At 41.6% G+C, this 144,179-nt stretch overlaps 1 protein-coding gene across 2 annotated transcripts; it reads right to left on the minus strand.

The window, feature by feature from the left end:
* Window positions 1-37,275: 37,275 nt before the first annotated feature.
* Window positions 37,276-112,071, minus strand: zgc:171482 (zinc finger protein). 2 transcript variants are annotated; one of them, XM_010889041.3, is made up of 7 exons: window positions 111,661-112,071; window positions 91,272-91,376; window positions 90,325-90,417; window positions 73,101-73,278; window positions 62,304-62,579; window positions 51,576-51,672; window positions 37,276-37,958 (listed from the first exon to the last, which is right to left on the minus strand). In XM_010889041.3, exons 2-7 carry the CDS (start codon window positions 91,374-91,376, stop codon window positions 37,937-37,939), a joined length of 771 nt encoding a protein of 256 aa, XP_010887343.1. In that variant the 5' UTR covers window positions 111,661-112,071; the 3' UTR covers window positions 37,276-37,936. The 2 variants fall into 2 exon arrangements, with proteins under 2 accessions (XP_010887343.1, XP_034148447.1); XM_034292556.1 differs by lacking the exon at window positions 62,304-62,579.
* Window positions 112,072-144,179: the final 32,108 nt, after the last annotated feature.

The following is a 144,179-nucleotide window of genomic DNA, read 5'->3' on the forward strand; positions in this document are numbered from 1 at the left end:
CTTCAAGAGGTAGAGGGTAACTAGACTAACTAAACAGACTAAGTAGAACTAAAATACATTGAACATAGAAATGTAACAGCCAGCATGGCACAGGCATGGCTCAGGCCTCTTGAACAAGGAACATTAGTCAGGTACAAGGAACATGAGAGAGGAACACGGAACATGAGACAGGAACAAGGACGTTACATGTCATACAAGAAAACAGGAAACAGAAACTGGGGAAACTAAATCGGGTTGTGATGAGGGGCAAACGAGACAGGTGGCAAGTACAAACAATCTCCTACCTGAGTAAGCCATGAAATTCCAACTTGGACCATGAGTTGTTTTGATGACATGAGGCACAAATAGGCACATATATGACACAGCACAATTTTTGGGGACCATTTTTGGTTTGACAGAGTTATTTTTACAACCAGTATCTGTAACTGTATCTTTAACATAACCGTATCACCCACAGACATTTGTGCCAAAGACTGGTATTATGCTGGTATTAAGAACAGACATTTATTTTGAGTAGTTTAGGTAAGGTTTAAGACACGTTAAGATAAGGGTTAACATTTGGGAAAGGCTTAAAACAAAACAAAAATATTAATTAGCTTTTGTGGCTAGCACTTGGAGCAAACACAACCCAAAGGTCCAATTATTCTCTCTCTCACTGGGTCCATTATATATCTATATATAGTATACAGTATCTCACAAAAGTGAGTACACACCTCACATTTTGTAAATATTTGATTGTATCTGACACTTTGCTAAAGTAGTGAGTGTACAGCTTGTATAACAGTGAAAATTTGCTGTCCCCTCAAAAAAACACAAAACACAGCCATTACTGTCTAAAACGCTGGCAACAAAAGTGAGTACACCCCTAAGTGAAAATGTCCAAATTGCGCCCAAAGTGTCAATATTTTGTGTGGCCACCATCATTTTCCAGCACTGCCTTAACCCTCTTGGGCATGGAGTTCACCAGAGCTTCACAGGATGCCACTGGAGTCCTCTTCCACTCCTCCATGACGAGATCACGGAGCTGGTCAATGTTAGAGACCTTATGCTCTTCCACCTTCCGTTTGAGGATGCCCCACATATGCTCAACAGGGTTTAGGTCTGGAGACATGCTTGGCCAGTCCATCACCTTTACCCTCAGCTTCTTTAGCAAGGCAGTGGTCGTCTTGGAGGTGTGTGACTGTGGCGCAGTCTCCGAAGGGAGGGGAACATTCTCTGCTTCAGTATGTCACAGTACATGTTGGCATTCATGGTTCCCTCAATGAACTGTAACTGTATTGCATCATCTTTAGAAGAGGCTTCCTTCTGCGACGACAGCCATGCAGACTAATTTGATGCAGTGTGGAGCGTATGGTCTGAGCACTGACAGGCTGACCCCCCACCCCTTCAACCTCTGCAGCAATGCTTGCAGCACTCATGTGTCTATTTCCCAAAGACAACCTCTGGAAATGACGCTGAGCATGTACACTCAACTTCTTTGGTCGACCATGGCGAGGCCTGTTTTGAGTGGAACCTGTCCAGTTAAACCAATGTATGGTCTTGGCCACTGTGCTGCAACTCAAATTCAGGGTCTTGGCAATCTTATAGCTTGGCCATCGTTATGTAGAGCAATAATTAATTTTTTCAGATCCTCAGAGAGTTCTTTGCCATGAGGTGCCATGTTGAACTTCCAGTGACCAGTATGAGGGAGTTTGAGAGCGATAACACCAAATTTAACACACCTTTTCCCCATTCACACCTGAGACCTTGTAACACTAACGAGTCACATGACACCGGGGAGGGAAAATTGCTAATTGGTGTGACAGTGAGGTGATGGACAGCTCCGTCATCTCCCACTTTTCCCGGTTTCCTTTCATCCTCGAACACATCCCAGACTTGTTTTGTGTCTTGTCTTCAATCATAATTCACACCAGATCCCAATTCAGTCATTAGAATGTGTTTAAATGTTTCTCCTTTACATTTAGTTTGCTTCATGTGCTCAGTGTTTATTTATATTAAAATAGTACATCGACTGCCACTCTGCCTGCGCCTGGTTCCTCGTCTCCACCACTACACAACCCTGACAATTGGGCCCAATTTGGACATTTTCACTTAGGGGTGTACTCACTTTTGTTGCCAGCAGTTTAGACATTAATGGCTGTGTGTTGTGTTATTTTGAGGGGACAGACAAGTTACAATGTTATAAAAGCTGTACAATCACTACTTTACATTGTAGCAAAGTGTCATTTCTTCAGTGTTGTCACATGAAAATATATATAATCAAATATTTGCAAAAATGTGAGGGGTGTATCTCACCTTTGTTAGATACTGTATCTACAACCTTCCACAATTTTAGGAACTCTTGGTAACGATAACAAAAAACAATATTGTTTTTTGATAGCTTGATTTTAAACTCAACCTCTAATCTCACAAATGAAAAACAAATATCAAAAACGTGTCACAATTATAGGCAAACTAGAATGTCTTGTGAACCAAATTGAAAAAAAAAATTCTAAAATGTTCGATATCCATATTTCTTTAACCTAGTTCACCCTTTTTAACTTGAGCAAAACACCTGCAAGTCTTCCTTAGTGTTCTATCTACATGGGGAAGGTAAAAGAACACAGATTAAATTAGCAAAATGTTGTTGACCTTCTTAAATTAGGTAAAGGCTACACAAATAGCTACATAGAAGTTTTCCATTATTAGGGCAATAACAAACATATTTAAACCAAATACAGCTGTGCTAAACCTGCACAGAACAAGACAAGAGTATTGCGCCCCATCCAGTGAGGAGGTAACATACTCCCCAAAACATTAACCAGATATTCCCTCTTTGCCAACAATGTTTTTGGAAAACCTCTACTCCTGAAGACATAAACGTCAAAGTCTGGAGTTTGCAAAACATTATTGGAACCAGATGTCTTGTCTTGATAATAGTAAAGATCTGCTGTAAGAGACCTGCTCGTTGTGAGGACATCAAACTTTGATAATCGTATAATGACGTTTACCCAATATCCCAATAAATACACCCTTAGAACCACTTACACTAAACACACCCTTACTTATTTTTACATTTCAGTAATTTGACTGACACAAGGCCAGAGTGACTTACAGTAAGTGCATACATTTTAAGAAATCTAGGTGAACATATTCCAGACGAGAGAGAACGGTGTCTGGATGAGTACCTGTTCTGCTTACTGTGTTAGGTAATGTTGCACTCTACGAATGTAAAGCAAAAATCTGCAGGAGCGAGTCACTGCCATGATGTTAGCAGAGAACTACAATGTGTCGTCTAGGGTCATGCAAAGATTCTCACTCTGGGAGGGGGACACTACACAGTTGTCAACCGTGATGGACACGTCCTGGAGCAGACAGGCCTTCCCGCAAACAAAGAGCAGCTCAGTCTTGACAAGGTTAAGCTTGAGGTGGTGGGCCGGCCTCCAAGGAAAGTCAGATAGTCACGCAGATATGGGTGTTGTCATCTGGGTGTCGGAAGGGGGAAAGAGAAAAAAACCTGTCATCTGGATTGCTTTGATCGCAAAGGATACGAGAGAATCAAGGTCATTGTTGGACCGACAGAAGAGGAGAGGGCCTTGAACTGTGCCTTGGGGAACGCCAGTAGGAAGAGGCTGTGCTGCAGACACAGATCCTCTCCACGTCACCCGGTAGGAGCAGCCTGCCAGGTAGGATGCAATCCAATCCTGAGACACCCAGATCAGAGATGGTGGAAACAACCACTAAACACACACACTGCCAAAATCATTAATGCTACACACACTCCCACTCAACCACTCACACCGGACACACATACTGTCACATTCACCGAATCCCACATAGACACGTACACACAAACAGTCTACGTCCATTCTCGCAGACACACACACTCAGATGAAGTCAACAATTCAGCAGCATGTTCACTTAGACACTGGTCACTATTTCAGACACCACTCATAGACTGCTATTCACTGTACATGTGATGTGTTTACTGTATGTACTCACTGTATTATGTATTATTCCAGTTGTATTCTTTTCTTTTTCCTGCATTCTTATATTCCTCATTATTGTTCCCTTATTTTGAAACGTTAAAATAAGGCTTATTCTGCATTGTAAGTCTATTGTATAGTGTTGCACCAGTATAAAAATGCACCTGTCATATCATCTGCCCTTTTGTGAAAGTGACCAATTAAGCATGATTTTGTTTAGATTGGAAGAATAATGAAATTATAAGGTTGAAATTGGTTTAAAAAGATAAACATTGCTAACCTGACTAACTTGCTCTCTGACAGGTGGAGCATGAATCATTGAAGTACTATAAAAATTAAGTTTACTTTTAGGTGCACTTTTAATCAATTACTAATATGCCACTCAAATAAAAGAGAACTAAAGAAACTGTGACAACCAAAACCAAAATGAGAATGGGTTGAACGAATAGGCTGTGGAAAAGGACCCACTGGGTGCGTGCTAAAGTTGCCTTGGAATTGATAAATACTATCTATAAGACTCCCACCATGACTGCCCACAAAATTCACCTCAGAAAAAGGTGAGGAAAACAAATAACCCACACCAATTTAGGATAGGAAGTTAAATGAAAACTTAAATGCAGAAAAAGTGGAAAAGAGGAACTAAGTGTTTTACTTTCTCGTTTTCTTGACAGTTGAAGTATTGTGCTAGTAGCCATTAAATATCAGCTGGACCTCAGTAGGTGGAAGACATTGTGGCTAATGAGGGAACCAGCACAGATTAAACCCAATGGGTCGATCCAGCCACTTTCTGTCACATCCTGGCTATGCCCCTAGCCATCTCTGCGCTGGGCTCGGGGCATAGCCAGGACAGGAGGTGGCACATTTAGCCACATCCAATTCTTTTGGTCTCCCCAATTGGAGGCAGGTGTCGGTCGTTGCCTCCAATTGGGGACCCTATTTAAGTTCCTTGTTTTTGCCATGCCGGTGTGGTTCATTTTGGTTTTGTTCCTGTATGGAGGATCCCTTGTCACCGGTTGCTGCGTTTGGTTTGTTTGAGTCTTTCTTTTATTAAACATGGATTATTTCAGTTCTTTCGATTCTGCACCTGTGTCCTTCCACACCCCAGCACGTGACACTTTCCAGCAAATAACCTGGTATCATGAACAAATGCTTTTAAGTGATCAACTAAATGATGAATACATGCCTTTTAGTGGCTTGAATTTAACATACCCTGTAACAAAGCTCAGAGAAACAGTACAGTATATAAGAATGGCAAACGCTCACACACACACACACACACACACACACACACACACACACACACACACACACACACACACAGACACTTACAAACACTAACAGTTATACACACCCACCCACACAGGCACAAATACAACCACACGCGCACACATTATCAGGTAAGTGTTGATTAAATTAGTATGAAATTAACTGAAAGCATTGTTAAACTTTGTTTCCATGGTGACAATATGAGTAAGGTCCATTAGCATTAGCTAGTGTAAAGTCAAGGAATTCAAGTGTTGCCATGTATCTAAGTATGCGTGTGTGTGTGTGTGTGTGTGTGTGTGTGTGTGCGCATATGCGTGTGCATTTTTACAAAGCACAGACAAACATCAGTATTTCCAATTTACCTTCCCCTTTGCGATTAATTGTGAAATAAAAGATGGAGGTCAGAGCACTATATATGTAGCCTACAGAACAACCCCAAATGTAATGAAATGTTCAAATAGATAAGTTGGTTGAATTCGGTTGAGTTATGGTACAGTCTACTGTATGGGGTGGGTGTGTAATGAAATGTTCAAATGGATAAGTTGGTAGGATTCGGGTTGAGTTATGGTACAGTATACTGTATGGGGTGGGTGTGGGGTTGGGGAAGCAGCAGCTGAATGTGAAGTCCAGGAGGGGAGGAGGAGGAGAAAGTAGAATGACAAATTAGAGAGGGGGAGGAGGGGGAGGTAGAACAAAAAGCGATGAAGCAGCTGGGAAGTCCTATGAGCATGATAGTGGTGTGGAGAGAGGAGCGGATAGAGGTGTAGAGGGAAAGACAGAGAGTGGCTTTGAGATAGAAGGGAGCGGAGTTCAACTGTAGCAGCTGGTGTAAATGTCCATGTGGTTCTATAGAGGGAGGAGAGGAGGAGAGGGTGATGTGGGGGTACATAAACAGGGAGAGTAAGAGAAGGCGGACGGAGGGACGGAGAGAAAAGCTGAAATAGGGAGGGAGACCGAGGGGGAAGGTCTGAAGCGTAAGACAGAGCTCTATCAGCAATGTGCAGAGAGTGTAGCGTGTCACCAGTGTAATAGAAATCACCCTCACACTGAATAATATATCAAAACCTCCTCCCCCTTCCCTTTCTTACTCCCCCTCAGCGCTCCCTCCTCCCTAGTCTCCTGCCTCCCTCACTGCTATTTGCCCTTCTCCCCTCTCCTCCCGCTCTCCTCTCTTCCCTCCCTCCTCCCATCTCCTCGCCTCCTTCTTACTCTTTTTCTTCTCCTTTCCTCCCTTACCCCCCCCCCTTGCTATCTACAGTCCTCCTCCCCTCTTGTCTCCCCACCCTCCCCCGTATCACCACCCAGCTCCTTGAAGGCAGGTGAAAAATAGTCATATGAGTGACAGATTACTGAACAGTCTAGACAGATTTCTCTCAAACACACACATGCAACCATCCCGGATCTCTTTCTCTCCATGCATACCTCCTTCTCTCTTCCTTTCTCCCTCTACTTCTCCTTTTCTAGGCCTACTGTTCAAATGAATTCACAATAAAGCTTTAGTTGAAATAACTATATGGAAATTGAGTTTTATTTGGATAGAAATGCATTGAGTTAACTTTCTGTTTTATTATGTCAGCTATGTTTGATGCTATTATCTGGCATGCATTTAAACTGTTAACAGCTTGTTGACAAAACCACAGAAACTGAATAATAGTATGGCATTCCGTGTACTCACACTGAAAGTAGAAATGTCTTTCTCACACACACAGTGCATTCAGTATACAATTAATAGCACACAGTAAGTGGATTCAACAGAACACAAAGGTTGCCTGAACTGCGTGTTAAAGGGGAATTTCACCATTGCTCAACTGCTTAATGTCCTTATTACTAATGTTGACAATCACACATTTGCATCACAAAAGCACAACCTCTCCTCAACCCAATCTAGAACCAGTGCATCTGAATTTCAAGGTTGACTCAGTCAGTATCCATTTCCTCTGTATTCATCCGTTGATCGACGGCCAAAGGTTGCAGCATTCGTTGCAGATGTAGATACAGCCCCCAGCCATGCCTCACCCCCAGGAAAATGGCATGCCCCAAAACCTGTGCAATTCTGAGAGGGCTGGGAGCTAGAAATGCTAAACCTATTAAACAAAAGTTCCTTTCCGAAACATCAACATTCATTACTCCATTGTGGCGTTTTTGTGCGTGACTTTAGTAATTATATGCTCACTCAATATGAGCGCTTTTCCATTGCTTTTGACCAATGAAGATGTACCCCTGATACACAGATTAATTGTACAGTAGCTAGCTACAGACAAATATTTGTCAGGGACAAATGACCGTCCCAACAAACAAAAACACGCATTGATTAGTTTGAAATAACTTTCTTTTAAAACAACAAAGTTGTTCATCATGCCTATGTGGCGTTCTTTGCCTCGCTTAATTACATGCTAGCCCAGGACGATCGAGCACTCTTTCACTGCGTTTGCCTAGTGGAGATGTACCAACAATGCACAGGTTGTTTATTTGGCAATAAGCAAGGGACAAATAAGTAGAACGCATTCACTGTGTTCAACCTGCTTCTGGCTGTGACTGTCTTTTCCAATTGATGTGCACTATAATTGTTGTCGTCTGTGACACATTAAATCATCAGTCATGCTAGCAATGACCCTTCCAAATAAAGCATGTCCCTGATACAATGTATTGCAAAAAACAATCATCTTTACACGGTTGGCATAGCTGGAGAATTAAGTTAAACTTACTCGCTATTGCCACCGCTGTCTGAAATCATCTTAAGTATTCTTCGGTTCAAATGTGTATGGTTCAATGTAACCATGAAAAAAACACGTTTATATAAACATATAACCTAGTTCTTCAACCTAGCTCTGCAGTGATGGACACTAATTAAGATTGTGTGAGATTAGTTAGCTAGCAAAAACAAACAAATAACAGACAATTCGACAAAAGCTGCCTCTGGACAGGGCCAGAGCAGGAAGCACCACCCCTCCAGAATTGTAGTCTTTAAGATTATGAAAATTTTTTGACACCTGTATAATTATCAGTATATCTGCTGATAGGAACAAAACTGAAAAACTTGCGACGGCTCGATTGAACTGGGAAATCCTCGACTAAACCCAAAACAACTAGAGATCGGTATAACATGGTGGTTATTGAAATGAAACATGATTACATTACATGATTACATCAATACACGCCCATCAATACACGTCCTGACATACTCGAATGTGTTGTTTAACGCGCAAAGCCCATTCCTGCTCTCCTTCTGGCCAGTTATGCGTACAACACATCCCACTGACCTAGAAATCCCTCAAACATGACACAACCACTAACAGTCCCCCTGGGGGAAATGCCCCTTTAAGTCTACTTATCTGATGTCAGAAGTAGGCCCGGAGCGCATACTGTGTATTTATGATGGCTCAAGGACAGTTCATTGTTGGAACAGCACGGTGTTGGAAGTGAGATTGTTCACATCATATTCAAAGATGGAGTTACTGTGTGACACACACAGGGGAGCTCTCAATTTAAACATCAAACATAAACCCGTGGAATTTGTATGTGTGTGTGTGTGTGTGTTTATATGTGAGTGTTTATGTTCTTTGATATACTCTCACTTTCCATAGTAGTAGCTGTATTGGGTGCCTCGAGCCAAAGTCAACATATACACCTACAAAACCATTTAGCCTCTGAATGTACAACCTGGCAACAGCAGACAGTCCTTTTGTAGTCATGTATGTGTTTGGGTTAACTTTGTTTTCTTCTGACTCCAGCTACAGCTGTCAAGCCCCTACATTAGGGAATGTGCCTACATGGAAACAAGTGAAATATGAAAAATATAACACATTTAGGAATTAAAAGGAGTTTTGGAAATTATGGGAAAGTTAGTAGTTCGAAGGTCCAAGTGGCTACACATAAAGTGGAAACAGTTTACTGTATGTGCTGTATTAGCTCAGTGTATTAATTCTTTTAACTGCCGTTTTGAAACTTGTTAAGGTGGTGTGTACACTAATTAATATGAAAGGGTGAACTGGGAACTGTTCAGGATTTTTGGCCACCATACAACTTTATTCAAATAATTTACGATTACCTCTGCTTCATTTACAGCCACCTCTCGCGATATTAGTGGGATTTGCACTATGTTGTACATTAGACAGGGATCATATCATTCACAGTGTTTCATTATAATGACAAACCACCAATAAACATCAAAAGACTGCTCTTTTAACTCATGCAATTAAGGCTTTTGAATTATTACTTCAACACAGAAAAGAATATCTGAAGTATTAATGGCTCTTTAGACACTTGAAAAATTCTTTCATTTTCTGAAAAATAGCGTCCACCCAAATAATCCAAACTCTTCCTCTCTAACTCGACTTCTCTCTGCCATATGACCTATAAAATGATGTATGCTATATCACACCAATTAACTCTACTAACCTATTTTATTCATGAGCTGAAAGACTCGGCTGCTCCGTGCTGACTCGTGCCTTTGCACTAATCGACATTCCCCTTGTTTTCGACTAATGATAGCTAAGTGGGATTTTGTGATCAAATGGAACCAAGTAATGGCCTGTCTACAATATTCCTTATATACAACCACAACACAGACTGATTAAGATTCTTAAGCCTGAGATCCATTCATATTCCCCTTTTAGTTGTTAAGGTTTAGAAGTGGGGTTGGATGGTTGTGTAAGACTCATTATTGCAACGTTGAATTATGCAACTCATTCAACATTAAAGCTATTTAGCACATGCTCTGGTTTCTGTGCAGTCCGGAAGCCTTTGAAGTGTGGCCCGATAACATTTTAGTGCATCTGAAATGGCACTGTACTCCCTTTGTAGCACTGACCAATGTCCATAGGGCTTGGTCAAAAGAGCAGTGGTATGGCGGTGGTGTGGCGGTGTTATGGCGGTGTTATGGTTTGGCGGTGGCGTGGCGGTGGTATGGCGGTGTTATGGTGTGGCGGTGGTATGGCGGTGTTATGGCGTGGCGGTGGTGTGGTGGTGGTATGGCGGTGGTGTAGCAGTGGTATGGTGGTGTCATTTTGCCCATATGATCAAATCCTAGTCACCGACAGTACCCATGGGGCAATTACATAATTGGTTGTGGAGAAAACTGGGGTAAAACATTTGGATGTAACAAAGCCTAATATATTGTAGAGACAATTCATCATGTTTTAAATATATTTTATAGTGTTTTTTATTATATAAAAAAAAGAACAAAGCTAGAAAATAACACACACAACCGGCACCGTGCAATTTCTTGCCAAAAAGATAATACAAACATTTCAATTAAACCTCCCATCAAGAGAAGAGAAGCAAAACGGAAATGAAAATCCCAGTCCCAGGAAGTCCCAGCCAAAGCCTGCACTATCTACCAGGACTGCTTAACGACGCTCAATCCAGATGAACTATATTTTGAAAACATTCATCCAGTATCCATGAAAAGCCAACTTGAGATTCCACTAAAAGTTGCAAGATTGTTTTCTGAAACTGTTGTTACGCTGGTGTCTGAGACAAAGACGTGTCATCATTCAGCAGGGATAGGCAGTGATCTGGGATAAGATTTATCTCTTTCAGTCTTGACAGCACCAAACATGTAAAGATGGGTCATTCTTACCACCCCCACAGTTCTATCAAAATCTATTAGTGCTGTCTATTATCCTCTGTGACTGAATAAAGAACAGTGAGGTGTTGAGTTTAGGAATATTCTATCTACCAATTATTGTATCATTCTATCCTTTTCCCTCTTTCCATCCCTCCTTGCACACACACACACACACACAAACAGATCTCTGACATACTAATAAAACCATTTGATGTAACAGCCTGGACCATGTCTCCAAAAATGTAATTTTCCACACAACCGAGATCCTTAATTGAATGGCTGAACACCTCCTGGCTACTGCAACGGCCATGGGTAGAGTTGGGGGCCTGAATCGAGACACACTGACACTCTGCTGTCTGTCGGTCTGTCTTCCATGGTGACATGAAACAGTTCTGAAAACACACTGGGGCCAGGGACAGAAAGAGGAGCGAATTTTAATGAAGAAAAGCGTCAGAAGCAAAGTCATGGTTTTAAGTGTCATTATAGCCAGTAATGGACTGACCGTTAGGCCAGATTCAAGGGCGTCGGAGCAGGGAAGACAGGGGGACCATCCCATGTTAGAAGCAGATAACCCCCCCCATGTTAGAAACAGATGAATTGCCCCCCTCACAATAATGAGAACACTTTTCCAAACCCCCCCCCCCCCCCCCGATATGTTGCAATTGGGCTGTCCTCTGCTGGCAATACTCGGGCCTCATTCAGGGTGGTTGCGGTTGGTGGGGGTCCCTTTGGTTGATGCTTGGTAATGTGGGTGGATTAATTTCCTGCCTGTTGGGCCCTGCCCGGATAGGGCCACAGTGCTATATTATTGTGCTGGGGGAGTAGGATCAGTTCTCCTTCTCCACTATAAATCCTGGTAAATCTAAGGAATGCATTTTCTAAATATTCCCCATATCCTGCCCTGTTTTAAACTTAGGAGGACATGAGGTCTTGGCCAACACCTCCGGAGTACCAGGGTTGAAAGTCTCGTTGCTGTCCCTGTCCAAAGTCCTCCTGGTTGTGTTGCTGATGAAGATGATACCTGACGATTTCAGCTGCCAATTGTACACATATTAGTTGTGTTTGAGATTTCGTGTCAGATTGCATGTTAGATTGCTTCATTTTCTGTGACCATTGTTACCTAAAATTAACAGATGGCACTTATGAAAGATAATAACTTTATATACTCTGAAGACCTTGGGACTGAATGCCTCCCTCCACAAATGGAACCTGAACTTCCTGAAGTCCACCCCAGGTGGTCAGTGCAGACAAGACATTCAGCTTGAAAACGAGGGTCCCTCAGGGATGCAGGCTTTGTCCCTTCCTTCTCTCCTTGTCCACCCATGGCTGTGTGGCAGCGCACCACACCAACGCCACGGCAGTGATAGGCCTGATTACGGATGGTGATGACAGCCTACACGGAGGAGGTCAGAGGCCAGGCGAATGTGGAGCTAGAACAACAATCTGTTCCTTCAACGTCAGCAAAACAAAGGAGCAGATCGCGGACAGCTGAAAAGTGAGCATGGACATGTTGGACAGGGTTAGAGATGAACAGGTAGAGCTTAATCAGACCCAATCATATCCGACTCCATTAACTTGTCACTGTGTTCACGATACTGCTCTTTTGTGTCTTGCGTCCGATTGTTTATTACACAAGACAGTTGGACTAAGTAGACATTCTCCTTTACAGCAACAATCTGGGGAATGGTTGTGGGGGAGGAGAGGATATGAACTAGCCCAATGAAAGCCGATGAAACCGGTAGCCGAGTTGTCTTCGAGGGCCAAAGTGGACATGGCCATAACAAGGATGAACACAGTTACTGTTACAGTCAGTGCCACGGAATGTTGAGTGAGCACCAAGTTTGGACAGCCATTTGACGTCCCTTCCGAACATCATTACCTTCCATTGCCCCGGGGGGGATTAGTATCAGACCTGAGGGAAGAGGGCCCCTATTTCACCTCCTACCCTGTTTTCAGCAACATGTTGTCTCCCATCGAGGGACCGACCAGGACCGACCCCGCTCAGCTTCAAAGACAAACCAGCAGTGGGCAGCGGGGGGCTGTGCTGCTGACAGTTATGAAGGAAGCACATTGCCGCCTCTTCCCCCCCCTCGGAGGCTGAAAAGACTTGGCACAGGCCATCAGACCCTTAAAAGACCTACAGCTGCCCCATTGAGAGCATCTTGATGGGCTGCAGCCCTGCTTGGTGCGGGAGCCGCACTGGCCTCGATCGCAAGGCACTTCAGAGGGTGGTGCCAACAAGTCGGGTTCGACACCAGGGCCAAGCGCCATGACATCAAAGCCCTTTACACCAGGTGCCGTGGAAGGAGAAAATCCTAGAAGTATTCCATTACCCCAGCCAGCCAAGACATAACGTATTCCCTGTAGTAACGCATGGCAGGCTTAGCGTGCTGTAACAGTACTTCAAGACTGAAACTGACAGGACCCTGCAAAGCTTCCACCTTCTAGCTATGCGCACACCCAGACACATCTTACACTCCAACACACACAAACCCACACGCATAAACTTGAACACACTTAGAACTTATCGATGGCTTTAAAGCCCTGTATAACTTCAGTGGCCTGACCCAGAAAATTATCTGCATCCCTTTGGTCCGAAGCAGCTTCCTGTCCTAGCCCCCCCCCCTCCACACACACACTCTAGTACCTGTGCGCACAATGGTTCTAGCCATAAGGCATCTGCTATTGTTGGATCCCAGACTGACCTTGACTCTGTCAGAGGCTGACAGTTTTGTCTCGAGCAAAGCTAGCTAGAACCAGTCACAACCAGTCACATACCAGTCACTTACAAACACACACACATTTATGTTAGGAGGTAGGCAGCCAAACAAGATGGGAATCATGAAACCATGAACTGCCTTTATCCATTCATGCATGCAACCTGAGGACAACATGGGAACAATTAAGCAATGCTCTACCGATTCTGTATCTTTATTTTATCATCCTGTTGGATGAAAGGTTTGTAATTTCAACTTCAAAACATCAGACTTGATTTCCCCTTCATAAAAACCGCATTAGTTATAATCCACACAACAACTCACATATCCTGTTGATGGTATGACTACTCTCCTGCTGTAGTAAATGGGTGCAGATTACGACGCGTCATCTGTTTTGTTAACAACCAAATGCTAACTTTAATGGTTTCAGTGAGACACCACACCAGCTCCCTGAGATCTGTAATGGCACACATACAGTACATGCACACAGACCCATACTGTTTCTATTTTTAGCTATTCCTGACACGTACATGCTTCAGGGCAGAATAATACGGTAAATAGTCTTGTCTGAGCCAGAACATTTCATATTATTGTGAGCTACCGTCAACATGCTACCATTGTTATGAAATGCACCAGATCATTTATGTGAAGAGTGGGTCGAGTGGATATGAAAAGGATTGACGATGGTCCTTAAATCTTAAACAGTAGAACAAAAAATCTGAGCCAATCTGATTCGACTTGACTTGCTTCGTTACAGATGTAGATGAGAAAATAAATAACTGTGAAATGTTTATCCATGGGTTCTTTTCCAAAAACACTGAAATGTAAAATGTAAAAATGAAAACTAGGAATACAAACAATATGTTGACTGTTCTAATGAATTCCTGTTTGAAGCTGCTGTGGGTGGGAGTGGGGGTGGGTGAATTGGTATGGGCTGGAGAAGTAAGTTAGAGCATCTAACAAGTATCCAAAAGGTTGCTGTCACCCTTGACTTAACCCTAATTGTTCTAGATAAAGGTGTCAGCTTAGTGACTATAATGTAAAGTAAGTCTGCAGTACGTGTGTGTGTGTATATGAATGTACTGTATGTGGAAAAAAAAGAGAGAGAAAAGAGAGGGATGAACAGATGGAAATATAGCTATACAGAACGGACAGGAAATGACAGAGACAGAGGCAGGAAGACAGAGAAAGGGTTGTATAAGACAGACAGATATATTGATATGACTACAACAAGGTGAGCTCGGGCCTTGTGGAGGACCCTAACTGAGACATTTTCAGTGTCCACCATTTTCAAGAAAATGTAACACATGGTGCAGTTTTTTTTAGACACCTTATGCACATTTAGAAGAAATATCAATGCAAACCTTGTTCAAAACATTTTGCAATGATTTTTGAAATGTAATATAATAACTGAGGGATAATTGCAAAATCACTGGGTTTGCCCTGATGGTCGGAGCGCCTCCCCATGAGTCCTGCCTGCCCTGCCTGGTCTATATTCGGCTGTGATTACTACTACTACTAAGTACAGATAGCTGGCTGGACTACCAATAGTATTTTTTGACATGGCAATTTTTTTTATTGCACTTTGCCACCTACATTTTGAAATTGGACTAGTAATTTTCCTGTATTTCATTATTCTTATTTTATGTTTCGGGAAATGGGAGCCCCCCCCAGAGGCCCTCTCTGGGCCCTAAGAGACCGTTTATGTTGATAATGCTTGGGATAGTTTCAATGTCTCTGACTCTTTAGTACCATAAATAACTTAAAGAGCCTTTCTAAGCTGTTGCTTCTACAATTATATGCTGAATAAAACCTTTCAGCAGATCCACTCAGGATTCTTATGCTTATCAAATGGAAAAATAATTCAATTAGACAATGTTGAATTTTTTGTTCACCTCCAAAGTACTGGTCAGCCGATCTGATCCAGGGGATTTGTCAAGGAAGTGGATTAGAGTTTGTGTCCCTTATATAAAGAAAGGTTTAATTATAAAACAAGTACTCATTTAATAATCAAAGAAAATGTCAAGCAAGACTGACCACCTATTTTGAACATGACTTCTTTAACTTCATCCCTCATGCTGATCTCAGAAACCAAGCACAGGTCACCGTCTGAGGCACTTAAAATCCCTGTTATGGACAAAAACATCTATTTCTGTTATGGAAAATGTCAGTTGTTGTCTTCTTGGTGATATTTCCAGTAAATGTCACTCACAGTGACGTTGTTTCAAGTCAGACAGACATCCATTATACTCATGGACTCTCCATCTATCCAGCGGTGGCTCGGTTTTGTAGAGGCCTCCCCGCAAGATTGGAGCTCGAGGCCCCTCCCACAAACCCCTCAAAATGTGTCTCTAACTATTATCTTATACGACTGGCTGCTACGTCAATAGACTGATGACTGTCCACCTTTTACTATACATCAGTAATGGAAAAAAGAGAAATACAAAAAGGTTAAACTGTAAAAGCACAATCGCGTCAGCACAATTAACTGACAGCACTATATAGCCTATTGATCATTGTTCAACACCATAGACAGTGCAATATATATTTCCCAAAAAGTCGAATAGGAAGGTTTTGAGTGAGGAACAGAAGGGCTAAAACTAAGAGAACACTGCAAATTGAATGCTTTTGGTCCCTCACTCAACACCTTCCTTTTTCGACTTTTTTGGAAACGGTGCAGTGGTCTCTTAGTTTTTTCTGGAGCTGTATATATATATATATATATATATATATATATAGCTCAGTGCTTGGGGGGAGATTAGGAGAAGAAAGGCTACAGTGTCTGCTGGACTCAGGCACTGATGTCGCGCACTGTTAATTTTGGCATCTGTTTTTTATTTTGTCCTAATTCAGTCAAAATGACTAAAACATCTTTTCAATAATTTCAATAATGACAAAACAAAACACCCTTATATTTTTGTCACATTTTAGTCCAATCCACAATTATTTTCAGTAGTTACAGGCACGTGTCTACCTCGGGAACCTCACTGCTGCTATCCCTGCATTTCTGTTGCACATGCCACCTTGCACATTCAATTTGCCTTCATTTCACATTTAGCATTGACATCGTACTTGCATTTTTCAGTTGTTCCATGTACATGTCTACCTCGGTTGCACATGTGACCTCATTGACCTCATATCTCTGTATCCCGGGTGGACATTTAGAACTGGCATTTATACCCGCACAACTATTATCCCACTTGTAACAAACACTAAACTTAATACATCCTCTAGTTACCTTGACTGCACATTTAGTATTGCCATTAGCACATCTATAGATTCACCTTGTAATATAAATATATTTAATATTTAAAAATGTCTGTCCTCTTCTGTTTGCACTTCTGGTTAGATGCTAACTGCACTTTGTTGTACTGTACTTGTTCAATGATAATAAAGTTTAATCGTATCTAATCTTATTACCTCATTGACATGTGTTCAATTTACATGTGTCAGGTCCTGGTTGGGGGCCTCTAAGCATCTCAATGAACCTGGGAGCCACAGTCAGGGCCTGACTGCAGAAATGCCTCTAATTGGGGACCCGATTTGAGTTGTTCTTGTTTTCCTGAGTTTGTGGATCATTGTTTGTGCCAGTCGTATTTGTACTTAGTTCGCGGTCTGTGAACCCTACACTCACTCTGCACCTTGTGTCCTGCCTTCCTCGAACCGCAACAACATGGATGGAAATATCTGTTTGAAATGGAAGAATGAGGGGAGAACAGAAGAATCAAAAACTTTTTGACAGTTAGAGTATACCCATGTCTCCAGGCACCACGTCATGGTCTTTACCTGTGTGTATATACAGTTAGTTCGGAAAATATTTGAACACTGACACAAGGTTCATAGATTTTGGCTATGTACACCACCACAGTGTATTTGAAATGTAACAACCAATTAAAGTGCAGACTTTCACCTTTAATTCAAGCGGTTGAATAAAAATATTGTATGAAACATTTAGGAATTGTAACCCTTTTCATACACAGTCCCCTCTATTTCAAGGACTCAAATGTAATTGGACAAATTAACACAATCATAAATAAAATGTGTCGAGAATCCTTTGCAGGCTATGACTGCTTGAAGTTTGGAATGCATGGACATCACTAAACGCTGGGTTTCCCCATTCATGATGCTTTGCCAGGCCTTAAATGTAGCGGTCTTCAGGTGTTGTTTTGTCATGGTGCGGTGAGCAGCAGCGCCACCGTGCCATGTTTTCACAAGTTCCCATATCTCACGAACACATCCCGGACTGTCACATGTTTCCAATCTTCCACACCAGGTCCCAATCTAGCTCGTTTGTATGTGTATATATGTTTCCCCTCTGCTCCCCACATTGTGGATCATTGTCGCTGTCTGTATGCTGGTGAGTGTTGTTTGTGCTACTGTTTGTATGTTAGTTGTTAAGTCGCATTGTTGCGCACTTTTATTTTCATTCAGTAGAGTAGTTATTGTTTTCCGTGGTTTGTTGTTTGTTGTTTTAATAAACCAACGAACGTGATCTCTGCCTGCGCCTGGTTCCTCCAACACTACACCACGACAAGTGTTACAGAATGATCCACCACAACTGGAGCCAGCAGGCAGCCCCTCCAGAGAGGGTGTATACCTGGAGGGGCGATTGGGGGTCTGACTCCCTCTCATCGGACGAGGATGAAGCGGTCTATGAGAGAGTGGAGGAGGATCCACTTGGGGAGCAGTGCTGGGGGTTGCCCCAAGATGGGTTCGGGGTGCCGCTGTGGGGCATGGACCAGTATGGAGTGGTGAAGGGTCTCCTGCAGGACATGCAGGAGGCAGGAAGGACAGGACGTAGGCGAGGCCGGAGGAAGAAGAGGGCGAGGTGCCCAACGCCCGGTCCGAGGTCCCCCCAGGAAAATTTTAGGGGGGGGCTGAGAGGGTGCCCGAGGGAAGTCCCGACGGCGCCCCCTCTATGTCCGGTGCCTCCTCGACCCCGTGCAGGCTGGCCAGGCTGTAGGCTGGCAATTAGGCGCACACCGCTTCCTGCTCCGCGGCCTTCCGCCGCCCCTGTCCCTGCGCCACGGCGCCGATTGCCCCCTGCTGCATTGGAGCAGCAGCCAGCGCCTCCTTCCTGCCAGTGGCAGCAGCCAGCGCCTCCTTCCTGCCAGTGGCAGCAGCCAGCGCCTCCTTCCTGCCAGTGGCAGCAGCCAGCGCCTCCTTCCTGCCAGTGGCAGCAGCCAGCGCCTCCTTCCTGCCAGTGGCAGCAGCCAGCGCCTCCTTCCTGCCAGTGGCAGCAGCCAGCGCCTCCTTCCTGCCAGTGGCAGCAGCCAGCGCCTCCTTCCTGCCAGTGGCAGCAGCCAGCGCCTCCTTCCTGCCAGTGGCAGCAGCCAGCGCCTCCTTCCTGCCAGTGGCAGCAGCCAGCGCCTCCTTCCTGCCAGTGGCAGCAGCCAGCGCCTCCTTCCTGCCAGTGGCAGCAGCCAGCGCCTCCTTCCTGCCAGTGGCAGCAGCCGCCAGCGCCTCCTTCCTGCCAGTGGCAGCAGCGGCCAGCGCCTCCTTCCTGCCAGTGGCAGCAGCGGCCTGCACCGCCTGAGGCCGAGGAGGAGTGGCCTGCACCGCCTGAGGCCGAGGAGGAGTGGCCTGCACCGCCTGAGGCCGAGGAGGAGTGGCCTGCACCGCCTGAGGCCGAGGAGGAGTGGCCTGCACCGCCTGAGGCCGAGGAGGAGTGGCCTGCACCGCCTGAGGCCGAGGAGGAGTGGCCTGCACCGCCTGAGGCCGAGGAGGAGTGGCCTGCACCGCCTGAGGCCGAGGAGGAGTGGCCTGCACCGCCTGAGGCCGAGGAGGAGTGGCCTGCACCGCCTGAGCTTGCCGGGGTTTGGCTGCCATCGCCCCTTCCTGTCCCGGCCGCCCCGGCGCCCCTTCCTGTCCCGGCCGCCCCGGCGCCCCTTCCTGTCCCGGCCGCCCCGGCGCCCCTTCCTGTCCCGGCCGCCCCGGCGCCCCTTCCTGTCCCGGCCGCCCCGGCCCCTCCTTCGGCTCTTCCGGCTACCGACCCTCCGTCGGCTCTCCCGGCCTCTGACCCTCCGCCGGCTACCGACCCTCCGTCGGCTCTCCCGGCCTCTGACCCTCCGCCGGCTACCGACCCTCCGTCGGCTCTCCCGGCCCCTGACCCTCCGCCGGCTCCTGATCTTCAGCCGGTTCTGCCTCCCCGGCCTGTCCCGACGGCTCCGCCACCCTGGTTAGTCGCGGCTGTTCCGCCCCCTCGGCGGGTTTGTGCCGATGGGGGTACTGTGCTGCCCTGCCCCCCCTCCCTTGGGCTGGGGTTCGTCTTGGCCCGTCCGGTGGCCGGGCCTTTGGGGGGGGGGTACTGTCATGGTGCGGTGAGCAGCAGCGCCACCGTGCCATGTTTTCACAAGTTCCCATATCTCACGAACACATCCCGGACTGTCACATGTTTCCAATCTTCCACACCAGGTCCCAATCTAGCTCGTTTGTATGTGTATATATGTTTCCCCTCTGCTCCCCACATTGTGGATCATTGTTGCTGTCGCTGTCATTGTTGCTGTCTGTATGCTGGTGAGTGTTGTTTGTGCTACTGTTTGTATGTTAGTTAAGTCGCATTGTTGCGCACTTTTATTTTCATTCAGTAGAGTAGTTATTGTTTTCCGTGGTTTGTTTGTTGTTTTAATAAACCAACGAACGTGATCTCTGCCTGCGCCTGGTTCCTCCAACACTACACCACGACAAGTGTTACATGTTTGTTCGTGGGTCGTTCTGCCTTAAATTTTGTCTGAACCTGAGCAGACAATATATCCCTATACGCTTCAGAATTAATCCGGCTGCTTCTGTCTTCTGTCAAATCATCAATATACACTAGTGACTATGTGCCATTGGAAGCCATGCACACCCATGCCATCACACTGCCTCCACCATGTTTCACAGATGAGATGATATGCCTTGGATCATGAGCCGTTCCAAGCCGTCTCCATACTTTTTTCTTCCCATCACTCTGGTACAGGTTGATCATCTTAAAAAAGAATGCTGTTCCAGAACTGAGATGTGTTTTTTAGAAGATTTTTTGGCAAAATCTGGCCTTTCTATTCTTGAGGCTTATGAATGGTTTGCACCTTCTGGTGAACCTCTGTATTTGCTCTCGTGAAGCCTTCTCTTTATTGTAGACTAGGATAATGATATCCCTACCTCCAGGAGAGTGTTCTTCACTTGGCTGGATGTTGTGAAGGGGTTTTTCTTTACCATGGAAAGGATTCTACGATCATCCACCACTGTGGTCTTCCGTGGAATGGACGTCCAGGCCATTTTGTGTTGCAGAGCTCAAAAGTGCCTTTTTTTCTCAGCATGTACCAAACCGTTGATTTGGCCACTCCAAATGTTCCTGCTATCTCTTTGATGGATTTTATTTAAGCCTAAGGATGACCTTTTATCTGCATAATTGATGATGAAATAATGAAGGAACAGCCCATACCTGTCCTTGAAACAGCTTTTGGTCCCTTGAAAGAGGGGGCTAAAGAACTGTAATTCCTAAACCCATCATCCAATTTGGATGTGAATACCCTAAAAGTTAATCTGAGAGACTGCACATCAAGCCCATAATCATTATTTAACTGTAACTTGAAAATATTTTGGTAGACAGCCAGGATAACAAAACTTGTGTCAGTGTCCAATTTTTTCCGAACCTCGCTGGATTGTGATGATGTGCTTTCAGATGTCTTTTGATGACATCTGAAAGCGCATCATGAAAAAAACACTGAGAAACTCTCATTCATGTGACAACACTGAAGAAATGACACTTTGCTACAATGTAAAGTTGTGAGTGTACAGCATGTATAACAGTGTAAATCAGTACCTCCACAGACGGAACCCTGCCACTGGCGATAGTCTTCACCAGCAACCAATCTTCCCAACGCGACATCAGGGTTTATTACCTATTTTCCAGTGGCACTTGACGAGACTATAACTGACTAAATAGAAAGAGAAAAAACAAAAGTGAGACGAGAAATACTTTTTATTTTGGTTGGCAAAAACGAGACTAGACAAAATAATCATTGTGAAAATATTCTTATATATAGTATCTCACAAAAGTGAGTACACCCCTCACATGTCTGTCAATATTTGATCATATCTTTACATGTGACAACACTGAAGTAATGACACTTTGCTACAATGTAAAGTAGTGAGTGTACAGCATGTATAACAGTGTAAAGTTGCTGTCCCCTCAAAATAACTCAACACACAGCCATTACTGTCTAAACCGCTGGCAACAAAAGTGAGTACACCCCTAAGTGAAAATGTCAAAATTGGGCCCAAAGTGTCAATATTTTGAGCTTCACAGGTTGCTACTGGAGTCCTCTTCCACTCCTCCATGACCACATCTCAGAGCTGGTGGATGTTAGAGACCTTGCGCTCCTCCACCTTCCGTTTAAGGATCCCCCACAGATGCTCAATAGGGTTTAGGTCTGGAGACATGCTTGGCCAGTCCATCACCTTTACCCTCCGCTTCTTTAACAAGGCAGTGGTCGTCTTGGAGGTGTGTGACTGTGGCGCAGTCTCCGAAGGGAGGGGAACATGCTCTGCTTTAGTATTTCACAGTACATGTTGGCATTCATGGTTCCCTCAATGAACTGTAACTGTAACGACCCCCCACCCCTTCAACCTTTGCAGCAATGCTGGCAGCGCTCATATGTCTATTTCCCAAAGACAACCTCTTGTTTTATAGACCTCCCTAAATACGCAAAGGGGAAACAAATAGTTCAGTAGTATACACTAACAATATATTAGGAAAAATAACTGATATAGGCAGATATAGGCAATCTGTGCTGTGGATAAACAATCTGATCTGGCCATATAAAGTGGACATGTAAAAGAACTATATCCTTTTACCATCATTTTGGCTGTTACTGCAACCTGTAGAACAAGGAAGTAATCCAAAAGAACGATATGTGCTGAGGTACCGTGAGGAACGAATTGGAATGGAGGGAGCGTGTTCTATATGGAGCATCCCTGGGCGGAGCTTTCTTGCCGCAGCCTGCAGAGCAACAAATTGGAAGAATGGGAGGGTGTTCAATATGGGCACAGCTTCCCTGGGCGCAGCTTCCCTGGGCGCAGCTTCCCTGGACGCAGCTTCCCTGGACGCAGCTTCCCTGGACGCAGCTTCCCTGCTGTGGGCCGCAGACAGACCTTATTGTGTCAACTAGAGAAGTTGTCTCGCCCACAAAGTTTTTAGCTTTTTTATATTTTTATATAGGCCTAGTTTATTTTTTGCTATGCAGGGCGGGGCCCTTGGGGCTTCTATGAAGTACAGGGCGAGTGCTTCTATGAAGTACAGACTTTACATATGTGTGGGAGTAGAACTAATCCATGATAGAAGGATGTTTTTGGTCTTGGTGGGGTGTGAGAGTACAACTAAAAAGTGTAAGAAGCATATTTTTGGTCCTGGGGGGGTGTGGCAGTAGAACCAAACAGTGAAAGAAGCATGTTTTTCTTCCTGGTGGGTGTGACAGTAGAACTAAACATGGATTATTGCATCATAATGGACTGGACTATAAAAATGCTGAACAACTGCCTTGTCTATCATTATTACCACTCAACTTTACAGCCAATGCTTTTCTATATAAACTGCCAATACTCTAGCTTGCCATTTAATTGAAATTATGCACGGACGTTGCCGATCATCTCGGCCCTCAACTTCCAAGGGCCGGACCATGATCTGCCCGCCTGCCCCAACACCCACTTCGATGGCCTCCAGGGAAAAATAAGAAGACAGCCTGATCAGCCAAGGATCCAGTAGCAGCCCCGATGTCTCCTTGCCCTTCTGTGCTTACCCAAGGTCTGACCATACTGTTACCCGCTACAGGAGGTACCATCTCTGCAGGTGTGAAGAAAGCAGTCCAGTAATCCCCGAACCAGTTTGGCCCGCTCATTGTCTTCTGGTAGGTCCTCAGAACAGTCTCTTGGCCATCTCCTTGAGGAAACCAGGAGTTTCTCCAAAAGCTGAATAATGATCTGGCCAAGAATATAACCTACTTATAACCTACTTCATCAGAAAGAGCCACAACAAGGTGGAGGTGCTCCCATCTCCAGAGAGCCACATCGTGGATCTTCCACCCTTCAGAGACACTTGGGTGACCCTCATGGACGGGCCAGGATGCACCCGCCTTATATGGGTACTCCCCTGTCCAGCCCAGGACGTGGACATGGAGAGAAAAGGCTCTGGTAATATCTGGGCCCAATCAGAAACCTCAAATGCCTAAAAACAGACCCTCGCCAGCATCCCAGAGGAGACTCTCCAAGGGTTGATTGGTGAGCTTGTTTAAGAAAAGTACAAGAAGCATGTTTCTGGTCCTGGTGGGGTGTGGGCAGTGGTGTAGGTTTTATTATGCATGAGTGGGACCTGTCCACCCACTTTGTGAAAATGGCATTTTGTCCCACTTTTTATTAACAGAACAGTATTATAAGAGAAGCTCAAACACTGCTTTAGAATGGTGCAGAGGCAGGACAGCAATTTGTACCACATGCAGGCACTTTGCTTTGAGGTTGTGGCTGGAAAGGTCATGCGCATGGTAGAGGCTGCCGTTGCTACTAGCAACTGTGATATCTGACTCAAGAAAGTTTGGTAGTCTATCAGACATTACCTGTAGCTAACTACCTCCCATAACACATGAATGTGGTAGCTAAACCGGCAACCATGTTAGGTGTGGTTTGCAGCAAACGTTGCAACAAACGTTATCGTTTAACAACGATAGTTGCAAAACACATATTAGCTTGCTAGCTAACGTTTTGTTCACTAGCCAACAAATAATCTAACATTAACACTAGGTTAACCCCACTCACAGCTAGCACTGAGATGACACCAGTCAAGAAGAGACTTAAATTAGACATACAGGCATTTTTCTATGCTAAGACAAAGTGAGTGCTACAGCTGGCTATGGGAAAATACAAGATATAGCTAGCTAAATAACTAGGTTAATAATCCATCTCTTGAAAAGTTAGCTGACATTACATTCCCTACACATAGGTAGGTGCATTTGACATTTCAACCTACTGTTGATCTTATAGATCAAACATTGCCATCAGGTTCTGCAGGAATCAGTCTGGATCAAGCTGTTCATATTCTGTACTGCATTTTAGCAGGATCAGATGGTGACCTTGACAGAGTTTCCCATCACAGCAGGATTAGACAGCCAGGGAGAAAAGTTCAACCATGGAGCTGAGGTGAAATGTTGATACATAGCTGTAGTCTATAAAACTGGTTAATTTTACCAAAATGTTATCACATGTAGCCCATATCTTGAATGTTCATATTTATTAGCAGAACAAGAAGAATGTTGAGTCAACCAGTGTAGTCATGCCAGAGAGTTGTGGTGGATCTTGGGAGGTGAGGTTGTGAAATGAAAGTACAGTAATGGGAAAATGTACATGTAGATCACATTATATCACCCACACACATTGCAGAGAGCACACATCACAGACAATATCTTAACTATGTAATATTAAATGAAAAGGCTTAATACTGAAGTACACAGGGTTTTTTTTGCATTAACACATCGCTATTCTATTAATCTGGATCGTGGATTAATTCCTACCATATCAGATGGTACCGGGCCTACATCTGAAAAACCTCTATACGCTGTCCTGCTCCTAAAGAGAAAAATTGTCGCAGTGGCGTCAAATTTTATCCTGCACACAGGAAGTGATGCGTTTGACGTATGAAACAAAGAGCTGAGGCTGGACAAAATAAGGATGTGGCTTTTTGTGGATCAAGCAGCAAGAGATACTAGCCGATTTTATTTTACAAAAAATGTAAGAAGTTCAGAATGTAACGGTACTTTGGTTTGGATAAAAATAAATGTAAATCTGGTAAAAGAGAGGCAGATAGATGCCGTTTGGAATGAACATTGGTGCAGCTGCCTATCCACGATTGATGAAACTCATGGAGCAAAATGCATTAAACTTTGATGCTGATGTGGCAACTATTCTGTTAAATAAGTATGTAAAGTTAGCTAAAATGCTAGCTACTTAGCTAACCTCACACTGTTGTTAGTAATTGCCCAATTGGTGTTAATGTGGCTATATACACAGACAGAGCAGACATGACTATAGTTACTGACTGTACATCTATCCAGCAGACATTGTTCGCAAGTTTTGCTACTACTACCAGCTTCTAATAACGGCAGCTTGCCAGCAAGGACAATTTTCGCTGCCTAGAATAACCTCATTATTGTTAGTAATTGCCTATAACTAATCACCAGGGAAAAACCACTGGCCAATTTGGTATACTAGCTATCTTTCTGTGGATTAAGAGGCGAGCTGCCATCTGTACATGCTGTTTGCTTTGTTTACTAAGCCAGCTAAGTACTGTAATTGGAAAACATTACCAGGGCGAGTTTAGACTAGTAGCATTCTATTCTCACATTTCCGTATTTATGCTAGATCAAATATATTTCATTTAATTCATTTGAGTGTATAATTAAAATAATTGTATGTCAACTCACCTGGTCGGATGAAGATATTTTTTAGATAACGTGTGGAACTTTGAGAGTAAACTGTTGTCACACCAGTATAATCAAATAGATGTTGTGTCCACCTGTGCAAATGCACCATATGGCTAAATATATGTGGACTCTCAACCATCACACCTATATGAGCTTGTTGGACATGCCATTCCAAAATCAATCCTACACCCCTGTATACCGTGGTATTTCCATTATATTATTAGCCATTGTAAAGACTATTATGAAACAATTTAAATGGAAGTTAGTGTATTTTTACAGGTTCACACTTGTTTCAGTTCATAATTCAGCTTATCATTCAGAACACCAATCAAAACTGTTTTTTTTTATTGTCTTTTGCTGCAAAAAAATTGTTGTCATATTCATAATAGTAGTGCTGTTAAATGTACTGTATTTTAAGTATGTATTGAAGCATTTTGTAATTTGTACTATACTACTACTATACTAACTATTTTACTGTATGATCAAGCTGAAGCACAACAATGACATTTTCTCAATGCTTTTTTTGCTCATCTTAACCAATGGGGGCAAACATTGTGGGTTTTTGTTTTTTATGGTGTCTATGGGTACCTGATGGTTTATGTGTCAAAAATGCTCAGACTGGAACAAAGATCCTTGCTGTATGATACATCCTTTGAAGTCCCAAACACAGAAAGACAGAGAATAAAGGCTCCCTTCGTAGAGCGTGGCCTTAAGAACTCTTGTACACAGACATCACAAGAAGGCTATTATATTGTATGGCTTTTCACACTACAGAGCTGAGCTAAGCTGTACTTAGCTGGCTGGCTGGCTTGGTTTTGCATTCAAAATGTTTGCTGGAACTGTGCTGTACAAGACAATGTGAAAATATTTTGTGCCAGAAAATGTAACATTGGGGTCAACTCTATATTCACTGGATGTTCTGTGCTCCATCATTTTCACCTATGGGTTTACCTTGTAAGATCAAGTTACCAGTAGAGTTCATTAATGGTGGGACAATGTGATCTTAGCATCTGTGTGAGAGATGAGACAGCTAATTACATAAAGTCAAAAAAAATGTTTTTTCTTAATTGCTCAAAATTCACAGCTAATTACAATTACCACCTCTGCATTCCAACTCTACGTCCTACTGAATGCCAGCCCCGAGTCCTAGTTTTCTCCCTCCACTGAATTCCCCAGTTTGGTATCACTCGTAGCACTGTCTATAATGCAATTCTGTCTTGTCTAGCACACCGGTTTAGCTTTGCACAATCACCCCTGTTATTAAGTTCACTTATTTTTGTCTGGTGTATTGTTTCATATCCTTGTGTTCCATGTTCGGAACAATATTCTTGAATGCAGGAAACTCTGCATCTGGGTCCTAGTTTGCCTACCACAAACCCTTTATTATTTTACCACAAGAGAGTCCATACCTTAACATGTCTATCACTATAGAGTCCATACCATAACGTGTCTAGCACAAGAGAGTCCATACCAAAACATACCAAACATACCAAAACATACCAAATACCAAGTACATTATGATTTGTCTGGGATTGAACTCAACTCTCACCCATAGCAACAAATCTCCCCTTAGCTAACATAATGAAACAGGACCAGCATTTACTTTGATACGTTTACCTACCTATAGAAAACACAACTTGATATAATGTAATAAAACATATTGGAGAATTTGTCCCTTTAAGGGATGTACATACACTCACCTAAAGGATTATTAGGAACACCGTACTAATACTGTGTTTGACCCCCTTTCGCCTTCAGAACTGCCTTAATTCTACATGGAATTGATTCAACAAGGTGCTGAAAGCATTCTTTAGAAATGTTGGCCCATATTGATAGGATAGCATCTTGCAGTTGATGGAGATTTGTGGGATGTACATCCAGGGCACGAAGCTCCTGTTCCACCACATCCCAAAGATGGTCTATTGGGTTGAGATCTGGTGACTGTGGGGGCCATTTCAGTACAGTGAACTCATTGTCATGTTCAAGAAACCACTTTGAAATTATTCGAGCTTTGTGACATGGTGCATTATCCTGCTGGAAGTAGCCATCAGAGGATGGGTACATGGTGGTCATAAAGGGATGGACATGGTCAGAAACAATGCTCAGGTAGGCCGTGGCATTAAAACGATGCCCAATTGGCACTAAGGGGCCTAAAGTGTGCCAAGAAAACATCCCCCACACCATTACACCACCACCACCAGCCTGCACAGTGGTAACAAGGCATGATGGATCCATGTTCTCATTCTGTTTACACCAAATTCTGATTCTACCATCTGAATGCCTCAACAGAAATCGAGACTCATCAGACCAGGCAACATTCTTCCAGTCTTCAACTGTCCAATTTTGGTGAGCTTGTGCAAATTGTAGCCTCTTTTTCCTATTTGTAGTGGAGATGAGTGGTACCCGGTGGGGTCTTCTGCTGTTGTAGCCCATCCGCCTCAAGGTTGTACGTGTTGTAGCTTCACAAATGCTTTGCTGCATACCTCGGTTGGAACGAGTGGTTATTTCAGTCAAAGTTGCTCTTCTATCAGCTTGAATCAGTCGGCCCATTCTCCTCTGACCTCTAGCATCAACAAGGCATTTTCGCCCACAGGACTGCCGCATACTGGATGTTTCTCCCTTTTCACACCATTCTTTGTAAACCCTAGAAATGGTTGTGCGTGAAAATCCCAGTAACTGAGCAGATTGTGAAATACTCAGACCGGCCCGTCTGGCACCAACAACCATGCCACGCTCAAAATTGCTTAAATCACCTTTCTTTCCCATTCTGACATTCAGTTTGGAGTTCAGGAGATTGTCTTGACCAGGACCACACCCCTAAATGCATTGAAGCAACTGCCATGTGATTGGTTGATTAGATAATTGCATTAAAGGGAAATTAAATTAACCAATTCTTTAGGTGAGTGTATGTACAAAGTCCTGAAAGAACAAATTTGATCAGTTAAATCTACAACACAACCATCATTTTAAGATGATCTTGCTTTTACTTCTGCACAATCTGAACGAGCGGGGCTACTTTGAATCGCCACTGTCCACTCCACTGAGTAAGCAAATGTTCCCACCGTGTTGTTGATGTAATACTCATTACTGCATTGGTTTAATGAGCCAGACGCCGTCCTCCAAAGACATAATTATATTACACTACACTGAAATATCATAATTGGATAAGTCTCCACCCCCCTCTTGTAATAGCAATAGTAAATTAGCTCAGGTGTAACCCATCACCTTCAAAATCGCACACCAAGTGAATTGTCCTCCAACGCTATAGTGGAGTAGCAAGGGGGGAAAAAACAACCTATTGCACTTCAGTGGCCTAGTCACAGTCTCGGACCTTAATCACGTTCAAAATGTACGGCACGACTGATGAATGCTCTGGTATAATTCACTGGTGTTAACACAATGGAGATATTTACTGAACACGTGAAGTCTTAACAGGACAGTCACCAATCAAAAAACATCCAGTTTCACTGTGATATTATTTGTTGCTGCACTTCAGAAGTGTTCATTATGACCGATATGTTAGTAAGTGACAGATGCCTGGTGCCTCCTTGATCCTCTGGACTGCTGGGAAGACATCTAATGCTCTGAGGTGTATCACCATAGGCACACTGGTGTCATTATGATAGTAGTGTTGCTATCCTCTTCAATATGTCCTCCATGCACTAGATGTTAGGGTCTGTTTCCCTGGTTGAGTCAGGACATCGCTCTTCTACCTGACTGCCAGGAGAAGAGGAGGATATCAGGATGCATCTGATTTAAATGTCACAGGTGTGTGTATGCCCAGGTGTGTGTGTGTGTGTGCGTGTGTGTGAGAGAGAAATAGAGAGAGAGAAGGAGAATGAGCGAGTGTTACAGATTAATATAACATTGGAGACAGATAATGATCTGTTTCAGATGTTTATGTGTTTGTGTGTGCCAAGAAATGTGTGGCCGAACCCATGCAGATCAGATTCAAAGAGTGAGGGGATAATGACACTAAGATCTGAAGGAGAAATGGTATTTCATCAGCATCATCTGAAACTAAATCTCCATTGGGTTTGTTTACAGATGTGGCCACAGTAGTCTTACTGCGCACCCATTCTCCTCTGCAGTTCACACGCTCATCATCATACCGGTATCCAACCACATACCATTTCGACCACAGCATTGAGACCTGCCAGTAATCACTCATAAGTAACTGAGTCATCACCATTAGAGGTGCACAGGTGATGTTCACATTCCCGCTGTAGCTTTTGTTTGGAATTTTATAACCACCGGCAAACATTCCATCCATTCAGTCGATGCAACCGGTGAGTAGTTCTCCACAGATTTCCCAAACAGGGCCAGTTTGTTTGATAGGACCTCAATGTGAGGGCCGCCACTAGACCAAATTATCCAACTCTTAATGTCTTAGAACCAACCATTGTGTCACGCGGCTGTGAAGGTTCCCGCAGGGCGCAGACGGCCACAGGTGGCTGCCGAAGCGTCCCCTTGATCTGTCCGGCGTTACAGTAAGGGGATGTGCTTGTAAACAGTGCAAAAAGTTTTCTATTCATTTTAATATAAATGCTTGGCATAGTGTCAGGTGATAGACAGTTTCATCAGATGTCATGCGTGAGTCCCAACATCACCAGATGGCAGCAGTTATTTCCTTCAACTTATTCCTCATAAGCCTATCAAAGAGCAAAATAAAACCACTGGTATTATTTTCAAATAGGTCAACTCAGCTAGCAGAGGGATGCATTTCAACCTTGAATTTAAAGGTTTACATGTAGCCCTCTGCTGGGTGAGCTGACCTACTTAGGAAATTCCATTGGTTTGTGGAGAAGTTTTTGATGCACTAATGATAAACTAGTGATAAAGAAGTAATCATTGCCATTTGGTGATGATAACATAGGGCTAATGTGTGCCCAGTTATCTGATTAGACCAGCTTCAATGTAACATTCTATTACCTGACACAATGTCAAGCAGTTTAAATGCCAGATGCTTTAATTCAAACTTTTCTAATGTTCACAAATTTGGCTCCTAAGAAACTGCAGTGTTTTATGTCAATCGATCACATTTATTTTATAAAGCCCTTTTTACATCAGCAGTTGTCACACCCAGTTGTCACCCAGTTTGAAATCTGAAAGAGCAAGAAACAACAGGATTGAAGCAAGGAACAACTCCCTAAAAGTGTTGAAACTTAGGAAGAATTCTTGAGTGGAACCCGTCTCTGAGGGTTGGTACTGGGTAAATTTACTGAGCTGAGGCATTGATATATTATTCAAGTGTATAGGAGAGTGAAAAATCACTAGCTACCTGTGTTGATAGTAAAGTACTGAGTCCATGTATTCACACAGTAGGAAAATACAAGATGTGCTTATAATCGAAGAAACAAGACTAGGCTGATTGAGACTACAGTCATGCGTGGCTCAAAGGTCAGTTATTTTGTGAGATGTTGTCCCACCTTCTTGCCCATAGAAAGGGAGGTGTTTCTGAACTGTATGGCAGACAGACTGTCACTGATCTTGGGTTAGTGTCTTTTTGTCTCTATTTACAAATATTGATAAACTGTATTTGCGTTAAAGAGTATTCTGATCTCTACCTTACCTGCCTTAAAGGGTTCTGACTATAGACTTCTTTCACAGTGGCCAGTCCTCTTCTGGCTGTGCCAGGTGAACATTTTAAGAGTGCAAACTGTCATAACTAAATGCATGTGGGCTGAGTCCAGAGCCTATAAAACAAAATCCGAGAAGCATGATCAGATTGACGAGGACACGGACGATCCAGGGGGTGGAGGGGGGATGGGGTCAATTGAGTGGCAGCCAAAACCACCAGGTGTCGTCAGCTACTTGATCTGCAACAGAACCAGGAGGACTTTGGACAGAGACAGCAACGGGTCATTTGGGCCTGGTAATCCTGAGGTGTGGTCCATGGGCTCATGTCCTCCTAAGTTTAAACAGAGCAGGATACAAGCATTCCTTAGATTTCCCAAGTTTTTCCAAAGGAGAGGGAGAACTGACCTTACTTCCCCTGCACAATAATATAGCAGCGTAAAACCTTGGGGCTGAGACAGGTCGTCAGTCTATGTACTGATTAAGTGTTTGAATGTATGTTGATGACAGATCATACCCACGAGGTGCCACTTCTTTGACCTTGCTGAAATGTCTTCCTTACTGAAATATGGATATAAGAAGACAGCGTGATGATGATAATCCTCCAGTGTAACTATAGTGATAAAGCATCAATCAGTTGAGATGCATTCATTTGCAGTCCAGCAGTCCTACCACTTACTAAACTGCCGCTGGTTATGCTCATTTATTTAACTCTGTTTTATTGTTTAATTATTATTTTTGGGTGTGCACATCTCACACTGAATGAGGTAACTTCATTCTTGTTTTTTCATCTGGAGACAGCGGCGGAAAAGTACTGGTAGAGCAGATGTTACTGGTAAATGATTAGATCTTTGTTAATTTATTAAAAATATCTCTCATTCAAATTGATGATAATGTACCAACTGTCAAGATAGCGGATTATGGCTGTTAAGCATCACTGCTAGTTGTCAAGGTATCTGGTTGGCTTTTAGCTGTATAGCTTACCACTGTTAACTATCTAGCTACAGTAGTTACACATTGTTCTATTGCATTAGGTAGGTAGTTGAAGGTTCAAGTTTACTTGGAGCAAATTATTAGACTCGTAATTGCACATTTTAAATAGTCACACAGCATCACCTATCCAAAAACGCTGTTCTCTCCACTCAGTGTTATTAATTATATCAACATCATTAGCTAGGTTTTTGTCACTAGCAAACTATTAATTGAATCAACACTGCGAATCATGCAAATCCTCAAGGGATTACTCAGTGGGCACTCAGGAGATCTGCAAGCGGGCCCACTTCACCTGTCTGGAGAGTAAGCAGCCAAAGCAATTATTTAGAAATATTTTCATGTATAGGTAAAAACACTAACTATACTGTTAATTAAGTGTTATTTAAAATTCACTAAATAAATAGTGTTCCAGGCATCAGAGTTACACTGGCTCTGGAAATGTTAGATGCCGGTTCAAAACTCTATCTTATGTATCATTGTAAATATAAGCAGGGTCATTCTAATGATTCTCTGCTCTTTATTTAGGTGTGGTGAGTTTTACGATGCCCGAGGCTGTAAAGGAAAATACCTATGGGCAATTTGACATTAATGTGCAGAAAGTTCAATGGCTTCTTTAATGATTGTGTGGGGCACGCAGGGAATGTAAATCGTGGGGTTTCGCATTGCTTTTTTTTTACAGACCCCTCATCTGACAGTGCCCAGAATGATAGTTTTAGAGCAGGGTGTATGGTAGGGATGCTGCAGGGCAAATCCGTTGGTTTGGCGTCTAGCTTGAACAGTTCGAGAGTTCTTGTTTGTCTGTACATTTTTTGCTAATTCAGGCTCATGGTTGATAAAATTTTTAAAGAATTTTAAGTTGTTATAGCCTAAGTATGTGAAGAATATGCTGTCTGTACAGCTTGAACAGTTCAAGTGATAGATTGATCAATGCAAATTATCAACACACATAAAACAATTGTATATTAGGATGGCTAAACATGTAAAAGAGTTGGTTTCCAATAAAGTCCAAGAGATAATTGCGACAAACAAACCAGGAAGAGACACGTAATGATACATGACACAGACACATTTCTGTGGAGTGTGTTGATATTTCACATAAGCAGGCGATGCTGGGTAGAGTGACCTCACAAGTGACATCACTTCAACCAGTTACAATGATATAGTTGTAATACTTTATGGCTGTCCTGACATTTTCAACCAGTTGCACACTGGTAATGTTGTTTAGAAGACAGTGAGGATCAGTCATTACGCAGTTTTCTACCATGTATATTTATTATCTCTGTAGCACTGATATACTCATTTTTTAAATAATCGTAACGCATTTTCTTATCATTGGAATCACAACTCAAGACAGGTCCTGATGTAAAGTGTTGTACCCTAACAATACAAAACTCTAAACAGGTCTAGAAAAGCACACCATTTTTGTTCACCTGCAGCTACCACATGTTTACAGAAAACTAATTTCTTAACTTCATTAAAACCCTTTCCTTGAATCTCACATCGGCATGGTGGTTTAGAAATCCCGATTGCAAAAAATAATATCCCCTACCATGCCGAACATGAAACAGACGATCCAATCAGGTCAGACACAGCTCAGACAGAAACCGTGAAATCACCGCTATAATACAAAGCAACAATAGTGTTTTTAATGTGTTCACCACTAAACAGAAAAATAAATAAATTGAACTCTCAGCAACATAAATAAACAGTAAAACGGCATAGCATGGAGCTGCTAAAAAAAGGCATTTTTGTTCATTCTCTTGCCTTATTGGCATAGAAAGAACATATCTAAACAGTAGCTGGACATGCCCATTGGACAAGTCTTGATAGGTAGCAAATAACAGTGTCCTTGTTCCACCCCCGCGGTGAACACTGCATTGATCTCTTACCTTAGGACTATTTATTCGTAGTGGCAGAGTGACTTCACATGGCGTTCTCAAGGTGAACATAAACACTTTGTTACTGAACCTGAAATACAGTAAGTCCTTTATTCCATTGACTTCAGGAAACCCAAAACGGACTTGAGTTCAGTGAATAGAAACTTCAACCTGTTCCCCCAGGAGCTAGTGCATGTCGATATGGCTGAAATACAGTAAATGGTGTTGTCTCGAATATCTTTTCGGGGGAAAAGGGATTCTGACTGACACGGTTAAGTGTCTATGACATCATTAATAACAGAGATACTAAACACAGGAATGTTTACTTGGCCATAGATAGCAAGCTTTAGTTTAGGAAAACATTTAACATTATGACTTTTGTTATGTGCTTGTTTGAAGTTGCAAACAGGTGTAACCGGTTTAGTTTTTGTTTTGCTTCTTGGTCAAGGGCATTTTAAATAGGCTTCATTGAAGAGCCACTTAAAATATTAAATTGACAGATTTACAAACAATTACAGTGCATATCCCTGTCTATCTGGGTTGAATGATCAATCACTGAGCAATTTATTCAGCAATTTACTGTATGTTAATGCCTACTAATTGAAAGGAGAAGTTACAGGACAGATAATCTTCAGGTGTTTGAAAAATATATTGTATGCATGTATTAATAAAACAATTAAAAGCACAATATAATCACTGTGTGGGTCATTCCAAAGAATATGATTTATTCGTGCCAAATGACCAAACTGCTACTAATTATTTGTCCGGAAAAGTAATTAGACTTCTACTGTAATTCAAATACTTTTTTTAAATTAAGGTACATCCCAACTTTTTGTTGGGATTCCTCACTCTAAATGTAGACCATATGTTCGCCTCATGGGGGCACCATATGTGGAAGACAAACATTTTGCTGTCTGAAAACAAGGAATTCTGTTGTGGACTTGGGGGAGGGTGGGGTGGGGGGCAATTCCTCTACTACATACCTATGTAGCTATAAGTTCACTGAGCTCTCCTGGGCAATCGAATCAAGCTTCCATGCTGGTTTGAATTAAGTAGTGATCTTCAGCAGCAGCAGTTTTTGCTATTTTCATCTCCCTCATTGTAAAGTAGGTATTGCTAGTGCGTGCATGACCAGAAACCTGGTGTGAGGATGTCAGACTCAAGACGAAAACAATTAGTATCTGGAGCGGGGGAAATATAACATTTTCGCTAAAACAGAAGGGAAAACAAACATCAAACATATTACGAAGGTAATGATGACAAAATGAATGAAGCAATGATGACCTATCTGTGATCATTACCTGTAATATTATCACCTACACTGGAACAATACACAAGGAGATTACCCTAAACGCAAAAAGTAGTATTATGTGTACTGTATACAGTGGGGAGAACAAGTATTTGATATACTAACAAAGCATGTAGAGGTCTGTCATTTTTATCATAGGTACACTTCAACTGTGAGAGACGGAATCTAAAACACATTGTATGATTTTTTAATAATTAATTAGCATTTTATTGCATGACATAAGTATTTGATCACCTCTCAACCAGTAAGAATTCTGTCTCTCACAGACCTGTTAGTTTTTCTTTAAGAAGCCCTCCTGTTCTCATTACCTGTATTAACCGCACCTGTTTGAACTCGTTACCTGTATAAAAGACACCTGTCCACACACTCAATCAAACAGACTCCAACCTCTCCACAATGGCTAAGACCAGAGAGCTGTGTAAGGACATCAGGGATAATATTGTAGAGCTGCACAAGGCTGGGATGGGCTACAGGACAATAGGCAAGCAGCTTGGTGAGAAGGCAACAACTGCTGGCGCAATTATTAGAAAATGGAAGAAGTTCAAGATGATGGTCAATCTCCCTCAGTCTGGGGCTCCATGCAAGATCTCACCTCATGGGGCATCAATGATCATGAGGAAGGTGAGGGATCAGCCCAGAACTACACGGCATGACCTGGTCAAAGACCTGAAGAGAGCTGGGACCACAGTCTCAAGGAAAACCATTAGTAACACACTATGCCGTCATGGATTAAAATCCTATAGCGCACGCAATGTCCCCCTGCTCAAGCCAGCGCATGTCCAGGCCCGTCTGAAGTTTACCAATGACCATCTGGATGATCCAGAGGAGGAATGGGAGAAGGTCATGTGGTCTGATGAGAAAACAATAGAGCTAAACTCCACTCGCCGTGTTTGGAGGAAGAAGAAGAATGAGTACAACCCCAAGAACACCATCCCAACCGTGAAGCATGGAGGTGGAAACATAATTCTTTGGTGATGCTTTTCTGCAAAGGGGACAGGATGACTGCACCGTATTGAGGGGAGGATGGATGGGGCCATGTATCGCGAGATCTTGAGCATTGAAGATGGGTCGTGGCTGGGTCTTCCAGCATGACAACGACCCGAAACACACAGCCAGGGCAACTGTGTGAGTGACTCCGTAAGAAGCATCTTAAGGTCCTGGAGTGGCCTAGCCAGTCTCCAGACCTGAACCCAATAGAAAATCTTTGGAGGGAGCTGAAAGTCTATATTGCCCAGCGACAGCCCCGAAACCTGAAGGATCTGGAGAAGGTCTGTATGGAGGAGTGGGCCAAAATCCCTGCTGCAGTGTGTGCAAACCTGGTCAAGAACTACAGGAAACGTATGATCTCTGTAATTGCAAACAAAGGTTTCTGTACAAAATATTAAATTCTGCTTTTCTGATGTATCAAATATTTATGTCATGCAATAAAATGCAAATTAATTACTTTAAGATCATACAATGTGATTTTCTGAATTTTTGTTTTATATTCCGTCTCTCACAGTTGAAGTGTACCTATGATAAAAATTACAGACTTCTACATGCTTTGTAAGTGGGAAAACCTGCAAAATCGGCAGTGTATCAAATACTGGTTCTCCCCACTGTATATACAAGACTGCATATAAAAAGTATTGAAGCCCTGACTGTTTGGGCCGATGTAGGGGTTTCGATACTGTATGACTATCATTATAACGGTTATCACGCTCTGTGTAACGCTGACATCAGTTCGGTTGTAGGATTGTGGTCAACTAAAGTCTATATATAGTACACTACTTTTGACCAGAGCCCTATGAGTAGTGCACTTTAAATGGAATAGGGCGCCATTTTGGACAGACACCAGCATTATGGCGATCGGCAGCCATGTCCAATATTATTGTGGCTGTGGGTTGAAAGTACTCACGAAACACTTAGGTGCTCAATAACATCCAAGACATTGTACGATTAAAGTTGTACCTTGATGCACTCGTACACGTGTGCACACACAAACAAATAAACTCATGCACACACACACAGAAACTCATGCACACACACACACACACGCACATTCCTGAGCCCTCTGTAGAAATCTTTCAGTCTTCCAGAATTCCAGGAACCAATACAACCATAGTCTTGGGTAAGCAAAGCTCTGAATTTCCCATGTTTAGCATTTCCAGTTTGGTTTTTTATTCCCGTTTTTCGCCGTTCTCTGCACTTCTCCTGGTCTCAGATGTATGTGCTTCACTGCTGGACCTGCTTCAAGCTGAAATAAAGACAGACAGATAAAGTTGGTCAGCAAGATTCAAGCAAACATCTCACAATGTCCCTTCCTTGGAGCAGAATTTTTTTGTGGGCTATTCATTTCATATAAATAAGGTTTGTAAAGAAATTCTTCCTAAAACTCCCCGAAAGAGGTCAAGAGTCATGTGGAGGTGAACTATCCCTTAACATTTTGGTAAAACTGTATTTACATTTTGTGATGACACTATCCCCACAACTTTGAAATATTTATTCTCCTGAACGTCAACCTGAATTACGTACACATTATATCTTGGGCTGCTTTCTTGGGTCTTTTGGAAGACATTTTTGGAAGACAGAGGCAATGAGTAGCTCAGAGGACAGAGCAATCTATGGAAGGAATTATCCAATAATCCGATTTCACTATCTTCTCCTCATTATGGCGCTCGCGCCGTAATGCTTCCCATTCTGACTGTTCCCAAATTTAAAACAAAAGCAGGGAGATAGGGAGAGTAAATCCCTCTGGTTTTGAAATGCAGTAATTACAGAGGGATTCTGGGTTTATCTTGTCCCTTGTGATTATGCTTAAACGTTTCCTACTCTAGCCGCATTCTGTGCCATTATCACACAGAGACAAAGACGCCACAGGCGGCCATTTTGGAAAAATTCAATTAAAACAAAAGATACGTTTGATTCAGGAGTGTTATAGTTGGGTGAAACCATTCATAACAAGGAATTTCGATTTCCAGCAAAAGTTAAAATACATCTGTGGGAAATAACACAAAACAAAATAAGGACCTTTCATTGACTTCTTCACATCAGTGTCCCATATAATTTTGGCCTTCCACATCTGTTACTGTGTGTGGGATGCAGAGAGCACCTTCTAACCGAAACCTCCATAAGGGAAAACAATACCACAGTTTGTACCGTCGCTTTCGTTACAGTTTTTTTCAACTAAACTGTGGAGGAGCGTCCAGCATTGTGGTACAAAACATTTGAAATACACACTGTACAGTTTCACCACATATGGATTCCAGCTTCACCACAATCTCACATCTGAGGAGGCACTGATGTGTTCCATTTTTCCACATTTCATTCACATACTGCACACTATTTTCTCGATCAAAAAATGAGTTCAGCTGTCTCATTTCTCTCCCCATCTCACCCCAGGGTAGCTACAGTTATCTGTGCCCCCATTTCAGCCATTTCACCACAAACGCATGCACACGCACAGACACACTCACACACACCCTTCTCTAACACACTCACCGCTGTCAAGATTTATGTGGTGGTTTGGCTTCAGACAAATGTGTTTCGGGGCTATTCGAGACAGCCTTTGCACTCTGGCATTTATAGTTTAGTTTGCGTGCATGCATGTGTGCTTCGAGTTTGTACCTCTGTCAGGTTTTTCAATAGAAATGTTATAGTGAAATCAAAAATACAATCTACTGTAATTATAATATTTCTGCATGGCTTTGCTGCAACATAAGTGTCCATGTGGTTAAGATTTGACAGAAATAACACATCTCAGTTGTATCCAGGCAAATCAATCCAACCTGAAATGTCCGCTATCCCTTTGTAACCACAGCCTCACCTCACCCATTCCTTATAAATCTTTGGCAGATTGATCCTGACTTGGATTAGGTTTATAGGTTATGGTTAAATTCAGGCATGAAAATACAATTTTGAATGGGAATAATATTATCTAAATGAATGAAATGAAACATAAGTGAATGCAAAAAATAAACAACACAAACAATGAGTCATATTTTGGCCTCAAACTTGAGGGGGAGCCGTATCATTTAACTTCACCAAATAATTTCCTAAAATGACAACATTTCAATGATTAGTATATGACACCTTGCTAAAAAAAACATAGCTCTTAAAATAATATGGCACAATATCAATAAATATTTTGTGACGGCTTCCCTGGAGTGAATAACAGCACTGAGCTTCTTCCTGTGAAATCTGTCAAGGTTGGCGCCCACTTTGAGGACTCCTGGACCACTCCTCCACTTAACACATTTCACGACCATTGATAGTCTTAGGTTTATGCTTACGAACTGCCCTACACAGGTTTTCAATTCAATATAGCCTTTGTAAAACGTGGATTTTGATGTATGTTTGATGGGCTACAGGACAATAGGCTAGCAGCTTGGTGAGAAGGCAACAACTGTTGGCGCAATTATTAGAAAATGGAAGAAGTTCAAGATGACGGTCAATCTCCCTCGGTCTGGGACTCCATGCAAGTTCTCACCTCGTGGGGCATCAGTGATCATGAGGAAGGAGAGGGATCAGCCCAGAAGTACACGGCATGACCTGGTCAATGACTTGAAGAGAGCTGGGACCACATTCTCAAAGAAAACCATTAGTAACACACTATGCCGTCATGGATTAAAATCCTGCAGCGCACGCAAGGTCCCCCTGCTCAAGCCAGCGCATGTCCAGACCCGTCTGAAGTTTGCCAATGACCATCTTGATGATCCAGAGGAGGAATGGAAGAAGGTCATGTGGTCTGAAGAGACAACAATAGATCTTTTTGGTCTAAACTCCACTCGCCGTGTTTGGAGGAAGAAGAAGGATGAGTACAACCCCAAGAACACCATCCCAACCGTGAAGCATGGAGGTGGAAACATAATTCTTTGGTGATGCTTTTCTGCAAAGGGGACATGATGACTGCACCGTATTGAGGAGAGGATGGATGGGGCCATGTGTCACGAGATCTTGAGCAATGAAGATGGGTCGTGGCTGGGTCTTCCAGCATGACAACGACCCGAAACACACAGCCAGGGCAACTAAGGAGTGGCTGCGTAAGAAGCATCTCAAGGTCCTGGAGTGGCCTAGCCAGTCTCCAGACCTGAACCCAATAGAAAATCTTTGGAGGGAGCTGAAAGTCTGGAGAAGGTCTGTATGGAGGCAAGGCCCAAATTTCCCTGCTGCAGTGTGTGCAAACCTGGTCAAGAACTACAGGAAACGTATGATCTCTGTAATTGCAAACAAAGGTTTCGGTACCAAATATTAAGTTCTGCTTTTCTGATGTATCAAATACTTAAGTCATGCAATAAAATGCAAATTAATTACTTAAAAGTCATACAATGGGATTTTCTGGATTTCTGTTTTAGATTTCGCCACTCACAGTTGACGAATAAAAATTAATGACTTCTACATGCTTTGTAAGTGGGAAAACCTGCAAAATCGGCAGTGTATCAAATACTTGTTCTCCCCATTATACATACCCAAACAGAATCAGGTGAAAGGCATAAATACAGTTCCTGGAGACAGAGACAAACTAAAAAGCAAATAATTTCACATCAGATGGTACTTCATTTTATTTTACATTTTCTTTAGGAGTGCCAATACTTTTGAAACCTTTGTTTTGCAGAAAAAAACATACTACTCTATAACGTTCTGAATGCAGTTCTCCCTTTTGTTTGCCAAAATATTACACATTTTGTGTTCATTATTCCTTGCATTTAATTTTGCTCAATTTCATTAAGCAAAATCCTGAGGTCTGGCTCCAACGCTAACCTAGATTGATGTGAACTGCAGCCAATCATGTGTCTGTCAAAGGAATGGTGAGGGGAGGGAAAGCAACTTTAATACAACCCTGGCAGAAAGCTTAACCGATACTTAGCTAATAAGAGTGTGTCACGAGGGTCGTGACGCCAGCTTAAAATAGTTTTTACAATTACGGATACCTACAACAATACAAATAAAACAAATATAGTTCTGTACCTAACCCCCACCTACACCTGTCATCCACAAAATATTTAATGAAACTAAACCCACCATGGTGTTTGAGTCAACCCATCCAACATGTTTGCCCATCGCCTTGGCATTCCACTTCACTGCTAGAGTCCTCACTGCTGCCCCTGAAGGAATTCCACATCCGGAGTGTTGTAATCTCCTGGACTGAGAGGGCTGCCAGGTGTTGGTGTGCTGGATCCCAAGGACACCTCTTCTCTTTATTTCATTTACCACCCTCCTCTTCTCTTTATTTCATTTACCACCCTCCTCTTCTTTCCATTTTCCCCTCCCCACTCCTCCTCGTCTATCCATTTGCCACTCCCCACGCCTACTCTTCTCTCCATTTTCCACTTCCTACTCCTGCTTGTCTCTCCATTTTCCACTCCCCACATCTCCTCTTCTCTCCATTTTCCACTTCCTACTCCTCCTTGTCTCTCCATTTTCCACTCCCCACATCTCCTCTTCTCTCCATTTTCCACTCCCTACACCTCCTCTTCTCTCCATTTTCCCCTCCCCACGCCTCCTCTTCTCTCCATTTTCCACTCCCCACATCTCCTATTCTCTCCATTTTCCCCTCCCCACACCTCCTCTTCTCTCCATTTTCCACTCCCCACTCCTCCTCTTCTCTCCATTTTCCACTCCCCACTCCTCCTCTTCTCTCCATTTTCCCCTCCCCACTCCTCCGCTTCTCTCCATTTTCCACTCCCCACTCCTCCTCTTCTCTCCATTTTCCCCTCCCCACTCCTCCTCTCCCTCTTCATTCCCATCCGCTCTCCTCTCTGAAAGCTTTGACCTCGATATGGAGCTCTGACATTAAAAAAGCGGCACACCTGCAGTAATATGTCTCACAAGCTGTGTGTTTGTGCGTGCTTATGCATATCGACTCACCAAATGCTTGTGTGTGCACGCACAGAAACACACAAACACACGCACAAAACAATATTTCATTTTGAGTCCATATGAAGTGAGTCCAGCTCTAGCTGAATGACAGCAAAGCCAATGTTTATAGAGTAGATGACACTCTTTATTCACAGTGTGGGTACGTGTGTCGGTGTGTGTGCGCGCATGTGTGTATGTGGTGTTATTTAGTGATGGTTCTTTTTTACTTTTGCATTATTTTCTCAGTTTGTCTGGCCAATCATTTGAATTTGCATGAGACAGTGAGAAAGAGAAACAGAGAGGAGGGAAAAGAGGGGAAGGAGAGAGTAAATAAAATGGATTAAGAAAGAAAGTGAGATTGACAGGGTAGAAACCATCCAGTCAGCAGTGGGCACTATAGGTTAGGAGTCTCCTCTAGCCAATCACATGAAGGTTAGAAGGCTCCTCTAGCCAATCACATCAAGGTTAGGGGGCTCCTCTAGCCAATTGCATTAAGGTTAACCTTTAGGAGGCTCCTCTAGCTCCATCATATCAAGAAGAATGATGGTGGAAACAAGTTGTGACACACAAATGTTTCATAGCCAGGGACACAAACTCAGCATTCTGTGTGTGTTTGTGTGTGTGCCTGCTGGGGTCCAGGGAAATGTACTAGAGTCCTTGCTCTCCTGATTTAACAAGAATGGCATAATTTCTGTTGAACAGTGGCGAGAAACAACTCCATGTCAGGGGTCATTGTTAGCCTCATGACCTGGAAAAGTAAGTCATCTGTATCCCTACGTGTCCTCCCATAATGAGAATATACAATAATATAATAATAAAATAATATAATAATAATAATAATAAATATTTGAATTTGATTAGTGGGCTCAGAAAAAGTATTCACAATGTGTGTTTGTGTGTGTGTGTGTGTAACTTAACAACATGTGTTTGTGTGTGTGTAACTTAACAATGTGTGTTTGTATGTGTGTGTGTGACTTAACAATGTGTGTTTGTGTGTGAGTAACTTCACAGCGGTTATGTGAGTTCCCTTCCTAAGGCTCTAACTAAGGGCAGGCCGTTTAATCTTTTAGCCATGGAGACCATTACTGAGTGGACACAGGTGCACACACACACACACACACACACACACACACACACACACACACGACCACCGTTGTGTGTGGGCAGCAGAAGGATTGGGCCTGACCATGTTTGTCGAATCGTAATGGCAGAATGCAGGAGCCGAAGGGTCCCTGTGTTTTACTTGAATTAAATTGTCAGCCTTCCTTGGCATTACTAACGGACAGTCTTTGAACGATCGCTAGTATTTGTTTTCATTCTGGCAACAAATAGCAAGTTGGCTTTTTGGAGTGACTCTTTTGTGGAGGTCGGAGATATGGTACATCCCAGAATGGGAGAGAGATATGGATACGATCAACCCAATTTTAACATACTTTTAACTTACTGCCGAGAGGAGCTGTAATAGAAACATTGCTGCAGAAGGTACTGTTTTTGTTTAGAAAATCTACATTTGGTAGGGCACAGGAATTTGTCCTGTTATGTCTTTCACTGACAGACCCTAAATGGTGGGTAAGTTTGGTCAACCAGGTGGGTAAGTTAGGTTAAGCAGGTGGGTAACTTAGGTTAACCAGGTGGGTAAGTCTGGTCAACCAGGTGGGTAAGTTAGGTTAACCAGGTGGGTAAGTTAGGTTAACCAGGTGAGTAAGTTAGGTTAACCAGGTGGGTAAGTTAGGTTAACCAGGTGGGTACGTTAGGTTAACCACCTGGATAAGGTAACCAGCTGTCTGAACCTTTTATAGAGTAGGTGCCTAGGGGCCTTGACCCGAAGCAAACCCCCATACACAGAGCTAATCAGATATGAACACACATAAAACTTTTCAAAACATGTAAAATTGCAGGAACTTCACTCAGCTTTACAACATAAAATCTGTCGAATGACAGTAAATGAGCTTTAACGGTACTAAAACGTCAGATTATTTATAATAACTTGGAAGAGTAATATCACAAGATGCCCATAATATGTATGCAGCATCTGCTTTAACGGTGGAATAATGGTGTGTGACAAACCATCAGGGTTGCGATTGGATGTGAGATTTCTCTTTGGTAACAAGAAGTGTGTGAACAGTTTCAACACTTCAGAGTGGCATGGGTCCTAACGCAGGGACTTGTAACACACTTGACATGCACGATATCCATCAGGACCATGGATATCATGAAATGCACAGGAAATGCGTACATCAGTTATGGGGAACTGAAAGACTAAATCCTGTAATTTTGACTGTGAACAGTGGTGATCTACCTAAAGGTTTCAGGAAGACTTAGAAATAATGCGCATAAATTGGGACAATACACTGCACTCAAAACAGAGTTTTGATTTCTGATCAGCGTATAAACTCACGGTTGTTTTTTTTACCTGGTAACTGAAAAGGTGTTCTCCGTCAAACAACCGCTGTTGCTGGTGATAGTAGACTTGTTTTGGTGCCAATGTGAGATGTTTTCCATTTGCAAACAACCTTTTAATTCTGATTCGGTTAATTCAGGGAGCAGACTACATACTTTCACGACTCATTCTACTCCGATACACGCTGATCATTTTTAGACCTCAGTAGCTGCGCGGACAATCTGTCAGGAAAGTGGACCACATAACTTCGGGAAGGTAGCGTAGGACAATTAAGATTTTCACCAGTTTACAGATTTTCTCTGATGCAAATCTGGCAAAAAAATAATAATCATCTAGATAAATCTAATAAAGAGTAAAAGGCACCTTAATCCATCCATCTCCTCTCTCTTTAGTCCCACTTGGGCCCTAATAAGTATTTAATAATCATCATTTAGGCAGGGCATAGCATAGCTCTATCAGACTGACACAATATTTACTGTGGAATATCAAAACTCCTGACAGAGCTGTGAAGTGTTTTGGGAGTCAGATTAGTCAAATAATCAAAAGTAGAAGCTAAGCGCTTTGATGGCCACGTTTCCCTGGGAAGTGAGAGGGATCGAGGGAGGTTGCTACACACACACACACAGACACACACACACCAGCACACACATGCACACACATGCACACACACCAACACACATTATTTAAGGCTGTTTCTACGCTTACAAATAATCCTTTACCACTGTCAGCCAAACTCTCATCTCCTCCACAAAGCTCCTTACACGAGCTGAAGATTGTTGCACGCACACCATCACACACACACACACACACGCACACACACAAACACACACCAGACCACACACAGACACAAACACACACCCACATACACAAACACACACCAACACACAGACAAGCACTTATGCACAGAAACAGTGTATTAGGAAGTTCTCTCTCTGACAGTGAGGAACACTCAGAATGTTCATGCTCAGCAAGTCCAACATCTGACACACAGATTTAACACACGGTTGCAAATACACACATGCACACACACACACACTACACACACACCTACATTCCCTATTCCCACTTTACATAAACATGAAGCCTTCACAAATTGTGTGTGTGTGTGTGTTATGTGACATCTCACACTGTGGAACACTAGAGGCTGTGAGGGGGCATTGTTTGCTATCACCAAGTTATCTGCTCCCTGACTATAGTCTGCTAAATGAGACACATGCTGATGTTCTGACGCAGGAACACACATCTCCTGTGGTTACTCAGTTGGGCAGTATGTGGCCAGTGAGGTGGAACATACTGTCTTGTTCCTGGTTTCCCTGGGGATCGATAAAAGAGCGCACACAGCTAAACACCTGAACAGTGACTGGAGATGACTTTTCTGACACATCATCAATACACACAGTCGTTAACACACTCTGCTTCATATAACACTCAATCTCAGGTCTCCATAACTATCTCCCTTTCTTTGGTCTCCATAACCTGCTCTCTCTCTCTCTCTCTCTCTGTATGGTCTCCATAACACTACCTCTCCCTCTGTTCTTCATAATTCTAGCCCTCTCTCTTTTTCTTCTACCCCAACACCCTCTCTCTCAAAGGAACTCAAAGGGTTTATAAACTACAACAGATTTCCCGAAATGTATTGGAGACTACTGCCATACTACTTCTTACCACAGATTATTTTGTAAAAAAATCTCACTCCCGAGCTGCTGCATTCCAAGGTTATGACAGAGAGCCCCACTCCAATATTACTGTGTGAAGGGCAATGTATCGTGTAGGCTACTAACGATGAACACGGCTGAAGTTGATAAAGTATTATGTAGTATGAAGACTTGAATTGTGCTTATAGCCAGACCCATGACAGGAGCAGAGTGATTGGTAGTGGCAGAGAGACCTGTTCATTCTACCGAGAGCTAGATGAGTTTCTTCAGGACATTATGCCTCAGTGCATGAGAGAGTCCAGGGTGATTGAGGAAGAGCTATCAAATCCTACTTTTAAGTACTGGTATAATCTGGCTTCCCGTAGCAATTCGTAACTAAGTATATTTTATTTACCTTTTGAATAATAAGTCTAAACACCGATAAGGACCTGATGAAGGTGCCTTGTGAGTGTGCTTACGTCACTTGTCTCAAGCCTCCAACCCTATCTTGGCTCGTCTCTTGGTATGTGCCGATAAATTGAAGAATTACGTAAATGATTATGTAAAATAAGACACACCGCTCTCTCCTTCGCTCCCTCTCGCTCACATAGTCCAACAAGGCTCTCAGTATCGCACATTCGACTCCGCGAGTCCAGCATGTTGAGCTGACAAAGTGACCTGATTTAGTGACCTCACAAATCAGGACCTCTTCCATCACATCCCTCTTTCACCCCCCCCCTAGCCCTTCCCTCTCACTCCATTTTTCATTCCATTCTTCATCCCTGTTTTGCTCGATCTATCTTCTCTCTTATTCACCCTCTCGCTACCTTTTAAGCACTGAAACCTTGCCTCAGTCAGCGTTGTGGTGCTCATCGCTCTGTCCACTTTAAATCTCCTCCTTATCTTCATGCATTTCTCAAATATATCATCCTTCACTTCCTCTGTATGTCTGCCTGTTTTTCAAACATATATCCCCATCAACACCAACATAGTTTAATGCGGGTTGAGGTCTCCTCTAACCTCTCCTATCTACCCTTTAATGCCTCTTATGAAACATTTTATTACTTCATCATATGATTGCAAATATACCATAGGACAGCTACGAGATCATCCTATAAAACCGCACTGCATCTTCTTCGATCTGAATATCCAGTCTGCCGTCTTGTTGCTGGGGGCCTTAAATTACACCAATCCTCTTATGGGGCAAAATCTGGCTCCTACACTACCATCTAACCTTTAACCTCTCCTCTCTCTACACTACCATCTAACCTTTAACCTCTCCTCTCTCTACACTACCATCTAACCTTTAACCTCTCCTCTCTCTACACTACCATCTAACCTTTAACCTCTCCTCTCTCTACACTACCGTCTAACGTTTAACCTCTCCTTTTTACACTAACGTCTAACCTTTAACCTCTCCTCTTTACAGTACCGTCTCACCTTTAACGTCTCCTCTCTACACTACCATCTAACCTTTAACCTCTCCTCTCTACACTACCGTCTAACCTTTAACCTCTCCTCTTTACAGTACCGTCTCACCTTTAACGTCTCCTCTCTACACTACCATCTAACCTTTAACCTCTCCTCTCTCTACACTACCGTCTTACCTTTAACCTCTCCTCTCTACACTACCGTCTAACCTTTAACCTCTCCTCTCTACAATACCGTCTAACCTTTAACCTCTCCTTTTTACACTGCCGCCTAACCTTTAACCTCTCCTCTTCAGCTTCATCAGTCTACCATTGAACCTCTCCCTAACCTCTAACCTCTCTTCCTCTCCCTAACCTCTAACCTCTCTTCCTCTCCCTAACCTCTAACCTCTCTTCCTCTCCCTAACCTCCAACCTCTCTTCCCCTGTCTTACATTTTCTTCACCACCCATTCCTCATTTTTCTCCTCAATCTCTTTCCTGTCCGCACACTCTCTCTTTCTCACTCTCTTCACTCATCCTCCCCTGATCCACAACCACCATCGTCACCCCCCATTCCTTCTAAATCCTTCCCTTTCTCTCTCCTCTGTCTTTTCTCCCTGTCTGTTAGTGCTAGTTAATCTGTCACAGTGTGTTTGGCTGGCTCCACCAACTCCATAATTCACAATGAATGTGATGTGAGCTGGAGAATCTACTCAGACATTTAAGACAAAGTAATTGCAACTCTCCCCAAAAGCCACAATGAAAGAACTGCTGTCTCATATGCTTTGTTTCAGAAGGATATGTCTTTATAAGGCACTTAGTTCTTATCACTACATACTTCATTAGGAATACTGCCTCAAACCACACACAGGCACACACACTAATACACAAATACATTAACAAAAATGCACGCGCCCATGTGCACGCATGCAGAAACAAACACACACGGGTGTATGCACTTACACAACTAGTAAATGAGCACCCACACACACTCGAGCGCACACACACGGGCAGAAAGACCACACTGCCTCCGACCACCGTCACAGCTGAGTTCACAATGAATTCATGTCTTGTATTAGACTGCTATCATTATCTTTTCCGGCCTCCAGGAATCAATTTATCTTACATTAGTGGTTGTTCCTGTCTGCGGAGAAGTACTTAATTCACCAGCAACAGAACTTTCAATCTACTGCATGGAATTGGTCTGTTTGAGACTTTAAAAGCACACTAACATATTTCTTTTAGCTGTTTCTCAAACACACCCATGTATTGTAAGCACACACATTCACACGCATTCACACGCATTCACACGCACTAACACACACTGATTCACACACTGATTCACACACACACACACTCACACTACAATGGATTCCACCTTGACATGCAACATGTTGCTGAGCAACTCACAGAGTGGGAGGATGTACAGAGCATGTGTGTGTGTGTGTGTGTGTTCCTGTGTGTGTCTTTCTTAGTGTCAGAGATCTGTCTACCAACATGTTATTAGAGATAATCAGCATTATGTGATCACAACAAAATAGTATAGATTATTACGCTTCTTAGAGGACTTCCAGCCAAAGCCCTCAGACCCTGGCTACAGTCCCAAACCTTTTGGACCAACGGTAGAATTTTTTAGGTTCAGAAGAGAATGCCGTATCACCTGGAATTCAACAAAAAAGCGTTTGTTTTAAGAAATCTTTCCAACAATATAATGACATGAAATTGTTATTTTCAAATCAGGATTTGGGTTTAGATGTTGTCAATTAGCAGTGTACAAATTATGATTCCTAATTATTATAATCATGTTCCAGGCCCATGATCATTTGCTCCAACTGAAATAATCTTGTGGTTAAACCTAGTTGCCTAGCTACACCTGTTCTAGATCCACCTGCACCTGGTGACAAATGTTTTTCTCCCCTTTTGTCTCTCTTTTATTCTCGTTTATCACTATCTCTCTTTTTCCATAATATTCTTCTCCCTCTCTCTCTCCTTCTCCCCCCCCCCACCCATTCTCTGTATCAGTCTTCGTCCCATCCTCTGCCTTTCACTTCATCTCATGCTCTGTCTGTCTCACTCTCACTATTGGACCTGGTAACTAATTAATTTTATCTCTTTTCCCCCCGTTTTTCTCGTTCCCTTGTTTTTATCTCTTCCTTATTCTCGTTTGTTCTTTCTTTTGCTCAGTCACTCTCTCTGCCCTATCTGCCTCAAAATGCAAGCCTAATCATTAGACATTCATAATATATACGCTTACTCCTCAAGAATTAATACATACTGTATATAGTGTATGTACACAGTAAAAACAGAATGTTTAATTTGATTAAATATGAATACTAAAAGACAACAAAAGGAATGCTCTTTACAAAGGAGAGACAGCAAATTTATTTATTTGCCCCATCAAATATTAAAATGTGTAAGTAAAAGAAGTGAAGAACAACTAAGGTAAAACTATGAGTAGCACTGACGTGGATCTTGGTTGCACAGCCAGGTAATGTGGGAAATTGAAAGTGGATATGAGGCATCAATAGTGGACACCAAGTCAACAAGCTGATCTGGTCCGTTATCCGACTGGGTCAAATTAAGATGTAAACCTGGCACAAATATTGTTTACAAATCTAATATTGTCGGAACTATACGTTTGCTGGAATAGGTAAGAAATGTACATTTTGTGACATTTCTTACATTTGTAAATAATATATGAAATTCAGCAGCATCAATTAAATTTACCAGTTAACATTATCTTGGTAAGCAGCTAACAATTAGACATTTAAAAAATCATGCACAGGCTCAAATTGCTAATAAAAATAGGCCTTTGCAATGTTCTTGGTCACAATCAACTTACATTTTTGATTAACTGGAGCAATCTTGGCAACGTAATTGGCTACGTGTAATGCATGCTAAAGCCAAATTAAAAGTTAGCAAGCTAGCTATCTAGCTAGCATTAGCTCTTTGCCTAAACAGTTGCTGCTAGTGCTAGGCTAGGTAGCTAAAGTTAACTAGGTAACAAATATAACATAGACAAAACATTGGTTAAATGCAAACATAGTTTGCTATGTTAAGAACTTGGAATTTTGCCTGGTTTACAATAGAAACTTTCTTGACAAGTTACGAGTTTTGTCCTTTCAAAGGTTGTCACTACTACCACAGTTCCAAAGACTGTACAAAATACTTCTATCACTCCAGCCACTGAGTGCCTTAGCATCTTTTGAGGGCTCAAGACAAAATAGTATAACTAGTGTGAAAACGTTTTTCATTTTCTCAGATGCTGGGTGATGATATAGTGAGCAGATCTGTGTTCTGTACTCTATCTGCAGCCATACAGAACAGGCTAATAATGACAAGCCATCTTTTAAATGTGCATTCCTTTGTATTGTTAAATTGATTTGGATAGATTTACTTAAGGTTCAAAATCAACATTTTTGTCAATGGCCTCATGGAAATATGGCATTATTTAGTCTCTGTCTATCTAAGCCTCTCAATACAACTGTCAAGGAATTCAAAGGGGCATCATGGGAAACAAACAAAGCTCAAAAAAATCTCCCTTTCTTTAAGGTTTTCCATATCGTCTTACTTGTTCTGGTGCTTGGAGCCCTGGAGGTGAGCATAATACTGTTCAATGGAGTTCAACACCACACTACAAACGCTGCAGGAGTAACTGCTGCGGAGACCTGGTAAAAGACAGATACACAGACACATGCACAATCATCATCATTACTGTTGCCATCATTAGAATGAGCATTCTCATCATTGTCATCAGCATCATCACCATCATGACCATCATTACATTATCACCACCATTGTCCTTGTTATGCCCACCGTGATCGTTATCTTTGTTATCATTATTATTTATACTATAATCATGATCATCACCATCATCATTTTGATTCTTAACTGCTTTACAAAGAAAAGCCTACTGTATGTTTAAAATGCAAAATTAGAAATGTGCCTTGAGTGTAATTTATGATTGTGGTGTTTGCTGTAAGGCTTGATGAAAATATACTGATCATTATAGCAGAAAGCAAAAGGTATTACATTTAAGTGCTCAAAGTTAGAATTCTGTTTACTCATAATCAAAAAATAAAATAATGCACTCTATAATTATACATAAGAAACACACACATTTCTATCTCAAACAGATATCTTAAACAGGTATATACTGTAATGCCATAGAGTAGACCTATGATTGCATACTCGTGATGAGGAGGAAGACCTGATCAATGAGCCGTCAGCTCACATTAATAGTTCTAATCATTTGTATGTACACAAGGCTGCTGTTGGAGTATGCCCACATCCTGGAAACAAAGAAAAACTGCTTTTTAACAAAAACAATTACAACAAATTGTCATTATACAACACTGCAACTTTTTCTTTCCTTTCCAGAAAAGTTGAAAAGGAAGATTTTCAGTTAGGGACCGAGGGGTAAAATTAAGAGACCACTGCAAATTGAACACTTCTGTTCCTCACTCAAAACTTTCCTTTTCAACTTTTTTGGAAAGGAAAGAAAAAGGTGCAGTGGTCTCTTGATTTTTTCCCGGAGCTGTAGATCATATTTTGTAGAAATCTAGAAACACCGGGACGTTACTTTAATAACGGCTGCTCTCCACGTGTTTGTATGCCTGAGCATGAGTCGAGACTGTGTTTGTGTCTATGAGTTTGTACTTCTAAGCAAAGCAGATTTGTTTGAGAACTTCAGCGGGATGGACCGGAGCCAAGCCAGCCGCCCTGCTGAGATGCAAGAGCATGTGTGATGTCATGAACAGACCAAAACAGATGTGAGCTAATTAGCCGGTTTGCAGGTGGTCGAGAATGAAGGACCAAAAATAGACTAAGAAAGGACAAATAGAGATGGGGGGTGGCAAACAAAACGAGTGAGAGATAATAAAAGAGGGTTGGGTGACAGGGAGGGAGACTCCTAGAGACAGACAGGAGTGAAAGTGAAAATGTAATAAAAAAACGACAGAAAGGAAGAGATGCCAAGTGAGAGAGGATGAGATAGAAGAAACATTTATGGAGATAGGTAAAGGGAAGCCGGGGAAACACGGGTTAAAATATAAGAGTAGATTCAATGGTTTGTCTCTTGCTGAGGCAGCTCAGGGTGAGCTGGGTGAAACCTTGACAGAACATTGTGTGCATCCACAACACTGCAGCTGTAACAAGATGTCTGACGACCAATCTGGCAAGTTCATAATGGAAACTGAGAACATTTCTGAAAGTGGTTGTGACAGGATAGCTAGCCAGCAAAGAGCACAGCATCTTGTCATAAACAAGAGTGATGGTGTAAATGTGAGTATCTGGGTGGTACATATTCACGAAGCACTAGCGCAGAAACCCCCCCATGCATCTAACAACATGTACTGATTCTACAATTTCAAATGATCAAACCAGGTCACATGGCGGGATTGCACTCAATTTCCACACAGCCTCTAGTCTTCTTGTGCCATGTGTGTGGATTAGAATGCAGAATTCTCTGAAATCGGTTAAACTGGTGCTTCTAGGGCAGTATAATGGGCTAATTTGTATTTGGTTTCATGTCATTTTTGATTACAACTTTTTAATAAATGCAGGGCTGTTAAATAAATAAAGTTATAAAACTATCTAGTAATATTCAACAAAAGAGCTTGGGGATATTAGTCAGTATGCATTCAAGACACAATCAAGAATTGGCTTCCAGATTTAACCCAACCCTTCCTAATTGGGTAGTAATTAGTAACAACTACCTTGCTCAAAGATTGAACAACAGTCTTTTTTGACCTTGTCCACTCAGGGATTTGATTAAGGATTTTTCCGATGCTGTAAATGCTGGCCTTTCGGACGTATTTAAGACAGATACTGATTTAACCCATGTCATTTGAGACACTGTGTATTGTTCATGAGTTTGATTAATTAGGTCCAAAACGAACATGCTGTTATAATATTCACCCTACACAGCAAGAAGAGGACCGGTCACCACTCAGAGTCGGGCTCCTCTCTTTCCTCCTCGGTTCTGACCATAATACTCCTTCCAACCCACTGTGCATACATGTCTTGTTATTGCTTGTTCCTTCAGGTTTTATATTGGGTACCAATATATGATGATGGAAAAAAAATGTACAAAATAAAGTTGATTGACAGAGTAAATATGCACAGTATACTTTGAATACAATTCTGACAAGTTAACATTATGAGTAAACTTTAGACATGTTCTCGATAGGCATGATCTTGAGTGATCTTGGCTTTCCTGGGCTTATTACTCCATTCCCCTTAATATTTAAAAGCTAATTGTAGCCATTTGAAAGAAAATAAAAGTGAGACAAAAGTAACCCTGTTTATTTTCTAAACCTGATGGCCTTCTACAATGAGACGGCATACAGTAACTAGGCAGTAAATGGCACGATGAGGACAACATGCTTTCACATTACAACAGCGTCCTGCACATTCACATATTCAAAAAATAATTGGTCCTTTGATGTCCATGAAGTCATTATAGTGTGTGTGTGTGTGTGTTGCACTGTTTGTGTACCTGCTTGTCTGTTTTCATTCATGTCTGTTCAATTCATGAGTTGTTGGTACGCTCTGTGACCCTTTGACCCTTTGAGGCTATAATTGGCAAAGCATGTTGGATGATGAAGTACCAAAATCATACAAAAAGACTGCTCTGAGGAGACACAGCTCAGTGCCAGGATGATACCAGGACTGTGTTATGTAGGAAGCCAATCGCCATCTAACAGCCCTCAGGTGGTTGAGTTGCCCTCTCTCTCTCTCTCACACACACACACACACACACACACAAACGCACACTTCATTTCCCTATTTGAAGCTTTTGAAGACATATTGTAATAAACTGGATAGGCAAAACAAATGTATAGGCCTGGGCCTGGGTCTATGTCTGAGGGAAGGGATGTGTCTCTATACGTGACATGTTGTTGCTGTGTGTTTATTTCAATAAGCAGTTAATAATGTTTCCAACATGACCCACCCAAGCTGACAATAAGCATGCTGCTTCATAAACACACACACACACGCTGTGTGAACCTGTTGTTCATGGGTAATAAGACACTCTAACAGGAGGGCCACAGCATGCTCAAATCCATGCAAGGTACACACGTGTATCTATATATACAAAAGATGGGGAAAAAAATGCAACAAAGGGTATAAATACATCCTATACATCCAAGTAAGACTAACAAACTAGGTAACTAGGTTGTATTCAAGGAGATCAGGACTGAGTCAGTGTGTGGCACAGTGAGGTTGTTGCCGTTGTGCATGTAGGCATGATCAGGATGGATAACAAACAGAGCAGCAGGGTATGTGATTAGTGTGAAAGAGTGTGTGTGTGTCTTTGTAGAATCCACTATGTGTGAATAACGTCTGCACTAAGGGACAAGTCCAAAAAGAGACCATTACATATAGCCCTTGTAGCCACTGAGTGACCATTTTGCCGTCATGTTTGATGGTTTCACGGCTTGGAGGTAGAAGCTGTACTGCGTCCTGTCGGTTCTACATATGTACTGCTACCACTTGGCATAACAGATATGTGGTAGTATAGAAAACAGTTTATGATTTAGGTGGCTGGACTCCCCATCTATGTTTAGGACCCTCCTATTACATTGCCTTGTGTAGAAGTCCTGGATGGTGGCAGCAGGCCTCTGCATAAGCGCCACATTTTAAAGCGCTTTGCGATGGAGAGCTATGCTGTTGCCATACCAAGGCAGTGATGCAGCCTGTCAAAGAAACTCTCAATGAGGCAGCCGTAAAACTGTTTGAGGTTCTGGTGGCCTGTGCCAAGTCCGGTCTCCTAAAGTGCTTGCTTCACATGGGCTTATCCCATAGTAGTTCACTGGTGATGTGGAACGTGAAGCCCTCTAACAGCTCCACCTCAGCCACACCTACTGTACGCGGCTGGTGTTCCCGCCCATACCCTTTCCAGCAGTCCACGGTCAGATCATTCATCGGGCTAAAGTTGAAGGAGCCGATTGCTGTTCTAGCACCACACTGCCTGGTCTCCGACTTCCTCCCTGGGGGCTGTGTCATCATCATCATCCGTAATGCCCGACGTGGAGCCCGCCGTCGACCGCGAGGGTGGCCGATGTGCCGTCCCTCATGACCTGGGCCCCACCAGAGGTCAGGGACCCGATTACATAAGGGGGTGTTCAGATGCGGGGTCTCTGGGTGTAGTGGGTCCAGACTGTCTGAAATGACCATGTTGATCTAGTACTTTATCAGGATGTGAGGTGTGACTGGCCATTCTATGGCTATAGGTGTGCTACTCCTTGACACAGTAGTCCTGTGAGCAGAACAAGGACCACGTGGTCTACTTGATGCCATTTGGACTTATGGAAAGGGTATTCTGCCCAGGTATTCTGCACGCACTTCTGAATGTTAGTCTGTTAGTCTTACATCAGCCAGGAAGAGATCATATAGGCATCCAAAACAGCAGGTGCTGTCAAGAGGGATTTGGTGTTACTTGCTTTGAAGTGACGAAGGCATTTTGCTTGGCTGGTGGGCTTGTTTTTGGGGAGTGTGTTTGTTTGGGCATATGGGTTTGTTGTGTACGAGGGTAATTTAACACAGAGAAGTTCATACTATATGTGATTGATGACACTGTCTGTGTCTTTAAACAGAACCGAAAGCTTTTTCTTACCTTAGCTGCCACAATACAATAAAGCCCGGCTTTATCTGCGCACACACGAACACAGAAACACACACACACACACACACACTCTCTGACTCATACACATAAACACGCACTCAGACTCATGCACAGAAAAACACACACACACACACACACACACACACTCAGACTCATCCGCACACAGTCAGATTCATACAACACACTTACACACTTATCCACACACACATAGAAACAAACACAGCACTCTTCTGTGGCAGTTCCAGTAATTCCCTTCCCAGGGTTTTAAATCATTATCTCATAACTCTCAGGTGAAGAGACAGATATAGGACACCGGCCAGGCTCTGTCTTTTGGGGTTTTAGCTTAGGGATTGTGTGTCCTGTGTGACGAGTGTGTGTTTGACATTAAACGTGTAACTGAGCGGTGGGAGTGAGAGAGTAGATGGGGCAGTTGAGGTGACCTTATTCCTGCTAAATAAAACTCCTTGTGAAATGTACTTTTAGAAAGCTCTTTTTACATCAGCAGCTATCATAAAGTCTTTCTATAGTCCTCCCGTTCCTGTAGTTTACGATCTGCGTGTCGTTTTTTTCAACGTTGTGCCCTCAGGCCGCCTCTCTTTAAACGGTCTAGACCATGTGCGATCCAGGCTAATGGCGCCGGGTCCTCAGCATACCTGAAGACGGTGTTGGAGCGGCGGGTTGACCACGCGGCTGTAGCTCGACGTGGCGTAGAGGAGGGGTCCAAGCACGCAGCCCAGAGGAGCCACCGTTTTGAGCGTGAGCATGGCGGACACTGTAAGTTGTTTCCTGACCTCCAAACTTTCTGTGCATGAGGCTGGAAGAGCCTGCTGTTATGTCACAGATTGCAAAGGAAGGCTTCTGCACAACGGGGCATTTTTACATTTAATAATTAATAGGATAACACATTACCTCCAGCAACAGAACGTCTGTGTGTTTCTATCTCTTGTCTTCCCATTTCATTCGTTTCTGGAGTGCGGTAAATGAGCGGGTGTCAGTAAAATATGTATCGTGAAACATGTTACCAATGTTCCTGAACATATCTCACTTGGTTCTGATTTTGGGACTACTGACCATTCCTAAATGAACGCCAGAAAGCTTGGAGGAGCAGAGTTTCCTACTGACTTTGAACTAAATGACTCCTGTCATGAAGCGAGACGCAACGGAAAGTTGATACCTTGAGTGAAATAAATCTTATATTGTAAGCCCAGAAATATATAGCCCTACGTGAAAGCAGCATTTTGATTCGGCCTGCTGTTTCAAGGCTATTTTTTTTTTCTGCAAGTCCTGAATCATACAACAACAGTACCCCAAATGACACACACAGGTCCTGTTTCAAATGATCACATTTCATAATTGAGCAACATGGATGAGCAACACTGAGCAATTGTTCCTGGATGTGGCACACAAAAATTTCTTAAGACCTAAAAAAAATGAATTATGGATTCATCGTGTTGGTCAATACAATGTAATAAATACACTCACCTAAAGGATTATTAGGAACACCTGTTCAATTTCTCATTAATGCAATAATCTAATGAACCAATCACATGGCAGTTGCTTCAATGCATTTAGGGGTGTGGTCCTGGTCAAGACAATCTCCTGAACTCCAAACTGAATGTCAGAATGGGAAAGATACTGCTCAGTTACTGGGATTTCTAGGGTTTACAAAGAATGGTGTGAAAAGGGAAAAACATCCAGTATGCGGCAGTCCTGTGGGCGAAAATGCCTTGTTGATGCTAGAGGTCAGAGGAGAATGGGCCGACTGAATCAAGCTGATAGAAGAGCAACTTTGACTGAAATAACCACTTGTTACAACCGAGGTACGCAGCAAAGCATTTGTGAAGCCACAACACGTACAACCTTGAGGTGGATGGGCTACAACAACAGAAGACCCCACCGGGTACCACTCATCTCCACTACAAATAGGAAAAAGAGGCTACAATTTGCACAAGCTCACCAAAATTGGACAGTTGAAGACTGGAAGAATGTTGCCTGGTCTGATGAGTCTCGATTTCTGTTGAGACATTCAGATGGTAGAGTCAGAATTTGGCGTAAACAGAATGAGAACATGGATCCATCATGCCTTGTTACCACTGTGCAGGCTGGTGGTGGTGGTGTAATGGTGTGGGGGATGTTTTCTTGGCACACTTTAGGCCCCTTAGTGCCAATTGGGCATTGTTTAAATGCCACGGCCTACCTGACCATGTCCATCCCTTTATGACCACCATGTACCCATCCTCTGATGGCTACTTCCAGCAGGATAATGCACCATGTCATAAAGCTTGAATCATTTCAAATTGGTTTCTTGAACATGACAATGAGTTCACTGTACTGAAATGGCCCCCACAGTCCCCAGATCTCAACCCAATAGAGCATCTTTGAGATTTGGTGGAACGGGAGCTTTGTGCCCTGGATGTGCATCCCACAAATCTCCATCAACTGCAAGATGCTATCCTATCAATATGGGCCAACATTTCTAAAGAATGCTTTCAGCACCTTGTTGAATCAATGCCAAGTAGAATTAAGGCAGTTCTGAAGGGGAGCCTGGAGATGCTTAATTTTTAAGTGTTTACGTTAATTAAAATGGCATTAAAATTACCGCCTTACAAAATGTCATGACCGACATAGACCTTAGAACAGTCCAGGATTGTCTTACAAGCAGTAATCTGTGGAAAGAGATATCAATGAGTGCGTGTTTCTATATGACTGAAAAAGAGTTAGTGTGTTTGTGTGTCTGTGTGTGTCTGTTTGAGTGTGTGTGAGCACGGTGTAATATATTCAGCTATATCCTCTTCTCCTCAGCTTTATACCCAGTCCCTAGACTCAATGGTTACTAGATGATTCATATGCAGACTGTTGGGTCCATAAATATGTTAATACATATACTATTTACAGACTGGGAGTTAACCCAGGTTACAATTCCACTACAACATTGAATTTATTATGAACCAGTGGAGAAACTGTTGGAGAAAAATATAGCGCACAAAGAAATAATGTAATTTAGGAGTGGGGGACTAGATGTGTGTGTGTGCGTGCGTGTGTTTGCGCATGTGTGTGCAGGCGTGCGTGCCAACATTTGATGTTGAGCTTCATGATATTGAATGTATGTATGTAGGAGTTTTGTTTCTTGGCTGGATTGACATTGTCTGCCCCAGGGCACTGAGTCATTTTGTAATTCTGTATCACATAGTAAACTGTATTGCATAATTCATGCAGCGATTAAGAGAAAACAAACTGTTAACCTCCCACCTACTCCACAGTAGTAGATTACTCTGGGTCATTGTGTTAGTGTGTAGGCGGAGCCATCAAACCAGGTCACACGGCTGTGTGCGTGTGCTTGTGTGTGTCGGCTGCACTGCGTGGAAAGCTTCTGAAGATGATTTATAAGCAGAAGAGGGTCAACGGGACTGAAGGTTGAGGAAAGGGACCAGGTCTACGGTGGAATGCTCACACCCCAAGGCGCAGCTGATTAATTCAATAATAATCCCTTTTCCTAATTTTCTCTCACTCGTTATTTTTCTCTCTCTCTCTCTCTCTCTCTCTCTCTCTCTCTCTTACTCTCTCCCTCACTTTCATGATAATTACGCTGTTGCCCACCCCCATAACACATTTCTTTCCGTATTGATACTTGATGTCTGTCACTAGGCCCGTACAGACACAGCCTACAGGACCTAGCAAAACAGCGGATTCTAGCTCTCCACTTCATGGCCATCATTTAATACAGTGAGTTAGATACTACTGTGTAAACTGGGCCATACAGCTGAACCCACTCACTCATGCCTGATGATTACTATCATATTTGTCTTGATTGGGTGGTGTCAGGTGCGAACAAAGTACTTAACCTGGGCCGCTATTCCATCACTTACCATCTGTGAGTGGGCCTTTGTGTATGTGTGTGTTTGTGTGTGTTTGCGTTACACGTGCCATTGTGTCTGTGTGTTTGTGTGTCTGTGAGAATGTGTGCGTACGCGCGTGTATGTGTCCCCTGGAAATAGTCTCTAACAAACCAGTCCGCCAACAGAAAACATGATGTCAAGTTATGTTATGCAATGTATGTGTGTGTGTGTATACGTGTCATTTATGCTTTTATTTATATGCTCTTTATATGCTATTTATATGAGTGTGATATAAAAAATTCCAATCTCTGAATTCTTTATACAGTTTAAAAGACAAAGCAACACCTCCCAGTAATATATATTACTTTTTGTCATCAACTGAACACAAGGTTCAAGTACATTTGGCCCTTGGAGGATGATTTACTGTCTTGCTCAAGGACAGAATAAGTTTTTTACTTTGCTGGCTCAGGATTTCGATCTTGTTAAAGATTTGGTTTAGAAATTAAATTGTATAACTCCGTTTATTGATCTGTCAAAGGCCTTTGATGTAGTCGATCGCTTCTTCAGTGACACACAGGCTGCACTAACAGAGGGATTCTGAAACAGATTTTCTTACTGTACACAAAAAAAGTTCCACAAGGTTGGATTCTGGGTCCTTTATTGTTCACTCTTTACAGAAAAGATATCTGTAACTCTTTGAAAAACTATAATTTTCTTTTTTATGCTGATGACAATGCTGTACACCACAGCCCCATTTCTAGCTCAAGCTTTTGCACAGCCACAGTCAGATTCTCAAATGATACAGGATGCACTGGTCGACTTTAGGATGCTGCTGAATGCAAGTAAAACAAATCATTGTCAGGTCCTGGCTGGGGGCCTCAAGGCAACTCTATGCACCCGGGGCCCCAGTCAGGGCCTGACCGCAGAGGTGCCTCTAGGCATCTCTGCGCTGCTGTTTAGATTGTCCCCAATTAGAGGCAGCTGCCCCACGTTGCCTCTAATTGGGGACACTATTTAAGTTGCCCTTTTGGACCTTTCAGTTGTGGTCGCACTCAAGCTGTTGCTCCTTTTGTTGGGTATTTGTGTAATAATAAAAAGGATGTTTCCCTTTACGCTGTGCATCATGTCCTGCCTACCAATGACCTTGACAATCATATGCTACTTAGTAGGTCCAAAAGTCTACAGTTAAATGATCACTTTAGGATTTGGTTGAACGATAATCTCTCCTTTAAGACATATTTCAGAGCTGGTATTTCAGTTTCCAGGGACTTTTTGAATGGCTAGACACCGGTTAATGTCTATGAGGCTTTCTTACAGAAACATCCTACTGTTAATTAGGAAACGTTGTTTCAGATTTTCTGTATTATAGGGCACAACTGTAAAAGAGACCCTAGTCTCAGCTTGTTTCTCCTGTATAAATAAAGGAAAACAATGTCCTGACAGTTTGTAAAAGAGTTACACTCCCATTATCTCTGTTTGCTGTCTTTTGTCAACTTTTTATGATCTTCTTTCCAACTCTGACTTTTGCAGGTAACTAATTTACTGATTAGAATGCAGTCACTACTAAGCGGTGTGGTTATTTCACCAAGTTGTATTAAAAAGTATGCACTTACTGCAAGTGACCCTGGATAAAGGGGTATAAATGACTAAAATCTAATTTGTCAAATTATGACATGCTGTGATCCTAGAGTTTCTTCCCCCTAATGTTTATGTTAGCCATTTTGCAGATGTAATCTCACTAACAAGCTTTGGGATTAGATCCAGCAACCTTTGGGTAACTGGTCAGATGCTCTAACCACTCAGCTAACCCAGAACTGTCACCCTGTCTCCTTACCTGTAGTTTCGGTAGCGTCTATACTGCCAGCTAGCTGCTCCAGTAGTCGTGCCCGAGCTGCGTTCCGGCGATGTTTCTTCCCTTGGTAGTGTTGTTGGGCCATCAGAGGATTGTTGAACCAGGCTCCGCAAAGACAACAGTACTTCCCTGTCTCTCCGCCACCACTACCCACAACTGCCACCGCCACTGGGGGTGCTAGAGAGGAGGGCCATGGCAGGGCAGGAGGGGCAGGGGGAGAGGTGTTGTCATTGGGCTGGGGGGTGGATGGAGACGAGTCTGGGAGAGTGACGGAAAGGAAAGAGGAGTAGGAAGGGGGGTGAGTCGGATGGAAAAAGGAGTGTAACTTCATTTAAAATGAGTTCAAATAAATACATTATTCATTGTTGTCCATTAGAAATTAAAATACTAATGTGTTCTGAAGAGTCACATACAGCAGCATACACACACGAAACACACATACAAAGAAAGGACACAGTGGATAAAGGCCTCCAGGCCTGATCTATGGAGGCCAGATGAGGGTCAGAGAGATCCAACCTACTCTCAGACTAGGTGAATTAATGTGTGTGTGTGTATGTTTGGGGAGAACAAGTATTTGATACACTGCCGATTTTGCAGGTTTTCCTACTTACAAAGCATGTAGAGGTCTGTAATTTTTATCGTATGTACACTTCAACTGTGAGAGACGGTAAAACAAAAATCCAGAAAAACACATTGTATGATTTTTAAATAATTAATTAGCATTTTATTGCATGACATAAGTATTTGATCACCTACCAACCAGTAAGAATTCCGGCTCTCACAGACCTGTTTCTGTTTAAGAAGTCCTCCTGTTCTCCACTCATTACCTGTATTAACTGCACCTGTTTGAACTCGTTACCTGTATAAAAGACACCTGTCCACACACTCAATCAAACAGACTCCAACCTCTCCACAATGGCCAAGACCAGAGAGCTGTCTAAGGACATCAGGGATATAATTGTAGACCTGCACAAGGCTGGGATGGGCTAAAGGACAATAGGCAAGCAGCTTGGTGAGAAGGCAACAACTGTTGGCGCAATTATTACAAAATGGAAGAAGTTCAAGATGATGGTCAATCTCCTTCGGTCTGGGGCTCCATGGAAGATCTCACCTCGTGGGGCATCAATGATCATGAGGAAGGTGAGGGATCAGCCCAGAACTACACGGCAGGACCTGGTCAATGACCTGAAGAGAGCTGGGACCACAATCTCAAAGAAAACCATTAGTAACAAACTACGCCGTCATGGATTAAAATCCTGCAGCACACGCAAGGTCCCCCTGCTCAATGGCCCGTCTGAAGTTTGCCAATGACCATCTGGATGATCCAGAGGAGGAATGGGAGAAGGTCATGTGGTCTGATGAGCCAAAAATAAAACTTTTTGGTCTAAACTCCACTCGCCGTGTTTGGAGGAAGAAGAAGGATGAGTACAACCCCAAGAACACCATCCCAACCGTGAAGCATGGAGGTGGAAACATAATTCTTTGGGGATGTTTTTCTGCAAAGGGGACAGGACGACTGCACCATATTGAGGGGATGATGGATTGGCCATGTTTTGCGAGATCTTGGCTAACAACCTCCTTCCCTCAGTAAGAGCATTGAAGATTGGTCGTGGCTGGGTCTTCCAGCATGACAACGACCCGAAACACACAGCCAGGGCAACTAAGGAGTGGCTCCGTAAGAAGCATCTCAAGGTCCTGGAGTGGCCTAACCAGTCTCCAGACTTGAACCCAATAGAAAATCTTTGGATGGAGCTGAAAATCTGTATTGCCCAGCGACAGCCCCAAAACCTGAAGGATCTGGAGAAGGTCTGTATGGAGGAGTGGGCCAAAATCCCTGCTGCAGTGTGTGCAAACCTGGTCAAGAACTACAGGAAACGTATGATCTCTGTAGTTGCAAACAAAGGTTTTGGTACCAAATAATAAGTTCTTCTTTTCTGATGTATCAAATACTTATGTCATGCAATAAAATGCAAATTAATTACTTAAAAATCATACAATGTGATTTTCAGTATTTTGGTTTTAGATTCCATCACTCACAGTTGAAGTGTACCTATGATAAAATGCTTTGTAAGTGGGAAAACCTGCAAATTCTGCAGTGTATCAAATACTTGTTCTCCCCACTGTGTGTGTATATATATATATATACAGCTCTGGAAAAAAATAAGAGACCACTGCAAACTTTTCATTCCTTTCCAAAAATGTTTTGAGTGAGGAACAGAAGTGTTCAATTTGCAGTGGTCTCTTGATTTTAACCCTTCTGTTCCTCACTCAAAACCATCCTTTTTGGAAAGGAAAGAAAAAGGTGAAGTGGTCTCCAGAGCTGTATATATATATACTGTGTGTATATATATATATATATATATATATATATATATATATATATATATATATATATATATATATATATATATATTATATATACACCAGTCAAAAGTTTGGACACACTTATCCATTCACTATAATGGGCACGTATTTCCAAACTATTGACTGGTCCTGTATACTGTATATATCTATATATGTATGTATACTTTTTTGTGGCATATGCTAGTGTGTATGTGTGTGTGTTTCGAGAATCTTCAGTGTGTGTCCATTCATCAGACAGCAGACAGAGAGGTGAAAGTGTTCCAGGTGTCCCATGAAATGGCAGCCTGGTTACCATGGAGACAGACCATTAATAGCCCTGGTGCCGACAAGTCCAATGGGATGAGGCCCTGGCTGAGTGTGTGTGTGTTTGCGTGTGTGTGTGTTTGTGTGTTGGCGCGTGCGTGTGTTTGCGTGTGTGTGTGTTTGTGTGTTGGCGTGTGCGTGTGTTTGCGTGTGCATGTGTGTGTGTGTGTCGTCCCTCGGACGTTCATGACAATTTCTGATGACGGTTGTTGACCAGACAAATTACAGTTTAACCATTTGGCGAATGTTTTTCTAATGTTGTATAAAATAACTGTATACGCACATATATTCTATTTAAAAAATAATAATCGTTATGACTAAGTTGTCCATTTGTAAAATGAAAATATCTACACATTCTGGTGAATGGAAATGGTGGATAAGACATTGCACCTTATAACTGTTTTAAAACAGCATTCTGCACTACAGGTCACCGAATCAGCCAGTAGATGATATGGGGATACTTGTCTAGTACACATCCATCTGTCTGTATCGTCATGACAAGGATATACTTCAATTACATTTCCTCAAACTACACGTTGAACCGGCAGATTAATATACTTCATTTTCCTTCTTTAACTAACATGAAGCAAACCAGTTTGAGTTCCTCTGCTTTCAGACTGAGATACTTTTGGGGAAATGGGAAATATCAGTGGAATTCAATAATGAGCATTGGTTTCTTAATCCGTACATTTGCTTAGCAACCAGGTGAGACAGCGTGACAACCTGGACACGACGGGTCAACCATCCATTAACGATCACTTTCCAAATGTTTTTTCCAACTGTATCTTTATATTTACGCAATTGTACGACTCTATCTCTATTTTACATGCTGATATTGGCTTTGTATTATTATGTTGATATGTTTTATAACAACTGAGCAAGTCACAGAGCCAGGCAGAACCTGTGTAAACTTGCAGTCAACTGATTTCTTCAAACAATTTCACATTGGATGCTAACATATTCTATAAAATGCTATGAAATGTTGCAGAATATTGTTGTTGTATATTAGCATTATTTTATTATGATATTCCAGCTATGTTTATCAACGGAATGTGATGTTTTAGGTGAATTAACAGTTTAAATATATCAATTTGAATTATCTACATGAGGATAACTATTTATTTTCGCAAATGCTAATAAAATACAAATAATTAGTTGTATTATTGTTGTGTTAATTTGGTATTATTGGTATTGGCTTCTTTTTTTTTTTTGCGTGTTTGTGTGTATGTGTGTTTGTGTGAGTGAGAGAGAGAGAGTTATAAAAAAGAGAGTCAAAGAGAAAGACAGATTCATGCTGAGTGAGAGATTCATAAAAAGAGAAAAAGAGATTCACCCAGAGAGAGAAATGAAGATTCATCCAGAGACAGACAGAGGGAGAGAGAGAGAGAGGAGTGTGTATATTTTGGTGTAAGCTTGTTAGTTAGTCATACATTGGCTAAATGGGGCCTTGTTCTCATAGTTACAGTATCTAGGGCTGTCGCTCTGTACCTAACCACCTCCCACTCTACACCTACACACACACAAACACACACAAACACTCACACGTTTGTTTCTCTATCCTTGTGGGGACCAGACAACCAGAAATCCCTGTAACCTATCCCCTAACACTTGCCCTAATGCTTAACCTTAAAAAGTGAGATCCCCCCTCACTACACAAACACTTTGGTATTACTATCAAAGAGAGAGGAGGTTATTTTTGTTCTCTCTGCAAACGTGACCTTATCCCCTAACCCTAATTGCAATCATTATTCCAACCCTAACCACAACTGTAACTTTTACCGTAAACCAATCCACAAATTTCAGATGAGGAGAGACCAAAATTGTGAAAGGCAGAGAGAGTGTAAGGAAGACAGACCTGGAGGCCTGGGACATCAGTGTGAGCTGTTATAGATAATGTCCAAAAGGCTCATTTATCAATCACACACGGGCACAAAGTTGAGCGTAAACTATGCATGCGATCGTTTACAGTAAAGGTTTTGAGATTAAACATAATGAGCGTGATTGGAAATGCACATTTTAACATGTGTACACACATGGCACGGGACCTGCACAGGACCTACCCGGGACTTGCACGGGACCTACACGAGACCTGCTTATCAAACGTAACATAGGTAATGGACAATAAAAAATAAAATAAAATGAAAGTAAGTTTTTATTTGTGTGTGTCTATTTCAATGCATTTGTCATGTTAATATTCCATAATAAGTGATTTGTTTAATTAATGCCACCTGTAAAATCACTGTTGAAATAACAGACTGATATAACTGAAAGTTTCATATGAGATGAGGGATGTTGCTCCGATGTAAGATGGTTTCCATTAATTAATTTTAATTATATTCGTTGGTGTTTTCATCACTGTCTAGGGAAAAGACAATGGAACTGTCTCCATCCATATTCCAGACACCACTTGCCCCATCCCTTTATGAAGCATGGGTGAATCAACTGACGTTTTACAGTTACACTGATTGGCCAGATGGTGTTGCTATAACAACATATTGAATGGTTGCGTCATATTGGCCTTAAGGATTCATTCGGTCTGCCATTTTATAAACAGATTTATATACGTGGGCAGACCCCATTTAGTCAACTGGTCGATTGGTTGGTTGATAGGCTGTGGATCGACCAACATTCTTCAAGTTGAGTTGTCACTTATATATTCTCTTTTGATACACAGATTCATGTCAATGGACATACAATGCAAAAGCCACAATCTATTACTCACTCATGACATAAAAATAGTATGATACATAGCTTTCGCTACCTATAGATGTAATATATGGTTATACACAGCTCCAGAGAAAATTAAGAGACCACGGCACCATTTAATTTCCATTCCAAAAAAGTTGAAAAGGGAAGTTTTGAGTGAGAAACACAAGGGTTAAAATTAAGAGACCACTGCAAATTGAACATTTCTGTTCCTCACTCAAAACCTTTCTTTTCGAGTTTTTTGGAAAGTAAAGAAAAGGGTGCAATGGTATCTTAATTTTCTCCGGAGCTGTGTATAAACATATATTACATCTATTTATATAGCTGTATACATACCATGTCAGAGTAAAAACATAAGACATGAAGTAGACCTCAAAGAATTATGATCTGGGGAAGATTATATAATAAATTGCAAAAGCACTAGAAGTTTCCAGGTGCATCGTTGTGAAATGGAAGACGTTTGGAATCACAAAGACTCTTCATAGAGCAGGCTGGCGTAAATTCATGTAACTTGGCAAAAAGAGCATTGGTCAGAGAAGTGACCAATAACCTAATAGCCTCTCTAACAGAGCTTCAGAATTTCTGTGCAGAGATAGGAGAACCTGCCAGAAGGACAACCATCTCAGCTGCACTTCATCAATCAGGCCTTTCTGGTAAAGTGGCTAGATGGAAGCCACTCATGAGTAAAAGGGATATGACATAACGCTTGAAGGACTCTGAGAGCATGAGCAAAAAAATATCTGGTTTGATGAGACCAGAAATCGAACAATTAGGCCTGACAGCCAAGGGCTACATGTGGCGAAAAAAGTTACTGCTCATCCTTTGGCTAATACCTTCCCTATGGTGAAGCATGCTGGGAAAATCATCATGCATTGTGGATGTTTCTCAGTGACAGGGACTGGGAGACTGGTCAGAATTGTGGGAAGGATGAACAGAGGTCCTTGAAGAAAATGTGATCCAGAGCATACAGGATCACAGAAAGGGGCAAATAGCATGACGATAACCTAAAGCACACAGCCAAGATGATGCGAGTGGCCTCGGGACAAGCCTGTGAATGTCCTTGACTGGCCCAGCCCAAGCCTGGACTTGAACCCCATTGGACATCTGTGGGGAGACCTGAAGAATGCAGTTCACTGATGTTCCCCATCCAATCTGACAGAGCTAGAAGAGGATCAACAAGGTAGAATGGAAGAAACTGCTCAAATCCAGGTGCAGAAAGCTGGTAGAGGCACACCCTCTACTCAGCTGAATAAAGGGTCTTAATACTTTTCAGAAACATTAAGAACATTAATTATGTCACATAAATTCACATAAATGTGTTAACATCTGTTTTGTAGGACTGTCATTATGGAGTATTCTGTGTAGACTGATGGCAAAAATATAATATCAACGATAAGTAAAGGCTATGAGTTGAGAGGTCTTTAATTCTTTCTGGAAGGCACTTCATGCAAAAACATTTGTACTGCAATGTGCCTTTTAAATTGGAACATGCTAATATCTTTTGATCAGTTTTATCAGAGTCATTACATTTGGCACAAAAACTCAGGGACATAAGACCTGCTAATCCATGCAATATCTCATCACCACCAGCCCAATTTTGACCCAATTTGTGTGAATAATGAGTGTGAATGAGGGATCCAGCATTTGAAAAAGGCTCCCGATTGGCCCAGGGGGCGCCTCATCATTTGCGCGGGGACAGCGTGTTCACTGCTGCTTTTTACTAATGCCCATCATTTTAATTTGACAACACACTGACCTTGTCATTCATGCCATAAAAGCCTATTGAACTTGAATTTCAGGGAATGTGAGAGAGAAAGAGACAGGGAGATTGGAGAAATAGAGAACCAGAAAGTGCAGTGAGATAGGGAGATGTGTGTTTGTGTGTGTGATTTTGTATGAGAGCAACAGCTACTGCTCTGATGTGCTGACAGTTCAGAGAAACAGGGTGCGCTGAGTAGCAACAGGGAGAAAGACCTTTCTTCAATCTCCTCTTTTCTATCACGTGCCTTTAACTCTTTCCCGTTCTGTGATCTGTGCACAGTGGAGAAGGAGGAAGTTCTTTTCATAGAGAAGAACTGGAGTGCTGGCGATGAGAAGATGAAGACAGACGGGTGTGGTGAAAAAGACATCTAGCGAGAAAAGGGGGGTTGGGAGAAAGACAGCGAAAGGCAGGAGGGTGTACGAAGACAGGGAGCAGGACAGACAGAGAGAGGGTGGGAGACAGGAGAGAAAGCGAGTAAAAAGGTTAGAGGATGGGGGATGGGCGATAGACAGAGAATGGAGACACAGGTACTTTTCCTCCTCCATCCTTCACTCTCTCCCTCTCAACTTCTCAAGGGTACCCATCACACACAGCCCCAGCTGTCACTTTGGCTGAGTGTGTGTGTGTGTGTGTGTTTGTGTGTGTGGATGCATGTGCTTGTGTGTGTTTGTGTGGGGGTGTGTGTGAGGGTCTGCGTGCGTATTTCCAGTTAGCTGTCACCTTGTCTATGTGTCTGAAAGGACAGAAGAAAAGCTTGCTTCCCTGAGTGATCGTGAAAGTGTGTATGTGTGTGTGTATGTGTTTGTGTGTGTGTGTGTGTGTGTGTGAGCGCGTGCATGTGAGAGAAGAAGAAAGGGAGGGGGTGATCGAGAGATGTTTTTGTGTGCTTTTGATTCTAATCTCTCCTGATCTATCCTCCCAACCTCTTCCACTTTTCTTCCTTTCGTCCTCTCTCTTTCTTTCTGTCCTCTTTTACTCCCAGGTCTGTCTGTCACTAAACCATGGACTACTTCCCTGAAAGCGTCTTCACTAAACTGACAATGTGTTGTGTGTGTGTGTGTTTTCCAGTGTGTGTGTGTGTGTGTGTGTGTGAGCTTATCAAACTACACTATCCAAGAAGTAGAACAAAGTTACCTCAAAGTTAACACAAACTTCCATTGACATCTGATGTTTTCTGCATAGATCACTCCCATTTCTATGTAGTTAGTCCACTGGAGTGTCTGCCCCTCCATCGACACTGGGCATTTGGCTCCAAGTCAGACACTATTGTTTTAACACCAGATTAATTACCATAGCTATTAGTGACAATAAGTAGTGTGTTCTGTTTGTGTATTGTGTGCACGTGTATATGCGTGTATATGCGTGTGCTATCCTCTCTTTGGCTGTGTAGTTAACAATGTTTATTGATGTTTGTGTGGGTGGCATCAGTGATCAGTGTGTAGGTGTGGGCGTGCGTGTGTGTGTGTGAGACAGAGAGCGAGAGAGAGAGAGAGAGAGAGAGAGAGTGTGAGTGTGTGTGTGTTTTTAAGGGACAGTTTGGGATTTTGGCTATAAAGCCACTTCCTTCATTCTGGAGGTTGGGACATACGAATGGGTCCACGTTGCTCTGACGGCACACATGAATCTGACGATGCCAGGTTTGAGACACCCTGAACTCGGCCACAGTATATTCCCAAGGAAGCCACTTGGGACTCAGCTGCAACAGTCCTAACCGACAAAGATGTTTCAGGAGGAAACAGCATTGAGAGGGTCCATTATGGCAGCAGACCGGTCCCAGGTTAAGGTCACCCTTGTTCCTTGATAAGAGTGGAACATACTGCTAGCTCTAAAGATCAAAGACACAACGTGTTCCCAAACCCACCGCCAAGACACGTCATCCTCGTAATGCATTGTCAATTCTGATCGCATCAAAAGGTACACAGTGCTGCCCTTGGAGCATTTAGCTCTATTATAAATAATTCCCTGAACATTACAATGAAATTACAATGTATGTATGTGTGTGTGTGTCTGTGTGTGTGTGCATGTGTGTTTGTGTGTGTGTTAGTGGGTGGGTGGGTGGGTGGGTGGGTGAAGAAAATAGAGTACAAGCAAAAGAAAGTGTGAATGAGAGCAAAAGAGAAAAAAGTTGTAGTTGAAAGGCTGCTTTAAGCTATTGGGCATGAGGAGTGAACACTGCTGTTTCCCTGTGGGTATTGGAGATTAAAGCTGTCCTCAGCCAATAGTCTGTACAGCATGCTGTCACACACACACACACACACATACGGCTTACTATCGTCTGAATGTTGCAACGTATGTATACATCATATGTATATATGTATATGAGTGGCAAGGAAAATCTCTATCAAGGCTACAGTAAACTTGGTCCCCACCAAATGATGCACTGCCACCATGTTGAGTATCATCGTGTAAATGGCAGATCTCTATGACAGGACACGTCGTTCACACAAGTTTAGAGAAAAACGATGCCCGTTACGTCTGAAAGTATGAGAATGTGTTCCAGATTACAACACTCTGAGTCAAACAGATCAGATGACAAAAACACGCTGTCCTCCCAGTCAAGAGGTCGATATGGCTGTTCTTGTATATGTAACTGTAAGTACTCACAGTGTACTAATCTGAAATGAATTGTGTAACCTTTGTCCACAGGCATTTCAAGTTATATACATCAGTAATTAGTTGGCAGACGGGGTAAAGACTGAAGAGCATGGGCATATGTGTTCCTTGGTCAGGAACCAGGGGCTTTTTTTGAATCAGCTACATTTTTCCGAGACCTATCGACTAAGACTTGAGACGCTACCTTTGCGTGAAGACAACTGTATCAAGTTTCTGTGCAGTGCGCGCACACACCAGTACCCTGTGACTGGCAGCCATAGTCCTGCATGGTACGGCAAGCCTTACGTGACCTTGCAAACTACACATCTTCACATCATTGGTGATTGGTGTATATGTGAAACATTTCCGAACCTCTGCAGTCAAGTTTGATCAAAACCGAGCCAGTGGTGTCTGAAATCTTTTGTGTGACTTACACAGAGAAATGTTTAGAGCAACCTATGGTTCCTTCCCGGATGTGATGGCAGCACAGAGGACACCAACACATTGTACCCTGCAGAACTGTTCTCTTCTGGCATATACAAGGTAAAGAAATGGGTTAGTTCCAGTAAAGCTCTTATCTGTTTCCTGGCTGACCTTGGTCGTCAGTCTATTTCAACTCCCATAGAGATTGTTTTCCATAGTGCTGACAAACACACACTCGTACCATATTACAATTCTTTGTATCCAATTGAAAACCGGGATGAATCTACATACGTACGCTTTACTAGAATCTCATCGATCCACGTGGGGTAGATTTGGGGTCAGACTGAAAATGTCAACAGCCCCCACCTCAGAATTCACTTACCCTTCATCACATAGATTTGGAAATCACTTAGTGTGTGTGTGTGTGTTAGTGTGTGTGCTGGGATGGAGCAGTGTCATGTTTGGTTGTGTTTGTGTGAATGCAAGCTTGTCCATTTGTGTGTGCGCAGTTGGTAAGCCGGGTGTGTGTTTGTGTGTAAGCAGTTGGTAAGCCGGGTGTGTGTTTGTGTGAGCAGTTGGTAAGCTGGGTGTATGTTTGTGCGTGAGCTGCGTGTTAGTTTGTGTGTTACCTGTTGTAGTAGGGCTGTTTGTGGCAGTTGGTATGCAGGCTGTTTCTCCCAGAACCAGTCGTACCCGCTTGGCGTGTGTTTTGCCCTGGTAGTGAGACTGGGCCACGATGGCCGACGTGAAGAACATGTTACACAACGTACAGCATTTATTCCTGTCTACCTCTGTCTCTGCACTGTCCTGAAGAGATGAAGAGGAGAGAGGAACAGCGAGAAGGGAAAAGGGAAGAATGAGAGAAAAACATGTTAGACAAAACGTACTATTGCCACAGCTGTAGTCTCTACATTTTCCAGGGGAGAGAAGAGGAAAAATGTGTTAAGAGGACAGGGTTAGGTTATTCCTATCAAGGGATCGTTGTCGTTTCAGTTTCAAATCCGGTCAATTCAGAAAGTAAAACCAATTCCAAGTCTAGGAAGATGGTGGGGTGGTCCAGGAAGACGGTGGAGTGGTCCAGGAAGACGGTGGAGTGGTCCAGGAAGACGGTGGAGTGGTCCAGGAAGACGGTGGAGTGGTCCAGGAAGACGATGGAGTGTTCCAGGAAGACGGTGGAGTGGTCCAGGAAGACGGTGGAGTGGTCCAGGAAGACGGTGGAGTGTTCCGGGAAGACGGTGGAGTGTTCCGGGAAGACGGTGGAGTGTTCCGGGAAGACGGTGGAGTGTTCCGGGAAGACGGTGGAGTGGTCCAGGAAGAAGGTGGAGTGTTCCGGGAAGACGGTGGAGTGGTCCAGCCCACTGCCACGATATGGATGCTTCAAACACTGGAACAGGGCCCACTCTCTCCTCAATCTTTCATCAGTGTCAATACTTAATCAAAGCATGTAAACCTGTCTGTGAAGAACAATAAACCAAATTCATATTCCAATTTGAAATGCTCCTCGGTATTGGAATTTCAGTGTTGGAATTAATTCCTGTAATGACTATAATTGAAAGAGAACTGAGCAGAAGCCTGCCGCCCTAAGGAGATGATAAGATGGAAAATAGGAGAAAGAGATGGGGAGAGGGAAGAACAGAAAGAACATTACATACTGTAGAGGACATAATCCATCTGCCTCTCCTCCATCCCGAGGTGAGCAAGGCAAGTGGTGATGAAGAGAATAGGATGGGGGAAGGATGACAGCTGAGGAATAGTAGGGTACAAGCTAAAAACCAATGGCTGTAAATAAAAACGGACAACGCCATTCATCACAACGTTCCATTCTTTTTTTTTTTTCTGAATCTCTTGGATACAACAGAGTTCGGGCTGCTGAAAGAAATGACGTTGCAGCCAAGCTGAGAGAGACCCCCTCTACCTCAAGTAATTTCACAGACCTTTATAGACCTTTATCCCGCCCATAAAAACGGCTTTTCAGTGCGGTATAATTGGTGCCAGCTGCACTGGTTCCTTTTACTGATGCACAACAGAATCAGCTTTATTCGATAAGTGCATTTACACACCTAGAGTTTTACTGGGTGCCAAGGTGCTGCTAGATGTGGATGATATAGGCCCCCAATGCACTACATCGGCGAGCATATGAGCGGAAACAAATATCCTCAAATTAGTTTTTATTGTACATGAAGATCCTGATCTTCTTTGTGAACCCTGTCTGCAGGACCATTAGGAACTGACATCAGAGTCAGCCTTTGTTATGGATAACACGATTAAGACTTGATGAACTCGAAAACAAAACTAAACCCACCACTCTGACAGCAGCGGAAACAGCCCATACATCCCCTTAGCGTGTAGGTAACTTGCCTTTGATAGCATTTCGCTTAGAAACAGTTCCTGTTTAGGAAACCTGGACAAAAGTCCAATTTCAAACAGAAATCTCCATAAGCTAAGACCTATTAAGTAATTTACTGCTAAATTGCAAAAACTGGGTGGTCTTGGTCTCAGACCCAGTCAGTCCATGCACAGTCTGTCAGACCCAGTCAGTCAATGCGCAGTCAGTCTGGAAATGTCTTCAATGAGAGGGGGTAGGGTTCTCCCTCGGTCAAAACAAAAGTCTCCCAGTACTCTGATCTCCTCCCCACACACGGGATTAAATATTTATCTTTTCCACTGAGAATAGGTTTCAGTCTCAACCAACACCACTGGTTTATTATTAATGAGCAAGAGTTGGGACACTCCTGAAAATGAAAACACATGTACACACAGAAATACACAGGCATACACACACACACATTTACATACACAACAAGGCCAACAGTGTCTGACTGGGTTTAAACCTGGGTTACTTTTTCTCCCTCCCCATCCCTGTCTAATTTTCCACACCGCTTCCTGACTGTACTGCTTTCATTGTCTTTTATGCAGTCCCCTTTCTCGGCTCTTTCCCCCATTTTCTCTCTCATGTTTTATGTCCCCTCTGCATTTAAAAACAATCTTTCTCCTCTGTTTACTCAGTCTTTCTCCGCTTTCAGCTATCCCACTGTTGTCCTTACTAAAAATATTATAATAATTTAAAGAACATTTTTACACCACTTTTTTTCTGCTTGGCCTAAATCCTAATCTTAACCCCTAACAAGTCAGAATGAATACGTAACCATAACAGTATATCTTCCTTTGAACTAGTGGAAAATATTTCAGTTTCAAATAGTAAAGGTAACCCATCCCCCCGAGTAAAAATTAGGAAAGTGAAATGTCAGAATCTAAAGTCATTTCATCATGCCTTGTTTCCTTCTCTCCTCTTCCATCTCTTTTCCTTTCACTGTTTCTCACCTATCCTTATTCTCTTGTTTCATTCACACCACTCCCTCGCTTTTGACCAGGTGTCAAATTGAGTAAGAGCAGGAAGACCTCCGACGATAATATTGGGCAATAACAGACAATGTGCCACAACGTACTCACGTGTGTGTGTGTGTGCACGCGCACGTCTACCAGTGTTAACATCATATAGCTGATCGGGGAGGTCGGTGCAGCTCCACCTTCCAGCGCTCCCCTTCCAACATCTCTCTGTGCTCTTTCCTTTTGACTCTCTTTTCTTTTTTCTGTCTCTGTGTGCCTCTGTTTCTCAATATACGGGTAGCTAGTGTTTCTCCCAGTGTTTCTTTATTTCTTTGAGGATAGCTTTCTCGCTCTCTTTCACTCATTCCTTTGTTGGAGTCGAAATGGATCATCTCACTACCTCTCCTGTTTTTGAGGTGAAATTGTTCCTCTCTATCCACTACCTCTTCTGTCTGGGGTGAAATGGGTCCTCTCTATCTGTCCTGTCTGGGGTGAAATGGGTCCTCTCTACCTCTTCTGTCTGGGGTGAAATGGGTCCTCTCTACCTCTTCTGTATGGGGTGAAATGGGTCCTCTCCACCTCTTCTGTATGGGGTGAAATGGGTCCTCTCTACCTCTTCAGTCTGGGTTGAAATGGGTCATCTCTACCTCTTCTGTCTGGGGTGAAATTGGTCCTCTCTACCTCTTCTGTATGGGGCGAAATGGGTCCTCTCTACCTCTTCTGTATGGGTTGAAATGGGTCCTCTCTACCTCTTCTGTCTGAGTTGAAATGGGTCCCCTCGGTCCTTCTTCTCTGAGGTGAAATGGGTCCTCTCTTTCTAGCTCTCCTCTCAATGAGGGGAATTCTGGGTATCTATCGCTGTCTCTCTCAGTTTAACTGTCTCACACCTGCACATGTTATGGCAAGCAGGCAGGAATACAGACAGACAGGAAGACACACACAGACACACACAAACCCCCCTTCCAACAGACATGCTTTCTTTGGGATGATGCATGTATTTATAGCAGCCATTCCATCAACCCCCTTCTCCAGTCATCATCCATTCACTCCTCTTTTCCCCTGTGTCATGCTGTGATCTCCTTACTCAGCCTCCCTCTGAACTAGATGCAGTATCTTCCTCCAACTCTCTGGCCCTTTCTCTCTCTTCTTCCAACTCTCTGGTTCTGTCTCTCTCTTCTTACAACTCTCTGGCCCTTTCTCTCTCTTCTTACAACTCTCTGGCCCTTTCTCTCTCTTCTTCCAACTCTCTGGTTCTGTCTCTGTCTTCTTCCAACTCTCTGGCCCTTTCTCTCTCTTCTTCCAACTCTCTGGCCCTTTCTCTCTCTTCTTACAACTCTCTGGCCCTTTCTCTCTCTTCTTCCAACTCTCTGGCCCTTTCTCTCTCTTCTTACAACTCTCTGGTTCTGTCTCTCTCTTCTTCCAACTCAATGGCCCTTTCTCTCTCTTCTTACAACTCTCTGGTTCTGTCTCTCTCTTCTTCCAACTCTCTGGCCCTTTCTCTCTTCTTCCATCTGTCTGGCCCTTTCTCTCTTTTCTTCCTTCTCTTTGGTTCTATTTCTCTCTTCTTCCAGCTCCCTGGCCCTCTCTCTCACTTCTTTTGTGCAAACCTTCACCTGTCTAAGTCTAATTTTCTATCTCCTATCTTTACCTTTGGTCTTCATTTACCTATGTGTGGACTAGAGAGTAATAACTCTTACCATGTCTTTGATTAGTAATAACACATGACTTGCAATATTAAAAGACTGCTTCTAAATCTTTGTCAAAGTTCTTCTTTGTGCCTTGCATACAAAGCTTTTAACCTGACTGGCAATGGAATTTAAGTCCTCTAACAAAAGAGTCTGCTAAGGGTGTTATAATTTAGTCGGCAAGAGACACTGATAATGAAGGGCATGCACCCTCATTCTTCAAGGCATTTCATTCCTCTGGTTAAATACCCGATTTCATATTGAACAAATCAGGATCTATGTTGTACAGAACTGTCATGTGATCAGACCGATTCCATGTTTCCATACAGTAGAGTCCTGGGAAGACAAGCATGTTCATTGTACAGATAGCACACTGATACAACAAGACAGCATTTTCCCCACAGTTTCCTTAGCAAGCTAGCTACCTTTGTGTTCACTTCTTCTCTAGTGTGGAGGCATTGTGAATAAATTAGGAAGCTTGGGGCATTGTACATGCAAATAGCTAGCAAATATGTTATGAACCAGTCAAAATGCTTGCAACGAATATTGGGATTACAAAAGGATCCGGTCCAGTGACTCACAGCTATTCCTGTGTTGTGAGTGACGTGAGTCAGTCAGGCTACAAAACTGTTCCTTAAGTTTAAAAATGTAGTGACATGGTGCATACTTAAAGTTTACCACTGTGTTGTTTACCACTGTGTTGCATCACCTGTTCTTTTAACAACACTCTCCAAGTGTTTCAGAATGCTGCTGCTAGAACGTTAACCCGGACCAAGAGAAAAGGGCACATCACTCCGGTTCTTGAATATTTAGACTGGCTACCAGTCAGTAACAGAAAAGTGGTGCTTTTAGTCTATAAATCACTGAATGGTTTAGGCCCCAAATACATTTCTGATATGTTTGAAGAGTTGGGCTCTTAGATCCATGAACTCAGGTCAGCTAGTAGAGCCTAGAGTCCCAAAAAAAACACCAAGCTGTGTTTAGCAGTTACGCTGCACACAACTGGAATAAACTACCAGAAGACCTTAGACGTGCCCCAAACATATCCGTTTTTAAATCCAGGTTCTCTTTTCAGACGCCTATGACTGAGTGCTTGAAAATAACCACACTGTTTTTATTGTATTTTATTCTATTTTATTATTCAACGTTTTATTATTATGATGTATTTTTACATTTCTCTCTTTCTTTGAGTCAATGTTATATTATTTTGTTAATTTATTTATAATTTAGTACATGTTTTACCTATTGTTTTTCTGTAATGCGAGTTCTGGTGCTATCAGAGGAAAAACCTCTGTGTTAATGCAACAATCTGCTGATGACGGATAATGCAAGTTCTTGTGCTGCTGTTTAGATGTAGGGTATTATCTCACAAAAGGACTGACGAGTTTATCCAAGCGCTGGAGCGCGTGGATTGAGATAACTGGGTGGTTCAGTAAACAGTTATGGGAACTGTAGTTCATTGAGGATGAATATCAAATGCATGTACAGACATGACATAAATGTCCCCCTGGAGACAACCGGGTAAGACATTGATGCAGAAACCGGGGTGGAGAGTCCCCCTGAAGGGTGGTCTGAGAATTGTAACAATCTGAATGTTTTATTCCGATGCATTTTTATATCTTTCTTTTCATTGTAAAGCACATTGAATTGCTTTTATGTATGAATTGTGCTATATAAAAAAAAAAAATTGCTTGCTTGCATTGGGAACTGAGGAGAACAACTTATGTAGTTTAGAAAGTGAAATGTTTTCCCATTCTTGCTTAATATAGGATTTCAGCTGCTAAACAGTTCAGGGTCTCCTTTATCTTATTTTTTGTCTCATAACACGCCAAATGTTTTCAATGGGTGACAGGTCTGCACTGCAGGCAGGCCCGTTTAGCACCTGGACTCTTTTACCTCGGAGTCATGCTGTTGTGATACGTACAGAACGTGGTTTGTTACTTCCGGGGCGCCGTAGAGAAAGGTCGCACTGACAATGGCTCTGCGTTAACTATGTAGTTTTTCGCTTATTATTACTATTACTGTTTACATTGTTAATGTTGTTTTTGCTGCACTGTCGCTCATACAGTACGATTGACTAGCACTTTTGGAGATTTGTTCATCACTGAATACAGACTTTACACTACTTCCCGGAGTGCTTGCTGTGATTCCTTAGTCCTACCGCCGACTGGTTTACCAATACACCGACAGAGGAGAAAGTAAAGCGGCATACATGCCGGTATCCTTTGTAAATCACAAATGGCAATCCGCCATTACCGAGCATTTTACACGCAACCGTTCAATCCCTGGACAATAAAATGGACGAACTAGATTATAATTACAGATGAACTCTCAGCGGGACATTGTGAACTGTTGTGTGCTAGCATTCGTGGAAACCTGGCTGGATCCTTTGGTCCCAGACTCGCGCGTCACCTCTGCTGGTTTTTCCATCTACCAGCAGGACAGAACTTTGAAGTCAGGTAAACATAAGTGCGGAGGGGTCTGCATAATGGTTAACTCTAAGATGGGGAACGGATGCTGCAGTACTTTTAACACACTGTTCACCAGACCTACCAACTGTTAGGGTAAATAACTACACACCACACCACTGCCCTGCATTTTGTAAGGCAGACCATACATCAGTTATGCTCCTCCGATCCTATTGACAATGCCTAAAACTGGATGAACCGGTATCCGGGCAGTTCAGTACTGGAATTAGGGATCCATTACAGCTCTGCAGGACTGTTTTGAGGCCACAGATTGGCAGATATTCTGTGATGCAGCCGAAGGGGACATTGATGAATGCACAGACTCTGTCACAGCATATATCTCCATGTGCATCGATGATATCATCCTGAGGGTAAATGTTTGGACCTTCCCCATCCAAAAGCCCTGGGTTAATGGTGCTATGCTCCGACATTACCATTAATGTTCATGCTATGCCTGCCCCCTCAGTCAGCTCCAACTTTCCTGACACCCTGGACACCTTTCAATATGTGTACCACCCCAATAGATCTACGGACGATGACATCGCCCTGACAACACACAGCGCCCTTTCCCACCTGGAAAAGGCTACACATACGTGAGGATGCTGTTCGTGGACTACAGCTCAGCATTCAATACTATTGCTCCAAACCTATATATATATACACTCACCTAAAGGATTATTAGGAACACCATACTAATACTGTGTTTGACCCCCTTTCGCCTTCAGAACTGCCTTAATTCTACGTGGCATTGATTCAACAAGGTGCTGAAAGCATTTTTTTTTTGAAATGTTGGCCCATATTGATAGGATAGCATCTTGCAGTTGATGGAGATTTGTGGGATGCACATCCAGGGCATGAAGCTCCGGTTCCACCACATCCCAAAGATGCTCTATTGGGTTGAGATCTGGTGACTGTGGGGGAAATTTCAGTACAGTGAACTCATTGTCATGTTCAAGAAACCAATTTGAAATGATTCGAGCTTTGTGACATGGTGCATTATCCTGCTGGAAGTAGCCATCAGAGGATGGGTACATGGTGGTCATAAAAGGATGGACATGGTCAGAAACAATGCTCAGGTAGGCCGTGGCATTTAAACAATGCCCAATTGGCGCAAACTTTAGGGGCCTAAAGTGTGCCAAGAAAACATCCCCCACACCATTACACCACCACCACCAGCCTGCACAGTGGTAACAAGGCATGATGGATCTATGTTCTCATTCTGTTTATGCCAAATCCTGACTCTACCATCTGAATGTCTCAACAGAAATCGAGACTCATCAGACCAGGCAACATTCTTCCAGTCTTCAACTGTCCAATTTTGGTGAGCTTGTGCAAATTGTAGCCTCTTTTTCCTATTTGTAGACCTGGTGGGGTCTTCTGCTGTTGTAGCCCATCCGCCTCAAGGTTGTGCGTGTTGTGGCTTCACAAATGCTTTGCTGCATACCTCAGTTGTAACAAGTGGTTATTTCAGTCAAAGTTGCTCTTCTATCAGCTTGAATCAGTCGGCCCATTCTCCTCTGACCTCTAGCATCAACAAGGCATTTTCGCCCACAGGACTGCCGCATACTGGATGTTTTTTCCCTTTTCACACTATTCTTTGTAAACCCTAGAAATGGTTGTGCGTGAAAATCCCAGTAACTGAGCAGATTGGGAAATACTCAGACCGGCCCGCCTGGCACCAACAACCATGCCACGCTCAAAATTGCTTAAATCACCTTTCTTTCCCATTCTGACATTCAGTTTGGAGTTCAGGAGATTGTCTTGACCAGGACCACACCCCTAAATGCATTGAAGCAACTGCCATGTGATTGATTGATTAGATAATTGCATTCATGAGAAATTGAACAGGTGTTCCTAATAATCCTTTAGGTGAGTGTATAAATATATATATTGTTCAGCATTAATGGTGTGCAAGTCACCCATGCCATGTGCAGTATTGCATCCCCATAACATCACGGATGCTGGCTTTAGAACTGTGCACTGATAACAAGCTGAATGGTCTCTTTACTCTTTAGTCCGGAGGACGTGCCATCCATGTTTCCCAAAAATATGATGTCAATTTGATTTGTCAGACCACAGGACAGTTTTCCACTTTGTCCATCTTAAATGAGCTTGGGCCCAGAGGAGGCGGCAGCATTTCTGTATCTTGTTCATATTTGATTTAGAGTTTTGACTTGCATTTGTGGATGCAGTGAAATACTGTGTTCACAGACAATGATATTTGGAAGTGGTCCTAAGCCCATGCAGCGATGTCCACTACAGCATTGTGTCCGTTTTTAATTCGGTGTCGCCTGAGGGCCCAATACGGCCATCCAATATTGTTTTTAAGCCTTGTCCCTTGTGTACAGAGATTTCTCCGGATTCTCTGAAACTTTTAATGATATTATGTACTGTAGATTATGAGATTTAAAATTTTATGTTGAGAAACCTTTTTCTTAAATTGTAGCACTATTTGCCTGCGCAGTTTTTCACAGAGTGAAAGATTCATCCTTCACTCTGTGAATCAAATTCAATGTGGGCAAATAGAGCTCCAGAAAAATTTGAGAGACCACTGCACCTTTTTCTTTCTTTTCCAAAAAAGTTGAAAAGGAAAGTTTTGTGTAAGGGACAGAAGTGTTCATTTTGTATGAAATATGTTGTAATTTTATACATTTTTACTTAGTACGTTATTCAGTATTGTACATTTGTCCATCTGCATTAATGGAACTTTTATGAAATATTCTAAAACCACCAATTGTTTAAAGGTAAAATCACTTCCAATATTCCATTCACTGTAAAAAAAAAAAAAATATATATATATATATATATATATATATATATATATCTGAGATCATAAATGTATATTACCTACAACAAAAATTCTGAACACTTTCCTAAGAAGTTAAATAAAAATCCCTACACTTCTCAACCATTCAAATCTGATATCGGAATATTTTCTAACAATTACTTCCTATATAACTTCAGTTTCAACCACTTTCACGAGAATCTCAAGAATAATTTATTACCTGCTGTTGGCACTCCACTACCACGCAAATATATTTAAATATTTAAATCAAGTACAACTTAGTTCATTTAAAGTCACCGTCTAGTTTCGTTTAGTAGGTGTACTATATGTATATGAGTGCCCTTGAACAACCTCTACAAACAGTGTGAAAACCAAACAGAACGTGCATGTTTTAGATCATTATTACTGGATGTACAATGAGAGCTGCAGTCCTCATGAGGGTAGGTGTGTGTGTGTGTGTGTGTGTGTCGGAATGAGGATAGCTCTTTCAGCTCCCCTGCCCTTCTTCTAGTATTTCTGCTATCCCTCTCGTTTTTATTCTGATTCCTCCTTTTCTAAAAGTGTCCCCTCTTCAGGGTGTTCTCCACTCTTTCAGATCCCATCATTTGAGCAATTCCAGCTCCTCTACATGACTGGCCAGTATTAGTCTCCCGTGGCTTTCTGACTACCCATCAAGAGATACTGTCAATGATATGTGACATTTTGGAAACAAATAGTTCAGAGCGAGTGAACATAAGTACATTAAACTAAAGTCTGGAAGACAATTGTGAAGTAAACAAATGACTTTATTTGCCCTCTCTCAAACACACTAGCCTTGTAGAGAACCCAAAAAAAAATCCTATTTCAAAATCCTATTTATCTAAAGCCTAATTCTAACCCCAATTGCGACTAAACCCAAACCGTAGCTTAAAATAGCCTTCCCACAAGGTTGTACTATCGTAGCCTATCATTTCTGTTCCCCAAGGGTTTAAGAAAACCTCCACAGGCAAACACACAGGCAACTGATACACACTATAAAATCTATGTGAATTGTAGGGGTGTTGTTCATTCTGGGAACAGATTATATCCATCAGGAGGGTTCTCAGATGTCCTTCCTGTCCATGAAGAAAACTGATGTACTTAAGAGGAAAACAATCCTGAATATGACAGAGTACGAGAGCTGTCAACCATAGCAATGGCTCCCATGGGTCTCAAATCAACTTAGGAAACTTCAGTAACAATTAAGTGTGTGTATCTTTGTGTGTGTTTGTGTGTGTGTGTGTGTGTGTGTGTGTGTATGACTGACAGATAACTGTTCCAGAAATAATGTCTTGACTGAAACAAGGATTTGTTTTACTAAAAACTCCTTTCCTCTCTCTATCTCTCTCTCCTGTTCTCTCTATCACGCTACCAACATTGTTATTTCTTTGTTGCCTGTATCTGCTGAGCCTCATTTACATGTGACCTATTTGTGGTGTGATGTGTGTATCTTTGTGTGTGTGTGTGTGTGTGTGTGTGTGTGAGAGAGAGAGAGAGAGTGTCATGTCTGTATCAGTATGGGTGTGTATATATGTGAATATATCTGTATATATGTGTAGCCAAACCCTAGCCACAACAATAGGCTTCCAATTAGGCATGTTTATTTTACCCCTCATCTCTCCCCTTGTGCCTCCTCTCCTGGGTGAAAACGCCTCTAAATATACACACAGAGAATCAGAGAACATCAGACAAACAGACACATTAGATTTTAAAGAGAGAACGAACAAATATAGATGCGAGCAGGAAACAAAGGAGTGGCAAAAACCCTGCAGGGTTCTCCTCCTTTCCCTCCTCCTCACACTCAGGTAGATGTCATCGGAAAGGAAGAGACGGGCAGCAATGACGAGAGAGAGAGACAGAAAGAGAAAGACAGGTAGGGAGAAAAAAGTGGGGAGTGTGAGAGACAGAAGAGAGAGACACACAGGGAGAGACAGAGAGGCAAGGAGAAGACAGGAGGGGGAAAACAAATCAAGACATTCCTTTATCTGAGAGCACCTTTTCCGACCTACTTTTTCGATTTGACACACACATGTATCTTTGTGTTAAGGGCAGTAAACAGTCAGACACACAGACAGTTTGTTTTTTACTGTCCATGAGAGAACAGTAATCCCTAACCCTAACCTTAAGAACCAAACGGGAACCTTAAGAACCAAACTGGAACCTTAAAAACCAAACTGGTAACCTTAAGAACCAAACTGGTATTCTTAAGAACCAAACTGATAACCTTAAGAACCAAGCTGGTAACCTTAAGAACCAAACTGGTAACCTTGTGAACCAAACTGGTATCCTTAAGAACCAAACTGATAACCCTTAAGAACCAAACTGATAACCTTAAGAACCAAACTGGTAACCTTAAGAACCAAACTGGTATCCTTAAGAACCAAACTGATAACCTTAAGAACCAAACTGATAACCTTAAGAACCAAACTGGTAACCTTAAGAACCAAACTGGTATCCTCAATAAATTCGAACATAGGTCTTCCACATGAGAGGCACTGTCTTGAACCACTACGCCACAGCTTTACACATTTCAGCAGTTGCTAGGCTCCACTGAGGATTGTGTTAAACTGACTAATGTTTATTATTAAGTTGCAATATAACCGTATACAGTTTTAGTTAAGGCTTACTGTAACTTAACTACTATATGTTGTAGCCAGCAAATATGTTTGTCTATCCTGACCCAAAAGGCATGCAGGTTGTGTACTTCAAAAATATCATTAAGTTATTGCTGTTGAGGGTCAAGTAGAAAAGTAAAACGTACCAAAATGCCACCATTTGGTCACAGTTCACAGCCCCACCAGGTAGGTCATGAAGACCACTACAATGTTTAATCGTTAAAGTGGAGCTTAATGATAAACTCTTCTGTGCCTCTCTAACAGTCAATCTTATATTTGACCCAAACATTGTGAGCCCAAACCACACACATCAAACTGTTCAGCTTGGAAAAACTCAACGATCACTGATTTCAGCATTAATGAACAAACAAACAATCATCGACAGCAAAACATCAAGACTACCAGGTCTGCTCACATGCCTGAAGTCGACACAGGAACCGATTATCTCCATATTGAATATAAATACTTTGCTAAATTGTGTATTCAATAATGTCCCACAACTCCCATTATTTCACAGTATCACCACTACAGACAGTCCATATTCCCAGTCGTGTTGTCAGTTATAATTATGTGTCCATTCATCTGAATTCCACTGATAGTGCTACCAATCCCAAGAGGAAGACCTCTGTAGCCATGGAAATAAGCTCCATGGTTTCCTTTGGGACCGTCTGCCTGAGGGGGGACACAACTGTGGGGAGCCTCCAAGGATCCAAAGGCTCAAATGTCATTGACAATTAATCCTACCAGCGTAGCACCAAGAACAAACAAGCAATCCAAAAAAAGGGTTGGAAATAGCAAACATTTACATATGCAACAACAAAAAACTGTCAATCGGATAACATTTGGTAACATTCATTTTCATATCACCTAACCACATTTAGTTATTTCCATTGATGACACTATTGTATCAATACATATTCAAGGCAGGGATGCTAACATGATTGCTACATCTGTTCTGAGCCATATTCCGGTAAGGAGGGGTACACCCAGGGGTGCTGGTGGGGGGGGGGGGGGGGTCATTATGGGGAAAAATAATTAGTGTTTGAATTCTTATCACTGAAAAGGATTTAATCATTTTTCTTTTAAAAAATCCCACGGACCCCCTGCAATTATGGCAACTGGCATGTTGTTCAACACAAGGCTGTTCACCTCCTTCAGCTGGGAGTAAGGCTGGTTCAGGGGTATGGGGATGGGCAGACAGGGAGTAGGGCTGGTACAATCAATCAATCAATCAATCAAATTTATTTATAAAGCCCTTTTCACAACAGCAGTTGTCACAAAGTGCTTTACAGAGACACCCGGCCTTAAACCCCAAGGAGCAAACAACAGTAGTGTTGGATTTCAGTGGCTAGGAAAAACTCCCTCAGAAGGCCTAATATTAGGAAGAAACCTAGAGAGGACCCTGGCTCAGAGGGGTGACCAGTCCTCTTCTGGCTGTGCCGGGTGAGATATTAAGAGTCCAATTGGAATAATTCATAAATTTCTCTGGGCTAAATCCAGAGTCCATTTGATTTTAGACTAGGTCAAAAGTATGACCAGGTGGACAAGGACAGGGACAGCCACGGGCCCCCCAAACCAGGTACTCCGCAGGTGTGGACCAGGACCTCATCTCCTCCTAAAATATAAAACTGGAGGAGACTGAGAAAAGTTAGAAAGTGTATTCCTCATATCCCCCAGCACAATAATATAGCAGCGTAACACCTTGGAACTGAGGTATGGGGATGGACAGACAGTCGGGTTGCTGAGCCAGAAGCTCCATCTGTTGGGCATGGCACCAGGCAGGGGCAGGGACAACTGATTTAGTATCAATAGCTTGCTAAAAGTTTGGCAGCATTGATTAAATGGCAGCTAAAAGAGGAACGAAATGTAAACACTCGGAATATACTGTGATGATATTAAGTAACTAACGTTAGGGGAGCAAATAATGCGCAATACATGTTTTATTTTTCCCAAAAATAAGAATATGGGATAGGTGTATAGGTTAATAATAGAATTCAGAATTTTTTTTACCTAATGTTTTTTTATATTTTTTAGGGCCCCTATCAGTCACGGGCCCTTGGATTTGTAGCGGTCACAAAACCATCAAACCCAGAAGAAACAACATTCCAAAATAGGGCATATTATAGAATATAAGCAACCACACATCATAGTCCTCAGAATGTCCTATGTCAAGGATGTCAAGGATGTTTGCTGATCTGTGTAATGAGCAGAGGCAAGAGAGACTGCATCATTCGTCATTTGGAGAGATTATGATCGTGTTGAAAGCACAGAACTGTCTGTTATTTCAGTCAGCAAACAGTGGAGACACCCATCAAACCACACACCACCTGTCCCTAAATGTGTCTTCACAGATCCACAAGTCTAGGATATATTTATGGCTTTATTCAAACAACTCTGAATAGAGACATAAATACACAGAAGTCTTTGCCAGTCCAAGCAACTCCAGCTTGCTTTAATACCAGATTGAAATAAATACGATATCAGAGAATACATGACTGGGGACTGAACAGGTACACACAGCTACCCAAGCTCATAGATAGCGTTTTATGGATACGGATGGACATTGAATGTGGATACATTATAGACACCCACCTGGGTCAGCCAATGAGCACCAGATTGGTTCAAGGCAATGTGCCAATAAAAGACAAAACCACTGAGAAATAATTTACGCTAGGCTACACATTGTTCTTCAGAATCATTCAAGGGTAGGCTAAGCGAAATATCATGAATGATGCAAGATTAGGTAGACTGCAATCTGGAAAACATAAGCTGTCATGTCTTTTAGATTTTCTTTTCATATTCACATGGCCATGATTAATGGAGATTATAATGAAATATTTAATCCTTTTATATTATCTTTTTTTTATAAAATTATAGCAAGGCACTTCATGGTCAAAACTTTGCAGTTTGTCAGACTGATCTGTAATGATCAAAGGTTTCTATCAAGACGTGGAGAATCTCCTAATGAACTGACACAAGTCTTACAGTACCGCTTACAGTATTCCAGTGACAACACAACTTCCAACTTCACAGACAGCAGAGAAGCCTTTTTCAATTTCATAAATCTAGCGTTAGAAGAGCATGACATTAAGAAAAGGCCAGAGATGGAGGACATTATTTTGTTCAAATGAGAAAAAGTTTAACCACAGAGATAGACAGATATAGTTTCCATTATGGTATCTATGAGTGGACATACCGCAGCATGGAGGAGACAGCAACCACGTTTAGCAGACACTGTATGGCAATCAGCTCTGTCAATATTTGTGGACATGTTAAACCATCATGGCAGCAATTATTGCTTCACCAGATTACCAGTGGAAGCCTGCACGATTCCCAGAGGCTTTCAATTTAAGATTCTGGATGAAAGGGGGCAACCCTGTCACTGCGTCAGGAGTTAGGATACCACGCACAAATACATAATCTGATAGGTCAACTTTAACCTGATTAATTATCCCTCTGGGGATCCTTCTCCATTGACCTCACTGAGAAGAAGCTAAACCATGGGCCTATAAGCCACTAGGCTTGATGAGTGAGACTGCTTGCTGCACCTTTTCTCTACTCTTTTCTAACATCTAAAGCACAGAAGGCTGACCACTAACGAGCTGCCCTAATCTGTTCAACACTCGATGGGGAATAAAATTGGCATGTTTACTAAATGGAATGTCAGAAGAGAAACAGCCCTTTCACTGCAATGAGACATGTATTGAGATATCTAATTATGAGCAAGCATGTAATCATTTGTGCTTTAGATATGCTATGGAAATATTTACTTAGCCTTTACTTATAATTGTGGTTGGACTTGTTATAACTTGTTCATGAAATGCTTATAGATGTGTAATGGATGTGTTATAAAGATCTAGTGAAGTTTTTTTTTTCTTCGCCCTCCCTACAGAGAAATGCATGTCAATACTGCAAGATTGAAGATTGTGAAATACAGCAAACGCTGACCCACAGAACATTTTAGATATGCCCTGAAATTACCCATCTTAGAGAATTACAAAGGAAAGGACAGGAAATGAAAACGACATGAAAAATAAAAGATAGGACAAAGATGAATGGTGCCATTATAGAAAGTTATAGATGACAGAGAGGATGTTGTCACATATTTTTCAGTAAAGTTTCCTTTGACACTGAATATGGAAAATATCGAAGGCATGTGATGTGTGTGTGATATTAAAAACGTTAAAATGGAAGCCAGCACTGTACTTTCTGTTTATGTGTCTGTGCATGCCCATAAATGTGTGCGTGTGTGTGTGTGTGTGTGTGTGTGCGACACCCCTCTTCTGAAGCAATAGGCACTGGTCCCGGTGGGTCTGTGATGTCACTCACGTGGAGCATTGGCCAGGAGAAAATGAGTCACCCGGACGTTCCAAGTACCTCCGTTACTCAATTCACGTCACATATTGAGGTATTTGTGTGTGTTTGCTTGAATGCCAATAGACGGACAGATGGATTATAGGGGAAAATGATTTTACACATATTCAAACACACACACACGCACACACACACACACATTCTTCCCTAATAAGCTACTTGTGAGCAGGAGAGATGAAGAGAGGAGATCTGGAGGACAAGGGAGATGGAATGAGAAACAGGAGAGGAGGAGAACCGGAACAGGAAATAAAATGGCCAAATGAAATGTACGTTGGCAAGAGTGTGTTGTTGTTGATGTTGTTGCTGACTGTTGTCAGGCTAGGCGTCTGCTGGTTGGAAACAATATAAATACCACTCACAACGAGCGTGTATTCGTATGTATGAATATAGGTGAGAAAGAGTGAGGAACGACGCGTGTGTGTGTGTGTCTGTGCGTGTGTGTGTTGCTCAGTGCCTCCAGACTAGACCACAGCTGCCAAAGCTTCCATCTGCCTACTGCAGGCCATGGCAGGGGAGGTCACTGCACAACCCGTGTGTGCGTGTGTGTGTGTGTGTGTGTGTGCGTGTGTGTGCATACATACTGGGTTATCTGGTCTCAGTCTTTTAGACGGTGGGCCTCCATCTTCTGGGTGCAACATATAAAAGAGACGGACCTTGTTGGCATGTTTCTTACTCTGAGAAAGAATGACAGAGAAAGGAAGAGAGAGGAAAAGACAAAGAGAGAAGTGGGGAGAGGAGGAGAGAGTGATTTTACAATGCTCACATGACCCAATTGCAATCACTAGTTTGACTTCGAAACCGGGAACCCTGTTAGCTCACAGCAGGCCAATGAAACACATCATCTGACCTCACAGCGACCAATCAAAACACTTTATGATCCTGTCCTATGCTGACTGAATGTTCTTTATTTTACATCAGAACCAGCATCCAACTTTTATTCAAAGGTGTGTGTTCGTGGGGGCCTGTATTTCATCACACACACCGTCAGTTTACATTTGTATAAAATGACTGGGGAGCGTCCTTGGTGCTGATAACCTTCACTTTAATGCAGAGCAGTGAAAATGACTGGGTACCCACTGCTGTGAAATAGATTACCAGGGTGTGCGTGTTTGTGCGTGTGTATGTGTGCGTGAGTGCTTCCGTGCGTTTGTTCCTGCATTAATGTGTGTGTGTGTACTTGTTTAACTATAGCTGTGAGATCCACAAACACACATGGGTAAACTAAGGAAGATTTGGACATTTTGGTACTCCCAGATGAAGGGCCATTTTAGGGTTAGTGGTATGGATAGGCATTATGGGTAAGATTTAGCAGATAAGGTTAGGTTTAGGGTTAAGTTAATGTTTAAAGTACCCTTGGGGTATTTGTTAGGTTTAGGGCTAGAGAAGATTTTTTTTTTAATGAAAATACTTTTAGTTCATATACATAGATGTTTTGTACGTACACATAATTACTCAAATACAAGAAACATTTGAAAATCGTCCCATGAATCTGAGTGTCTTTCTGTTTGTGTATGTGAGGTAGACTTACCTCGTAGTGCGCAGTGCGTTGCGACTCAGAGATTAGCTGGGCATTACAGATATTACAGTAGCTCTCTGTAAACAGTCCTCCTTCCACCACTCCAGCTGACTTCATCTGTAGACACACACACACACACACACACACAACACCAGTCAAAACATTGGACAAACATATCCATCCAAGTGAATAGGTAAGTGTGTCCAAACTTTTGACTGGCTCTGTACGCATTTACTTAACTAAATCTTATCTAAATAGGAACACCAATGTTGATGGCCCTTAAAATCCTACTTTTACTAATCCTCACAGTAATATTAACCTCAAACTAAGATGTAAGCCTAGAAATCTACCCAACCCCTAAACCTACTGTAACCAGTAAAGCCTAACTATTGTTCTATCCATAACCACAATTGTAACTTCTGCCCAATACTAAACACTTAAGCCAAAGTTATGCCTTTTTCAAAATGGGCATAGAAAAAAATACCACAATAACTGAACACAAATCCAAATTAATTCTGAATATTCCCCTAGTCAGTTTAACTTAGTATTTCAAGCTCACAAGCCCCCTGTCTGTTGTCAAACTGATTGTGATCTAAAAGGCAAACAATCATTAATCAGCACTTTAGATGAAGCTTGATATATACACCCCAAGATTTAGAATTACAATTCCATTCAACACTCCGATTGACAGAATTGAGTAAAACTCTGTATTTCACACCACAGCTTTGTGTGACAGTCCATTCCTCAAAGTCATCATTTAAACACTCCCGAGAAGATTGCCTGGTGAGAAAAAAACTAACTTTGCATCTTTAAACCATCTCAGCTCAACCTGTTAAACACTGGCTGACAGAAGCCCACTTAAGCTGTAAAACTGATTTAGGCAGCTAAACCACTGTTAAAAGACTAAACTGCGGTCAGCACAAATGTACTGCAAGTGCACGAGCTGTAAATACGCCATACAATGGGTGGACAGCCTGATCATTCACATACAGACAATATCTCTGTTGTATCACAGAAATATCAATAGTATCACAAGCATCGTGCCACATTCATTGCTGTTCAGTTGAAGGGCTGGGACAACAACACCCCTAACAGCAGGCCCTTTTGCTTATTACGATAAGAAACCTATACAAAACAAATGAACACGAATGAAATAACATGACAGATATTAGTGACTGAAAACAGTGTCACACCATGCAGAGACTATTGTGTGAATAGGCTTTCCAACTGCATGGAATGTCACAACACAAAGGCAATAGGATTTCACACCGCATTGGAAAAAAGGTGTCACACTAAAGAAAAATAGGGTTTCACACTACAGAGGAACCTGGGTGTCATACTACATATAAAATAAGGTTTCACATTACATAGCATATGCAGGGTCACTACAGACAATAGGCTTCCACACTAAATAGGGAACAAGGAATTAGAAATGCACCATACAGGCACTGGTCTTTGTAGTGAGTAGAGAGACACAGAAAAAACACACCCATTATGATTTGATGTACAGTTGCACACACGGACACACTCTGCCACTACCCCACCAAGCCACTGACCCCTGACCTGACCCCAGTACAGAGCCGACCGTCTCATCATCTAGTGAAGTGAATCGAAGGTAATGAAATAAATCTTCCTCCATTATCTTAATTGAAAATGTAGTCAACCCTGTACGACTTAGCCACTTCCCTAAACACCCTGAGATCTACGCTATGATGCCCAGTGGGGTCTTATTTAACGGGACAAATGGAGAACGTTCGACGTGTGGCAACTGAACTCCCGTCGGCCATGTCATCGCGACACAGTGGCGTCATTCCCCGGAAAGGTTCTGGTGTGGATTGTGGCATGTCGACAGTGCCGGTCGAGCCCAGGGCAGGGTGGCGCGAATTGCCTCGGCACCGTGTGAAGTTGGGTGGGATGTTGGACCGGACTGCCTTGCCTTGGAGCACTGTAGTGAGAGGCACCCGCAGGCCTTATGGTGGAAATGTCTCTAGGAGGCTCTCTCCAGCTTCCTGGTTGAGCGAGGGTGTGACAGGGAGCGGAATGTCTCGGCAAGATCGCAACGGAGGTCACAGACGTCAAGTGTGCAGGTGTTTAAATCTACCAAGCAGATTCTGGAGTTGTTTCGATAAGGCCAGGCCATAACGACGAATTGGCAAAGGAAATTAGGAGGGCAAATTAAACTGAAGAGGAACAAAGTATGCAGTGTTAAGAGAAGAATAAGAAAAAGTTGCAAACGATATAACAAAATTCAAATCCTAGGAGAACTGACACAGTGCCAATTAAAAAACAATACAGTAAATGCCAATTAAAGCATTTTTAATATGCTTTAGTAAATAACCTAAATTTACAGTTGATTGACAGGCTAGATCTAACCAACCTGCAAATTAAACATTATCATTTAATCTCCACGTTAATTAAGATGATGGCACGACTAATAGAACATCATAATCTGCGGAAATATCTCCAACTCTCCCTGTGGGCATGTAGCATGGAGGTTTGTCTGGGTATGGACCGTGACGAGATTAATGAAATGATAGAGAAAGAGAGACAAATGAGAGAGGGTGAAGGTTTAAGACAAAGTGAAAGAATGTCGGATAGAGTGACATAAAAGTAGACTGGAAGGGGAGATAGATACAACTGAAAGAGAGGGGGAGAACATTTAAAGCTGTTCCAAACGAGAGAAAACATTATTCTTGAAATCTGCTTGGCTAAATAGAGACGGAGCTAATACAGAAACAATTGGTGGTAGAATAATCAGATGTATGCCAAAAACACAGTAACACATTTTTTTTTTAAATAAATGTATATTTATAGACAGTCTTCATATAAAATACGATCTAACATCTGCATATTTTATGTATTATTTCCTGCACGATCAGTAAAGATGACTTTTTAATTGGTTAAATAACAACTACTAACAGCAGTGTAGTGTAAAGAGGGGTGGTGAGACTGGGATCTGAGTCTTCTGAGAAATGAATAAAATACAGAATAATACGATTCTGTTTCAAGACCACATCAACAGACTTACTTCTGACTGAACCCACATTCACACACCACACACAAACAGAAATGATATACTATATCCCTCTGAAATCACTTCCTCCCCATCATTTATTAACCATACACACACACAAACACTTGAAGAATTGCCTCACAGTAAAACAGGAGATGCTTTTGTTCCATCTGATAAATGGAACAAATGTTTTTCCCACCAACTTTAAATATTTAAAGCTATTAAATATTTCATACTAATAACAGCAAGTGGCTACGAAACATATGTATAGCGGGTAAAAGGAGCTACTTAAGACATTGGAAATAGATTGCTTGAACCCACTGGGCAGGTAATTGCTGGGACCATTACTGTTTAATCGATGATTGTGGATTTAAACCATCATGAAATTAAAATAACAAGCTGACTAAAGATGTAGTACACATTAGCTTGCTAGATCGCACGCATTAGCTAGCTACGGGCTAACATTACACAATAAACAGTACACACCACCTAGCTTTCTCTGCTATTAAAATGGTTGTTAGGCTAACCAGTCATTTAACTATGCAACAACCATAATCCCAAATCCCTTACCGTTACAACCCTGGTTCAGACTATGTATCTGTTTGAAAACCCTTGCCATACTGTATTACTGAAAACCTATTCACTTTGTGACCCGTAAATTACAAGATTGCTGAAACCACCTAATGATTTTGTAAGAAGAATTCAACTAGGCTTCTTCAAATACACCAGAAAATGTATTAGAACACCTAAGAAGCTATAGTGACAACTGAAAAAGCAGATAACACTTTTTTAGGGTTCATTTTTGTGTTTGAAAAAGTCATTTCAGCCCCCAATGCTGTGACCAACCAAACACAAGGCAATGTTTAGCAATAGCCCAAGATAACCTGAGTGTGATGCAGAAGTAATTCTCAGACATCCCTAGCTGTATGTGTGAGAAAAAGAGAAAGTGAGAGAGCGAGAGTTAAAGAGTGTAAGAAAAAATGGCAGGTGGTAGAGTGAAGCCTAGAGGTTTTCTATCAAACACCTTTCCCCTACATCACTTTCCTACATTCTCCAAACTTCAATTCAGTCCTGTTTAAGGGCGTGTGTCTGTGTGTGTGTGTCCTACTGACCCATTCAACACACACCCTGCTGGGTAACCATTGTTATGGGACAGGCAGAAAACCTAGAATCTGTCTGTGTAAAAGTGTTGTAATTTAGACACTCTCCTATTCCTGTTTAACTCAGGATCTCCCTACACCCCTCCCTGTCACATATAACTCCATCCTAACCCTGCTTAGTGCTGTAATCAAAGGTACACTGCAGAAATGAGTGTATGAATGAAACAGAAGCACACACCTGCTCTTCAGGGGACCCGCTCGTACTAATTTATCAGTTTATCAGTTACGGGCCTGTTTATCAGTTTGGTCTTCATTACATTCCATCTTACACCGTACGTTAACACCTTTGACCTTAAATCTAAGGAATGCATTTTCAAAATGTTACCAATATCCTGCCCTGTTTTAAACTTAGGTGGACATGAGGTCTTGGCCAACACCTCCGGAGTACCAGGGTTGAAAGTCTCGTTGCTGTCCCTGTCCAAAGTCCTCCTGGTTGTGTTGCAGATGAAGATGATACCTGACGATTTCAGCATCCCCCCTTTTAATATGTTCACCTGGCACTGCCAGAAGAGGACTGGTCACCCCTCTGAGCCTGGTTCCACTCTAGGTTTCTTCCTAAATTTCAGCCATCTTAGGGAGTTTTTCCTACCCACTGAAATTCAACACTACTGTTGTTTACTCCTTTGGGTTTAAGGCTGAGTGTTTTGTAAAAGCACTTTGTGACAACCGCTGATGTAAAAAGGGCTTTAAATAAATGTGATTGAAATGTGATAGATTTTCTAAGTAGTGAATGGTGGAGAGAATTAAGTGTGAAATAAAACACAGAAATCAACCTTCAAATAGCCCCTTGAATACCCCTGTTCGTTCACTATAAACACTTTCTCTTACTCACTCCCATTCTGCCATCTCTTATTCTTGCCTTCTATAGACAAATTGTCCTCCCCTCTCTCTTTTACTTCTTGTGAGTGTGTGCTTATGTGTGTGTGTATAATTGTGTTCTTGTGTTTGTGCTTGCTTTTATGTGAGTGCAGTGGGACTAAGAGGCCCTTTCCACTGGTAGGAGAAAAGGGTGAATTAAACAACATTAAGATAATCACATGATTAAACTTCTGATATGGTTATTTTTCCAAAGCACAAGTTGTTTTGCTCATCACCATTTAATGACTGTTTGTAATTGCAGACTTGGAAAAAAAAAGTTTCAAAGCAATGTTAAAATACAGAATTTGATATGCTTCTATAAAGCAGTTAACCACTATCACAAACATAAAATGAAATATTTTCAGCCTTAATAACGTGAACAATTATAATGTGTATATAACAAAATCTGCCTTTGTCTCTACTCAGGGTTTATCCTGCATACATCCTCCTTCCCACAATCTAGCACATCTCTGTGTGTCTGCATGGTAAAACATGATTTTGCGCTTATACATAAAATACCAGTTAAATGGTGCATCGAAAGGAAACCTTTTCAATATTAGCAGTGCTGCTACTGTAGATATGGCCAAGAAGAGCGAATATGAGTGAGTGAGTGACTGACTGACTGAGTGACTGTTTCTGGCATGGAATAGTTCATCTTCAGTCTCGCTAGCAATTTCTCAAATCTTTTGATTATTCCTAGGAAATTTGTAGATACTAGTAAGCCTATTTAACACAATCTTTAATGGAGTCTAGCGACTGCTGAAACTTTTAATGCCGCGGCTTAGTGGTTAACGACAGCGTCTCTCAAATGGAAGACCTACGTTTGAATCTATTGAGAGCAAAAACATTTATTATTTCTGGTAGATTCCAAGATTCTCTCGTCTTTTCACTTGAAGAAAAAGTTTGTTATCGTTGCCTTTATTGATAGTTATTGTATAAATGTAATTCATGAATGACTATGACTATTTTATGACTATTCCAGTAAGTTAGTAGATACCGGTAAAGCTTATTACTGGCTAATAGGCTGTTAAAACGGCCAGTGGCAAATGCCATACATAGACGTTATTTGTGGTAGAGGTAAACTTAGTAGGAAACGTTAGTCAGTTTAACTGTATCAATTTCATTCACAAATGGCCAATTAACTATTAAAACGGCCAGTGTCAAAAGGGCATTTGTTTAGGATAGAGCCAAGAGGCTATACTGACATCTGACAAATGTACAGCTCCGTGGTGTAGTGGTTAACGACACAGCCTTTCACGTGTGTAACCTGGGTTTGAATCTCGAGATGCCAACACTTTCTATTGCGGGCCAGCTGAACTAGGCTTGCCTGGTTTCATGTTTATGTTTCAGATTACTTATTCAACATTTTAGATGACAGATTTATTTAAAGAGTTTGCAAAGATGATCACAAAAAAGATCACATTAGGAAATGTACTGTCATTCTATATGGAATAATCAGTGATAGAAATATACAATTATCATATTTAAGTCACTAACAATATACATTTATGAACGTGAAGACAATGGATCAGCACAAGCAACAGAGCCAAGTACAACTGAAGAGAGTCGAGAGGGAGATGAATGACATGGTGTCAAGGCAAGAATGGAGAAATAACAATATATTCAGGTCTGTTGTGTTTTTATGCAAGTTAATTAATAGGAACATAGCATAACAAAGAAAATAGACAATAATAATATTGAATGTGATCACTCAAAGTGAGTCATTTCATATTTTTTTGTGATTCCTAGATCCTCTAATAAACATAGAGCTAGGGGTTTTGACATTCAATGGCTAAATGTTTTTGGGTGGCTCAGACATAATGAAGAGGGAATGATATGCTCTGTATGCTAGAAGCATTGTGGAACAAATGTGATTTGGGGGCTTATTAAACAGCGGAGCAGAAACTATGAGCCGGATGAACTTAAATCCTGTAAAATGTCGACTAGTCATCGACAGCACAAGGAAAAAAATAAAAAAAAACAAGAGGGTAAAAACCTAGATATGTAAAAAACTAAACAAAAATAAGATGTCAAGAATATATATATATTTATTGCATTTTGGTTGCTACTGTAGTAGGGAGTGCATTGTAGTGTGCATTAGCTGCTCAAGTGGACACAAGGGCAGATTTAACACTATAACAGTTTTCTTCTTTCAAGTGTGTAGCTGTGAAGTCTGCCATCAGGTCACGCCCTCTGCCCTTTCGTAGATCACCCGAATGCAGCACACTCTCTAGATTACCTGAACGCAGCACACTCCCTAGATCACCCGAATGCAGCACACTCCCTAGATCACCCGAACGCAGCACACTCCCCAGATCACCCGAACGCAGCACACTCCCCAGATCACCCGAACGAAGCACACTCCCAAGATCACCCGAATGCAGCACACTCCCAAGATCACCCGAACTAAGCACACACAATCTGAATTCTGAACACCTGGCATGCTCTCCTGTCCCTATGCACGTCAAATATTTCAGTTCAGACTCCCTGTTTGTTTGCGAGATATTGCCAGTGTTATCTGCATTCTGAGATTTTGTATAAGTTTCTTCTGGTTACGAACTTCAGCTAATCTGTTTAACGACATTGTCTCCTGCCTGCCCCTTTTTGTAAAGGTTGGTCTCCGTGGATTGTCTACCTTTGTTTTTTGATTCCTACTGCCTGCCTCCAGACTACGGCTCCTGCTCTACGATTTGTACCTTGGTTAAATAAACTGTGCTTCTGCGAATGGATCCTAATTCCCGACTCTGCAGTCATAACAGTAGCCAGATATTATATAAAGTATATCACGGAGGAGCGTCAGGTGGAGCAGGTGGGGTAGCAGGGGTGGCGGTACCACCTTGGCCTAATTTTGAGACAGGGAAAACCCTGTCCACATTGGCTGTGAACCCAGTGGGTCAGGCTCATCTGGGCACAGCCATTACATTCACAATGTACCCAGTAATCCAGGTAACAGCCCATATCTCTGTCAAGGTGTCATTCAGTATAGTATGTCTATATTGCATGTTACAGATGTGGCTTTTGACTGTCCCCACATTATTAAACAAACAGTAAATTCTTAACTAAAGGTCATATTTTGGCACCGCTGACTGTAGGCTGATAAGATTGATATACTAATACACAATTATTTCTGAGAGAGACTAAAATACGACTTTTTCTGACTTGCAATCTTATTTGTCCAGAAAAACTTTTCGGTTTCCAGACATCATTGATATTTCGACATGCACAGAGACAGTATCAAATAGCCTCCTCTTCTTTGTTACTGTTATAATTCCAGCTAGCAAGATGTATCAATTCATCATCTATGCTTGTCTAATGTTTAGCCACTTCACTACTGAACTGCTTTTAATTATTCATATTTTTTTTTTATAAGGGATGAATCAGCATAATCACTGAAATTCTAGAAGATAATACAATATTTTCTTGCAAAAAGTCCAGCTTCCTCTATTTCCCAGACAACCCACCCCTCTCTTTTCTTCTCCCTTCAATTACTTTCACTCCTCCCACCCATCCAGTTCCAACCCGCCCAACTGGAGAAAATCAGACAACAGCAAGTACAGTTGCTCATTATCACAACGTCAATAGTTAACCTAATGAATCTAAAACTCAACACTCCATTGTTGGAGTGTTGAGTTTCCTATAAACACGTCAACTGTGTTACCATCTGATTTACAACATCATTCATAAACATAATGCTAAAATCAAAAGTTTCCCCCCCAAAACACTGGGTTTAGCTGTACTATTTGCTGCAGTATCTGTTCTGCCCCTTCTGTTGGATACAGCTGGATTTGTATCTTCACTAGAATTTAAATATCATTTTATTATTATTGACACTTAAAGAGAGCATCTTAAAACTTTTATATTTATAAGTTTCAGTTCTCCAGATTAGTTATATAGAAAGGGCTGTTTGATTTTCTTTCTGCTATTTCATTCCAGATAAGTTTGAATAAAGTCCCTGAAATTGCTTGATTAATCAGGCTATTTTTCTGTAAATGAACAGGTGTTTCCAATTTACATAGATTCAGAATCCTACAGTATTTTCTTTGCTTAGTTTTATCTTAAACTCAACCGTTGCGCTGAGTTAGTTTGTGTACTCCAGAGTATTCAAATCTTGGTTTTCTGTACTACCTCATCATAAAATGCCCCCATCTGGTGTCAAAGGTTAAAGTTAGGCTGAATCTATGCATACTACATAGTATGTCAGATGAAGACTAGCATGTCCCAAACAACAGGGTGTTTTAAACAGTGTGCCAACATTGCTAGGATGGTCTACAATTTCTGGTCGATTTTTATAGTATGCTAACATGCTTGTTTTTTGGGCTAATATTGCCCACAATCTCGTTTGCAATGGAAATGGATTGGTTTGCGAATATTCCCCCGACTTTTCGGAGATCAATATCAAGATACAATTTGATGACACTTTATTAAAATGTTTTGATTAAATAATTTTAAAAAATAGTTAAAAGTTAAAGTATGTTAATATCTGTCCACTTTAGCATAGCAATTATGTTAATAATTTTTTCACCAGCAGACTGATAGTTTGGTTCCTTTTGGGATGTATTAATGCATGCCAAACTGTGTTGTAGTCATCCACCATAACAGTAATTACAGTTATCTGTATGTTGGAGACTATCTGTACCCAGACAGTCGTAAAAAAGAATCTTGATCACCATTTGGTCAATATAGATTTACTAAATGCATCTGTTTCTCACTAAGCAATATATTTAGTGCAATCCACCTTCCTTGAGAATCCAGTAACATATTTGAAGCATTGGTAATATTTGGAGCATAACTTGTTACTAAGGATCCTGGAGGGGGCCTGGGAATATGCCCATCCTGTCTACATATGTTTTGTGGATCTGGAGAAGGAGTATGACCGGGTCGCCTAGGAGATACTGTGGGAGGTGCTGTGGGAGTATGGGGTGAGGAGGTCCCTTTTCCAATCCCTGTACGTCCAAAGTGAGAGCTGTGTTCAGGTTCTCGGTAGTAAGTTGGACTCATTCCAGGTGGGGGTTGGCCTCCGCCATGGCTGCGCATTGTCACCAATCCTGTTTGTAACTTTTATGGACAGGATATTGAGGCATAGTCGTGGTGGGGAGGGGTTGCAGTTCGGTGTCCTGGGGATCTCATCGCTGCTTTTTGCAGATGATGTGGTCCTGATGGCATCAACGGTCTGTGACCTTCAGCACTCACTGGACCGGTTCACAGCCGAGTGGGAAACGGTTGGGATAAGGATTAGCACCTCTAAATCTGAGGCCATGGTTCTCAGCAGGAAACCGATGGAGTGCCTTCTCCGGGTAGTGAATGAGACGTTACCCCAAGTAAAGGAGTTCAAATATCTCGGGATCTTGTTCGCGGGAGATTGGCCGGAGAATCGGAGCAGCAGGGGCGGTATTGCATTCGCTTTACCGCACCGTTGTGACGAAAAGAGAGCTGAGCCGGAAGGCAAAGCTCTAGATATACCGGTCAATTTTCCTTCCTACCCTCACCTATGGTCATGAAGGCTGGGTCATGACCGAAAGAACAAGATCGCGAGTACAAGCGGCTGAAATGGGTTTTCTCAGAAGGGTGGCTGGCTTCTCCCTTAGGGAAAGGGTGAGAAGCTCAGCCATCAGTGAGGAACTCGGAGTAGAGCCGCTGCTCCTTTGTGTCGAAAGGAGCCAATTGAGGTGGTTCGGGCATCTGGTAAGGATGCCCCCAGGACGTCTCCCTAGGGAGGTGTTCCAGGCACGTCCAGCTGGGAGGAGACCTCGGGGTAGGCCCAGGACTAGGTGGAGAGATTATATTTCGACACTGGCCTGGGAACGCCTCAGGATCCCCCAGTCAGAGCTGGCAAATGTGTCTCGGGAAAGGGAAGTTTGGGGTCCCCTGCTGGAGCTGCTGCCCCCGCGACCCGATACAGATAAGCGGATGAAGATGAGATGAACTTGTTACTATTCAAACAGCCAACTATTATACACAAACTGCACACACACTCACCACGCATATCCACCTAGACACACAAACAATCAAACACACACAGTCAGGAACTTCTGAAGGTCTGAGTTTGTTTTTGTCCTAAGTTGCCTGGTAATATATGGCATTGTAAAGTCTAAAGAGAAGTTAAAAGGGGATTGATTTAAACCAAAACGGAAGGGAGGGACAAAAAAAAGACAAAAGGACAAAACTTTCCCATTATCCATTAAAATCCATTACAGAATAGAGCATACACCTCTGGCTATAGGTCAACGCACTTCAATAAAAGTACTTCACTGTGTATGTGTGTGTGCACTCGGGTGCGTGTGCGTGTGTGTGTGCGTGTGTGTGTGTGTGTGTGTGTGTGTGTGTGTGTGAAATCAATAGACAGTAAACGAAATGCCAGACAACTACATTAAAACACATGCACGTGTAAATGCACACGCACACACAACATTTTGGTTGTCTGCATCCACTAAGAAATTCTGTAACATTTGTTAAATATAAAGTGCAAACCTTACCATTAATAGTAAGAATAATAATTGAAAATGCTCCAGTCTGGTTTTAGACCACATCATAGTACTGAGTCTTCACAGGTCTATCAGACCGAAAATTCCCACAAACATCCCCATGCAGCTCTTATACGTGTGATTGTATGTGCACACGTGACACCTGCATTCATAAGATGTTATGCCGGCCGCTAGGGGCAATGGTGAGCACAATTTGAGCTTAAACCAGTAACTGTTAGTACTAATATGTCAACCCTTAACACTAACCTAAATGTTTAAGCACATTCCTAGCATATTTAACATGTTTTAGTAACCCACTGTAAAGTGCTCTAATCTACAATATCATACAAATTCAAGTGTCACAGATTTACCTATACTGTGTTACAAATTCTCCTGAAACCTGGTTGTAATCCCGGGACCCAAAGGGGTCTGCGTCAGACATTTTTACCTTTTAACTTTTTTCCCCCAAATCTGGGTCAGTTCCAAAATAATTGCAACCAGTCTCTGGGGTATGCAATTAAAAACAATTAGACCCTACTGGACCCATACTTTGTTAATTAAATATCTGAGATAATGAGAAAACTGTGCAAGCTTGTTATCTTAAAGTAGAACGGACGGCATGTTACCAATATTAAATATTATTTAAATATTTTCAAACACACTCCAAGGAATACTCTGATGTCCCTATTCACATTTTCTTACAAGCAATTACATCTATGTGGTCATGTCCCTTTTCATGTTTCCATAAAATGTTAATAAATAATAAAATGTTTGGGAAAGAGAGAATTAGGTATTTGTGAGCAAAGTACAACAATGTAGAGTGTGGAAGTTAGTCTGCAGTTGGACACAAATGTATGCTTAAAATCTGTCAGCACTGACCACTACCTAGCCAATCAGAGCTACAGTAGGCCTTTTTGTAACTAACAGCATCCTGCTGCAGTGACATCTTGTTTACAAGCAGTAGCAAAAGCAAAACTTTAGATCATTAGAAAGCATTCAATTAACCCAGAAAATGTCCCTGAATATTTTAATGCAAATCTGGGAACATGCCAGTCCTGATCAAACAACCATAATAGGTTTGGCATCAATAACATCAACAACACAAAAGCAATAACTAGCATGAGTGAAATTTGCTAAAGTCTAACAATGGACTGTAGGGAAACCCTCTAAAATTCTTTCAGCTTGTAGGTGACCAACAAGATATGCTTTCTGGCAGGACAGAGAAGTGTTTTGCCTGTGTAAATTAGGAGGTAGCTTAACGAAGAGCCCAGAGATAGCTTAACGAAGAGCCCGGAGGTAGCTAAACGAAGCGCCCAGAGGTAGCTTAACGAAGAGCCCAGGGAAGGGATGCAGAGTTTCATTGTCTGAAGGCAGGGAGAAACTCTACTTATTGCTCTGTAAGCAGGAATCATATCCTTGAAGCGGATTTAAGCTTCAACTGGAAGCCAGTGTAGAGTGCGAAGAAGCGGGTCGACATGGGAGAACTTGGGACAGTTGAAAACCAGCTGGACCGCTGCAATCTGAATGAATTATAAGAAAGAGTGGGCAAGAATTCCTTCCAGTTGATGTAGAGGACTAAAGAGACATGGACAAGAAACTGCTAAAGGGGTCAAAAACATCTAGTGAAGCTTGAGGTGTACTTATTTTTTCAGAACTAAGAAAATGCATTTCAGGTATTAAAGGCTAAAGTTTAGTAAGGGATTAACATGTCTTTTGAATAAAGAAAACAGGTGAAGTACCAGTACAGGGAAAAGCTGTACAAACACAAAGATTTTGCATAGAACTGAGATTTAACATGTGACCCTATGAGCCAGAGTCTGCATTTTTACCCCCATCCATCATTTACTTCCCTAATTCATCAGGAACCCACAAGCCTTCTTTACTGTAAATATTTCTCACTGTTGCCCCTAGTGGCCGATTTTCAAAGTGAAGATTATTACAAACGTTTTGGAGACCTGGACAAACGTCTAATTTTGTCTGGAATCCCTTGCGTGTGTGTTCCCTGGTGTGTGTGTGTGTGTGTGTATATATATATGCATGGCAGACACTTTCAAGATTTCTACCCTGATTATTCATCTAGGGCACTGTAATTATGCTAGTCGGCTAATCAGATTCTCTCTACAGTCCCTCCCAGTCTAGAATCTCAGTTGTGTGTGTGTATGTGTGTATGTGTTAGTATATGTGTCTGTATATGTGTTGGCTGGTAATAATGTATCCATGTTCCTCTGAGGTTTATCAGTGGAAATCAGGGATGACTCTGAAACCCGCTCTGCTGTCCTTCATGTCTAAGTCGTATAGTATGCTGTATTTACAGCATAATCTGGAGTGAAATACGCGGTCACCCTATTGTCCAGACTTTGTTCATGATTTACAATGGTTTAAATCAATCCCCTTGTCTATGCTAATTCAATGACTCAATTCAATGACTCAACAAGATTTCTCTTGAAAGTTTAAATGCCTTTTGAGAAAGAGCATCAACAATGTAAATACAGGCAATATGGGGTGTGTGTCTAATTATGAGTGAAAAATAAAACTTAGGGTTTGAATTCCATTTGATTAATGTCTACTTGGTGGAAAATACATTCCTTTGATAAACCAAGGATAACAGTTAAGGCTACAAGCTATGTTGAATTAGTAAGATGTCGATATGAGTGGATGAACATACAGTACAATGACCCCCCCACCCCTGCCTAATTCTATGCCCCTGCCCCAAACTGATTTGAGTGAAATGATAAAACTGGGATAAAGGGGCAGTGAAAATCTGTCAATCCTTGTGCTGATGAATCAACATAATTTCAAAAGTGAGGTCAAAATGTATTGTTGCAAAGTACTGTGCCATTTCAATTGCATATTCACTTCTAAATTAAATTCTACTAAATTGGTTAGCTCAAAAAATCCATACCAGGTACCAGGTGTGAAACTATGTTAAGATTTAAACTATTGTATTTCTTCTGTTCCAGTAGGCCACTAAGTGAGATGCAACATCTCTCTCTCTCTCTCTGCATGTGTAGTTGTATACCTGCATCACTGTTTCAGGGTGTTTGAGCACGTTAACACTGCGTACGCTAGAAATTCTAATGCAACGAACATTCCTGAGACTAGACACGTACAACCTGCTTTCCTGATTTCTGGAAGATCATCAGAATAAATCAATCACAGTATGATGGACTAATTCAGCAGTTTTTCGTCAGTCGTTGATTGAACTTCACGATTTGGAAATGTCCATCTTGGTGTAGTTAATAAGGTTATATCTGGCACAGTACATGATCATTTTCATTTCACTAGGAAGGTACAGACACTGAATCACTACACAAAGAGAGTACCCTTGATTCTTTGTATTCCCATCATGAAACTTTGCTGTAATGTGCAAAATGTCCAGATGTGCAAAGCTGGTAGAGGCATATCCAAATAGACTCATGGCTATAATTGAAACCAAAGGTGCCTCTACCAAATAGAACTAAAGTGTGTGAATACATTAGCAATCAATCATTTTCTATCTGTAATTAATTTAAAACACGTCGTACATTTTAATTCTCCCTTTTATTGTTGCTCATTGGCAAAATCAAATTTGGAAACGTCCAAGGGAGGTGAATACTTTTGAGAACCACTGTATCAAGTTGATATGGAGATGTCCTGATTGCTTCCACAGATATTTAGCTAGCAGTGACTAAAGTTAGCAAATGTTGATAATGGCTGTTTGAAGTGAACTGAACCATGGATTTCAGTTTCTCTGAAAGATATAACATTATTTTAGGAAGAAAAAACTTTGGCATCAAGGAGAAAACATTAGATTTTCCATTTAAGGAATCTCTGAGAAATGTATGGTGTTGCGATAGTTACTGTTTTTCAATTCGCAGATGTCAACATGGTTTTGTAATGTCTTCCTTTTTCACAACGCTATACATAGGCTACATCTCCTCAGCCAAAAACTTTTTTATACATTATCCAGCAGTGTGTGATTGGATTGCAGATGTTTGTAGAGATGCATTTCTTTTACCTCCTCCGAAATTGTCTTTTTCAAGGAATCTCACAAGTCACATATTTCAAGGCCACCTCAGCAGCATTTACACAGAGATCCTAATTCAAATGTTTTCAACAAATACTATGGTCCCCAATTAGTTCAGCCTGCGGTAAAACTCTTGAGTTGGATTGTAAACAGTCCTGAACACCTGACCTGATAGGTCAAAAAACAAATGAGTGGGAAAAAATATCAAAACTGGGCTGCCTGTGTAAATACAACTTAAGCGAATAAAGTTCCAGCCTGAGTGGATTTGGTTTTCGAGGTTCATTGGACAACTTCAATAATTAGTGCATTGATGACATTGTCCCTACAGAGATTTTTGTTTGTGTTGACAGATGACACCCCCACTTTGATGAAGGCCAGAGCTGCCTATTTAAAGGAGCAACACACAAATCCAGACATACAAGAAATCCTGCTATTACCTCCAACGAGCCATCAAACAGGAAAAGCATCAATATAGGAATAAGACTGAATCCTACTATGCCTGCTTTGATATTAGTTGGATGTGGCAGGGCTGGTAAATGATCGCAGGTTACAAAGGGAAACCAAGCCTACCAGACTAGCTAAATGTCTTATTTCCTTGGTTCGGGCCAAGTAACACTGAAAAATGCAGGGGATCACCCTCTTTTCCCGGGCAACAATATGATCTGTCTCTTCACAGCAGATATGAGGAAGACCTGTAAGCAGCCTAACATTCAAAAGTACAGATGGGATACCAGGGCACATACTGAGAGAATGTGCAGACCAGCAGGCAGGTATCTTCACAGACATCATCAACATCTCCCCGAAACAGTCAATAACACCACCCAGCTTCAACAGACCAACATTGGTCCCTTTGCCCATGAGCCATGAAATGCTTCGAAACGCTAGGCACGGCTCACATCAAGAACATCATCCCAGTCACTCTGGACCCAAAGCAATTTGTATACTGCCCCAACAGATCCATAGAACGCGATCTCTATTGCACCCCAAACTGCCCCCTACCGCAGGGACAAGATAAATACATAAGTGCGAACAGCTCAACCGTGGTTCAACCGTGGCTCTACGTTTGGCCCCACAGTGTCCCCGCAAGCTTGTCAATACGCTCAGTGCCCTGAGACTGAACCCCTCCGCAACTGTACCCCAGACTCCCTGATGGGCCGTCCATAGGTGGTGACGGTAAGCAACAACAAATCTGCCACCCTGACCACAAAGGCCCATAAGGTCGGTGTGCTTAGTCCCCTCCTATACTCCTGTTCACCAGCTGCTGCGTGGCCATTTACTACTCCAACACCATTGTCAGGTTAGCTGACAACACTATGGTGTTAGCCAGATAACCTGAAATGATGAGACGGCCTACAGTGGGGCTATTCAATTCCGGTCTTGGAGGGCTGAAACATTTCTGGCTTTATCCACTACTAATAATATGGGACTGATTCAGACCTGAGATGCCTGGTGCTGGCAATCAACTAGCAGGTAGAACCAAAAACCAGAAGTGTTTCGGCCATTCGGGGCCAGATTCGAATTGCCCTGGCCTACAGTGTAACGTCTGGAAACGGCCTGTGCCGTGACAGTCATTATAGTTCTGTGTGTTTCTGTTCTGGTGTATCTGTTTCTATGTTCTGTTCAGCTTCGCTTAGTTTATTGGTTTCACCTGTGTTTTCCACCCACCTGTGTCCTGTTCCCGCATTAGGCCTTGTATTTAGTCCTGTCATTTGCTCATCTCCCGGTTGTTCATTGTTTTCATGTCGACGACTTTTTGGTGAGTCTGTTGAGTAAACTACACTCATCCGTGAGAACCTCTGCGCCTGTGTCCTGCCTCCATGCAGCATTGTGACATGCTGGTAGGAATCCAGAGACCTGACAGTGCGGTGCCACTGATCGCTTGCCACATCAGCGAGACTAAGTAGCTGATGGTAGACTACAGAAAGAAAGGCAGCCGTAACCCCACCCACATCAACAGGCTGAAGTGGAGAGGCAGAGAGCTACACGTTCCTCAGTGTCCACATCAGAGGATGAACATGGCCCAGACACACACAGACGGCCCTCAGAGGCAGAAAAGACTTGGCACGAGCCTCAGTTTCTCAAAAAGATCTACAGCTGTTCCATTGAGGACATCTTGACAGGCTGCATCACTGCTTGGTATAGCAATTTTTGCTGATACTTTTTATTATCTATCCTGTTGCCTAGTGACTTTACCCCTACCTAAATATAGTACATCATCTTAAATTACCTCATACTCCCAAACATTGACACAGTACTTGTAGTCAATGTATACTGCCCTGTTAGTAAAATTCATTGTTGGTATTCAAAACACTGCATATTCCTATACTATATATTCACATACACAAAGTATATTCCTCGTCTTACTATTTGCTACGTTTTCATAATTATTTTAGAGAGTATTTCTCTCTACCGCATAAAAGTGCCTTTTAGTCTACATTTGCCTAGTGGTTAGAGTACAACCTGAAGTAAGCCAGAAAACAATCAGGCACTGTGTGAGTTGAATTTTGACAGGGGTTTGTTATCAAATTGTGACTCATTCTCTACAACTGGAAAATGTTTTTATAATATGCTGGCATATTAAAATCAGCGGTATGCCTAACATGTTTGAATATACCTACATTTCAACAGATCCCTCGAAAAGTTTAGTCCCTCTAAATCTGTGTTAAACCATGAACAATAATAATAGACTCAAAACTCCATGATTGTGTAACGTAACTGTAAAATGTACTGCCCCTAACATGGTATGTTGTGTTTGGAGGGCGTCTTAATTTATAACTCCAATGTGTTATATGTTCATATAGAACTGGTCAATTTAATAATTTAATGCCATTTTTTTATTAAACATCAGCATATTTGTTTAAATCTTTAGATTTTGTCATTTTATACACTCATTCAAATTGACTAATTCAAAATGTATCCATTTTGCAAAATGTAGATTTTCATGTCATATTTTAGATTAACATCTGAAAAATGAATGCCTATCTACACTATAGACTACAGGGGGAGTGAAACAAACATCTGTGGCTGAAGAGGGGAAGTAGACCACTTTGCATGCACAAAGCAGCTAATCTTTGTCTCGGTATCATGGAATCTCTTTTGTAGCTAATCTTAGTCTCAGTATCATAGAATCTCTTTTGTTATATGCAATGTATTATTCATTTAACACACGGTCTCCTCCAGAGCAACTGGGGTTAACCTTCAATGAGACATGACTACACATGTTGCCCCAAGCTGATTGCGTTGTCCACAGACATGTCTCTGCAGGCAAACACTAAGTGCCATGTCAAATGTTAAATATTTGTTGTGGATTTTCAGGTAATTTACAGATACGTTATATTCATAATAATGATAAAATAATGCATTGAAAATAAATACTTTTTAGGCATTTTCATTATTTATTTTTAACAGAAGTGGATATAAAGAGAGGAGAGAGTTTTTGCTGAAAGAGCTGTGGGACAGAATTAAACCCATGGTGCAGCTGTGGGACAGAATTAAACCCATGGTGCAGCTGTGGGACAGATTTAAACCCATGGTGCAGCTGTGGGACAGATTTAAACCCATGGTGCAGCTGTGGGACAGAATTAAACCCATGGTGCAGCTGTGGGACAAAAGTAAACCCATGGTGCAGCTGTGGGACAGATTTAAACCCATGGTGCAGCTGTGGGACAGATTTAAACCCATGGTGCAGCTGTGGGACAGATTTAAACCCATGGTGCAGCTGTGGGACAGATTTAAACCCATGGTGCAGCTGTGGGACAGATTTAAACCCATGGTGCAGCTGTGGGACAGATTTAAACCCATGGTGCAGCTGTGGGACAGAATTAAACCCATGATGCAGCTGTGGGACAGAATTAAACCCATGGTGCAGCTGTGGGATAGAATTAAACCCATGATGCAGCTGTGGGACAGAATTAAACCCATGATGCAGCTGTGGGACAGAATTAAACCCATGGTGCAGCTGTGGGATAGAATTAAACCCATGATGCAGCTGTGGGACAGAATTAAACCCATGATGCAGCAGAACATGTGAACCAGTCAGTGGTTTATACCTCTGACCCCCCCTAAAACCAATTAGGATTATTTTACACTTCCAATGGAACTGGCAAAACAATATCCCGTACTGCTTACCGTACAGCTTCTTACAGCTGTGGTCAACTAACACTACCAAATTGAGTAAACCTGAGAAATTAAACGATGCCAGAGGAATATGTAATTCTGCACTAAATAGAGCTTGGAACACAAACATTATATCTTAAAGCATGACATGTTTAAAAAATATCTATTTGCGTAAACATTCCAGCAAAGTTAATGTTTTGCATCCTTTTAGTTGTTGGCAGCATAGTTGCCACTAGTTTTGGTTTCAAAGCACTTGGTTTTAACATTGTGCAAGATCCCATCTGATATAAAGTCATTGAACAATCTGAATACACCGAGAGCTACAACTCCGGTGTTGGCTCAAGTTCGAGTCTATCAAGCTTGTCTTGGGTTCCTATAGCGTTTCTGTTTAGACTCTAGAATATCAAACAACACCCCTAAACCATGTGAGATTAATTAAACAATATCACCGATTTCTCCAAACACTCGTGATGTGATAAAAATAATGAATTACATTTACAGTAAACGGTGTCAGTGTTGGTAATTAACACAAAAATAGGTAGTCCGTATCTTGTTAAATGGACGGACACCTGCTGTAGCCTATAGGCTACAACTAAACGGACAAGAGCAGAGAAAGCCAGTGTCAAAATTGTTTGCCAGTGCAAAAAATAACAATTCTTAACTTAAATCTATCAACGTAGAAATCACGTTTAACATGACGTAGCCATTGCCTTTTTAGACCCTCTGGTATATATTTAATGGGACATAAAATCCATCAATACTTGCTCTGAAACTTTCACGGTCTCACCTTCTCACTCCGATAACGTTAACTTGCCTCCTCGCGAAACCGACAACACCGGTCCCAAACGTGTATCATCCGCTGGTCAGTATGATCACTTTGTTCGCTAAATCCGTTAAATCCGTAACCGTTGAATGAACCGTCCTGTGGTTGTCCAGCCAACGTGCTCCCGTCGCTGGTAAGACCTCAAATGTGAGTGTTGCTGTCTAGCCTGTATTCCCCAAGTTCCAATGCGCTCTGGTAGTCGTTGCGCTTCGAATTGACTAGTTTATGTTCAAGCGTGGTCTCTTCTCTTTCCCTGTAAGAACAGGCAAAACTCTGTTGATATAATTCACAAAAAAACCGGAGTAAGAAAGAGAGCGATAGGGCGCCCTCTCTATGGTGTACGATAGGCGGCAGATACGCGCGCAGAGTGGGACCTTGAAGCTTATCGAGTATGGTAGAATGGGCCTACATTGCACCCACACGCGCAGGTATAATCTTACATAAAGTGCTTTTTCTGAAAGAGAGCTGAAGAGAGATTATTTAGAAATGTCACGATATGCTCTTGCATTTGCCAGGTTTTGTCTGCTATTTCTCTATCTATATACATATATTTACATATATATTTGCATATATATAGTTTTATGAGCTTAATGTGAGCTTTTGTCCATGAAACAATCTTCCAACACCTGACCAGGCTCAGCGCACCTTCAGATAGAGAGGGATAGAGGGTTGAGGGACAGGAAATAGAGATATGAATGCAGAGAGATGGAAAGAGACCGGTTGTTTTGCTATGCATATGTTCAATGACATTTGTATCGTAATAATTTTTTTTTTTTATGTGCTAAGGGACATTTCGAAATGTACTGGGTGAGTGCTGGTTTGAACAAAAAGCAAAATCATTGCAGAGGGTTGTGTATGTTTTTCCCCCTTTTAAACCAGACTCAAGGTAGGGCATTATGTTTCTTCCTTGTTCATCTACACTATTTAACTGGGTTAACTAAATACAGTAGTGTCTTCAGTACGCCTTTTTGATAAACAAATATGTGTTTATGTTGTAAGCGCAGCAATACACCGTAATAGGTTTTGGGCCAATGTTTGCATCTGTATGAACAATGATCAGACCACAGATCTGTTTAAAAGGTGGATAATGTGTACAGGCATTTGGCATTTTGTTTGACCATTCCATTTGAATGAACCACGGCAATAGTGTTAATCCTACTTAGTCAAACATGACTGGCTATTTGGAATATGCAAATACAAATATATGTTTGTATCATATTTAACAATTTTTGGGCTGTAATTTTGTTGAGGGTCATGTGAAAATATTTGTTGCTGGATCTCACTATGACTATAATGCCCCCTCCCAAATAACTAAATAATAACTAAAACAATATTTCCCAGACTTCTTGATCAAATATAGACAACAAACACTGATCCCGGTGACTCTGAAACACAATCACACATAAAAAACATTTAACACAAATGATTCATTACACCAGAGGGGTTGGGTTGTCTGCCAACTGTATTTCTCACCGCCAGCAGATTTTCAAAAGATTGAGTGAAATTCATACAAATTATTTCTCTAAACCTCCCCCGTAATTTCTACTAAATTTAGCTTGCAATGAATAGACTGCCATGCCTTGTTTTATAATTTCCCCCTTTTATTATTCCAAGTCTTTTCAAATCAATTGTCATATTTCCGTGTCAGGCTATAGCTCTGTATTCAGCTCTGACAATCGTCTGACTGTTACATTCTCAGAGACACTTAGAGACGCAGTGACAGCAACCTTCTGAGAGGAATCCAAACACTTCAAAGCATACAATGAAGGCAGATTGACACGCGCACACTCACACACACGTACTGTTAACAATGCATCGTGATGAGAAACAGGCCAATTTATCAAACCACCAGCACACTGAACGTCTGGTGCCAAAACTGGTCTGGACCGAGAGGGAATGAAAGGACGAAAGAGCTGGGGGGAGAGAGAGTGTGAGAGAGTGAGAGAGAGGAGCAGGAGGAGGGTGGTTGAGGATGGAAAGAGCTGGAGAAAGAGTAAGAGATTGTGAGGGAAAGAGGTTCGTTAGCTGCTATATTAAAATAGGGATTTCTCTGTGTACGGGAACAAGCACTAATGTGAGAGAAATTGATTTCTGGTGGCTGGAAAAGGTAATGATAGCAGTCTAATACAAGACAGAATTCATCAGGAACCTAGCTGTGACGGTAGTTATGCTTTTGTGTGCCGGTGTTTGTGTCAGATGCTTTGCATGTCTAAAGACCCACTGCCTCTTTTGAAAGACCGTTACCGCCCAATGCCTTTTAGAAGTATGACAGAATGAGGAACAAAAAATAAACACTCAACCTCGTACTTGATTCTCTTGAACTAACACTTGCACTTGTCTTTTCTTGCTAGCACTGACTGATTATAGCTGCCATATTGAGGAACAGTTTATGACTTTGATATGTGGTTGTCTTTGATATGTGGTTGTCTGATAAATGACTAACACACAGTACACGCACACAGCTACAGATCCATGCCTTTTCCACATTTCTCTCTAGCTAAATATAAAACCTCATAAAGTGGGGTGTAATTTAACATTCCTTGAAATCTACATATCAAGCGGCATCAACTTTCATACCAGCTAAAGCTGTGAATGAAGCAAACTCACAGGCTGTCATAACCAGTAATTACCATTGATCCTGCCTCTCATTCTGTTTGTGGTTACAGTCACCTCAGAAAGTATTTGGGCAGTGACTTCTTTTTCTCTATTCCAGCGCATTGTAATTGAATAAGTGCAGACCTTCAGCTTTAATTGGGGGCATTTTCCTTAATATTTTGAAATTACTAGTTTTGTACACGTACCCCTCATTGAGGGTTAGCAAGGGTAGCAGAATATGGACATATTAACATTATTTACAAAAACATATTCATGATTGCTCACATATCCTTTGCATGCAATGACTGACTGAAGTCTGTGATCCGTAGGCATCATAAGCGCTGGATATCCTGCCCAGTGATGATCAGCCAGGCCTGTACTCAAGTCACCTTCAGTTTCTTCTCGTTTTGGGGCCTTTTTTCTATCAGTCTTATATTAAGCATGCAAAAGGCACACACTGCTGGATTCAGATCAGCATTTCCATAATATCGTCAATGAAGACAAGTGAGTTAATTATCATGGCAGCTTATATGCCAAACACATACAAAACACAACACAGGCCTTTATTCCTGACAGTTTCACAGAAAGTCCACAGGGATCGTTGGTGTTCTCTGGCAGCCTGGACCCGTTACAGTGAAGTGGACAGAGACAGTACGGAGGCATCATTACCAGGGCGGAGAGACTGGATCAAAGCTTCTACCCATGTCCTCACACTGTTAAATTACCTACCTGCCCCGAACTCTGATCTGCTCCTTAGAGCTCTGTGCATTCTGACACTCTCCCGCTCGTTCACGTGCACTCACCTGGCACATAAATAACAAGCACTCTCCAGGGATATGGTGTCTTACTCAGTCCGCCTTAAAGTCATACACTCACACCCATTGTTTACAGTTTTAGCCATGCGTATAGAAACAACCCTCATTCCACGCTGGTGCTGCTAAATAACTTCCATTTATTTGTATCCTGTTCACCTGATTATTCCACAGTTCTAGACTCATTTATATGCACAGACTCCTTCCAAGATCATTAATGATATATGTACATTTAAATGTACATTGTACTCGTGTACTTTTTATTCATATAACAGAATATTAAATGTAATTCATTGCATTCTATATGGGGTGAAACACATGCATTTCACTACACCAGTGGCATCGACAGTTTTAATGTAATCCCACCAATTAAACATTGAAATTTGGACCTTCATGTGTACCCCGCTCTTAAGCTCTAGATGAATGGTTTACAATGAAGTAAGTAGATAGCTAACTAAGCATGCCCACCTACTTTGCTGTTCCTTATTAAGCACAGATCAATGTTAATTTACAGAGCTTCACTGTGTTTGCATGTCACAGTCAATGTTCTTTTGGCTGGTAGGGGCCTAAAGTGGTTTTGTGTGTATGTGTATGTATTTGAGTGAGTGTCATCAGAGTACTTGGAGATGCTACAGTATATTATCATTCAACCTCAACTCGTCCTGGAAAACATCAACCTGTTTTGGCGCATTGTACATACAGTATCATGAGCACTGTCCTGAGATGGGAGGGAGAAAGCGTGAGGACAGAGAGAAAAAAAAGCTGAGAGGATGTGAGGGCAGAGAGGGAGCGAGCGAGAGAAACAAAAATGAGAGAGGTAGTGGGGGCAAAGAGAGAAAGACATTCAGACAGACAGCCAGTAAGAGAAATAGACAGCCCAAGAGACTGTGCGAAAAACACAGTCAGAGTGACAGACAGAGAAAGAAACAGAAAACGATAATGCACCATGGAGAAAGGTGTGAGTGTGAGTAGGTGTGAGTTTGTGTTTGGGTCTAAAATAGGTGTGAGTTTGTGTTTGGGTCTAAAATAGGTGTGAGTTTGTGTTTGGGTCTAAAATTGGTGAGTGTTTGCATTTGGGTCTAAATTAGGTGTGAGTTTGCATTTGGGTCTAAGTTAAGTGTGACTGTTGTTCTAAAGTTAGGTGTGTTGTGTGTTTTGTTCATGTTTTTGTGTGTGTGTGTGTCTGTCTATCAGTCCTTGCCCTCTTTCTGTATATAGTGTTTATTGAAAACAGGTGAAGGTAATCCAGCGATACAGATTGTGTGTTGTGGGGGGGGGGGGGTGCAACTGATTTAAACACAGGTGACCTTACTCAAACCCTGACACACATCCAGTAACCAGCTGACTTTGAGAGAAGAGGCTAAATCACATTGTAAATGGGGCATCGGGTGCATGGAATATGGTGCAGGGACTAGGGTTAAAGGAATAGGGTGCAGTAAGGAAGGACAGGGACTAGGGCTAAAGGAATAGGGTGCAGTAAGGAAGGACAGGGACTAGGGCTAAAGGAATAGGGTGCAGTAAGGAAGGACAGGGACTAGGGTTAAAGGAATAGGGTGCAGTAAGGAAGGACAGGGACTAGGGCTAAAGGAATAGGGTGCAGTAAGGAAGGACAGGGACTAGGGTTAAAGGAATAGGGTGCAGTAAGGAAGGACAGGGACTAGGGTTAAAGGAATAGGGTGCAGTCAGGAAGGACAGGGACTAGGGTTAAAGGAATAGGGTGCAGTAAGGAAGGACAGGGACTAGGGTTAAAGGAATAGGGTGCAGTAAGGAAGGACAGGGACTAGGGTTAAAGGAATAGGGTGCAGTAAGGAAGGACAGGGACTAGGGTTAAAGGAATAGGGTGCAGTAAGGAAGGACAGGGACTAGGGTTAAAGGAATAGGGTGCAGTAAGGAAGGACAGGGACTAGGGTTAAAGGAATAGGGTGCAGTAAGGAAGGACAGGGACTAGTGTTAAAGGAATAGGGTGCAGTAAGGAAGGACAGGGTCTAGTGTGTAAAGAGTTGGGTACTTTACGTAGGGTGTAGGGAATAGGGCGCCGGGCGAGTCAATACTCCCACCGCCTGAATCGTTTTTTCCTCTGGCTGTGGCTATTAGCACACATCCATTTGCCCCATAGAGACTAACTACAACCTGCCAAGCCATGGGCCCATCCATAGCAATATGTCGGTGTTGTCTTTAAGCGACGGGGCCCAGGCATTGTATATCTCTTCAGGGGGCCCAAGATTCCTTGCGATGGCCCTGGATGTATGCACAGTATGTGTCAGGTTATGACCTTGACATTTTTGACCCCAATGCACTTATCAACCTATCAACCTATCCACACGTTACCAAGTCCAACTGTAATGATTCTTCTATGCACAGTCATTTATTAATGAATTACCCTTCACTGGGATGTTGCTGACACCACACATAGAGTGTGGTGGATTTAGGATGCAAACTGATGGAATCATTAGGTAAGTTCAGCATTCTAATACACAAAGTTTCCCCCCGTCTTCACAAATCTGGGATTACCCCTAATCCTAACCTAGCGTCCTGTCCAGGGGGTGTACTTCTGTGTGAACCTGGCTCACCCTACAGGAACCCGGAGAGATTTGGTGCCCTTTGGACCTTTAAGTCAAACAGACTGTGTACCATTAATCCGGACCATTAGGTAGATGGAAAAACAAACTTTGTTTTAAACCTAAATCGGGTGGAACTAACCTACAACTTTCTGGTGAGAAAAACACCATGAGGGAAGCCTTGATTAAATAGAAACACCAGATGTTTTTAATCCAAAATGTGCAGCATGTGTTCCAACTATTTGCAGTTGTTCCATTTAGTGAAAAAATTAAAGAAAGTTCAACAAATCCCACTGTTCATTCAAGGCAAATGTTTGGGCTATAGTTGGTCTCTTCTGCCATCTACTGGGTAAATTGGAAATCTTTTTAGGGTTAGGAAAAGGTTGCCATCACTAGGTGGGACCAGAGTGCTTGTCTTTGTTCCATCCATGTTTTGTGTTTCATTACTATGGTTCTCCATACTTTTTTGGTTATTCTAGCCGTTATCACATCTAATTTGAATTCTGTTCTCCACGGTTCAGTCTGGCAAATGGCCAGAACCTATGGGTGTGTCAGAAATGGCAGGTTGATTTGATCCGTATGCGTGACATCCAAAGCTTTCTCAGTGGGAGACGCACGTTGATGGTCAGTGGAGATGACGTGTCCCTTTCCAGAAAAGTTCAATCCATTTTCATGGACAAAAAGTTCAGATGAATTGATCTTTTGAATGCTGATGGAGCAATTGGACAACTAGAAGAGGGCAGTTGCGTACCACAAACTAGAAAAATATGAAAACTAGAAAACAACCGTTTTTGTAGAAAATCTACTAACTATTGTATATATATATATATATATATATATATATATATATATATATATATATATATATATATATATATATATATATATATTGTACTTTTTGTGGATGTATATTGCACAATTACATAAATAAGTTGATTTTCACGGCAAGTCACAACGTTTTATTATTATTTGCTTAATTAAAAATTCCAATGAACTGGGCAACCCTCCCCAAAGGAAAATAAATACAAATAAACCTTTTGTAGCCTTTTATTATTGTATTTAAACAAAATGTGAAAAAAAAAAAGTGATGTCTCATGGTAGGGTGGGGTTTCTAAAATTGGTCAACCATGAGCACCTCTATAACCTAAATCTTTTTGATTTTTTTTTGGACACCATTGGCAGACATATCCAGAAAGTTCTGTTTAAATCAAAATGGCTGCGTTTTGTAACAACACATCCATGTTTGGTTTTGATTATCAAATCATAAATAATTAGTCTTTAATCAGTTTTAATTAGTATGTGTGCATAGATACACTCTATTGACATGAACGTATTATTGTCCACAAATTGTACATTACAGCATGCCCTCACTCTGTGGAGTCAAATGATGATCAGAGATGTTTAAAAACCCTTTTAGAGGATTGGTGTTCAGCGGGGAAAGTATTTGGGATGGGACAACAGTGTGCTCATGAGGAACCCTCTCTCGCTTATCATTCTCACTGACTCAGATGGATATAAATCACTGAAGAACGGACACAATTTTCAATGGACAAAATACCACATGACTCAGCAGAGCATTAATATCCATATACAAAAGTCCTCTGACCTGTGTCACGCATTAACATACACATGCACACTATAATAACACATGCAAATTAATATAGCGAAGCACACACGGTACATAAATGGCTGAACAGAAAGTAAAAAACAACATATGCAGCCATCGGCAGCTTGTTTTAATGTGTCGTTCCTTTTTGTCCTATACCTAAGGTATAAAAAATCTCAGGAAATCTGTTTTTCTTTTAGACACACCTTTTTACAAAGAGATGTTCTGACATTAGTAATATATAATAAAAATTACCCCGTGTTTCAGTTGAATTTCCATTTTAGTTTTTCATCTTCATCAGTGCATTAGAGACGCAGACACAAACATGTCAACTTAATGCCTTCTTCAGTGTGCAATTATATAAAACACCCAAAGGAGAGTGCAATGATACTATTTTGTCATAATACAAATGACAAAAAATATTCAATATATAATAAAATAGACATACCCACTCCTCAAAACACCACTAGCAGACATATTGTGTAAATCCATACCCTGTGTACATACTAATCAATCCAGTGTTCTGGTGCATAAGTAACCGTTTTACTTTTGATTATGATTGTAAGATATACAGGTAGTTTCTCCAAACATAAGTTGTAGAAAACAAAGAAGAGTTGTTCTCTTTAATCTTACATACAGAGAGACCCAACCCTCCTTTTAATAATAGACCAAAAACAGATCTCAATTGAAGGCCACAGGGACACAGTATTTAATGATTTAAGTGGAAAAGCTGCTGTTCACATATTGACTACATTTCCATGGTCCAAAACTGCTGTAAAAGTGACTTGGATCACTGTATTGCTTTTTTACTTTGAAAAGGTTATATTTCAGTACAATTTATTTTGTATTTTACTTTTTACCAAATAATTAATTTGCATTTTAAATAAGTAAAATCAAGCCAAATACCAAGATGTATGATTTTTTTGTAGTAAATTCATTAACTTTTGTATCAGAGTAATGAGCCCCACAGATTTTTTATTTTTATTAATTATAAGATCTAAGAAGGACTTGTGCACTATAAACAGGCAAAGTCTTGGTTTATAGATGGTGCAATGGAATACGTTAATATCTCATCAGCCTGAAAAAAACATTACAGTTTTCCATATTATGTCCAATTTCATTTTTTATAAATGAACAACAGAGGATCCAGAGTCAGGCACAGGGGCACACATTAAGAAAATCAGATTTGACAACTTTTTGTCACAATAGCTGATGAGTTATATCACACAGAAACCACAACCATCAGTACTTAGGCCTAATGACATCAACTTCATAATTAAAATGACTAACCAACTGGATTTAATCAAGGCCTTTGACATTATCTATAAACAAGGCAGCAAAAATCATAAATTGAGGCTTGGGACATCTATCATTCAAAACTGTGGCATAGATGAAAAAAAACATTTCTGGCTCCAAACTGCGTGGCTGCAGTCACAGTGATGTATTCTAGTCTCAGCCCGAATTGATAAATATTCAAATTACAACTTTTAGTCAGAAAATAATGCAGCTGTATAATCAATGGCCACTCCAACAGAGCTTTAGAGTTTCTAGGCAGAGATGGGAGAAACTGCCAGAAGGACAACCATCTCTGCAGCACTTCATCAATCTGGCCTTTATGGTAGACTGGTTTCACGTAAGCCATAGTTAAAGGAATATCACAAGCAGCCTGAAAGACTTTGAGTGCATGAGGAAAAAATTATCTGGTCTTACGAAGGCCAAAATCAATCCATTTGGCCTGAATGCCAAGCGCTATGTCTGGCAAAAGCAAAGTACCCCTGGTTAATACCATCCTTACGGTAATGCATGATGGTGGGAGCATGATGACATGGGCATGCTTCTCAGCAGCAGGGTCTGGATAACTGGTCAGGTTTGAGGGAAAGAGGAACAGAGCAATATACAGAGAAGTCCTTGAAGAACACCTGATTGAGAGCACACAGGGCCAATGACTGGATCATTTCAGCACAACAACAACCTGATGAACCACACAGCCAAGACGATGAAGTTGCGGGAAGAGGCATTCCCACGAAGACTCCAAACTATGATCGCTGCAAAAAAGGCACTTCTACAAAGTACTGAATAAAGGGTCTGAAAACTTTTATAGATTAGATATTTCAGTTTTTTTCTTACTTTTTTGTACTTCTTCTTTTGCTTTGTCATTGTGCAGTATTGTGATAATTGATGGCAAATGTTTTTATTCAGTTAATTCATTTGAGTCTACAACTAGGCTGGTGAAAGTTAACGCATTCACCAATGCAACTAATTAAAATTGCTTAACGCCATTCATTTTTTGTTGCGGTTAATGCATTTCTCATTTTTGAGCATCAGAGCCAACCACAGTTAGAGCTTGACTTTAGTGGAATGTGCGCTGTGTTGCATGTATCCACCTGCTAACACTTTGCTTGTAGAATGGTAAGTTGTCTTTGCTTAATATTTTTTTTCTCAGCTAAGAATTCATGTTTCCACCAAAGCATATTCTAATAGTTGAAATAACAAACAACATCGGTGCTCTGCCTGAATTACAGATGTCCCCTGATAAATATTTGTAGATAACATTTCTAGTTTATGCCGTTGCCTATTCAAGTAGCCTACCTTATGCATTTGGTTGAATTTGGGGATTGTTTAGTAGAGACACAATTATTTGTTTCTGGTTAACCATCTTTCAGGAAATCCAATATTTACAGGCCCCTACCTGAACCCCATTCGAACCACACTTCAGTCTAAGCATCAAAGGACAATACCTTGACAAGCTGAGGTGTGATTCAGTGGTTTAAATGTCTGCACAGCCAGCAGCTGATATGTGTTTTATACAGGAGACTAACATAGCAGTTATTGTCCTTGTTGCGTTAATCAAGAGCACAATATGAGATGGTAGAACTATTTGATCATAGACCAGCAACCTTCAATTTAGTTTAGTTATTGTAGTAAGTTATGGACTGACATTGTAAATATATATTAAACTAAAGGGCTGTGACAACTTGCATTTATTTAATACCAAGTCAAGCACTGTCTATTTTTTGCAGTAGAGCACAATGTCTTTAACATAATGAACTGCTTTTTAAACAGTAAAGTGTGTATTAAGGGCAACATTTGAACACATTCTAAAATTAAGATTAATTGCAATTAACTACAGAAGATTATGCAATTAATCATGATTCATTATTTTAATCATTTGACAGCACAATCTACAACACAAAAAAAAGTGGAAAAAGTGAAGGCAAATACTTGTAAATGGCCTATACTGGCAGATTCAAAAGAGCACACAATGGAATCAGGAAGACTCTTGCAAAACATACACAAAGCAATTTGCAAAAGAAGTGATGCTGCCAACCTCTGTGGTTATAGTTGGTGACAAGGTACATGTTACTGTCAACTGTGTGTGTGTGTGCGTTTGTGTGTGTGTGTGTGTGTCCATATATGATTCCCCTCATTCTGTCTTTCAGGTAATTAGGTTATTACTTCAGAGAGGGCTTCTCTCACTCCTCTGTGTAAGCTTTTGCCTTTGTTCTTGATGAACATCTGTAGGTGAAGTGGTAGAATCTATAAGTGAAGTGACACCTCACATAGGTTAGGGTTAGGTATTATGGTTAGGGTAAAAAATAGGTTTAAGGAAAGCATTAAGCAAGAAAGTATAAGGCAGACCTAGAAACAAATAATGAAAATGTCACATCTATACTAATGATAATGATAGCCAGCATGTTAACCACCCATCAATGGTTCCACTCCACAATGCTTTAACAAGGTCCAGTTTCCAATCCGCTTATATATTTTCCGTACGTGACAAAAGTCCAAAAGTAATCCGGTGTGGACTCGTTCTGTGTCTGCATGAGTTTCAGCAGCCAGCTTGGCAAAGCTGAGTGCTTAGACTGTGGTGCTGCTAATTCATTAGCCATCATTTCCTTTCTGTTGGAGTGTGTTTAGCTAAGAGAGGACTGACACCCTGGCTAAAGTGTGTGCATGTGAGAAAGTATGAGGGACAGACAGTGAGTTATATGTGAATTTCCATTAAAGAATCCAACTGTGCATCTACAAATAAATGTGTAATTTCTCTAATGACTCTTGTTCTTTCAGTCCCACCTGCCCCCCGACATTAGTTATGAAGATGGGATGTTAAAGTAACAGTTCGGAAGTTTGGACCATGCTTTGGACTTCTGGATCAGTGTAGACCCCAGTGGCAGTTAGAGGTAATGCATGCCTGAATATTTATACAGTTTGTCTTGTGCACCATACTCTACCAGCACACTAGACTAGTTGTCTGACGCAGTTTCTATTCAGAAAATCATATAGTAAAATCTTTGTGTCTAAATACTTTTAGTATTCTAAAATAGGGTGACTGAGTAGTTTTAAAATGTCAGTCCGATATGGATAAAAATACTACTTAAATTAAAGCTCGCCTTCTGCACTTTAAAGCTTATAATCACTTTATTAAGTAATCTAATAAAATATTTCGTGAAGCAATCTTTACATCAGCAGTTGTCATGAAGTGCACTATAGCATTTGAAGTCTAAAGTGCTGAGATACAGAGTCCCGAGTAATTTTCACTGGACAGTTTTTAGTTTAAAAAAAATTTATTGAGTTTGTATGAGTTGATCGTCTTAAAGATGTTATTTTAGCATTTTTGCCTTAGTCAACCTTTAAGTTTTCCACTCCATCCCATCGCTCTGGTCTTTCCATAACCTTCATCCAAGTCCCTTTTGACGAGCAAATCGTTAAGAAGATAGTTTGTCTCTGGTTCAGTGCTGATCAGGTGTTGACAACTTGGCTAGAATATTTGTTTCTCGTTCTGCAATGTGTTGTCTCTTGGTGTTGAGGCCATGACCAAAGATTTCTATGTTCTGGTGATCTGTTTGACTTTCAACTGGCTACACCCAACAAGCGTAGTTCTAGCAGAGACCAGAGGGGAAATCCTGCAGTCTGAGGGTTTTTTAAACCAAATTTGAAAGCACGCTACTAGGACATTTATTTAAAGAATGTGTACACATTGTACCTATTTTCTTTTAAAGCAATACGATTTAATATTTATAAAAAAAATTACATTCTGTTTTTAATCAAGCCTTTCTTTCTTAATGTACTGTATGTAAACTCACAGGATTTTGCCAAGATTTCCCTACAAGCTTTTCAGTTTCAAGAAACATTAGTTCATTTTTCAAATAAATTTTTTTTATGACATTTGAAAAATCTAATTATTTCCAAATTATTTACCAAACCACTTTCTTGGGTATGCACTCTCCCCAAACTAGTATACTGCTACAGACACACACAAAACCTTTCCAAACATGGTTGTCTGTTCTGTGAGACATTACAGTTGTGTTCATATTACTGCAAAGGACCAAATAGGGCTCTTATTATTAGTAATGCACAATATAAGGTGAAATTTAGGGTGCAATAATGGGAAATGAGAAATAGTGTTTTCTCAACTGTTTTTTTTTATCTACAGTACAAACTAGTGACCACATTCTAATGCAGGTAATTTACCTTATCATTGTCCCGTTTCCTTTGTGACTGTGGGTGTAGTTAGCCTACATGTTCTGAAATGGCTTCCTTTCCTCGCCCCATTTCTTTCATCTGCACGGATAAGTAACTGGGGAATTACAATTAGCCGTGCATGTTGCCTTCATCCGTCCTGTTTTCATGATCATTTTCCGATAAGTGAAGTTATTACTTCAGATTGTTTGGTACATCTCTGCCGTCTGCTTGTTGAACAGAATGTGCCATTAGGATTTTTAGGCTGTCCCCATACGAAAACCATTCAAAGAGAACTTCATGTTTCCAGTCAGAACCGGTTCTGCTCCAAGTATAACCCTTTACAGTACACTGAGGGTTTTACGTGGAAGCAAAAATCGGCACGACCAAATAAGCCCCAATGGAAATAATTTCCTAAGGTTTGTGACCAAATGTAATCCTAGTGTCAGTATTGCAGTGTTTCATAGACAGTGACGGACATGTTGTAATGGTGGGGACAGGGGGAATCATAGAGGGAGAGTCCAGGCAGGTTTCAAAACCCTATCATCAATGGGAAATGCATAGTGGTCTGGGAATGGCAGTGGTGGTTAAAAATGTCGGTGTTAGTCAGGATTTCTAACAGGACAAGTAAGCGGCCCCCTAGTCACTCTGAGCGGTGGACGACAGTGTATTTATTCAATGTGCTCTCCCCGTAATGTGTTTGTGATTGTGCATGACTAATACGACGTTTGGATGTTTTGACTCTCCCTGGATGCAGACAGAGTAGAGTCATCAGGAGGGGATGGAGTGGCGTGCAGATTTATGGGGTGAAAGGACTGACACTATCCTGAGTCATCCTGTTAGCATGCAGGCAGTGTTGCTGATGTATATCACCGCTCTACAATAGCCAATTCCCTCTCTGCAGGCCCAATGAAAACTGGCCAAACTATCCCTGTCTCCCTGAACAGGTCTCCTTCTAGTTTCTCTCTCTTTCTCTCTCTCAAACAAACACACACACACACATACACACAACACACACACACACACACAGAGAGACACACACCCATGTGTCCCAGTTCACTTGTATGGAAGACCAGAAAATCCTGGCTAGTCCGTCTGGCCCTGAGGTCCAATCATCCAGCCGTCCAGCTGTGTCTCCCTCCCTCGCTGCCCCAGCATGTGTTCCCTATCCTGGGTCGCGGAGTTGGCTAGTCTCCCCTAAAGCCTAGAGGTCTGGCGATGTGGTGGGCTCCAGATGTCCTGCTGGATGGTGATATTTGAAAAGACAAGGTTACCAGTGTGTGTGTGTTTCTGCTTGCGGTGGCGTGTTTCTGTGTGTGTAGCGTGCGGAATGGTGCCTCTGTGTAAGGCCTCCATCCATCTTCCCTGAAGCAGTACACCTGCATGTCTGGAGAGACCTGACAGAGTCCTAATGAGAGGGTTTAAGGTAGGGGGAGAGAGTCTATATGAGTGGGAGAGAGACTGGCGATGGGAGAGTGTGGGTCGGAGGCAGGGGGAGAGACTCTATAAGACTAGGAGAGACTGGCGATGAGAGAGAGACTCTATAAGACTAGGAGAGAGACTGGTGATGGGAGAGAGTCTATAAGACTAGGAGAGAGACTGGTGATGGGAGAGAGTCAATAAGACTAGGAGAGAGACTGGTGATGGGAGAGAGACTATAAGACTAGGAGAGAGACTGGTGATGGGAGAGAGACTCTATAAGACTAGGAGAGAGACTGGTGATGGGAGAGAGACTCTATAAGACTAGGAGAGAGACTGGTGATGGGAGAGAGACTCTATAAGACTAGGAGAGAGACTGGTGATGGGAGAGAGTCTATAAGACTAGGAGAGAGACTGGTGATGGGAGAGAGTCTATAAGACTAGGAGAGAGACTGGTGATGGGAGAGAGTCTATAAGACTAGGAGAGAGACTGGTGATGGGAGAGAGACTCTATAAGACTAGGAGAGAGACTGGTGATGGGAGAGAGTCTATAAGACTAGGAGAGAGACTGGTGATGGGAGAGAGACTCTATAAGACTAGGAGAGAGGAATACAAGGAAGGGCAGTTTCCATTGGGGCTCTAGAGTGGGTGTGGCATGGAGGGTAAGGATAGGTTCACATTCATGAAGCCACAATGATACTGCAGAGTTGTTTGGCAAAAATAGAAACCATGAATGTGCACTATGTCTTCACTCACGGGCCTTCTTGGTTCAGTCTACCAGGCCCTCCCCGAACACAAATACCTTAGGGAACATTATCTAATCAGTTCAAACACATGAACCACTGCATTATCATTATAAACTATTTAGAGCATGCTTTGTGGAACAGAATGTCTTTTCTATTACAAACACAGACATTATGGAATGAGAAAGTGAAATATTGCCTTGAATAGTCTCTGCCCAAATGGGACCAAACAGACCTGTGTTCAAATATTATAATACCACATTGTAAGGTTTGCTCCAGTCTGCCTGGAGAGCCAATTGGTTGGGGTTTGCACGCCTAGCAACTGTTCTTTCGGTTTCATTGTAGCATTCAAGCTCAATCAAGCCCAGCTAAAGTATTTTAGATATGATTTTAAATAATGTTTAAACCCAGGTCTGGAAGCATAGCACTGGCAATATTCTCTCATTCCTCTGCAACAACGCAAATTACCTAAATCCTTTAAAAACTACAGATTTTTTTATTTCCATTCAGTGCATTTTCTGCCATTAATCATGAGATTATATGTGACCTGGTGTAGCCAACTCAAACAGTGATCTAGAACGGAAACCTTAGTAAGATTTACTGCAGGGTATTATACAGACCTGATGTGAGTCCCTAATGACGCCCTACTCCCCCGTAAGGCTCTGGTCTAAGGTAGTACACTATGTTTAGTAGGGACAAGGTTGCCACCTGGCTTTGGGACACAAAGGCTTAGGGATTCGGGGGTGCAGGGACGGTTGTTTCAGTCTCAATCTTTCTGGGTTTATGAGGAGAGAATGGAGGGGTTGGGGGGTGCTGTGTGTGTGTGTGTGTACATACGCGGCTGTGGCAGTGTGTGCATGTTTGTGCTGTGCATGCACCGTGAGCACCTCAATGTGTGTGTGTGCATGTGTGCACAATACAGTCCTGTGTGTGTGTGTGTGTGTGTATTCAGGCTACTGTAGTCGACCACAGACAGGACGGACCACCCTCCAACCTCCACTCTGACATTCCTCTGGTCATGTCTCTCAGCGGCCTCTTATTAACGTTTATCTACTCTTAGAAACTCCCTGCTTGTTTGTGTGTGTCCGTGTCTGTGTGTGATGTGTGTGAATGTGGTTTACTTAGCCCTTTTAAAGAAGCACTGTCCCCAGGATCGATGAAATGCTCACCTAGTCAGTATCAGGCCTTCATTTAACCTGGGAAAAGAAGCCCATCACGACACAGAGTCTGTTTTGCTAGGGAGACCTGGCCAAGAAGGCAGCCGAAATCAACAAGGCACTAAAACATGCAATACTATCAACAAAAGAAAACTAAAGCAGACTCCTATTACTGTGCTCCTGAAACGCGTCACATGGCCGAGTTTTAACCTCTTGTGGGGTACTGACACGTCAGGGTGCAGCTTAGGGTACCATCCCTCTGGTGCTCAGTAGGAATAACTGGACTGGTTACTGTGTGTGGGTGTCAACGTAATTCCAATCATGTGTCTGTGTGTGTGTGTGTGACCTGTTTAATTGCCTGGTAATCAGTCATTACCTGACCCCGTGTGGTTGCAGGGCCGGATGGTGATGCAGGGTGCCCTCTGGATTTCCTTTCTGTTTTTTACAACAGCAACGTAGACATTAGAGACAGACTAAACAGATGTGTGTGTGTGTGTGTGTGTGTGTGTGTGTGTGTGCGTGTTACCGTCAGACTAAACAAGAATCTAGAAGAAAGACATAGTGAACGTGACGCTGTTGAGCAACAAAAACAAGTCGTGCCCAGATGTACACAAACAGCGGAACATGGACAATTACCTTATTACCAGTTTGACCACAGCTTGGGGACGTTGCTCTGACCCGTCACATACAACACGGTAACAGAACCCATCCTGTTATCGGTCACCTCAAGCCTTCAGAACTCTGTGCATTACAGCACAAGAACATGACTATCCTTAGACCGTGACCACGAACCTTACATTTTGGTCTATTTGATTAAAACTTGGTTGAAAGATTGGTTGAAAGACGTGCGCGCGGACAGACAGATAGGCAGACAGGCAGAAAGATGGACGGGTGAGCAAACAGACCTACGGATGCTTAGAGGGTTGGACGGATACAGACCCGGTCCTCCGACCTCGGCCCCCATGGGGCGCAGTGAGTTATCACCCTTCCTGTTTACTCAGATGTGAGAGGTAGCCATGGCAACCGACCGACAGAGTACCGGTGTTTGCTTGTTCAGGCACCGAGGGGTACAGCGGCAGAGCCCCACTACTGTCCCCATGGGAACCTGGAGTTGTCATTACCTGCTGCCTACCAGCAGACACACGGACATCTAAACTCTGTGAATGTTTCCCGCCGAGCCACTGCCCTCCGTTTCCAGACAAATCCAGTTTGTAGTCGCCTGCGACCCATAAAGGCCCCAATGAGTCCTGAATATAGACATCATGGTACCATGACATCACGGACCCTCCACTGAAGGGAAGCAGTGAAACTGATCCAAGCTTGGCTCTTGGAACCCGCTGATAATGGTGCATAATGTATACACACACACACACACACGCGCGCGCACGTATGCATGCACAGAAATACACACAAATATTGTAAACGCACACAGATCCGCGCACACGTTGGCCATGATGAACTCATACTCCTATTCTTAAACTTGATTTGGGATCAAACAAATCAATAGCACAGCTTTTTTTTTTAAAGAGTCTAATCCCGAATACTTTGAAATGAACCGCTCCGTCTTTGCGTGACTGTTTCTCATGTTCTCTGTTCCTTTTGTCTCTCCATCCCTCTTACTTGTTGTGAGGTTGGGATTGGGATAAGTCCATATAAAGGGATGACGGCTGTATTTCCAGGTTCTGACTTTTGAAACCATTATGGTTTACTAATATTGTTAAAACGCCCAAAGCTTCCCCGCTCTCATTCTTATTCAGGCGGTTTCTGAACGGTGGCCAAGGGCCAAGACACTTGAGCCCTTCGCATTCTGCCGCCAAATAAAAAGAAAGGCAGAGAATTATAGAGAGAGAGAAAAGTGAGGGAGAGAGGGGGGGGGAGGGAGAGAGGGAGGGAGAGAGGGAGGGAGAGCTCTGTTGTGGAGGTGAATGATCAGATTGCAACCTCCACTAAGCTCTACAAATGGATCACGCCTCAGTGGATAAAAGTTCACATTAGTCACATGCACTCATGCACGCATGCACAAATGTGCACAGCCTATACATGTACACACACACACACAGACTGAGGTGCTCACCTGTAGTATTAGTTGCCAGGAGATGGCAGTGCTATGTAGTGCAAAAAGATGTGTTTAGACTGGAATCAGAAAACATATTTTAATAGTTTTTGAAAAACACTGTTCGGATCAGGCTACTGTGAGACCTTCGAACTTTGGCTGTTTTTTTTCTTCCTCGTCCAGGGATTTACACCTCCACGCCTGTTCCGCCTCAGTCAACACCACACACGTTCCACAGATTCCTCCACAGGGGGAAAACCCATTTAGTAAGGGAGATCTGGCCCATGTCAGGTGTAGTATGACAGGGATGCTCATGGCAGGAGATAACAGTGGTGTATGGCTGAGGAGTAGCGCACAGACATCAGTAGCCGTGGACCCACTGGCTGGAGGACAGTGCTGAGAACGGCTGAACTCCAGAAGGATCTTTGTGGTTGTGTGGTCTGAGTTATGACACTGCACAGCAATGTAAGAATGTTAATGCTGACAAATAATCTCTGTTGATGAAGCTGAAACGTGCCCGCTCCCCTACAATGAGCGTTCCTTCATTGTATAGACTGGACAGAACACACCATTACTGAATGGGTTTTCCCCATAGATGAATCAAAAGAATGTGTGTGTGTGTGTGTTACATGCTGTCATTAATATCATATCATCTCCACCTGTCTGTCATATGGTGTATTTATGCTTTTGTATGTGTCTGTCGGTATATAAGTCCTTATGGCACAGAATGATATTGACAGTCCAGCAGGACTTTGGTATTTTAGTAAACAGAGAGCGTGTGAAATTGTTGCCTGCTAAGCCGGTTAATTTAGAGATCTGCTCAGGGGAAATTAAGTTATTTGTTCCTGACAAAAAGAGCTGTAAGTTGGGTTTGTCCTCTGAGACGAAGACACAGAGAGAATCAGACAGGATGACATCACCTACAAAGCTTTTTTCTATCCCTCGCCCGTACTTTTAGTCAAATTCTCTTTCTCTGCTCTTTCTGTCTGTATTTCTTTCCCTTACCACACCCCTCTTGTCCATAATGCCTTTCACCCACAACACTCTCTTGTTCCATCTCTCTCTCTTTCCCTATCTTTATTTCTCTCTCTCTCTCTGTTCACAGTGTGTAAAGAGCTGCTATAAGCACTTACATGCTAACTTAATGGTGACAAATTGGCGGAGCATTTTCTTTATTGTCACTGACAAGGTTATTTGTTCAATCACTAGCAGAGTACTAGAAAGAAGGGAGAAAAACAGCACGCAAAAGGCAAAGAGGGGGAGAGGGAGTCTTACAGAAAGAGTAGAAAGAGAGACAGAGGAAAATACGACAAGCAAAAGGTTGAAATAGGGACAGAGAGAGAGACAAGCAAAAGGTTTAAATAGGGACAGAGAGAGAGACAAGCAAAAGGTTGAAACAGGGACAGAGAGAGAGGGATGGCGAGTGAGCAAGACCTACAGGCCTGAGGGATCCAGTGCAAGCAGCGATGGAAAAAGTGCACAGATTGTTTCCAGGAAGTAAGAAGGTTAAGCACACACAGTCAGCGGCGACCTCTGACCCCTGGTTAGCCAGGCATAACGTAGCATAGCTGCTAAGTGTCTCCCTGTGACATCATTCTCTGGGACTGGACAGAGAAAATGCAGGGTCATCGAGCCTTGCACTGCAGTATTTATGGCTAAAAATATTGAAGTGTTCCAAATGTCAGGACAGACCTTTTGGGTGAGACTTTTCACTATACCCCTGGAAATTTGAGAGCCTTAGAAACAATTAAAATAGATATTGATACTATAACATTGCTTTTAATAATACTGTGTACTATTTATTTTCTGATCTCATTTTGGAAATATTTTAGTTTCTTTTCTTTAATGCTTTGGTCTCTCAGGTATACTTTTTTTGTGTAGCTTCCCCTTTCTGTAAATTGTAAGTATTTTATTTTCCCCACTCTTTCAAGGACTAATTTAACTTATTTATGTATTTTAATTGACCATGGCATTAGCTGATTGGTGGATGATATAGTGTATATGTTAAAGAGGAGAATGGTCTGATTTATATTATTGATGTCATTGTCGTATATAGTTTTGGCCATCACAACCTTTGTATTTTTTTTTATTCTATGGCATATTATATTTGTTGGTGCAACACTGATGTAGCATATAGTATATATGTATATAACAAACAAATGCATAATCAGTGCTTCATTGGTTATTAATATTTATATTATCTGTCAAATATGTTGCTACAATATGGTAATTAATTAAAATGACTCATTGTTAAGTTGGTATTATTATTGTTGTTGTCATTGTTGTACCACATTTCCTTCCCTCGCAGCCTTTTTATTTCTCGTTTCTCTTGCATTGTCGAGCAGGAGCATGGAAATACAGATGTAGCTATGTAGTTTTCCTTGTCTGTTCTATGCTTGGGACCATTAAACTGAAATGATGTAGGCTGGCAGAAAGCTACGCCGGTCAAATAGCTTTGCCAGGGTACGTAAGGAGAAAAAAAATTGTAAGGAGAAAAAAAAAATTGTCAGAGAAAGAATGCGTGTATGTATGGTTGATGTTACCGTTGCCCATAGCATTTTGCCTTGGGTACATAGGTTACGTTACCGTCCAGCTGTAGCCAACTAGAACTCTTGGATTCATTAAATGACTGACTGGTCTCTTCATCTGTCTGCTTAAGTCTTTCAATTCTTGTTCTGCTCTGCAAATTCCAAACAGTAGGTAAATATTTAACATATAATTTTTAAATAAATAGGACCACCTTCCTTTCCACCCGCTCTCACTTTTTTCTCTCTCCACCTTTACTTTCTTTCAAACACACACACACACACACACACACAGGCACTTGCACAGACAGAAACACACGCGATGGCGAGCACAAATGCACACAACACGTCCATCCGTCAAATGCCCATTACTTCTCACCTCGTCATCAGCTGTAGTCATTAATCGCCCTTTGACTCCTCTGATGGCCGTCGGTGACTCAGGGGGTGGGTACTGTTTTACATTCACACACCTTAGTGGGTCCCTAGTTTCAGTGAAATGCAAGTGTCATGGTAAAAACGGTACCCTTCCCTCTTCAGCCAACACGCCCACCTCTAACACACATTCAGCTGCCACATGCTCATTTTTCTTCACCTCATCATCAGCTAAAATCTTTAATCGCCTTTGACTCCCCCTGAAGGCCGTCAGAGACTCGGAGGTGGGTACTGTCTCCACACACACACACACACGCACGCGCGCGCGGGTACGCGCGTGTTTGCATGTCCATCAAATGGTCATTTTTCCTCACCTCATCATCAACTATGGCCATTAAACACCTTCGACTCTCTGATGGCCGCCATTGACTCAGAGGTGGGTACTGTCACACACACACACACACACAGACACACACACACACGCGTATATAAAAGCACGTAGACAAAAACACATTCTGTACACTGCTCACAGCTAATTGCTTTTGTAGGTTAGAGGGTTTCGTTTTAAAACGTATATAAACATATATTTTCTATTACTGTTTCAAAACATATGCATTTATAAATGCATCATAAATATATAAGGACATTAAATAATTTGTTTGGAAGTTCCCATAATGCTGTGGTTATCATTTAAAAAACAAATATTTATATGAAAGTATTTTATAGATTTGTATTTGAATATTTTTTATTTAATTAAAGGTTAGAGTATTATTTGGATAATACATTTTTTTGAGGCAGATAGAACTTGTTAGGTTGGTTATTTCTCTCTCCTGTGGTAAGTTGCTGCTGCCTACAGTGGAAACAGTGCCAGTCAACAGGGTTTTGAGAAGGAAAAAACACATATTCCACCACCTATACAACTTTAAAGAAGGTTTAGACCAAACAACGTTCTGAGGATTTCAGAAACAAAATTATTGAAATTATGAAAATATCAGATTTGAAAGTTGTTAACTATTTGACACGCTTTAACTCTAAATGACATATGTTTTAACAGCACACTGCATTACCCATCTTAGATTACTGGTGGATAGTGTGCTGTCTATGTTAAAGAAAAATATACGTAAATGCAGATTATTTTTTTCACTGTAGTCATTGTTGTACACAGTTGTCCAAGTCTATAGCATACTGTAATAAAGTTGTTGGTATGACGCTAATGCCACAGACAAGGGCATGTTCATGCCACATACTGTATACTGTACATTATATTTGTTTACTTATGGACCGATCTCACATTTTCAGGCCTAATGAGAAATCGTGTCTTTAAGTGACGACAATAATCTTCACAAAGAGGAATTTTTACTTGGCACTGTGCTTCAACGTATTAGTTCTTGCTCATTACCTTACATTTTAGTCTGCCTTTCTGAATTAGCACTTTCAGAAAACTCTTGACTTACAATTGCCTTTAAGAAATGCATCTAATGGAAATATCATTTCAAACGTGAAACCCAAATTCATCTGTCGAATGGCATCATCCGCTGCGGTCATTAATCAACTATGACACCCCTGAAAGCTGCGAGTGGCTCAGAGGTGGGTATTGAAACACACACGTGCACACACACCTTAGTGGGTCCATGGTTTCAGTCACAGTAAGTGTCCAAGAAACTCTACTCTTACCTTTTCCCTCCAAACACCTATATCTCCAAAACACACACATTCACCAGCCATGTAGGTTTTTCTCACCTCGTCAACAGCAGCAGTAATTAATCGCCTTTGACTCCCTTGAAAGCTGTCAGTGACTCAGAGGTGAGTACTTTAAAACCACACACACACAATTATACATTTTTGAGGTTGTATCGGTTCAATTACAAACATTTCCATAACTATTTTTAAAATACTATTAATGTATTTTAGAGACTTTTTTTTAAAAGGTAGGGTTTCAGACGTTTCTTTAAAGAAAAGCTGTTTCCACTTTTGGGTTGTCAGGCCATGGGGCGGCCTAGAAACCAGAGGTGGCAGAACAAAGACCTTGAACAAACGATTTGAGTATTTTGGTGGTATTTTTATGAGATTAGTCCCATCAAACACTGCAAATGCCTTGAAATGCAATACAATCATGTTACACTAGTACACTGGTGAGAGACCAATGGACCCAGTAGAAAAACAGAAACTCTCAAATTGTACACACTGAAATTAAGCTTTGTTATTATTTATTTGTTTACTGTAATTATAGCCTCTCAATGTTTGAATAAAAGAGCTGACATGCCATATTTGACCCTGTGACTTTTTCTACCACATAATGCCAGACCATGATGTTAAAAAAAAAAAGGTGCTTGAATCCAAACAAAATGTGTGCACAATTTCAACTTAAAAAATCTAAGTCACCCAAAGGCATTTGGGGTCCTGGGGAGATGCAGTTTAGTGACAGGAACATAATAAAGCAACCAGTTTTCCTTTGTGAGGTTGTTAATAATTGTTTATGCATGACTGATGTGTGGTCAATTCAGCTATTCTCTCTCATGCTCCGGTCTACCACATCAATCTGGGATCTATATCTTGTATGAACAGACGACTTTACATCAAGTCACCCTTTTGGCATTTAACCACTCTGTACTGCTCTGATAACCATCACAATGTGGTTAATGTCTTGTTGAATGTCATTCCATACATAGACATGACACTATTTAAATCATACCTATGTAATAAATATGAAAATATATAGATTTATTAAAAATACTATTCGAAATCATACACTATCAGCAAATGTATCTGTGCACCATTGAGTTTACTGGACCGGTAAAATACACCAAACACTGCAACCCACATAATCTATTTGGCAGTCTGGTCCAGTTAGAGTCAGAGGATTGGAAACAATGGAAAATAGATCAGCCCGAACGTGTTTCAGCTCAGCTAAAACAAGTAGTGAACCGTAGCGTCCCGGGGTAAGAACTACATTTGTATTCATTTTTCAAGTAGGATTTGAACCCAGGTCTGCGAACTGAGTATCTGTGCATTGATTAAGTGGCAATAAGGAATGCCTTTAAAGATCGGTATCTCACTAACTGTCCAGTGTCCCCTGGCCGACATAGATATGAGGGGAGGGGGCACTATGCCTGAGTGAAGTTGGGGCGAGTGTGTTTGTGCATGTGTGTGTGCATTCAAGCATGCATGATAGTACCTGTTTGTGTGGTGGCTGTCAGGGAACCTGTGTATTCTCTCCGTGCGTGAGAGTATAGGTGTGTGTGTGTGTGTGTGTGTGTGTGAGCAGCAGTGTTATCAGGTTGAGATACAGCAGACAGGAATTGATGATGGAGACAGCGAGCTGTGTATGTTTATCATGTGGTAATCCCTCTGCAAACTCATTAGCACCTGAAATACATCCCTGCACACATACACAACTCAGGTCCAAGCACGTACGACCAAATGAGAGCAATGGCAAAGGTAAGAAGGTGCATTTTGTTATGGCAAAATAACAGCACACCAGGGGTACTTTCTGATTCATTCCTGAAATGCAAGTTTGGGAATCGAAAATCTTACTTGTAATTAATTGTTAGTTATGCAGGTTAGTTAACTCTCGAAGTGAAGTAGGTACTTTTATTTCTATTCTTATTTAGTCTAATAGGATTTCGCATTGCAAGTATACAGTAACATGAACAAAAACCATGTGGTTGGATTTCTTTCGAAATATAATCCCTTTGAAACCAACAATGTCAAGTCTTTGTATGAAAACCTAATGCATTATTATCACCGGCATGGTTTGATTGTAGCCCACATAGTACCAACAATGTTATCAAGGTTGTAATACCACACAAACATATATTTTTAATACCCACACTTGACACTTTTGTAGAATGCGTTGCACACTTTCATATGTTTCACAATTTTCTTTATTTGGACACAGTATTAATGCACTGTTAACTGATATTCCCTCTAACTCGGTTTGTCCCTAACAAGTTTGAACACTTCAGAGTTTTTTCTGTACTTTCCTTAGGAGTCAGGGTAAAAATCAACTGGCAGGCTACTCTGTTACCTACATTGTTTTAAATCAATTCCTTTAACTTTTTAATCCATTCTCTCAGCACATGGTTTAATAAAATGTCCTTAGATCTTATCTGGTGAGTAAATATTTGAAAGTGACTACTTATATTGAGGTATTTTAGTAACATTTGTGTGTTAAGAAATTCTGTGTAATTTGTTTGCCCATATACCTGAAATTGGAATAAATACCCAACCCGACATGTAAATGTAGCTTAAACATTTTTGGACAAAAGATTTCTTCTTCGTAAAACTAAAATTTAACCGTACTGTAAGGAAATGTATATGCAAATAACAATAGTGCATAATAATATTGTTTTTATATTTTTGTTGTGCAGTAACCAATGGGAATCTAAAAAATTAGATGTGCACATTTAAGTGAGCGTTCCTATCATGAATTGATCCTTGTTAATTGAATTCTACTTCAATCTAATGTAGAAACATGTTAGAAATATCCTCTCACTTCGCAGCTGCTCCATGTCTGTCATCTGTCAATCATTTTGCTAGCTAGCCAGTGACGCGTGACTTTTACTGTGCTAGCTGACAACAAGTCTGACAATCCCATAATACCTTTTGACAATCCCATAATGAATTTGATGTGTACTATAAGGAGATATGAGGGACACTCATTTCCTATAGCAGTACTGTAGCAATGTCAGAGTGAAGACAGTAGCATTGGGAGGTTTACAGCATGTATCAACAGTGAAAGAGATGTTGCTTGATAACTCTCAAGATTTTTACTTGAGAGTTGGAAAAATTATGAAGAAACACATACACAATACTCTTGAATGTAATACTTTGTACTCCCTCTCCTTGTCAAAAAACAGCCTGGAGTCTTTTGAGGAGGAAGAACACATTGCAAGAGATCTGCAGATTATTCAGAATTATTGGTCTTTGCTAGACTCCACTCTTCAGCTCACCTCACAGGTTCAATTAGGTTTAGCTAAGGAGACTGGTATGGCCCTGGCAAAAGCTTGATTATGTGGTCAGTGAGGCTTTTTTGTGTGGATTTGGAGTGTTTGAATTATTGTCCTGCTGAAAGATCCAACAAAAACAAAGTGTTGCCTGTATTAAGTACATTATTGCCCTCTACCAATTATTCTGAGTGAGCCAATCTGCAATTGTTACACCTTTAATTACATTGTAATTAATTACAATTAATTGCTTAAATTGCAGACTTCCCCAGTGTGTTAATTGTCCACTTCGATCTAGTTTCAGGAAATTTTTACATAATGGCTAGGTTGTAAGGATAGCTGGTGTACTGTATAAGAACACATTTATCACAAGTATCCCTCAAGATACAATTTAACTAGCTAAATATTAATACACCTATTAATTATGATTGTATGTGTAGAAACGGTACATGCAATGTGCTTAAAATAGTGTTTTAAGTAAGTAATTATATTACTGCGCACAGACAATAATCTCTTAGAGACCCAGCATATACACAAGGGTTCACAACCATTGTAACAGATGTCACTGTAAATTAGTTAGCTCCTGTACAAAATAATCCTAAATTAAGTTAACAAATGTAATGGAAACCTGCCCATTTGTAATAAACAGTAGCTAGTTACAACAATATTTTTTTTATAGACAGTAATTACAACATGTAATGTTGACAATGAGTTGTGTACAAATGTTTTTCTTCAACGTTTGCCCAAAATGTGCTAAACTGTTCTGTCTTTCAACATCCACTTTTTATCACATGAAAATGACAATTGCAGCTTTTCATAAACTGAATGAGCAGGGCCCTGAATGAGACCCACAATCTCCTAGCATGAATTCTCTCAGTTGTTGTCTCCCAGCAGCACACGTGTCAGAGACTGCAAGCTCACAGCTTTTATCAAATCAACAGAAAATGTCCATTATCCCACCTGTTTAACAATGTTAGCCAATGCTTACAAAATATCCCAAAATGAATTTCCTGTCTGTCTTTGCGGTGAATGCATTTGTCTAGCTCTGTGTAGCCACTTTATTGCTAACCATCTTGCGGGTTGACAGAAATCCACAAAACCCTAAAGAAAAAACCCTGGCCGATTTAACCCTGGCCAATTTACATCATGAACAAGTATACTATTTGTTAGTATACTTTGCCATGAAATTAACAGCAGCAACACAGAACTAACACTAGACCTGCAACTTCCTCTCTTACTCAATTTAAAAAGGATTAAAGTTGTTTTCTTAAAGGAGTTACTGTTGGAATTGTGTTGGTAATTGTGAAATAAAAACTGTTCAGTTCTCTTTCTTACACAAATATTGAGTTATCATCATGTTACTGAGTCATTAGCACATGTTGCAATGCATTCTTTTCAAACAATGGAATAGAATAAACATTTTCAGAACAGTTGATGAGAATAGAAGGGAGCGAAAGGGGAGAAGTAAAGAGATGGTTGGGAGGATTGTCTGGGACAGACGGGGAGAGGGGGGATCAAGACAACAGGCATTTCTCTAGGAGAAAGGGAGGGGAAGAAAAGTGGAAGGCAGGAGGAAGAAAGGAGGTGATTTTCTAAATGTGGAAGAGGCAGGAATGTTAATCCCCTTTGTCTCAGCTACAGAGTGATTAAACTAGTTTATTATTAGCTATGAACAGCCAAACAGATCACATAGAGATCACGTCAACATAGAAAGAAGAAAACAGCCTACCACCTAACAGGCCTGTGGTTAGCTGGAACTTCACTGTGTCAATCTTTTCCATGTTTCAATGTTACTAATATTGTTTAATATCAGCTTTGACCACCCACACAGTTAAAATATAGGCCATGTCTGGAAGATAGTGGGGACTTCACTTCAGTGTTTAATTAAAACTACAGCTTCATAGGAAAACCTTTGCTATATCTGAATATAATTGATATAGAATATTAGTAATTCCCAACAACACGGGTCACACATAGACTATGGGGACCCATAGAGAGATTTGGTTTGGGCGCGTCCACCTTGAGGCAAAAGAAAATTCCACCTCGACAGCAAAGAAAAAAATGTATGCTTTCAAGTTACATTTCTGCAGTTTGACACATTTTCCATGAAGCAGAAAATTATATGTAAGTAGTTCATTTAAAATTTTGCCATTTGCCAATTTTACCATGGGGTACAGAGAAAATGTTGCTATTGCATGACAGGTTTCTTCAATTCTACACAGTTTGTCATGAGAACATTTAGCTAATTTGAAATGAACTCCTGCCCGTTTTCAGAAAACCCTATCTTTCTGAATAACATTGAAAATAACTTTTCTAAACATGCATGTTCTGCCATGCAAAATGTATTAGCAGTTCATAAAAAAATTATTGACCATTTATTAAATGGCTGCAGCATTGTTCCACATCCATTGCGCTGTTCTATAGGCAAAAACTCTGTCCATATCTTTTACAACTCACCTGTCCAATTATCCAAAAATAATGCCTGAAAAAAGATACTGTATGAATCGATAAAAAATGTTTATACAATTATGAAGTTTAAAATCTTCTTTATTCAAGAACAGAGTTTGAAAAAACTCTCTCTTTCCGGGGCCGGCCATGACTTTTTCATTGTTTGGTTTTGAGAAATCGGTATCACTACACAAAACAGTATTAAGCTTAATATGTTGTGGCCATCCATCCAAAAATGATGGAGCAAACATGTACTTTGAATAAGACAGTTAAGAATTCTTATACCTATTCAATCAACAGCGCAAATTGGAAAATAAATGGTATATGCCTACCTTCCCATGAAAATGTAAACTGAGTTACATAGTATTTATCCATGTAGCAGGGACGGAATGAAAGAAATATGGTAATGGACTCAGATGGTCAACAACAACAATCCCGGCCTCCGCCCATCCATGCATATTATTTTATATTTTCCATATACAGTTTATGGGCCGGAAAATAGCAGAATACATATATATATATATTCTGCTGCTAATCCGTTATTAATATAATACGTTGTAATCCGTTACTCCCCAACTTTGTATATACAGCTCCGGAAAAAATTAAGAGACCACTGCACCTTTTTCTTTCCTTTCCAAAAAGGTCAAAAAGGAAGGTTTTGAGTGAGGAACAGAAGGGTTAAATTAAGAGACCACTGCAAATTGAACGCTTCTGACAAACACTTTTGATCAGGGCCATTTGGCTGATATCTGTTCTCATTATGATTTTAAAAGGAGCCAAAAATCTATGTGACAATAAATCTATCCTTAATCTTTTCACACGTGAGTTTCAAATATCCCTTAATGGCACCCCAGCGTGAGTTTTTTTGCACGTGATTTTAGTACTCACTCAGAGTTACAGAATTTGATTATGATGTCACAATACATTTCATCTGGGAAGATCTAAAACGTGCGGTTCATGCAAGACGACCAAAGACTTTGCATGACCTGGAGGCATTTTGCCTAGACAAATGGGCAGCTATTACCACCTGCAAGAATTCAGGGCCTCATAGACAACTATTACAAAAGACTGATGCTAAAGGGGGCAATACACAGTATTAAGAAGTAAGGACTTTTGAACAGGGGTCAGTTCATTTTTTTCTTTCCATGTTTTATGATTGTGCCATTCTGTTATGACCTAGAGTTGAATAAGAATCCCATAAGAATTAAAATACGTGTTTTGCCTGCTTACTCATGTTTTCTTTACAAATGGTACATATGTTTCCAATTCTCCTAAGGTATGCAAACTTTTGAGCACAACAGTATATTACAAGTAATCCACTCAGGGTCGACTGGTCATTAGTTGTCAACAGAAAGAACTGCAACAAAATTTATATTTTTCGAAGATTACTTCCTATAATTTATTATCTATGAATATAGCATCTTCCTAAATTGCATATCATTTGTGTTAGGATTTTATGTAATGTTCATTGGTCCCTGCCTTGCTGCATCAGACTGCATTCTGCCGATTCAAGTTCGCAGTAGAAGGCCATAGGCTAAGCGTGAATGTGTGGCTAGCCCCTCTCTCACAATGCAATGTACATTGTAAATATTAATATGCATACTCAGAATGTTAGTGTGATCAATGTAGATCACACACATTTTATGCCAAGTAGGGCTGACAGCCAGTGGCCCCACAACAGCGTAATTTCGTATTTCATACCTGATAGGCTGTCTGTCTGTCTGGCGCCAACATTAGTCGGCAAGAAGAGCGAGGAGAATAGATTGTCTTAGCAATCTTTCTGCAGCTGCTGGACTTTTTTTTCTTCTTTGTGCTAGAAGTTAATGTTTTATACAACACTCTGCAAAAACTGAGTATCGATGCCTCTGGGATTAGCAGTGCCCACACCCATTTTAAGGAGAATTTCCAGAATATGCGGAAGCAAACTGATGAATGGGCTGCCACCGTTCACGATGGAACAGACGAGACAGGCCGAAGAGTAACCAGCACAGCGCCGGTGATGAAGGAGGCATGCGACACAGTCATCTCCCAGGTGGGTCATAGATTTTCACAAAGTGACCACCTGATCGCTGCCAAGCTGGTTGTCAGCTCACTCATCCCACAATTTGTCCTGTCATTCCCTAGATCTGAACTTGACTGTGCGGTGAAGCTATGGCCTTTAGGAAACTAGGAAAAGTTTAAGTCTGAGCTGACCACTCTGTACGGCCACACTGAGCTTCACACTGGTAAGATGGCCCTGTCTCTGTTAAGATCCATCCATGAGAACAACAACAAAAGTCAGAGAGGAACTTTTCCACCTTGAAGAGGGTAAAAACCTTCACTCACAATACCATGGGACAGCCATGACTCAACGCATTGGCCATGTTGTCCATCGAAAGCCAGCTGATTCAGCAGCTACATGACTTCATTCCCAATGTCATCAAAAGGTTTGCCCAGAGGAAGAACTGCCGTACCACCTTTCTCTTCAAGTGAGCCCTCAGCCTTGGTGAGTGAAAGCATATTTTATCATCCTGCCTCTGTGGTGCTGTAGTGCATTGGTCTTATTTTTGTGCTGGATTGATTGATATAGATGGTGACGAGTGTCAGTGTGTCCATGCTAATCTATTAAGGTTGTTGTCATAGAATGGATCTGTATCCCTAAAAAGTTGTCTTTCCACTTTTTTGTGGCCTTCAGTGGTGTTGAGCTCATTGCTGTTTGCTGTTTGTTGATGTGTTAAATAAACACATCAGTAGCAAGAGGGAGTTTTGTAACTTTACTGGTATGTATCCTACTATTTTAAATGGTTTGTGCCCCACCAGTTTTTTACAAATAAAAACGCCACTGATTCTGTTACATGTAGCCAGAAGACATGTAATGGATTACAGCAAACAGCAACAGTAATCATTAGTTAAAAGCTAAAATATTGTAATCGGATTACAAAAAATATATTGGATTACTTCAGTTGAAAAATAATAAGTGCGCGAAACAATTAACACCTTGCATGTTTGATTTGTTTAAAGATTGCGTACCTCGTTTTGTGTGTGTGGTCATCATGCGTGCAAAGGTGGGCGCGCATAACCAGATTAGTGACTGATAAGCATTAGTTAAATTTTCTCCGGTTTGGGTTGTTTGGATGGCTAGTAAAAACAGAGTAGCCTATATTTACGATAATATTAGCTAACCCATATAAAATATGATTTAGTTGCCTACTATTGACGCATATTTCTCAGAACAATAGGCCTATCTGGTGATGTATTCTTTTTCAGACAGGAATTGTTTAGAAGATTAGGCAGCTAATTTTTAGACTGCTGTATCATGGCGCTGCATTCAAGATTAAACATTATATGGAATTTATCACGATTTGAGGAGAAAATGTGTGTGGGGAAGCACTCTTCCAAAGGATGATGATTTGCATTTGACGCAGCCAAACTCCGTACAGGTAGGCCGTGTGATTCTGCTTGCTTTGCATTTCAGAAAATTGCGTTCATTGGTTATCATGGCTACTGAATAACTTTAAGCTAAGAGTGCAGGTGTATTATCACAGTTTATTTGATAAATTTGCGTTTTGAAGATCCATTGTGGCCCGAATAATCGCAGTTTACGTTCGCGCGGGTGAAACTGATTTGTGTTCACGATTGCGAACGTGCATTCGAGTGCTGGGCTTTCTGCAACGTTTTGACGATGTTGGTTGATGGTTTTGGAGCCAAACCTCAGACTACCGCAGGTTTTGTGTACGCGCAAAAAGCTATACGGATATCTATACGGATATTTGTATTTAGGCCTACAATAATGGCAATGTCCTTCTCAAT

Source organism: Esox lucius, chromosome 6 (genome assembly GCF_011004845.1).
Source record: "Esox lucius isolate fEsoLuc1 chromosome 6, fEsoLuc1.pri, whole genome shotgun sequence".
Taxonomy (NCBI): domain Eukaryota; kingdom Metazoa; phylum Chordata; class Actinopteri; order Esociformes; family Esocidae; genus Esox; species Esox lucius.

What these genes read in the sequence shown, in the direction of transcription:
- zgc:171482 (XM_010889041.3), bottom strand. Translation starts at nt 91,376, where the DNA reads ATGAAGTCAGCTGGAGTGGTGGAAGGAGGACTGTTTACAGAGAGCTAC. An exon ending in GACTGAGACCAGATAACCCA is followed by an intron (nt 73,279 to 90,324) that starts GTATGTATGCAC and finishes TCATCTCTTCAG; the next exon opens with GACAGTGCAGAGACAGAGGT. An exon ending in AGACGCTACCGAAACTACAG is followed by an intron (nt 51,673 to 62,303) that starts GTAAGGAGACAG and finishes GTCTTTTACCAG; the next exon opens with GTCTCCGCAGCAGTTACTCC.